The sequence below is a fragment of the Phycodurus eques genome, chromosome 13 (assembly GCF_024500275.1).
Source record: "Phycodurus eques isolate BA_2022a chromosome 13, UOR_Pequ_1.1, whole genome shotgun sequence".
Lineage (NCBI taxonomy): Eukaryota > Metazoa > Chordata > Actinopteri > Syngnathiformes > Syngnathidae > Phycodurus > Phycodurus eques.
Window position 1 is genome coordinate 19,863,771 of NC_084537.1, and position 144,179 is coordinate 20,007,949.

Below are 144,179 nucleotides of genomic sequence, written 5' to 3' on the forward strand. Positions count from 1 at the left end.
CAAATAAATCAAAAATTGACCCAGGACCCATTTCTGGAGTCAACACCACGTTTGGGAAAGACTGCAAGTCTCTGCCAAGGCCTAACTGTTAACCAAAGTGGACAAACGTTACTATATGTCTTCCCCCAAATGTCATGTTTTTTTTATGGTTTCTTACTTGGCCCTGCGGAAATTGGCTAAGCAGTTTTTGCATGATCCTGTCCACAACCACAAGAACAAAGAAAACATGCACAAAAAAAGAAAAAAAAAGAAAAAGAAAAATGGTGTTGCGCCATGTTTATAATTGTGTTCAAACGTTTGGCGTTACACAATCAAACTGACTTTCATCCAAATTCTTTGTGTCAATGATGGGGGGGGGGGGGGGGGGTAATGGAACGCTGTACCAAATTGTGACTGATGCGTCACGTTTAACATAAATGTCTTACACATCAATTTTTCCCTCGCTACAGGACAGGAAGTAAATGGGGCCACTTTCTCATTGAAGCCAGGCTAAGAGGGGGAAAAAAGGATCAGCTCTGTTAAGAAGTCTTCCTTTCCATGGTCACGATCATAAGTCCGCTCCTTGCAACGCACGGGCCACGTCTGCAGCGCTTATCGGAAGGATGTCGAACGCCGGGATAACACTAGCTGCCGTCACGCTCCTCGCCCCGATGTATTTGTGCTTGCAGATGAATGGTACAGTATTCATATTACTACGCTATTTTCTTTATATGGTGTTCTCTGTTGCAGGTACATTATGCAGGCTGCTAGCCTGAGAGTCGAATGACTTGCCATAAAATTAAACTTTAGTTTTTTTGGGATCAATAATACGTGTTGATGTCATAGCCATAGGTTTAATTGTAAAAAATTGCTATGATTTAAATAGGGCCTTTTAAGTGACTTAACGATGCTTACCAATAACTTATGGGGCCAATTAAAATCTATAAACTGTTTGAGAGTGTATGTGTGTCTGTATTCATGTTACTAAATGTATGCTTTGGTGAACAGATGGTGTTGAATTTCAAATTTATTGTAATTCCCAATCGTATACAACACAAAAAGTCTTTGAGTTTGAGTAAAACTATGAAAGGACCAACTGATTATTAACCCTCCTGTTGTATTTATTACTCCGTAAAAAAACAATAATGATCGTGGGGCCTGTTTAATTATCAGTGTCATAAACATCAATAAAAATGCAATAAACATTGTGTATATCATATCTCATCATAAACTCATTTATAATAACAATTTAATAGTACATTACTACTCACAATTCATGTTCACAAATATGTGAAATTAAACCTTTTCATTATATCTGTTGATTACACTGAACCATTCAGAAGAAGGTTCATGCTGAAAATGTACTTTTATCTATTTCTTTAAACTTTAGAATGGGTCAGTTGAACCGGCAACACAGACCTCATGATTTGGACATTTGGTTTTGTTGAAAAGTCTGCAGGAAGTAAACACATGTGATGGGCCACTGTTGTTTCGTTTCCCCGTACAGATTCTCCATTCTCTCTCTACAACAAAGCTTTGAGCTTGTGCCTACTGAAAAGGTCCTCCCGCTGCCTCGAGGTGCGATGGACGAGCGGCGACCGCATGTTTGTCACCTCCACCAAAAAATGTCTGGGGGCGCAGGGCAAAAGTGTGGGCAGCGAGGTCAACCAGTACGACTGCGACGATAGGACCGACCTGCAGAAGTGGGAGTGCATGAATGGGACACTGCTGGCGCTGAAAGGCCAGAAGCCAGAGCTCTATATTGAGCTCAAGACGGACGGAGGCATCGCGCTCTCCAGGACGACAGGACCCGGCAACAGCTTTACAATCACCGGGACGGCCAACGGCGCCTGTTCTAGAACCCACAGAGGTATAGTGCACACCGAGTGGATTATTGCTGAAGAACATAATCGAACTGCACTGTCAAAAGCACTCCCCAACACCTCTAACTCCCCTGTTATGTTATGCAGGGCAACCCATTTTTTTAAAGTTGAAAAATCTAGAAAATATTTTAAAAATGTAAAAAGAAATACATTCATTTAAAAAAATTAAAGCAACTTCTGATGGCTGTATTTTTAGTTGTTCTTTTTGTAACACATTTGTGAATTGTATTTTAATTTGACCTGTCTTAATGTAAATAAAGATGACAAAAATATAATTCAGATGTAAAAATAATTAGTGGGTGGGTTAGCGACAAAGTGTACATTTCAATATGAATTTTGTCAATCTTCTCTTCCAATGGCAGTATTGTACTCCATTGACGGGAACGCGTATGGAAAGCCGTGCATGTTCCCCTTCCTGTACAAAGATCGGTGGTTTGGAGACTGCACGCCGTTCGACTCCTCTATCAAGCGCCCCTGGTGTGCCATTGGGACCAAATATGAACACGAGCAGTGGGGATACTGCCCGACATCATGTGAGTTGAGTGTACACCTTAGGTGCCCCCTCCCCCAATATTATATTGTTTTTTTGTTTCTTTGTTAATGCTCAGCTACGGAATACTGGAAGAAGAATCACATCACAGGAGCTTATTATCAGCTCAACGCTCAGTCGGTTATGAGTTGGGCGCAGGCTGACGAGAGCTGTAAACAGCAGGACGCCAGCCTGGTCAGCATCACCAATCCCAACGAGCAAGCTTTTATCTCAGGTAAGACCTCGAATGGGGCTTTGCTGCTCCTGAACTGTAGCAGGAAAACTACAATACAGTATACAAGTGCAGTAGAAAATCCAAAGTGAGACTTCCAAATTGTTGTCATTTTTCAATAAAATAATTTCAAATCTAAAGACAATTCTAAATAAATTGTACATTACTTAATTCAATTGTGACAGAATATTTAATAATAATATTGACACTATTTTATAATAATTTATTTCAGGACCAAATTAAATATTAATTATTAAATTTCATGTCTATTTATTTAATGGCATTTTAATTAAATAAAATTCATGGCGGCACAGGGATCGACTGGTTAGCAAGTCCGCCTCACTGTTCTGAGGACTCGGGTTCAAATCTGGCCTCGCCTGTGTGGAGTTTGCATGTTCTCCCCGCGCCTGCGTGGGTTTTCTCCAGGTACTCCATTTTCTTCCCACATCCCAAAAACATGCATGGTAGGTTAATTGAGGGCTCTAAATTGCCCGTAGGTGTGAATGTGAATGCGACTGGTTGTTTGTTTGTATGTGCCCTGCGATTGGCTGGCGACCAGTTCAGGGTGCACCCCGCCTCTCGCCCAGAGTCAGCTGGGATAGGCTCCAGCACGCCCCGACCCTAGTGAGGATAACCGGTACGGAAGATGAATGAATGAATGAATGAATTTCATTTTATTATAATGTTAAATAAATTAACGTATTTAACATGGAGATTTGTTTGTGCCAAAGTTAAAGACGTCATTAGAGCAAATGTATTAAAATGTGAAAAAAAAAAAATTATACACTCCTATATGGATTAAAACAAGTCATTTCAGGATCAATTTATATATATATTTAATATAATAAAATGTTTATTGATTTAATGTCATTAGAATTTACCGCGTATAGATTTGATCAATTCACAGATTTTGTAATAATTTTGTTTTTTAAATTTATTTAACTACATTTTTAGTTTAATAATAGATTACCTATTTATTTAACAAACAATGTAAATGCAATAAAAAACATCACATACGACACATGAATGTCACTGTCACAAAACCTAAAAGGCAACATTTTGACATTTTAGCTTGTGTACCTAAAACTCAAGTCAAGGACAAACACTCACTCTGACGGGAAAAGGCAATTGATGAAATTAATATCTGTCTGTCAATAAAAAAGCCACAGAAAAAAACTTTTTAGTTCTCTGGATGCTCGCTGACTGTACTGCTGATTGGTTCTAGAGAAACTGCAACATCCGTAAATAAAAGTGTCATAGCAAGCGTAGGATTCCCCAGGTCATAGCCAGTCCACTCCAGGGACTCCCAATATAACAATCTATACGCTTACTTTACAAAAAGCAGTTTAATATTATCATTATTACTACTACTTTTATGAGACCAACTATTCGTCTCAGAGAACATGCACCCTGCATCATGGAGCTTGGACATTAGAACACTTTTCTACTCATCTCCATATTAGTTTTATGTCATTGTTCCTGAGAAGTTCCTGTGATTTTTGGCGACCTTCTGATTAAGCAATAAAAATGAGGAACAAAAGGGGGAAAAAAGAGGAACAACCTCTTCACCCTGTTTTTTTTCTATGTGTACTTGCTCTGTTATCAACACACAGCACTATTAGGAAATGTGAAGAATAAGCTTTGGATCGGGTTGGTCCTGAACCCCGACCATGGTTGGCAGTGGACGGATAGCAAACCCATGCGTTTCCTGAGATGGGATAGTGGTAAGTATACGCTCAAGGAAAAAGGTTTTCAGACTTAATGTCAACTCTCCACTGGTAACAAGAAGGATGCTGCTCTTGTTTTAGGATTCCCGCTTCCTAATCCGGGCCACAACTGCGCATTCCTGGAGTCGGCCGGCCAGCACAAGTGGCAAACTTTCTCCTGCTCAAAGAAGATCGGCTATATCTGCTACAAACCTGGGGCCCCGCCTCTGCCGCCGCAGGGTATACACCTTCACTTTTTACTCTAAATAGTAATAGGCTAATAGTAGCCAGGGATCCTTTCCAACACCTTTAACAAAAATGTAACAGTAATAAGAAAAAATGCACTCTACAGTATTGTCCTTTATAAAACAAAATAGTAGTAACATAACTATTAGAACGTGAATAATTAAAGTCTGTGCATCATAATTTCATGCATCACACTGATCTATAACCGCCGGCTAACCTAATTCCAGCTCCAACACACAAATACTACAGTATGTATAGTTTTTACAATTAAAAAAAACAGTTAATTTCTTTACATTCTCTATCATTGTGTTTTTATATAACAGTTGATTTTTCTTTATAAAAAATATGACTGTTTTGGGGGGGCTTGAATGGATGGATGGCATTTCAATGGGGGAAAATGATGTGGTAAATGAATTAAGTGACGCACTGGAACAAATTCAACTTGTCAGTCATGGTACCACAGTATTTGCGATAAGGATATCATTGAGCAGCGTGTCTATTTTCCTTTCCTGTCTCAGTTGAGCAAGGATTCTGTTCAGACCCCTGGATTCCGTACAACGCCCACTGCTTCCATCTCCTTCGGACCCCCAAAACGTGGTCCGAAGCGCAGAAGGATTGTCGCAAGGAGACGGGGGAGCTTGTGAGCATGCGCTACATTGAGGACCACAGCTTCGTCATCTCTCAACTGGGATACGGTGGGCGAGAGCAACACTTGATGGCAGTAAACTGTCTTAAACAACAGTCGGTGTGTTTTAGCAGTTGGAAAATGTAAAAACAAAAAGGTAAACCGTTTTACAATCATATAGCACTTATGTTTCTAAATTATCATAATGATTGCATTGTTAAAAATAATTCAGAAATAGTATTATAAAAGGGGTCCTTGGTTTACATCAGTCCTGAAATACAGACATTTCGAGGTTACAAATTGGTGCTCAGTTGGCACCGTACTTACTCTTATTCATTTGTCTGTTTTATATCTGTAATAGTTTTTGATTAACATGTTTTTCAATTTGATGGTTATTAGAACCATTGTGTTAATTGCAGCAGTTGTACTAACAGCATAAAATAATTGAAATTCAAATGAATTGCACCTTAACCAAGCTACAATGCTAACTTTAGGTAATGCATATTTTTTTCAATAAATATTAAAATGTCACGTGTAGACTTGAATATCTTCAGTGCAACATAATGACCAATATTACCATTTTGCATTGTTTTTAAACTAACTGCCTTAAAAATGTATGTAAAGCATCACCCAAGCTACAATGCTAATACTGTAGTTTTAGCTTGAGAGCGCAACATATATCTATTCCGTAGATGAAAATAGTCAAATATTATAAAACATTTAAAATGCAAACATTACGACCAATATTATGTAGAAATTTCTCCACTTTTAGGTGAAAAACAGTTGAATTGCTCTTACTGCCATACAAGTATGGATCCTAAAACAAGCTACGATGCTACACTTAAAATAGTAGAATATTTTTTTAAATGTCTCGAAGGCTTTGCTGTTACACAATGCCAAATATATAATATTCACTTGTATACAAATAGTCAAATCTCTCTACAAGTCAAAAAACCCACCTCTAACGAACTAGGATGCAAATGATTTAGCTTATTGAAATGGTCAAATATATAATTGTTTTTATTTTATGAATGAGTATATTCAAATGAAACTACATATATATATATATATATATATTCTCTTTAAAACAAACAGTCAATGATCTGAAGTTCAGAGTCCAAACAAATTTCGCCTTAACCAAGTTACGATGTTCATGCCTTAGCTCTATAAAGTAAAATGAAGCTATATTTTATTTTTTTCTCTAGATTTAACGGCTCGACCTCCAGCTGTACAAACATGTTTGCCATAACGACAAGTATTGTTTTACTATGATTCAAACGAATTTAGCCAAAGCTACGAGCTACAATGATGCTAATGCTGTATAAATGAGCGACGTCCACTAGCTAATGCTAACGTTAGCACGAACAGTACGTCACAATAAAAACTTTTGGCGGGTCTTTTTCAAACTTCAATATGAATAAGTGTTACAAAGAACATTCTGGGTATAAAACTCACTGTCCGCAGCCTCCACCGACGAGCTTTGGATCGGCCTGAATGACAGGAGGACCGAGGGCCTGTTCGAGTGGAGCGACCTGGCCGACGTCGCCTTCACCAGCTGGGAGTACGGAGAACCAACACTCTTGACAGACAACGAGGACTGCGTTCTCATTAAGGGCGAGGTAAGGAGGGGAAAAAAATAAAAAATGTTAATGTTAAATGAAGTCACGAATATGTTGTGACCAGAACATGATTTGTGTCCCACAGAATGGCAACTGGGCAGACCGCTCCTGTGATGAGAAACATGGCTTCATCTGCATGAAGCAGAGCAGCACGGACCACCAGCCAGATGAAGTTCACATGGATATTGGCTGCAAACCTGTGAGTGAAGTTCGATGACAAGGAAATCGTGGATTTGTATCTAAATACATTATGCATGTTTGAAGCAGTGGCGGTTCTAATTGGGGCCTGGGTGGAGATGGGGGGGGTTGCAATGCCCCCCATCACCCACCCAAAACTGTGCACCCCCCTACGAAATGGAATGGACTCGAAAAACTTCGGCCACCACTGATTTTATCGACCTAATACAAAGACTTGATGTGCTTTCCAGGGTTGGAAACGACATGGCTCCTACTGCTACTTTGTGGGGACAGAGATCAAAATGTTTGACGAAGCCAAGAACGACTGCAAGGCAACAAACTCCTACTTGGCTGATGTGTCAAACGGGTAAGAGTGATTTATATTTCCTTACTTTGCACGCAACTTTGCAGAGGGAGTGCCTGCCATACACAGCAGAGAAAAGGGAGAGGTGAAATAAAAACAATGCGACAAGTGTCTACTGATTTGGTAAAGCTCTATTTATTGTATTCACCACTTGATTTTTTTTCCCATTCCAAAATAGTTTTCCCCACAAGTTCACAGTTTCCAGATGTCCTAATGATAACATATCTGTGACATGCTTTGGTCAAAATATCCCAAGGGTCTCGCTCTACAATGGGACCAATTCTGAGTATGTTGTTGTGTCAGAATGCAGCTAAATTAAAAAAAAAAGCTCAACCCCAGACACATTTTCACAAATGGGCAGCTCACAAAATGTACTTCGTCGTGCAATTTCACACTTGATCGGTGAGGCAGGCACTTCAGAGACCTAACTATTTGTATACAAGTCATTACAAAGTCATTTGTACAAAATATTGTCGCTTAAATGCAAAAAGAAATTGGTATTAGAATGAAAATAGCTTCTTTTTTTTTTTACCACAGCCCCATCTGGTGGATATGGTGGGCCACTGACCCACAAGCATCCTTGAACAAGAGATGTACAATGTTCACGACTGACTTTATGTATGCAACTGTCTCCAGGGTGGACAACGCCTTCTTGATCAGCTTGGTGGGGGCAAGGGCTGAGAAGTATTTCTGGCTGGGCCTCTCAAACCAGAAGAACTCTGACGAATTCGTGTGGACCAATGACAACGCGGTCACGTTTACTCACTGGAATAATGAGATGCCAGGTATGGATGTGCTCTGCTGCAAGAAGAGGCGTAGACGGCGATGCCGTGATTCTTACCGTTTTCCCCCAACTGTTACTTCAGGTAGGAGACAAGGCTGCGTGGCCATAACGACCGGTATTTTGGCCGGCCTCTGGGATCTGCTGCCTTGCGACAATAAGGAGAAGTACATCTGCAAGCATCTGGCTGAAGGGGCGGTCTTGACACCGCTCCCGCCTACCGTTAGCCCCCCACAGTGTGCTGAGGGCTGGACACGAGTGGGAACGAGAAACATCTGTTCCAAGGTTTGTCTCGAAAATGGAGTTTGATGCTGGTTGACCGCCAAGGTGTTCCTGTAGGAAATAATGTAAAGTGGATTAAGTCATTTCAGATTCAGAGAATTTAGAGTCTTCAGTGAGCCTAACATGCCTGTTTTTGAGATGTGGACGGAACCCATAGTACCCGGCGAAAACCCATGTTCGCACAGAGACAACTGAGATGTAGATCTGTTCACCACTAGTCCACCTTGCTGCCCATACAAATGCACATCATACATACATCTACAAGGGAAACAAGACTCTTCACGTTTATCTTTTTATCTATTTTTTTTGTCCCTTTAGTGATACTTTAATGGACTTCATAACCTAAATCAATCAGGAAATGCTCATTGTTTCTCCCTATGTTCAATCATATAATCAAAGAACTGTGTTTTTCCCTCCAGTTCTTCACAGGGCCCCGTTCGTTTGAGAAGACCTGGTTTGAGTCCAGAGATTTCTGCCGGGCCATCGGAGGAGATCTTCTCAGCATCCACAGTAGCTCTGAAATGTTTGTGGGACGGTACGCACCATTGGGGGGGCGATAGGGCATATTACAACAAAAGACGTAATTACTATAATTTATTTGAATAATAAAATAGAGGCGGCACGGTGGCCGACTGGTTAGAGCGTCAGCCTCACAGTTCCGAGGACCCGGTTCAATCCCCGTCCCCGCCTGTGTGGAGTTTGCATGTTCTCCCCGTGCCTGCGTGGGTTTTCTCCGGGCACTCCGGTTTCCTCCCACATCCCAAAAACATGCATTAATTGGAGACTCTAAATTGCCCGTAGGCATGACTGTGAGTGCGAATGGTTGTTAGTTTCTATGTGCCCTGCAATTGGCTGGCAACCAGTTCAGGGTGTACCCCGCCTCCTGCCCGATGATAGATGGGATCGGCTCCAGCACGCCCGCGACCCTAGTGAGGAGAAGCGGCTCAGAAAATGGATGGCTGGATGGAATAAAATAGGTGTGTAATGTATTATTTACATTTGTCATTTTTATTTGCCACAGCCACGGAAAGGCCTGGATTGGACTTCATATCGCTGACCCGAGTGTAGGCTATGTGTGGAGCGATGGATCCCCAGTAAGTGCACCACATTTTACACAAGCCACAAATACAGTATTGTAATCAGCTTGTTTTATGTAAGTTCATTTCAATTTACAACGTGTTTTACAAGAGCTGGAAATATTGTAACTTGGCTTATTTTGTTGATTTATATCTATTCATTTTATTTTATTTACTGTATGTATTTGTAGTTCTTCATGAACTCAACATATTTTTCGCAAGCCAACTTATTTATTCTTTAATTTATTTATGCATGTACTAATTCATTTATTATTTATTAATGATTATTATTATTTTTTTTAAACATATTTCTAGCTTTGTTGTCATTAATTTAATTTACGACCTATTTTACGACAAGCTAAAAGTATTGTGAATCGGCTTATTTTATTTGTTTGTTAATATTTATAGATCTGGCCATTTTTAGTTATTCATTCAATTTACAACACATTTTATTATTTAAATTATGATTACTGTTTTTGCATTTATTATTACTTATGTTTTCATTTATTTTATTTTACTTTTCTTATTTATTTATCAACCTGCATTCATTCAATATCATATAAAATATTGTACACAAGCCATATTGCATGCAATGTATTGTGAATTGGGAAATGTATTTATCTGTCTGTGGTATTCAATTAATTCAGAACAAAACCTTCCTATACAAATATATTTTTTTCCGCCGCAGCTCAACTTCCAACACTGGCAAGAGGGCGAGCCAAATAATTTTCAAAATTCAGAATCTTGTGCTGAGTTCCGCATATTCCGTTTCGATGACTCGGGCTCGTGGAACGACATCCATTGTGAGAGCTACAACGACTGGCTTTGTCAGATCCGCGCGGGTAAAGGACCAACACGCTACAACTTTTGTTTTGATCCAAACCAAGCGGGTATACGTTTACCTTGCTGAGCTACGACCGAGTCTCGTGTGTCTCTGATTTACAGGAGTGACTCCAAGGCCACCTCCAAATGACACTGCCACCGGTGAGTAGACACTCTACACACATACCAAATACACGTCACGGTCGGGCGGGCCGTGTATCTCAATGTTTCTGCCCTCATCCCCACAACAGACATTAACACGACCTCAGACGGCTGGCTCGAGTGGCGAGGGAGTCAGTACTACATCAATCGAGTCCCAATGGCCATGGACGACGCTCGCCATTACTGCAAGCAGCGCCACGGTGACTTGGTGACGATCAACAGCGAAGCTGAAAATGTCTTCTTATGGAAACAGGTGCGGACGCTGAACTCAGAGGATGCTATACAGTGATGTCAGTAACACGTTACTATAATATGGCCACTTTCTTGAGTAATCTGATGCTTTACTATTCCCAAAGAAGTAATGAGATTAAAGTTACTTATTCAAGCCACTGCACATTACTGTTGTTGCTATGATGATTCACACAACACTAACAGTCTCTTTTGAATTGCATCTAAAAAGTTTGAAAGGGCAACAACAATGTATCCAGCTGGTAAACTACGAGGTAATTTGCCATCAGTGTTGGAAAAATTACTTTGGAAATGTAGTTGCTTACAATTACAAGTAACCCTGTGAAAATGTATTAGTAGTGTAACTATTTCAATTACTTTCTCAAAATAATACAACAGATTTTTTTTTTTTTAGTCTTCATTTTGAATGAATGCATCAACAGGACCCTTGGATGATTCCCCTAATAAAGTGGATTAAAACCATAGGAATTAACCACATATTTGTTCTTTAAACGGATGTTAATGCATAATAAAACGTGTTTGTTGCATTATATGTGTACAGCACCTAATTACACATGTAATGTAATGCATTTTAGACAATATCACTTCATATGACAACACAAATAAGGGACTGTTTCATGAAGTCCAAAATTCTAAAAGAAAAAAAGTGAATGTTCTTTTATTTGTTCAAAAATGTAACGAGTCTAACCTTTTTAAAATCTCAGACAATCTAATAGATTGCACGACAAGGTGGTGCTTCGAGGTCATATTTGGACAAATATGTCATGTTTGAGAACACTGATGCTAAACCACAACTCATAGAAGCTGAAATGTTTTTTTTTTTTTTGGGTCAACACAGATTTCCAGAAGTTACGGGACCTATTACATAGGTTTGTCAGTGGACCTAGATGGCTCATTTTGGTGAGTAGGAATGACTGAAATACAATACAGGAAAAAGAAAAAAAAATAAGTCGATTGTCATGCAGTTGCACACATGCCAACCATTCTAATTAGTTTCGCAAAGATTCTTTTATTTTATAATATTTTTGATAGATGGAATCTCTGCAATTGTTGTCAGTCTCTTTTTTTTTTAATGTGTCACTCAAGGTGGATGGATGGTACTTCAGTGGGGTACCAAAAATGGGACGAGGACCAACCTAATCAGAATAGCTATGATCAGAACTGTGTCGCTATGTCCTACTTTATGGGTGAGTACACATTGGAGGCTCACTTTTAGACACATGTATTCAGTACCACAACATTTATGCTACCTGCTTATATGGCTTTTGAAACAGGACAGACAATAAAAATAGACAACAAAAAAGAAATAATAAAAGACATATATGCAACCCGGCGGCACGGTGGACGACTGGTTACAGTTCTGAGGACCCGGGTTCAATCCCCGGCCCCGCCTGTGTGGAGTTTGCATGTTCTCCCCGTGCCTGCGTGGGTTTTCTCCGGGCACTCCGGTTTCCTCCCACATCCCAAAAACATGCATGAATTGGAGACTCTAAATTGCCCGTAGGTGTGACTGTGAGTGCGAATGGTTGTTTGTTTGTATGTGCCCTGCGATTGGCTGGCAACCAGTTCAGGGTGTACCCGCCTCCTGCCCGATGACGGCTGGGATGGGCTCCAGCATGCCCGCGACCCTGGTGAGGAGACGCGGCTCAGAAAATGGATGGATGGATATATGCAACCCAACATGCTACAAGCAAACCACTCCTTACCTCACCACATCTCGTCCTCCTCCGTGCTCGCAGGCTTGTGGCGTGGCTTCAACTGCGGAGAAGAGCATCAGTTTATTTGCAAACGTGGGACGACGGCGCCAGTCAACACCACGGCAGCCCCCACAGTTGCCCCCAGAGGTGGCTGCCCACTCAAATGGAACAAATTTGACTCCAGGGTAAGGTTATTGCCATCCTTCAATACGGCAGTACTTCTTAACGTTAGAGGGCCGAAGAGTTTTTTTGACGGCGGTTACCTTCTTTAAGTCATTAAAGACGAGTGATTTCATGGTTTTATGTTTTAAAATGAACGTGGTTAACTTATTTGTACACTGATGACACTTAAGAATAGCAGACTGATGGTGACAGTTTGATCCTGGAACAGATTATTTCCATTTCGTTTCGTAATTTGAGGGTCAGTCGACTGTACACAGTAATCCAGCCCACCAAGCATTTCAAGAGTCCTGTCATATTTGTTGCATTAATTTAGTTGTTTCCCCCCCCCCCCCTGAAATTGCTTAGTAAAAATATGTACATTTATTTGTAATTTACTTTTTCCATTTATCCCATGAAATAATTGGTTGATTTATTGCAAATACCACAATAAAACAATTTGTCAAATAAACTATGTTGCATATATGTAAGAATGCAATAATATAAACATTGCAATAACAATAAGAATAATTATTTAATTGAAAAAATAAGAATAATTATTTAATTGTATAAAGAAACTGATTTATGTACACATTTATTTATTTGTTTTTTTTAACCTCATCTATACACTGAGCTGGTCCAGCTGTCCGTTTTCAAACATGGCCTTTGAGTTCAAAAGTTTGCCCGGTCCTGGTTTAGCCTTTTGTTCCACCTTTTTGTGTTAGTTGGGAATTATGTTTTTGGATCGTTGTTGTTGAAACTGTTAGTCTGTCAGTAGGAGTCTTTCTGGAATAACTCCTTGCTTTGACGTTAACAGTGTTACAGCATCAACAGTAACCGCAAGACCACGTGGGAAGAGGCAAGGAAACAATGCTACTCTATGGGAGGAAATTTAGTCTCTATACCCACAAGGCGTGTGCAAGGTGTGCTGGTACATACAGTACATTGTGAATCAAGCATTGTAGTTGATTCTTGGTCAAGAAATGTTGTTCTTTGAAAACTCGCAGCGTATTTGGTCACCAAAATGGCAGAAGTGGCGGCAGACCTGTGGATCGGGTTGAACAGTTTAAAGCAAGACGCGTTTTTCTGGAGCGACGGAAAACCAAGGCAATACACCAACTGGGGCTACTCTGTAAGTGTATATTCATACTTTATATACACAATACGTATGAATAGAATAACATAGCAATAGCTTTTGGCTGCTTTGCATTTTAATTATTTCATTTCATATTTGTTTTTAGATACATCGACGTCGTCCAGGGACATTTTACCAAAGATGGAATGAGGTAATAATTCAAATTCCCCTTTTGTTTCCGTTATACATAATTAATAAGGGTGTCTTGGTTTGCACATTATTTTTTTTTTTTTTTAAAAAAGGATAACGATTTGGTAATTACCTTGGTTTTAATGTTACGGTTCAGTTAACTTTCGGTATAGTAAGAAGTAAGTAACAAAGAGGGTTAGGGTAAGTTTGACGTACTGCCAAAAGCATATCACTAACCATGATGTCCGCTAGCCAAAGGTTTAGTGACACTACTACTGCTGACAGAATAACTGTGTGACTAGAGCACAAGGCAGTTACAGTTCCTGTCCCTTACCCTTACCCAATAGGTTCAATGCCTTGTGTCATGGAAAATCCAAATGTTGACGTACCGTTGCACCCCTGATCACTAATGATGAGCCGGTCTGAACATCCACTAATATCCAACCTGCATCTGATATTCCGTCTCTCTCCACTAGGAAAGTTGTGTTATCGTGAGCAACAATCCCACGAATGGAATTGGCAAATGGTTGATCAAGTCCTGCAACGACACCAATGGATTCATCTGCACCAGGAGTCTTGGTAAGTATGTCTTAAAGCAGCCGTTTCCAAACGTTTTTATGCCATGCACCACCTTTAGCATCCCAAACGACTGAGCACACACCCTCAAAAAAGTCAATACAAAGCCTGGTTTAAATTAAGGGCTTAACGGTATATGTATTATTACAACTTTCCCATTTTGAGTGGTATTCCTACCCTTTTAATTTACCCTTGCTGAAACAATTAAGCTCACCGAGTACACAGGGGGGAAAAGTCCTTAATTTGACCATATACACGTTGAACATCATTCAAATGTGGCAAACTGGCGTAATTTGCCCTTCTTCTTGAACATAATAAAATAATGTTTGTTTTCATAACTTCATGACTTTATTTCCCTTGAAATTTACGCAGTTATGTTTAATTGGCATTATGATAATGAGGGGGTCCTTGGGGAAAATGTCTTCTCCAAGGAAAGGGGTCCCTGGACCCAAAAAGTTTGAGAATCTGGAAACTGTTTTTGTTCGTATGAACCTCAACAACATCAGTTGTTCAAGTACCCCCGGCTTCAATTTTTCATTGTCCTCAACAGACCCGGGTCTCCCATCCCAAGCCGAACCGGCCGTTCCCAACATCTTGGTATCCCTGGGAAACGACAGCATCATGGCCGTGCCTGTCAATATGACGTGGGATGGCGCCAAAACACACTGTGAAGGGAACAAAGCCAACCTGGCCAGTCTGAGGAACGAGTGGACCCTAGCTTACGTGGAGCTGTTGGCCTTGAATCTCAAATCCCCTCTGTGGATCGGACTGAACAAAGACCAGGTGAGACGCTGCTGAAAAGTCCCGGTGGGGAAAACGCATTCCACGTGGGTAAATAATATACATCTGGGTTTTTCAGACCGGGGGTTATTTTAGATACATCGACGGCTGGCATATGAGCGTCGCCAACTGGGCTGAAGGGGAGCCCAGCCAGGACCGGCCTTGCGGGTACCTGGACTTGGATGGAAAATTTAAAACGAGCCCCTGCAATCGCACCATGTACGGCGTTTGCATGCAGTCGACAGGTGCGAGCCGCTTGCATGCTCACACACACGCGCGCACACACACACAGGCACAGTTTTGTGACATTAAGCGATGTTAAGCTTTATCACTATAATGAGCGCCTATGGAGAGGAAAACGCTTAATGCACTATTTGGATACTGGCCACTCATGCCAGACTAGCATCTGCCCCATTTGCACGCTTGACTGAGGAGTATCTGCAACATTTGCACAATCAACATTGTCCCAGATTATCGCACTACTCGTCACTTTAAACTGCATACACTCCTTGAAGTCTCGGCGCCCTTCGCACAATGGTCATTGCACCGGACTATTGCGAGATTAGTCATTCGAACTGCTCTAAGTGCTGGATGACTCTGCATCTTTTTGCACAATTGTCAAAAAACAAACAAAACAAACAAAAAAAACAGATAACTAGCAACCCTTTATTGCTCAGTGACTGTTTTTGTCTCAAAAGTGTTCTCTGTCAATTGACTGTCTGTTGTCGTACTAGAGCGGCTCCAACTACCGGAGACAAATTCTTTGTGTGTTTTTTGGACATCCTTGGCAAATAAAGATCCATCCATCCATTTTCTGAGCCGCTTCTCCTCACTAGGGTCGCGGGCGTGCTGGGGCCTATCCCAGCTGTCATCGGGCAGGAGGCGGGTTACACCCTGAACTGGTTGCCAGCCAATCGCAGGGCACATAGAAACAAACAACCATTCGCACTCACAGTCATGCCTACGGGCAATTTAGAGTCTCCAATTCATGCATGTTATTGGGATGTGGGAGGAAACCAACGCAGACACGGGGAGAACATGCAAACTCCACACAGGCGGGGCCGGGGATTGAACCCAGGTCCTCAGAACTGTGAGGCTGACGCACTAACCAGTCGGCCACCGTGCCGCCGCAAATAAAGATGATTCTGATTAATAAAATCCAAAACATTAGGGATTTCATTTAATATTTTCAGATATCCACAGAGATTTTGGACATTTGCACCTCCACATAACCTGCAGTTCTTCTTTAATAATGTTACGCGACTAAAGCTGCTGTTGTGTAAACCAGATCCCATTAGCGTGAATGGCTCGCGTCTTCTGCAGAATATTTGAGTCGCGTCAGGTTTAATTGGATAGCCCTTAATCATAAAAGTCTGAAAGGGCTTCACAGGCCCACAGTTGGCAAAAATCAACGACATCCCCTCGTCCAAAGCCCCCAACCGGGCAAGAAAAAAACTCCAAACCCCATTTGGGGAGAAAAGAGGAAACCTACTCTTCGTCACCGTATCTCCATAATTTCTCCGGCGTAATGGATCTCCGTCGACAGCTTAAAATTGTTTTAAACACCCTTGGCTGCTGTTATTTTTCTCTGTGTGTGTTATGTTAATCGTTTGCCCGTGTGGCTGTGGTGTTTTCCATTGTATGTTCAATGGAGGCCATGGAGGTCAAATACCCAAATATATAGTGGTACCATACAGTTATATTGAAATAGTTATTTTTGAAAGACAGTAACAAACAACATTATGTCGTGTTAAGCTATGTGATATGTTATGTTACGTTGCCCAACACCAATCACATCTGTCTCTCACAGACGTGGCGCCGACACAGTCAGCCAGCTTCCCGGGTCTTTGCCCCGATGACGCCATGGCGGACTACAGCCAAAGTTACACGTGGCTGCCATATAAGAGTCACTGTTACTTGTTTGTCACAGACGAAATTGAATGGGCGGATGCAGCCACGAGCTGCGCAAGACATGGTAAGACTTTTGCGTGCGCGCGGAGAACACCGGACCTTTATGCCTCAATTACCGGGAGCTGCGAGGTGCATCATCCACTTGAGGCAAACAAACGCCTCCCTTACACGCAAAAAAGGCATTTGCAATTGTATGTAATGATCCAAGTTCAGAGATTGTTCACACAGACATTAAAGAATGCTGAGCGCCTATGAACTCTGTTGCTAACCAAGACAGCAGCACCTATACTGACGTTGCTTGAGGTCGTAATTCTTGAAAAGTTCAATGAAGCGCTGACCAGAACATATTTGATTGCTCCAGCGCTGACGAGAACGATGTACTAATTATACGTGTAATTTTCTTGGGCGTTCTATCTAAAATATCATCCAAAATTAAGTGTGGTCTTGCTGCTTGTTGTTGTCGGACTTATGATGATCTTAAGTCATGCGGACAAGGCGTCTTTTATTGACAATTAGCGTTCCGGCGCGTACGCTCTACAATGTTGCACATGCCCGGGTTTATGTTCCACCCAGTCAACCTTGTTTCATGCCATTTTGCTAAAATGGTATTTCCAGTTACACTTTACATTACTGATACTGTATAATTTTGTAAAAAAAGATTTCTCCTCCATCTGCAGTTGAGTAAGAAAAAAACACCCCCGGCCACTATTTGCAAAAACACCATGTTTTTACTGTAAACTATACAAGTTCAATATGTATGGAATGGGTATGGTAGGAAATTAGCGATTTTTATGTGAAGTGGCCATTTTCAGGCATCCTAAAATTGGTAAATGAAAATTTATTTATTCATTAGTTCTGTTTTTTTTCCATTTATCTCATTAAATCATTGGTTAGTTGATGTACGGTAGAGAGTAAAATAAATAAAAAAGTAAAATAAACAACCTTCATATACATTTACGCATGTATTATTCATGTTATTAAATAGATGCATTTTATTGTTGATATTTTAATACATAATACATCTTCATATAAAAGAAATGTAAAAATGTAAATATTTATCAAATTTAGTGATTTAATTATTTACAACAAGCATTTTTACCTATTGTAAGCCTCGTAGTACAGACATGTATTGCTGCTACACCAGAAAGGAGGAAAAACAGGATACTGAGCTTTTTTTTCTGGTGTGGGAGCAATATGCTTCCATAACTGAAACATTGGGCTATTAGGCTAACAATATTTTATTCACTCATTGTAACTTTTTTTTGTTTTACCTGGCCTGCCCCATCTGCCCGTTTTTAAAAACGGTGGCACTTGAGCACAAAGGTTTGCCCACCCCTTTCCTCGAGGTTGTTACTAATTTTGAAACCAACTTGCTAGACAGAATAAAAGCTGATCGCTTCCCGTTCTTAAGGTGGATTTTTGGCCAGCATCGAAGATCCCGATGAGCAAGCGTTCATTCAAAGCAATGTGGAAGTGTTCGAGGACAGCCACAACTCATTCTGGATCGGCCTGTACAAAACTCATAAAGGTACAACTCGCGTAAAAAAAAATTAAGGGTAATTATTATTCTTTTTTTTTTTAAATCACTAAGCCTCACCTAAATCCATTGTTGGTGTCAGGCACATGGCTGTGGCTGGATAAAACCGTAATGGACTACACAAACTGGGGTCCGGAAGCTGCGGAGAGGGACTACGGAGAGATACGAACCTCAGATGGGGAGTGGTCGTCGGGCATGAAGTGGAATGACCGAGCGTACATCTGTGAAACACCCAAAGGTAGCGTCTGCTCACCAAGAAAGTGTTGATAAGTTTCAGCACTTGAAGCCAAATGATGTTTTGTTTTCTTGTTACCCAACAGTGATGCCCAGAGATACCGACCCCGAATCTCGTAAGTTGCTCCTCCGCACATTTTTTTTCATTCAGAACACGACGCACAAAAAAACTGTCAAGGACGCATGTCTTTAAATTGAACAGGAAGTCCATTATTTTAATTTGAAGCGAATTACTAGGCTCGTAGTACCTTGAAGAACTCCTACTGGGGAGTCTGCCCAAATTAGCCCCAATTGGACACAGATATCCTAGACAGATGGGAAAGGCTAAATTGTAGCTGGCGAAGCATGGAGGCCAAGTTTGATGATCATTTCTAGAATTCACTAAGAAAAGGTGGTGAAGAGATGAACCCTCAGAACCACTTTCCCCGATCGACACGAGATTTGGCAGACATGTCTATCATAACCACCCAAAAAAAGTCTCAAGGAACAATGTCTGAAAATTGAACAGGAAGTCGGCCATTTTGGAATTCCTGGGCTCCTGGGAAGGAATTCATCCATATGATCCCCAATCCAGTATAAGCGCAACCTACTTCCGCATTCAGCAAAGCAGCTTTTGAACTATTTTCCTTGACTTGTAATTTCAAAAATCTTTTCCATCAATTTGTTGTCACTATATTTAAGTAATGTGATGAGGCGATTATACTACTTAAAGTGTATGGTTTCACAGTCAAAACGGCCCTCTGAGGAAAACCATCACTTCAATGTGTCCCCCGCCAAAAACAAGTTTGACATCCATGATTATCGGGGAAAAAAACATTGTGTGCAGAACCGCATGCAGGCGTCAATGGCAGCTCGCGCGGACACACCAGCCTGATCGTAGTGCTGATCATCACCCTCACGTCTTCGCTGGCCGTCCTCGCCTTCTTCCTGTACAAGAAGTCGCCCCGCTCGCTGCCCACCTTCGACAACCCGCTCTACTTCGGCAACGAGCGAACGCAGCCCGACGTGGTGGACACCAACAAACTGATTGAGAAGGCCGAGGAGGAGATCCCTGAGCCAATTATCGCCCTGTGATCCGTGCGCTGGCTGGTGGGAACGTGCTCATCTCAGGCAAATGTATCACACTGGCACGCTCCACATATTTGTGTTCTACTGTATAGGATATGTATTCAGTTATTTAATAATAGTAAGCGTGAGTTTCAGCGGCAGCAGCCATGTGTGACCTTGTGGAACTGAACTTTTTAGGCTCTGGGAAGTCTTGCTGGAACTGATTTGGTAGCTGATTGGTTTTTTTTTTTCTCTTATTCTGCAAATGAGTGTACATAATGAATGAAATGCTGTTCATTGCTTGTGTTCGTCAATTGTGTACAAATGGCGCCGCTTTAAATGACAATTAAACATGGCTTCAAATGTGACCTCTGAGCCTGCATGTATTTACGCGAGCCTTGCTCGCACAACACAGCAAAGCGGGATGGTTAAATATCTCTTGAGGGATTATAATGAGCAAAACAAATTGAACATATAAAATATCACACAGTGAAAATTGCTTCCACAAAACCGAGGCAGGACAAACAAGCGTCTTCACACAATTGTCGCGATTTTCTGCTTGATCCCCTTTCACACAGCTGGTGTCCTGCCTCTGAAGCAGGAAGATTTGCCGCTTGACTTTGACCTTTGACTGCCCATTCCATGTGCACCCTTTACACAGGCCAGCTTTGATGAGCAGTGTGAAAGAGACATAACAGTTGAGCTGGCATTTCTTTCCCACCTGTGTCTGTGGTGGGATATTGTCTAACTACGTGTTTTCACATATAAAATATTGTACTTGTCAGACGGCGATGTTGCGTTGAAGCCTGCTTTTGTGAAACCAGCAACGTTTTACATAGAAGCCAGCAAAATGCTTTCAAATATAAAATAAAATACCTAAGAGCAACAATTCAACACAGGCCAGGAGAAGTTAGGGTCGGGTACAGGCCTTTCACTATCGAACCTTTTTAGAATCAATTATCCTATCGCCTTTTCCATCGAGTTTTTTCCCACAACAAGGAATTGGTTGACTCTACCCAAAAAACGATTTCAATTACCTATAGATGCCACAAGATGGTGGAAAAGAGCTATGTGAAGCTCCTCAACTCACTTTAACAACATTCCTTGGCACCAAAGCACTACGAGAAGTTCCTCAACTCATTTCAAACATAGTTCCTTGGCACCAAGATAACCACAAGATGGTTGCAAAGCACTATGTGAAGCTCCTCAACTCCCTTGAACACAGTTCCTTCGCACCTAAATGGCGACAATATACGATGTGAAGCTTCTCACCTCACCCCATCAGTTACTTACCACCGAGATGTCAGCAAAGCGCCACATGAAGCTACTCAACGAAAATCAACATAGTTTCTTACTACCAAGATGCCACTTTTTTTTTTTTTTTTTTTAAAGGGGAATGGGCAGTGTGAATAATGTGGGTGTTGAAACCTTTTGTCAGGTGTGGCTCTCCTGACAACTGTAGTACTACTACTACAACTACTTTTACTAGTACTACTATACTACTAATAACACATTGGTTTATATAGAGCTTACCTACAGTATCAATCAAAAAAACTAATATAGTCACTTGTGCTAGTGAGATTGATTTATTTGTATAACTGCTCTGTTTGCACCGCAACTAGATCAAAAGTTACTGTTATTAAAAAAAAAAAAAAAAAGACGATCCTATTTTTCACACATTTAGTCTAAAGTCAGAAGAGAAACTAGTGTAAATGCGAGTCCCTGTGGCCCAGCTTGGCGTTTCTGTCTCGGGCCTTGTCCCTCTCCCTGGCCCCTCCTCTCCTCTCTCGCTCTCCGTCTCTGCCCTGGTGGTTGTTGTGGTCCGGCAGAAAATGCTGCCGAGGCCTGTGGTGGTCGTGGTCGTCGCGGTGATGATGGTGATGATGATGGCGGTGATGGTGTTGGTCCCGCTGGTTATAGCGTCCATCCTCCTCGTCCTCCTCGTCCTCGTCAAGCCTCCGGGTGTGACTGGCGTCTGTTCTGCGGTGATGGCGGTGATGGTGGCGATGGTGGCGAGAGTGCTGGCTTCGGTGGATTTCTGTGCTCAGGATATGCTCCTCGTCATCGTCCTGTCCTCGACCCTCGTCGGGTTTCTGCGGCTGGGCAGAGGAGGCGGGCTCCTGGCCGGAAGGGTTGTCGCGGGGACCCTTCCTCTTGGGCGCGGTCGACTTCTTGCTCTTCTGCTCGTCCTGGCAAAGTGAAAGGCAACGCACTTTTTGACTTTTCAACATGATGAGGCCATTTCAGTATTTTGAATTACCATGAAAGTCAAAATGAAACTACAATAAGAATACCGAATAGGAAATCTAATTAAAAATAAAGAGAATAATTAATTATGAATTATGAACATTATTTTGGGTGGTTAGAACATCCTGTAATTTGGGGTAAACATTTTATATATTTTATAATTATTCTTTTTTTTTAACATGATGAATCCATTTGTTAAGTATTTTGTATAAAAGTGAGCAATCCATTTGTTAAATATTTTTTCAAATAAAATATAACAGTAAAAAAAATACTAAAAAGTAAATGCAAATATTAATTATAAATTCTTGAATAATTAACCTCTCGAGAATTTAAAAAATAAAGATAATCAAATATTTTTTAAATACTGTCATTTTGGATCAATCTTATATTCAAATACTTTTCAAATTCTTAGCATTTTTCAAACATGATTGGGCCATATTTTGGTATTAATAAAAAATATTTCATTTTGCTACTGTTACGTTGTGATTTTACCAGGGGGGGAAAAAAACATATTTTTCATGAGTAAAAAATATTCAATACAGACCTGTTTTTAGGCTTTCATATTTGTGAACGCTATCTTCAACAAAATCTTCAAAGTATGATTATTCTCATAATATTGTACACTTTTCCTACTAAAATTATGATTGCAATCATATATTTGGAGTTTTTTTCCTTTCGTCTTTTTTTGTTCTTTTCCAATAATGACCCTAACACTCAGTAGTAAATACATCCATCCATCCATTTTCTGAGCCGCTTCTCCTCACTAGGGTCGCGGGAGTAGTAAATACATTTGGTTTCAAATCATTTCAAAAAGTTGCGGATGGTGAGAGGAGACACAAATCAATACAATGATGGAGTGGAATTGGATGATTTGTCACTCACCAGAAAATGTCACTTGAGCATCTTTTCAGTGAAGGAGTAGGATGACGGGGAGAAATGAAATGTCAGATGAATAAATAAAAGCAAAAATATATAACTGCAAGCATTCCTGCAATATTTATACGATATGCCTCTGTGGCCAGACTGATGGGTGGGACATGTTATGAGATGACATGACATCACACGGGCTGTTATAATATGTCACGCGTCCTCCGTGTTACCCACCGGTATGACGGTGGGACTGGTGGGCAGCGTGTTCTCGGCCAGGCGGGCCACCAGATCGTTTGTGGGTTCCATCTCAGGAGGATGCGTGGCCCTCCAGTACAACTCCAAGTAGTCGGCGATGTGCTCGCAGGCGTCCAGCAGCTGGTTCTCGTCCAAGATAACGTCGAACATTTCCTATGGAAATGGCCCAAAAAAAACCATAAAAACAGACATTAGTCATTCCGGCAGGATAAACATCAAAGGACACTTCATTAGGGAACACCCGTACAATTTCATGAGATCCAGTGCAAGAGTCAAACAATAATTCTACCTTTAAAATAATAATATTAATGTTGAGTTTTAATTTACAGTCATTTCATGTTTATTATTGTGGTTGTAATTTTCAATGGAAAGCATCATACTGAGTGACAAATGTTTGTAATACTTTATGATAATTAATCAGTAATCATTAACATAAATACATATGGTACACCTGCATTATTTTTAAGAAACATTTAAAATGATCAGCTTATTTAGTGAAATAATAATACAAATATTAATAATGAAATTATTATTTATTGAAAAGTAATATTATCATTACTATTAATTGTATTATTTAAATACAACAGGCCTTCCTGAAAATAGCATTTATATGAATATTTTAAGACATTTTATTTATCAAATAGTAGCTAGTATTATGAAATATTAATAATAAAAGTGAAATAAAAATAAAATAGAATAATAAAAATTGCAATTACTATTATTAGTTTGAAAACGAAATAATGTAATCCAGAAAAAAAAATTTTTTTGCATGACGAATTTAAAAGTACTTTTATTATTTATTTATTGAACTATTTATAAGTTCAATAAATAATAGATATTGTAAAATAATATAAATAAATCCTTTTATTAATATTTCATAAAGAAATAGCGCTATTCTCAGAAGCATCTAATGTTCTGGTTGGTATTTGCATAATAATAATAATTATTATTATTATTAGTTTTTTTTTTTTTTTTTTAAACAGAAGACATCCTATCCCATAATGTGTACGGGTGACCCAAATAAAGTTTTTTGTTTTTTTGTTTTTTTTAAATCTGTGTGGTTTAAAAAGCTTAACCTTCAAAATGGGATGATTAAATTAACTACAATATATTGTCATTCCATATTGTTATTATACAACGGGTGTTATCATATTCAAAAACAGTTGCTTTTCGGCCCATATTCGGCCGTGGGATGCCGCTGACCGGCGGACACTGGGCGAGCTTGTCTGCAGCCACCAGCTGGACATTGAGGTGTTTGGTCTGAGACTTTCCCCTGGTCTTGATCAGCCTGGTCAACACCTGTCGAAAAGGAAGTAGATTTCTGTAAATACGTATCTTTAAAGATGATATCTTCTCACAAGTGGAGCTTACTTTCGGAGAGGAAATCTTGACGTAGACGAGGATGGGAGCAAGGGAGGTCTTGGACACCTGTAAAGGGTGGTTGACGGTGTCCGCATCCAGCACCACCAGCTGCAGGCTGCGGGCCAGTTCAAATATGCGCTCCACCTCCCCCTGGATCTGGGCTGAAATGGCAGAAGCACATCTCACAGGTAATTCATCAATTCTCATTCACTGACCTATTGTCTATATAAGGCAGACATAGCAGAGAAAAACAAGCGTCCATGTTCTTCTTCTGAATTAGCACTCCAAACATGCATTGAGATTTTAATTATATAACAATATCGTGTTTTCTCACACAGCAGTTCGGTACCTCAACTGCAGGGTACCAGGTGTTCATTGGAGGTAAGCTTTCATTTGCACGAAAGCATATGATAATAATTTACTGATTCATAGCACCATTTTTCTTTCCACAAATAAATGAAGAGATGTCATGAAATAACATGTATTATAATGAATATTAATAACAGACCTGTTTTGAGCTCATTTACTTACTCATCTGCAGAGCGTATCAGGCAGTTATTAAAAGCAGTTATTCATATCAAATTAAATAATATACCGTCTAAATATATTTTATATATATATATATATATATATATATATATATATATATGCACATATACATATATACACACACACACACACATACATTATATTATATACATTTTCCCATTAGCTTCTATATTTTTACAATATATATATAATTATATATATATTAAAAACATTATATATATATAAATATATATATATATTATAATTATATAAAATAGATAAAATATATAATTATAATATATAATTTTATATAAAATATACTGTACATATATACAGTATATACACACGCACATACACACTCACACACGTGAAATACAGGAAATACATATTTACAGTTAAGTTTACATTACACTGGCATAATTTGTAAGATGTATACCATTATTTCAGGTAAAACACATTTTATTTTGTTTTCAATGGAATTCAATTAATAAGGCATTTCAGAATAGCAGAATCATTCTACTAAACATAGCAAAAAATAAAATAATGAGATTGCACCCATTCATTCATCTCACATTTTCCTCAAATTTGCAAATGTTTCATACATTCTGTCAGGGTATGTAACTATATTAGCATACAGTATATAAAGTATATAAATATTGGCGGAGTGGTTTAGTCTTTAAAACTATTCCAACTCAGAAGTAGCGCGACGAACCGCTAACAATGCGAACAGCTAGCCTGCTAGCGTCCCACGTGGACGAACACCGCTAAATACTAACGATATGCTAAACGTTAGCTCAAAAAGTAAGTAAATAAATAAAACTGTTTTAATAGTGCAATTGGAAAAGTCGGCTACTGAGCTATATATATATATATATATATATATATATATGTAAAATATTTCAACAGTCAATGTGTCAAGACTTATGAAACTCTGTGAAGCAACACCATCAGGCATTTTGTAAAGGCAGACAAGTGGGATTGTACATTTGGCCACTACAGGAAGGTGCAGCGGGATGACGGAGCATTCTAACACTGATAACACGGAAACGCATTCCCTTATACGTACCAGCGGCATCTGCATCAGGTGACAAAAGAACAACAAGAAGACAAAATTGAAAGTAGCAAAGTACGTGACATCAGTAGTTGTGTTATAATGGGAGGCAACATGTATTAGCATAAAGCTAAATATCGCTTGTGTCGGGCCGAAACTGTCTTCGGGCAAATTTGGACAATTTCATATTTTTCACAAATCCATACTATTGGTCAGTCCTCATGAGGGTGTGTTATTTTTAGCAATGATCGACCAATCTAAAGTGTTGAAACTGCCTTGATGAAGCAATGCTAATGGCGCAACGAACATATCGGTTTTTGTCTCCTGAAAAGTGATGGTTTTGTAAATATGAGTATTCCGCCCGACACCGTACTTTAAAGTACAGTATATGTACCTAAATTGGAGCGGGTGTTGGTGCGGTCAATTAATGCTTTTTTCCCAGGGTTGTTGAATATGGAGCGTTTGGCCAGAGAGATGTCCGCTGTCACCCGTGTGATTGTGATTCTGCAGGAAAGAAATACAATTATTATTATTCATATTCAGGTAGTCCTCAGTTTCCAGGTTATAAATGGCACGCGATGAACTAGTTATGTGGTCACACGGCACAATTTTTCATGCTTGGGTACCGTTGTACTTCCAAACATTAAATGACCACGAGAACTTTCCTTTGGACTCAAGTTTTCTTTTGTATCGTACTATTCCGACATAAACAGCACCACACTTAACTGACCTGCCGTCAAATCGATGTTTCAAGAAGTCAAAGAGAGCTTTTTGCATCATGTCTGTAACCTAGAGCGCCAGGAAAGGAGATTCCAAGAGGCATCATTTCGATATTAAATAAAGCGTGAGATTGAAGTCTTTAAGAGGGCGGAGCTCACCTCTAAGCCCTTCAGTGATGGCCCCATGAGAACCACAGGGCGCATGGTGGGCACCACGTCGTACATGGACACCTGTTCCCCCTGCGCCCAATCAAAGACACAACTATTCAGTCTTATTGCGCTGTATGTATTTTGAAACAGTGCCACCTATTGGATTGAATGACCTCGTAGCAGTTTAGGCATTAGTTTTTTTTCACAACTGGAAACAGTCATCCCATCCCATCTATCCATCCATCCAGTCCCTACTGGTTATCCGGCAGGGCAGCAGCTTTAGCAGGAAAGTCCGGACTTCCCTCTCCCCAGCCACTTCGTTCACCTCCTCCGGGGGGGATCCCGAGGCGTTCCCGGGTCAGCTGGGAGACGTAGCCCAGGAGCAAATTAATTAGATGCCTGAGCCGCCTTATTCGGCTCCTTTCGATGCAGCGGCTCGCTATCTGTAAGGGAGAGCCCGGAGACCCTGTGGAGGAAACCCATTTCGGCCCCTCTTATGCTGCCTCTCGACAAAACTCCGCCGGGACGGGCTCCCGTTCAACTGCGCCCCGTATGAGAATAAGCGCGATAACTGGAGATGGATGGAAGTCTACCGTATATGATTAAAGAAAAATAACTGACTTACCGGCTTCTTTTTCACTTGCTGATTGGCTGTTGAAGGAGACGGTGGGTTTACATTTACTCATGTTGGCAATATCTGGACTGTATGTGGACTTCCTATTTGCAATCTCACCTTGCGAAGGTGGCGTGTATTTCTTTGAATTCATATCTTGAGCCACTTGTGATGACGCTTTGCTGAAACAAAGGAGATTAGATTTGATTCAACAGCACTTCAAAAGTCAAGTTTGGTTAATGATGGCCTACTTGGCTAAGGCCTTGGCCGCCTTCCTGGCCTGGACTTCTCTCCTGATCAGGATGGTCTCCAGGTTGACCGGACTGGGGATGAAGCCCACCACGCCGTCCTCCTTCACCGGTCGCCCGATCCACCATTCGTTGTTGAATTTCTGTTCATCCCAGACCATAACATGGACCAAAAGTGCCCCGCACGTGTATCCCACACCTGAATGTTCCCAACCTCTTTAACATGGAGGAAGTCTCGGGCCTCGAAGGTGATCGCCTGGCCCGGCACCGGCACGTTGTCGTCATCTGCCGGCGTGTAGGAGAAGTTGCAGCGTACGGCGAAAGCCACAGGCCGGTACTGAGGACATGGACACCAGAGCGGCTATCATGAACAACTGCCGAAAGGAGCGTTCACATGAATTTTACGCCAGCCACGCTGGATCTTTTTGGACTCTGGATAATTGGCTAGTTGATCTAGAGTAGGCGACAGTGCCATTGCACTAGCCAAACATATCATCAACTCATTAATCAACCTTATTTCTTGAACTAATCCTAATTATTCATCTGAGGAAGACATTTTGGAGACTGAATGAGGGCTGCAGTTAAGTCTGAAATACCTTTGCTTTCTCCAACTGCACTTGCGCGTTTCTTTCCTCAGCGGCGTCCGAGTCATGACGCTCTCCCTGAAGGAGGACACAACAGTATTCATTATTCCTCCGCTTTGATTAACAGTGCGCAAAGTCAAAAAGTACTTCCGAGAAGCTACTTTCGGGGGTTCCCGAGACGATATTCGGTTTACTCTGAGCTGGCGCAGACATCTGCTCGCACAGCACCCGGATCTCCTGTGAGCCAATGTCACCCGGCCAATAACATATGCACGACGCCCCCGCTGAATTATTCAACGATGCTGATGACTTTTGGAGAGGTCTTCTTCTGGCTGGAACAAACCATCCTTCATTTGTGATTATACCTTCGATACCACTGCTCTTCAACGACCCTATTTCCTCAAATAGTAGCTGTGCCCCAAGACTGTTCAAGCGCTGACTAGAAACGTGTACTGACGGCTCGAGCGCTAACTAGAAATGTGCTAACAGTTCGAATGCCGAATAGAAACATGTACCGCTGGCTTGAGTGCGGACGAGAAATGTGAACTGCTTGATCGAGCGCCGATGAGAAAAATCTACCGAGTGCTCGAGTGGTTCCCGGAAACGTACTAATTGCTGGAGCACTGACAAGAAATATGCACCGATTGCCCGAGTGCTGACGAGAGCACTGACTACAACCCTACTGCTTGCTCGAACGCTGCTGCTCGAGCACTGACTAGAAACACGTGCTGATTGCTCGATTGCTGACTAGAAACATCACCTTTTTCCTTTTTCATCCCAAAGTGTGTGATTTTCACTAATTACAGTGCATTGTTTGTGCAAAATCCTACGAAATGCTCCGAAGAACTTCCTTACATGTAGTATATCGTTTGACAATGGTACCAAACAGTGACATACTGTATTTACCCATTCGAGTAAATGCAACTTGATTGGCCACCGAGCAGCTTTTTTGCCTCATTTTAATACGCCGTCATTAGATGGCTAAATTCATTTGCATGCTGTGCACGTCCCAATCCTGTTGTCTCTCAGACACTTTTCACTTGGGCAAAGGTAAAGGCTGCATGCCAGCACTTTTCATACCCAATTCTATATTTTATAGGAGGTAAAAAAAAATAAAAAAATGTTTTTTTTAATTTCAACATGCTTCCCATTTAAAGGACCTCTCTCCTTCATGATTTTCTCCCAGTAAGGAGATTAAGATAGCACGCCCAATCCGGGATTTAAAAAGAGAGAGAGAGAGAGAGAAAGATAGGAACGACTCCATGTCAGCCATTAGATAAGAGATACAAAACTGTACAGTAGTATTATTTTTATCTGTAACTTTAGGCCTGGCTAGCGCCCCACTTGTAATGGAGACGTTTGATTTCCTTTGAAATGGAAATGAATCTTGATCACAGCCATTATCTTAAGTCTTTAAAAGTATTTGTCATTTTCTTTGGCTTTTCTGTGACGCCACCACATAAGCGTACCAGTTATGGCAAACACACACACACACACACACACACACACAAACTATTATACGTTGATAATGGAAACGATTTTTGACAAAATAAGAGGTAACATAAATGTGTGCGTGGCGTGAGTCGGTCATTATTGTCATAATTATCGCCCACAAATTGTTCAGACCAAAAGTGACGAGGAATGTATTACACTTTTCATAAAGTAAAACGTGCAATCTGTGAGACTGCTATGGCTCACTTTGTTTTTTTTTTTTTCCCCCCCCATTTATGGGAAACAAGTGTGAATGTGAGCTCTGATGCTAAGACTAATACTGTACTGTTACCTACAGTATTTTAATGCTAGGAACAAACCCAATCCTTAGTTTCTGTTCAGAATGTGTGCTTACTGGTTTGAACATATTTTTTCAAACGTTCATACTTCCAGATTGCTGCCCCACTTCCTGGCCGAGAAAGGAGAGCAGGTATCTGGATGGAAAGGCGGCGTAAGAGGCTTAAGAGAAGTCGCCGGCAATAGGCCAGGCAAAGACACGCCGCCAAGTTTTTTTTTTTTTTTTAAGACACTCAAACGCCACACGTAGCCTGCCATCATGTTTCTCATCACGTCATCAAAACCAGTAACCGTAGTTCCTAATAGACATCTAACCAGTAAGGATGCCAACTACCTATTTCGTCACAGCTACTTGTCACCAACATGCTCAGTCTAGTCCGATCCAATGAACTTCTTCAAAGATTTTCAGCCCGGGGCAGAACTGGGCGAGGGGCTGCTTTCTAATCCACAGCAGGGGCGGATCAGGTGGCGGCCAAAGCCACTGGCTACCCGGATATGTGATCCAATACTATGTGGTGTGTTCGTTTTTTTCCCCCTGTGAAACCACCAGAGAGGGGTACCCAAAAAAAAAAAAAAAAAAAAAAAATGCATCCAAAAGCGACGAATCTGGACCATCGCAAAAATACATTACAGTCGGAGACACTTTGCCGTACACGGGTGATTTTGTTTATGTGTGCTGTCCAGGCTGACACCCACACAGGGGACACAGAGGTTTTATCAAGTGTAATGGGAAAAGCTGTCCATTTTGGCTAGCATGGACTTGGTACCTATCAATAACATTTTAGTTTCATCACTGTTGAGTTGTAGAAAGTTGGACGAGAACCAGCGTTTGAGTTCAGAGAAGCAGTCAGTAACGGAGGAAGGAGGAAGCGTGGCAGTGCGTTTGGTGGAGTTGGGTGTCGTCCGTGTGACAGGAAAAGTTGAAATTGAATTTATGGAAAATATTCCCAAGATGTAGGATGTATGCGATAAAGAGGAGGGGGGCCCAAGACAGAACCCTGGGGCGCACCAGAAGAAACTGGGGACTGATGGGATTTGAATGATTTTATTTGAACAAACTGTATTGTACTGTATTGGTGTCTCTCATTCGCACTAAAAACACAGAAACGTTTTTTTCTGTGTGTGTGCGTGAAAGCCCATGTGCATTTCTGATTGGCTGTTACATCTGTTAAGTCACGACGCCGTGCATCAGTGATTTTAGTTTTGAATCGCAGCGAAACCACCCTGAAATGGTCCATTGTCCCAATTGTCAACAGTTTGAATCCCATCTCCGAGTGTCCGCTGCTCAAGTGTCCTTGGGCAAGACACTGACCCCTAATTTGACCCCAGGCATTGTAAATGACAAACTGATTTCAACGACTTTACCAGATTCAAAATAAAATGATAATATTCAATCTTAACTTCTCCGGAAAAAAACCAACAACTGCCGAACTGCATCAGATCAAGCGGAATAGTAATATAATCCAACATTAAAGCCTTCTCTTGCATTGAGTTCTCAGGATGCGTCAACTACCGGTCGTGGTTCCAGACTATTAGAGATTATGCAACTCCTTCTCCATCCGCACCACAGTGATCTATAGGCCTTCAACACACGCACACTGACTGGTTTTTGTGGAGCGGAAAGGCCTCACACAGGGATTAGCGCCCAACACAACAGATGGCGCGTTCTGTGACACTTCCTGTTCCAAGTGCACGCGCACCAACACACAACAAATGGAGTCTTTTTACCTTTTTCTTGGGCGGCATGCTGCCTACGAACGGGCGCTGCTGTCATTCCACGCGCGTCCGAGTTTGGGGGGGGGGTTCACCTGCGGCGCCGTTTGGGTGACACTTGGGCCACCATGTTGCAACACCGGCTTTCCCAGCGATGTGCGTAAAATCGCTTCCCAAAGGAAAAAAAGGAAAAAAAAAAAAAAAGCGCACAATTCTTCTTCTTCCACGGAGACGGCGACAGGCGTGGGACTGAGGGGGTGCGTGAGGGTGGGTGGGTGGGTTTCGCCTGAGCGTATTAACGGCTTATTCCCCGGTGCGCATCTGTTGCGCGCGTCTTCCAGCAGCGAGCAGACCGACGCGCGGTGCACGCCGGTTAAATAAACCCGCCAGTGCATGCGCGTTGGGTTTGTCAGCCATGCTCCAAGTGTGTGTGTAAGCGCGTGCGTGTGTATTTGTTGAGTTGCACTAAAACGTGAGTCAGTGAAGCGGCACAATCCAATGGGGAGATTGCATTCAAAAGCATGTCATTCCCGTGTGGGCAAATCCATTTTAGTTCTCCCAATAGTCACTTGATAGTCCCCGAAAAAACATTTTTAAAAAATAAATCAAAATAAATCGTAAGGTTCATTCAGATTCTTGCTGATGTTTGTGGTGTTTTTTTTTTTATATGGGAAATAATAATGGCTATAGGTTGGGGAGTAACTAATTAGATGTAAGGGAATTACGTAATTTAATTACAAAAATGTATGTAATTGCATTTCTAGGAGAAAATGAGCAATTCAATTACAGTTGCTTTTGGAATTTTCCATGATTACAATTTTAGGTACGTTTGAAAAATAGAATTTATTTCACATCACTTCCTACTTCTAATGCCGACCTCTAATATTCAGACCCCCATAAATTGTTCACTCTTTGTTATATTGCAGCAATTTGCTCAAATCATTTCAGTTATTTTTTTTTTTACTCAATGCACACACAGCACCCCATATTGACAAAAAAAAAAAAACGGAATTTTTGAAAGTTTTGCAGATTTATTAAAAAAGAAAAACTGCAATGAACTTTTAATGATGTAAAAAAAATATATTATTTGTGTGAAGAACAAATATGTGCTTCATTTGCTTCATTTCAAAATAATAATCTATGCTTTTAAGACACTTTTTTTTTTTTTTTTTTTTTTTTACGAGGAAAGAAAATCAATCCAAATGTAATTAGTTACTGTATATTACTTTGAGAAAGTAATTGAAGTAGTTACACTACTATTCCATTTTCAGAACCGCTTCTCCTCGTTCGGGTCGCGGGCGCGCTGCAGCCTATCCCAGCTATCATCGGGCAGGAGGCGGGCCACACCCCCTTGAACTGGTTGCCAGACGATTACATTTCCAACAGGATCATTTTCAAAGTCATCTTCCCAACACTGATGCTACAGTATTCTCTTTTAGTATCCCATTAAAGGTATAGTTTGTGGTAGAGGAAAAAAAAAAAAAAAAACCACTCATATAAGTTAAAACTCTCTATATGACCTGACAGTAGAATATCGTTATAATTGTCTTTTGATAAATTATCCCTCCCTGGCCCCCTTCCAATGTGAATTATTATTTTAAAACTTGCCACACCGTGATATGTCAATCATTTGCGTGCACACACACTTGGCACACTCGTTTTATGTAAAGTTGTAACATGATGATAATTAAGCTGGAAAGTTGCGAGGAAAAAGTCGCTGGCCCTTATTATTTTGTAGAGGTAATTAACAAGAAAAGATCCTGTATTGCAACTCGATGTATCGCCCAGGTGCACGTAATGTTGGAGCCAACGAGTGTATGACCTCTTGACACTCTATTGAAACACTGGGTGCAGCAATGACGTAATTCAAACGAAAACCTGTTGGATGGCTCCAGTAGGGATGGATTCTTACCCACGTGCAGCCCTACTTGTTTTATTTCTAGAATGTCAGGTTAGTAAAATTCATAGGCCCATTGCATGATCAGGGCTTGCATGTTGTTAAGAAGTTATTACATAAGGGAGATGATAGGAGCTATGATACGCTGAAGTAACAACACACCATTTGTAGGGTCGCCCGGGTGCAGTGAAGCATGCGAGCGCTTTACTTCCCATAAGCATCAACAAACGAGCAGCCAAGTCTCCTCACTGCAGAGCGCGGACGGCTCGTTAGAACAATTCTGCCTTCATCGTGCTCACTTTTGGTTAACACTGTCAGAGAGCTATTCACTTCATATGTTTATTATTGTGCTTGCAGTTTGCAGTCATATTTACCAAGTACATCTGCATGTATGGATATTTATTATTCACCCGCAAATGTACCGAATGAAGTGACCGACCGGTGTGTATTTCCCCACGGTGACCACATCGGGCGCTACCGTTGCCGGGGCAACGTCCTGAGAAAGTGATGTTAGGGCTGGTGACGGAGTTTCCCCTAAGTCATGTGATTGTGTCGAGTCAGTCCCCGTCACATGACCTGTGTTGCCCCCACACATAAATAAACGAACATCTGTACTTAAGCCGCTTACAAGCGGAATGTCTGCATGTCACTGTGTGTGTACATGCGTGTGTGTCCGTGTGTATGAGAAGGTGAGAGAATGTGTGCACGTGTGAGAGCGAGTCAGTGATTAACAATAAAACACAAAATACGTTCCAACTATTTCCAACACGACAGGAGGAGCTGAAGCTGCAATCCCCAGCATGCCTAGCGGCATTTTTGTAAAACAACCTGTGAGGCCACACATATCGGATATGCCAAAACCCCCCGTTTTGTATATAATAAAATACATAAATATTAGTCAAATCAACACTTTTACACATACGTTTAACAATTTTGTGTTTATTTGATCAAATAATTGGATAATTATAAAGCACTAAAGTTTGTCCACCCCTGCTTTATAGAAAATAGATGGATGGTTAAACATCTCGCCTTTGTAATAGACGCAAGAAGGTACAAGGAAGTCGGTCGCTTTGGACGTTCGAGCTCCCGCTGTACACATTCAAAGAAGACAGTAAGATACTCCGCTTGAGCTGATTGATAAAGTGTTGTCATTTTACTGTCGCAGATGCACGGACGCCGGTCACTTACGTAGGTGGACTGCGCTCGCCGCCAGTTGCCCAGCCCACAGCAAAACATCCAGACATCAGCTCGCGGGAGGAAGACGAGGCTGAAGATGCCCGCGAGTGAGGAACTTTGTTGTTTCGGGCCAGGCAGGCGCTTGACGTACGGGGAGTTCCCGCCTGCGTCGCCCACCGGTTCTCCTCGGGAAGTTGCGTAGGGGGAGTCAGCGTGGTATCGTCTCACTCCACATCCTCGCCGTGGATCTGAGATGTCGGGGGGTCCGCCACACCATTGCCCCCCTTTCACTGCTTACCTGAGTCACTGTGTTAGCACTCTTCTTTGCGTGTTTGTGTGCGCGCGTTGCAGTTGATGCCCTGCCTCCCTGCCTCTGTTGCCATGGCGCAGCAGGTAACTTCAGGTCTAGCGCAGGAGGCACACGGTCTGAATTCAAATGCCTACGATCCCGCCCCTTTTTCCCTCTCACCCGCCCCCTCCATAATGGCTGCCTCCTTTCTGCTGTTTTCTTAAAGGAATCTTCTCTTTGGTGCGCGGCCATTAAGTGAATACAAAGTGCTCTGTGGGGTTTTGATTACCTCCCCCAAGGAGGCTGAATCAACCCTTTAAATACTAGCGTAGAGGAGTTTTTTTTGTTTTACCCAAGTAACTTTTGAAAAAATGTTGATCATGTCTAATGATACACTTTTTATGTAGTAATTTTCTTATTGTTTTTCATTAGCTGGGAGAAGTCACATAACGCTACTGTCTTGTAGTGAGTTGTCTATTTTGATTCAAGCTTTTAATTAAAAACATTTTTTCAATTGTTTTTGAGAAAACATAACTATAAGAGAACAAGCAAGGAGGGGAGGATCTATTAATTAAGCAACATTTAGTCCACTTATACATTAATATGGTTATATGTCTCTATTAAATTCCGAAGAATTGAAATTTGAAGATTAGGGGCACATTATTATTCGACGAAATTAGGTCTTACTGTTAAAACGTAGTTACGTAAGCCATACTTTTTATTTCAAGGTCTCAGGTACTCGTGAAGGCTGCTGAGACACGCCACCGATGCTTAAGGTACATGTTTTTGTCATGCAGTAAGTCCTTCTTGCCAGTAGTTTGCGCTATACTGCAGCAGTTTGACACGGACGAATCCTCACGTGCGTCAGAAAGAAAGGACTTTGCACACAATTATCTGCCATTGTGCAAACATTTGTGATATCGTTGATCGATATCGGTGAGTACTCAAGAGTCAGTAGTCATTCTGGTACCGGTCTAAAAAAAGTGAAGATATCGAACATCCCGACATCATTTTTGTTTGTTGATTGGCTGGGAAAGAAAGAAAATGCAACACGTGTGGTGTACATTCTGACTCAAGGTTCCAAAATATGATTCCTTGCCCTATAAAATTGCAAAAAATATATATTTTTGGAAATTATGACATTAAAATTGTTCCTTTTCTTTTATGTCATCTATAATTTTTGATTTAGTTTTTTTTGATTGGCTGTGACAAATAGGCATTTGGGGTCCATTTTATTTTTTATGATATATTTTATTATTCATATATATTTTTAGAAATTGTCTTATAATACTTGACCCATGGTTTTTTTTTTCCGTTTTGCTGGGAGATGTCCATTTTGACTCCTGTCTTGGTAACCAAATATGGTTCCTTGGATTCAAGTGTGCTGTACAAAAATATTTCTATTATAATTTGTTGATTATATTGTGATATTGTCAGAACATGCTGCGCCTGTTGAATATTTTCATCCTGGTCATGCAGGTGAAGTAGAAGAAGGCCAGGCTGACCAGGGCGTTTTTCACAGGAAACAAGACGGGCGTGACGGTTCCGAAGACGGCCAGCAGGGCCACCCGCATGACCAAGAAGGGAAGGTCCTGGAGGGCCACCCCGGCTGAGGACCAGAACGGTCCGTCAGGGGTGAGGACCGCCCGCAGGCAGGACAGGAAGGCCAGGATGAAAACGGGGTACACCCAGGGCGAGTAGAAGACGGCCGGCTCCCCTGCCACCCGGACCAACTCTGCCGTGTCCAACCAGAACAGGAAACAATCCACAAACACCTCTGACCTGGCGTCTCTCCTCGCCAGGAAGCCCAGGTGGCCCGAGAAGGCTCGCGAGGACGAGCGCAGGTAGGCGGCGCCGGACGTTCTGGAGGCGATCGGCACGGAACGGCCCGCGGGGACGTCGGGACGCCTGCGGGGGGCGTCGGGTTTGTTCGGGGGCTCCGGTTGACGGTTCGCCGGGGAACCGTTCTGGATTTGGTCGGGCTGCACCTGGTTGGAGACCGAGCTGGCCGTTTCCAGGTGGGTCAGAACCGGGCCCGGCAGCTCAAAGGTCAGGTCCAGGTTGTCAACTGCAAATCACAACAGCCATTGACATCGTGTACAGCACTAGTCAGATATTTACACACAAATTTAGACACTAGAGGAGGTGTGGCCTAACTTTGTCATTGACAAAGAAATTGTACAATTAAAAAAAAAATTAAAATGTTAACCCCAGAAAATGATTGTAGTGGAATATTTTTATATTTTAGTAGCTTTAAAAAAATAAAAACTTGACTTATTATATTTACCATATAATATTTAGAAACTTGTGATTTTGATGATAAAACTATGTAATGTTTCAACACATAAAATATCTGATTTGTCGACAGGCTGGGAGAAATCCCATTGTTGTTTGTACTCAAGTTGAAGTAACCCAATACGGTACCTTGCCTTGTAAAAGAAATGGAAAAAAAAGTTTGATTTAAAGATATCGTATAAGGTATTATTATTATTACATGTATATTTTTTTTAACTCAAAGCTGTAATGTTGCCGGGGGGAAAAAAGCCCTTTTCACCCATGCCACTATTCAAGGAGATGACGCAATGCTGATTAGCTCCTATAACATCTTGTATTTTTCAGTATTTCATCTTCATCTGGCTGGCGCACTGAAAATGACGTATGACGGAAAATGACGCACTTATAGCTAGAAGGCGTCCCTTTGTCTCCCGTTTATAAAAAGCAAACTAAACATGCGGTGTCCATTTTGACTCAAATTGAAGTTACCACATAGTTAGTTTTCTTAGAAATTTATTTTTTGAAATATGTCAATGAATTGGGGCCATGCAATTCTAAAACCAAATGAAACCATTGAACCTGTTATCGCTTGTAAAATGTACATTACATTGTCCGAGGAGCCTGCAGGGCCGTATCCTCTCCACCAGGTCCACGCAGGTGAGCGACAACATCACCAAGGAGACGGGCAACTCGGCGAAGTGGTCCAGTCGCACGCCCGCGTTGACTTGCACCTTAAGATAGAGGGGGGGGGGGGGGGGGGGGGGGAAAGAAAATATTCAACAAATAAAAATCTCATTATTAAGCATTTGGGCTCGTGCACTGTTAAGTTTTGAAGACCAGTCAAAAATAACAACAGGTGTACAGGTGTGTGTGTGTGTGTGTGTGTGTGTGTGCTGCTGGTAAAGTTAATGGGTAACCTGTCACATGACTGACTGTGTTACTGAATAGCTCACAGGGTCTTGTGATGGTGACCATTTTCTTAAAAACGTGACTAAAGTCCTTCTTCTGAGTGCATGTGAAGACAATAATGGGTCAAAGTGGTGGCAGCTTTTGACTGGGATTAAATAGCTTACTGAATATTGATAAATTGCATTTGATTATGCTTCATTTTGCTTTTAATTGACAAGTCTACCTACCTATTCCTTTTCATAGTATAACTTTTTTTTTTGCTTAGCATTTTTAGCAAACCTATTTCTGAAATATTTAAAAACACAAATAGGTTTTAAAATTATTCTCTAATTGCTTACTACTAATTATATTAAGTACATCAAATATTTTTTTGTTGAGAATCCTATCCTCCTGTTTATTGTTTCGCATGTTTTAATGTTGAAATATTGACAAATATTTTTGAAATGATTAGCACTTTAAAAAAAAATCAATAATAATAATATTTATTGTTTGATTATTTCTTTTTTTGCATTTATTTATTTGTTTTACCTGGGAGCTGGCTATCACAACAGCAAAGCAAGGTAGTGTGCACAAGACGAGATACGCCAGCGCTGTTGGTCTCCTAGGAGGGGGGGGGGGAATCAAACGCGTAAACGTTAAAATCCAATGCAACCTCAAAGTCAAACATTCGATCTGCAATACAGTGTTTTCTCGTCTAAATGCAATTCTGCTTTTCTAAACTAAAATCAAGTAAAACTACACAACCTCCTGAGGATGCATGACAAGACACACAATGCCGAGGGAATGTGTTTTGCAGAGCGATACTGTCATCTCGTGGCGTTTTATAGGTATTGCTTGAGCAGATAAGTGTCATGTAACTTCTAATTGGTGTTGACATTAGCATGCTCTAAATAAATATCGAACTGTTTTACTAAATTCCGATTGTCATCACACACACACACACACACACGACATCATCATTGCGATGCACTCACCAGCGTGCGGTCTTGAATCTCCGCCCCCTCAGGACGTGATACCTGAGGGGCACCCACACCAGGAGGGCACAGGAGGTCACGTAGGCCACTGAGGAGGCCACCGCCAGCCAGTAGGCGGTGTCGTCGCGTCCCCTCACGTCGCTCAGCAGGCGGGCGAAGCGCTCGGCGAGCGCCAACGCGGGGACGACCAGCGCGGCGAACTGGAGCAGCTCGTACGCGGCCAGCTTCAGCGTCTTGGCCGAGGTCATGGCGACTGACGACGACAGAGCGGCTCGGTGGACTCTGCGCGCTTCGGGAACGGAGCGATCTTACGCTGCACGCTGACCAAGCGATTGTTTTACAGCTCAGCTTGTGCTCACTTTTTACGAGACACATCCCACGATGACGGCGACATTACGCAGAGCTGCGCACATGTTGAAACTCAAAGGTCTTCATCGGGCTACCGTACAATTTGTAATTCAAATATTACTAAAAGCGTATTGGTCATTGAAACAGTTATAGGATTTGAAAGTGAAATGGCAATTGAAATTTTATTTTGTGACTGAAGTTTATTTAAGTAATTCAAAGTGCATTTGAAAGAGCAATTTAAATTGGATTTGTGACGTATTTTTCATTGAAATAGCAATGATAATTTGATTTATAATTGAAATAGTACCTGATCTTGGATTTGAAACTGAAATTGTATTTGTAATTGAAATAGATTTTCTATTTTTAAAACTAAACTTTTTTTTTTTTTTTTTTTAACTTAACATTTTTTATTTTTTTTTACAATTTTAAATAATCAAAACAGTAAGTACTTTCATTGAAAATATTTGAAAGAGTAATTGAAATTGTATTTGTATTCAAAATAGTAACTGGACCTTTTGTAATTAAAAGATGAAATAGTAATTACAATTATTTGTAGTTGAAATGTTATTTGAAATTAAAATATTTGTAATTAAAACAGTTTTTATTAAATTACCATACTATATCACAATATTAATACTGTAAAAATGTGCATCAATCTAAAAAAGTAATTTAAGTATATTTGTAGAGAATAAATTTTATAAATGGAATATTTTCATAGAAATATAAGATTTTTAGATATTTTAATTAAACAAGACACCACCGCACACATTGTTCTTTACATTTGGCCTGTTTGTCTTTTTATTGTGAATACCAATTTATAAGTATGCTTAAAATAAAAACAATCGTATGTATGTTTTAAAAAAACTAAACAAAACAGGCAGCACCTTCCACTGGGCATTCAATCCAACACCCTGAAATTGATTACCCCTCAAATCAATTTCATACAAATTCAAAAGGCAAAAATCTAAATGAGAGTGACTCCACTGTTTCTCCATTTCAAGTTAATGACCTCATCACCTGTCATTCCTCACACACAAGTTTATCTTGTATGGAGTTAAGCAGTGTTAAAAGCTTCAGGAGAGAATTTAAAGTCATATTTTTAAGTTCCGCTTTGAAATGCGCAAAAGGAGGTTTTTGTTTTGTTTGTTCGGGTTTTCATCCTACAGTACGACGATCACAAACGGCGACGTGAAGAGATTCCTTCCTTTTATAATGTACAACCGGCAGAAACGGAGCATCGTCCCGCTGTTCTTGAAATACGTACATCCCCTTTGCCCCGCTTCTCGGTATTTTAAAATAGCATGACAATCAAAATCAATACATAAATTAAAATACTCTACAAAAAAAATGACAAAACAGAGAGGAGCTCGTCCCCAGGGGGGGCCATGTGCATGCTTTGCTTTGCTCACCTCGCCCCCCAAAAAAAAACACAAAAAAATAAAAGTGGCGTCAGTTTTCAGTACTTGGTAAAACATAATACAGAATGTAGTGAAAGTCAATGCCACCGTTAGCACAGTAGTGAGTACGAAGGCTGTTGTCGCATGTTAGTTTGTGTGGATTCAGAATGGACGTTGCGTCAACGTCAACAACAACACAAAAGTTGCAACTAAGAATGACGGTGATGCGGAAACCCTTCCGATTTTCCCCACCTCGCACAAGAGAACAACTCCCACCACGACGGGCGGCAAATTTAGCTCATTCCGAGACCCGGAATAACAACGCGGCGTTCAATTATAGCCGTGCATCTCTCTGCCTTCTCTCACCACATGCACAATGAATACATGATTATAATTTATTTGGAATTTTTATTTTAAAAGACATTTTCTAAATTCACAGAAAGTATGAAATATTTATCTATATTACATCCTGTTCTGTTGTGGGTACTATTGACCCATTCTGTATTCATCCATTCATCTTTCGTTCCGCTCATCCTCACAAGGGTCGCGGGCGTGCTGGAGCCTATCCCAGCAATCTTCGGGCGAGAGGCGGGGTACACCCTGAACTGGTCGCCAGCCAATCGCAGGGCACACAGAAATAAACAACCATTCGCGCACACATTCACACCTCAGCTCAATTTAGTCTTCAATCAACCTACCGTGCATGTTTTTGGGATGTGGGAGGAATCCGGAGTGCCCGGAGAAAACCCACGCATGCACGGGGAGAACATGCAAACTCCGCACAGGCGGGGCCGGGATTTGAACCCCAGTCCTAAGAACTGTGAGGCAGATGTGCTAACCAGTCGGGCACCGTGCCGCGGGACTTGGGCAAAGATTTTTATATTAAAACTTCTGTTTGTTAAAAGCGTAATCAACATCATGAAATGTAAGGTTGAACTAATAATTCAAATAATTTATCGATGTTTATTAGGACTTTTTTCTTTTTCTGGTAATTCAGGACAAATTGACCAATGACCATTATTGCTGTTCCTGTGAAAGCATAGCAGGAGGGTTACAAATAACATGAAAACTGACTTATATAACCTATTAGCTAAATATTATGCAGAAAATGAAGGGCACGTTGGGAGTTGTGCTCATTTTTGCCAAGCTGGAAAATCGAGAGGGTTGGCATCTTTATCTTTGATTTCAGAATCGTCACCCAAAAAAAAAAAACAGAAATGATCTGGCACTACTCTGCTGACTTTTGGTGGAAATGAGTGTTTGTGGGGGCGGCGGGGGCCCTATAGCAAGGCCTTCTCCGAGTAGGGGCCTTGCGGCGGCTCGGCGGACGGCGGCGCAATCTGGCCAGGGGGGGCGCCGTAGTTGGGCGGCGGCTGCGTCAAGGCGGCGGGGGGGCCGCCCGGGTAGGCGTGAGCGTCGGCCGGCGGCATGCCGCCCGTTGCGGCGGTGGCGTAGACGGGAGGCTGAGCCATGTACATGTGAACGTCACTGGTGACATGAAGACAATGTCACAGTAAAGGGTTATTCACAGAGAGTGCTAATTTATCTGACGTTATGGTATCATTAAATATTTGTATATTTCAACTTGAGTATATTCCAGTAAAAAATGAATATAGCACTGATATTTTTTTAAAGTAAAAAATATTAAAATTGAGATGACAGCAGCAAAGCTATATAAAAAATGGATACATCACAGTTGTCAAAAATTTCGCCTTTAGAATCATTTTTTGAATTTAAAATTTGTAATACAAATGTAAACATTTAATTAACTATTAACTCAAATGTGCTTTTGTTTTTTTTATTTAACCAGATTTTTCACAGTATGTGAAAATCAATCCAAATGTTATCCTTTGCAAAGATCTCATTAGAAATGTGCATGTGTAGATGACTTAAATAGTGAGTGCAAAAAATAAATAAATAAATAACTTCACTTAAGAGTGCAGCAGTAGCTGCGACTGAGTGGGCAATTTGGTGAATTAGCCTTAAACATGTGAAAGACATGTCGTGAAAATGTCTTGTCGCTAGGCAGAATTCCCAAGGCGTAACCTGACTGTGTGTCATTGTGTTCCGTGCGCTTATCTGACCTGGGTGCGGGCTGTCCGGGAATGGAATGAAGCTGCTCCACGGGCACGTTGTAACCCGGAACGCCGCCGCCACTCATGCCGTACGAACTGGACGCGGGAGCGGCGGGGTACACCTACGGTACCGCAAACGCCTGTTAGAAGACTACTCACGCTTTTGACAGCGGGATTCATACGTCGCACCTGCTGTTGTGCGGCGGCGGTGGCGGGGGGCTGCTGCACGTAGTACTGCTGACTCTGCAGCTTGGCGTACATGGTGTACACGGGGTCTTCGTTCATGAGGTTGGCGTACAGCGACAGAGCTTCCATCACCTTCACGTTGAGCTCAGACAGCTCAGAGTGCTTTCTGGTCACGCACACACACAAACAGGAATGACGAATCATGACATTGTGGGAGTGTTTGATGATAGGAAGTACCGGTCTATGTCCTCCAGTTTCTGGTCAATGAGGGGTCCCATTTGATTGCACGCTCCTGGCACAGATACAAACACAAGTTACTCCATTTCTCATACATTAACTACCATTACAATTAGTTTTTTTTTTTTTTTTTTTTTTTTTTTTTTTAGTTGTAATGAAAATAAAAATTCTAATTAGTATTTAAATTGTAATCGAAGTATACACTTGACATTTCAATTTAAATCCAATGTATATTTCACTTATTTCAATTTTATTTACTATTTTGATTGCAATGGTAATTCAAATCTATATCTTTCTCAACTTAAACTTGCTTCACGGGATTAACAAAGTATCTATCTATTAAAAACAACTACCACTGTTGCAAACTGCTAGTACTATTACTACGACTACACCTCCAAGCATGTAGTCTACCTTCCAGCTGTAGCAACTCAAGACTGTCTGACTGGTTGTCTGTGGGGTCTGCACTCTGAATCATCTGCAACAGTTGATCCATTTTGTCCTGAAAGTCCAAAAACACAAACACAAACCTTCCTTAGTCTCTTCAAGCAGGATGACGCCTTGTTGAGTAAACCGGTCAAATTTTTATTTTCTTACCTCATCGATAAAAACAGGCTCCTGTTCCGGCTCGATGGTCTCCACCTGAATGTCCTCGCTGAACTGCACCGTCTTTTTTTCCGTCTTCACTGTGACAGGAGGAACACAGGCGGAATAAAAAAGCTCCTTGCTATTCATACAAAGATAGTAAGGCCCCACTACGTTGCTGATTTTTCTGTTTAAAAGTTTTGTTTGGTGTTCAAAGAAGTTTACAATGCGTTTAAAAAGTGTGTTTTAAAAAAGGTTAGATGTGTTTAAAGTGCCTGGGGTGGGTATTTTCGGGCTTTGCAGAAAAAAGGTTTTCATTTGGTCTTTCTATAATGTGGGTGGGTATGGAACCTAATCCCCACGATGAAATGTACTACTATAGCGATTACTGCACTTCTAATCGTTAAGTGTGTGTGTGTGTGTGTGCGTGTGTGTGTGTGTACGTACTCATCTCAGGCTCGGCTGTGAGATCAGCAGTGACAAAATTGGAGGGGAACAGGCCCACCCCCTGATATGTCTCCCCCTTCCACCAGTTGGGGTCGCTGAAATGAAGAACGTGTATTCAGTCACATGACACACACACTCATGCTTTTGTGTGTGTGTGTGTGCGTGCGTGTATTTGTGCGCGCGTTGACCTGTCGTCCAGAATGGTGATGATCTCTCCCGACTTGAAGGTGAGCTCGTTGTCCTCGGCCGCCTCGAAGTCGTAGATGGCGCGCACCTTGCGTCCGTCCGACTTGTGCGCGGGCATCAGCGCGGACGTGCTGGGGTAGAGGCCGGACAAGGACGTCTGGTTCTGCTGTCTCTGCTCCTTCAGGGACAGCTCGATGGCTGCCGTTAGGACAAAGCGGGGACGGACGGACGGACGGACACTTTTGAGTCTCAACAAATAGCTTCCAGGTTATGGCGATTCAAATTCAAACGTACTTCTATATTTGAGCATACACAACTACAGTACACAAATGTTTTGTTTTATTTTTTTTTTTAAATTGAGAAAAAAAAAGAAAAAAGAAAAAAAAGAGCCAGACTAAACAAATGGGAATTGTTTGTATTAAGTGCCTTTAAAAAAAAGAAAAAGTTTACACATAAATAATTAAAATGTGAACTAACTAAAACATGAGCTAATTTCTTAAATGCTTCATTAATTACAAGGTGAAATAAACGCCTTTATTTGTTAATTACTGTATGTATTATTTCATTAATTGTTGTTTAATACATTTTAACTTATTTTTCCTGAAAAGAAAATACAAACATTTACTTTGTCGCACTCAAAGAATGGGATATGTCTACTTTTTATATGAAATACATAGTAAAAGTAAATGAATTAAAACGAGATTTTATTAAACTCTGTTTCAAGCTGAAATATTTTTATATTAAATTTATTACCAGTTAATGTATATTTTTATTATTACCTGAGAAAAAAATATAAGCCTTTTTGGGAGAAAATTGGGAGATGAAAACTTTTCTTTGGACAGTGACAATATGCAAATTAAAGACAAATTGAGATATAAAGAAAGTCAACATAAAATGTGCCCGTTGCTTGTACAACCCCCCATTTTCAAGGCTTTTTATTCAATAACAGCGCAAGTGGTCTTTGCGTTGATATTTTAAAAAGACAAATGGTACAAGCGCTTGAAGAGTCTCTTGACTTTACCTTTGGCCAAGTCTTCTTCTTCTTTCTTGTTTGAGGAAGCGCCAGGATCCTTAGCCACTAAGGCGGGGCTCGCTTTTGCCTGCTCCGCCGCCTACGAGAGCAAGACGGTCACGCGCTGTACTCAGAATCTAAAGCCAACGACCGGACGACTTTCCGAGACACGGTCCGACCTGGGAGCCCACCGCGGGGAACGAGACGCCCTGCTCGCGCAGATTCTTGATCATGGCCGAGATCAGGCTGAGTTGGGGGTCGCTGCGGAAGTCCTCGGCCCACTCCACCATCAGCGCCTTAAGCTTCTCGCACACTTTAGGGTGACCCTAAGAGTAAAAATAATCAAACTACAGGCAGCGCAGCAAAACGATCAATTCAACATTTACGAATGGAGATGATTGAATACCTTATTTAAGACGTTACTGACTTCACTTGCAAACTCTCTGGAGCACACTTCCAAGTGAAAGATCTTGCCACAGTTTGACACACACGCACCGAGAAGCTGCGGACACACACACAGAGTGACATGTTAACAACACACACAGCAATGACAGTGAAAACACATTTGGACACGTGTGTGCTTACAGTGAGCGCCTGCATGGCCACATGGGGATCCTTGTGATTAACACGTCTCATTATGGAGCGAAGGCATTCTTTAGGTCTGCCAAGCAATAAAGATACATAAAATGTGAATATGTAACACATTGGTAAGAGTATAGACTGTACCAAACAGTGTGGACTGACCCAGTGCGCGACTGTCCTATCTTATCACATATGTCCAAGATGAGGCCCCAGTCCTCTGCTGTGTTCATTTCACTGGTTGCTTTCTCTACAGGGAGGAAACACGTCAACAAGGCAGTCGAGGTACAAAGAAAGTCAGTCAAGTCATCAACTGGGACAAGAATGGGTGGGGGCGGGGGGGCCTTGTCAGCTTGACGGTGCTTGAGAGAATGTGGCAACGAACCATCCACCCCTAATATTTCCTGAACCCACAGCTTCTGTCTTTGAGCAAGACACAGATACCCCAAACTGCTCCCTGGGAGCTTTATTTGCCCCGTACTCCAGTAAGCGTTTGCTGACTGGGTAAAATCCAGAGGAAAAAAAATTATGTGCATGTGTTCACGACAAATAAAGATAATTCTTCTTACGTTGAGGACCGAGTCATTACCAGCTGATCAACTGTTAACATCCACCAATGGAAGTAGTGATCCAGACCGTTTTCTGCATCATCTTCAGATGCGTGCCACATTGCGTTCTCCTTGCCTGCCTGTCCGAACTCTACTGGAATGTTCCATCACGCTGGTGCTGGATGCAAGCCACCTGAATATCAGCAGGTGGCCAACGCTAGCTACTCCTCCGCACAATGATGCCTCCGAAGGAGCAGGGTGTTTCGGTGTCATCTACAGAAAGTGTGAATAGGTGAGTTTTATGAGCAATAAAGCGAATTTGTGAACAGTGAGCCGCGAATAGGCAGGGGTTCATTGCATTTGCATACACCTGCGCATATGAGCCCAAGAAAATACAATGTGATGGCGTGTTAATTAGTTGCTGACTTAAGAGTTATTTAAATTAGCCCCCCCCCCCCAAAATAAAAAATTCAATCAATAAAAACTCCACATTACAGCAATAGTCATCCCTCGCCAGCAAGCTAGTCGGTAAGCTTCATTGGCACGAGCGAGCCGGCAATCAGGTACTGTGCACCTGCACTGACTAGAAATACCCGGATGTTCCACTTGTCAACACTTGGGTAACAACAACAGACAAACTTTAAAAAGACTTAGAAGTCGGCTAATTGATGAGTTACAGATAAAAAATATTGGTCACAATCCCCCGTTCCTAGTTTCTTTCTATTGTTAAAAAACAAACAAACAAACAAAAAACGTTTCCAGGTCGTCATCATGTTGGTGAATTGATGTGTCAGGGTTGCTAGGCGAGCAGAGCTAACAACACTCACTCACGGCGTGACTGACGTGTATCCCTACGCCACGTTAAACGACCCGGCGCATACATTTTTAGGCTTAGAAGTCGCGACTGTGCGTTTTCGACGCCTCCAACAACAATCCATTGGCCAGTCGCGCCACTAGCCAAACAATGTTAGCATGTAGCATCCTCTCGGTCGGGCTCCACTCACCAACATCTTGGTCAAATGGGTTGGTCGCGAAGAGCGGCATCGCTGGAGCAACAAACGTCACCTTCCTCGGCTGTTGTTGTTTTCCTAGTTTCCCTGCTCCTTATTTGGTCGTATACAATTGCATAGTAGCGAGCGAGCGAGCGACCACTCAGTTGAATGTCTCCCCCCCCCCCCCAAAAAAAAAAAGCGTCGCCCGGCCGATTTTTCTACACAGTCACTCCTTCTTGCTGGACAGCAACACGCAAGGCATGCTGGGAAAGCGAGTCTTAAATCCACCCTGGAGGAGAATCACAACAACGCTCGAAATGTGTGCTTATATTCAACGAAACTCATTTGTCTAATCTTTTAAGACAGTAGAAGTCTACTGGCGATGACGTAAGCATGTAGCTCGTGCCCAGTCCTTGTAATAAAAAATAAAAAGAATGATGATGTCATCGTCACATGATGATGGCAATCACGTGTCGTCTAATCGGGCAACACAATGCCCACAATGGTTTTCGTCTCGGTGTTTTAAATTGAATTTCAATGAAATGTCAATAATACATTCAAATCATATTAAAATGTTCATTTCTTAATTTCCAGCCAAAATAATAGTGTGCAGGGAATGGCTATAGTTTCTGACCTATTTATTATATTTGTATACTGGTACATAAAAATCTGTTAAACATGCGCCCCTTTTAAAATTACATTTAAAAGCTTGTAAGTCATGTTATTTAATGTAGTTTATATATATATATATATATATATATATATATATATATATATATATATTTGTACATTCAGATTTTTCCTCGATTAAGTAGTAAACGGTATATTTTTATAAATTGATGAATATATTTGGATATTTTGAGCCTATTTTTAAAAATTATTATTTGTGTTTTTTCTTTGTGTAGATTATCAGTCATCCAGGTCATCCACCGCAAAGGTTGAATCGAGGCAACTGCACGATTCTTGTTTGTTGACTTTACGGTCATTTTTTTTTTTCTTTTCCAAAAATGTTCAAAAATCACCTGTGCTTTTCGGCTTACAATATGCTTTTTGTTTTATTCAACAAGATTGTTCAACATGATTCTAGAGAATGAGAAGATGGCTGAAGAGCCAAAGTGTGCCGGTGCCAATTTTTACAAACAATTTGTGCAGTGTTGTAGCAACTACAGAGGAATTAAGCTGATAAGTGGTATGCGTTATTTATTTTTATCAATGAAAACTTGTGAAGGAGTAATGGAGGCCAGTTTGAGACAAGAAGTGGAGATTTCTGAGCAACAGTATGGTTTCATGCCTCGACGGAGCACCTCATATTTTTGCCCTGAAAATGCTGATGAAGAAGTACAAGCAAAGTCTGAAGGAGTCGCATTCTGTCTTTGTGGATTTAAAAAAAAAAAAAAAAAAAAAAAAAAAAAAAAAAAAAAAAAAAAGCTTACAACAGGGTACCAAGGGCGAAGTTTTTGAACTGTATGAGGAAATCTGGAGTGGCAAAGAAGTATGCTCGACTAGTTCAGGATATAAAACAGTAAGACAGTGGTGAGGTATGCTGCTGGAGTGACTTCAAGGTGGAGGTGGGACTGCATTAGGATTGGCTCTGAGCCCCTTCCTGTTTCAAAAACGGGCAATTGCCCCACAAATATCTCATAAAATTGATTTAATAAAGTTTTTTTATATATCGAGCTAAGGCAATTATTATTGTTTTAGTCTTACATCATGATTATTGTGACTGCTCCCCCTCTCTTCTCATGCAATGGTCTATTCCACCTTCTTCCTCTGCTTGCGCAGACTTGATTCAGGAAGACGGTAGCAACGGCGATTTCTTGGCACAATTCTGAGGAAAATGAAGCGGCGGCGGTGGAGAGGAAAAGGTGAGAAGAAAACAGTTTAAAAATAAATAAATTCAAAGCAAGCAAAGTTGAACCTTTTCCATGGTGACGCCAAATGTGTGTAACTGACAACAGCAAGCTCATTACAGTTGCAGTAGCACTGCTGACAGTATTATACTGCAGATATACTATATATGACGCTTTTCGTACTGAGTACTAAAGCGGTCAAAATGGTAAACTATCAAATGTTGATTAATGTCCTTATCAGTTATGGTAAAAGCGTTGAGACGATTCGCTTGTTAGGTAATCCTCAAGAATAATTTTAAGGAATTCATCATCGACGACCTTGGATTCTATTTTCGTGACCGGCGTAAATCCAGCGCGACGGGCGGCTTACATCAGGTTTTCGTAATTTCGTGTGTGGGGGCACGCATACGATATAATATACATTTTATTTCATATTAAAAATTGTTCAAATATATTTTTTAACAATGGGAAAAAAAATCATTTTTGATTAGATTTCGTTTGCATATTGTACTATCAAAATCCTGAGAATACATTTGTTTTTATTTGTTTATTACCAGTTATTCTTTTTTTATTTATCACATATTGTACCACTAACAGATAATTTTAAGAATTTTTTATTGAAGACAGACTTACACCGTTACAAAAGCATTTTATTGTAATGAATGTTGTGAATTATTATTCTAAAGACGCAGATTAAAATATTCCCTGAACAGTACACAAGTTGGCAAATATCAATTATATATAAAGTGATTATGTATTTAATAAGCGCCAAGCATCTTTGACATGCTATATTTAGTATTTGGTGAAGTAATCATCTTGTAAAAAAATATATACCTGTATAACATTGCATAGTGCGTATTTGTGCCTTTTACATTAACTTCACACCAGCACTTTTAGGGTTAAAAAAAAAAAAAAAAAAAAAAAAAAAAAAAAAAAAAAGGAACTTCCAATAAAACAGCAGCACAGCTCACATCGAGCATTCCCTTTAAATGGCTGTTTCCTGTTGTTGCTGTATAACTTTGGAATAAAGAAAGATTAACGACGTCGGGAAATATTATGAACAGACAAGGAGGCTGCAATGATGAATGAATTAAATGATCGGCATCCTCAAATCCCTCACTCATCCATACACACAAAGGCGGGCTGTGTACGTGTGCACGTTTTGTCTCTTGCACCACACAAAGTGCATTTAAGTCTCTCCGAGCGAAGCTCCAACTTTAGCAACAAAGTCCTCTCTTCTTCTTCCTCTCCATTGTTCGTCACACGCTCGATTGTTCCTCACGCAGTGTTCGATGATGCTACGAAACTGGGGCCGGTACTGGGGAAAATGGCAAAAATAAGACATGAGCATGTATTTAGTGTTATATGCCCCATTTACCATATATTGACACAAATGTCTGTCATGTAGTTAAACTAATGCGTATTATCGGTACACACCATATAGTAATCCATCCACCCAGGTACTCTGGCTTTCTCCCACAGTCCAAAACCAAGTGTATTAAGCATTCATATGACAGAAAAGACCAGAGAAATATATATCTAAATACGTATTTTATTGATGTAAAAAGATATTAGCATATATGGTCTTGGAGTAATCCAAAAGAAATCCTTACTTTAATATTATGGTACGTGGATTACCTTACTGACCACATTTTTTTTTAACAGGAAACCAGTAACTGTATCAGAATACATTTTTAAAGTAATCCTCCCAACCCTGCAAACTGTGCATAGGAGATACTGACCAATGGCAGTCCGTTCACAGATGAAGCCCAAGCGCTCGGTGCAGTAGAAATCGTTCCAATTGCCGTTTTGGATGAGACCGGCGCAGTCCTCGCCGTGCACGTGGCCGCGCGTCCAGTTATCAGGCTGGCCCGGATTCCATTTCCTTTTAGAGGCGCCACATGGACAACATTGATTGCATGGTTTATTTTTGTTTTATATTTCATATTGAGGGGAAGAGCAATGAAGACTCACTTGAAAACTGGTATGCTTCCATCCACCCACTTCCACACATTTTCTTCCTCTTTGTCAGTGAGGCCCACCCAGAAGAATCCTTTTCCTGTGACCGTGTTCTTCACAAACATCTGAGGAGAACCACGACATTGATCACTTTGTTTTTTTTGTTTTTTGTTTTTTTAAAGTTGAATGTTTTTCCATTCACCTGTTCCTCATTGTTGTTGATAATGATCAAGTGAGCCACCATGTTGGAACAAAACGTACTGGCTTCGTCATAGTTGACCTTCTGCGTGGCGGTGGAGAAATAATAGCAGCTGTCACCAAACCTCCTGAATTCTGCTGGACAACCTGGAAATGAATCCTCAAGGTTAATAAGCAAATTGACAATTAATCAGCGGTGGGAAGTAATTGACGCCAAAGTCAAACCCACCAGGAGCTGAAGTGGGGGCAGGCGGTGGATTCTGGGCCTGCCTTGTCACTGCGCTTTGGGATTCATCAGCTGGTTTGGCGGACGCAGTGGGCTTTACCGGCTTTAAAACAGTCGGAGCAGGAAAGCCGGGTAACCCCGGAGGACCGGGAGGGCCGATGTGTCCGACAGGCCCACGTGGCCCCTCTAAGCCAGCAGGTCCCGCAGCTCCCCTGAGACCCTGCGGTCCTTGCGGCCCTTGCACACCCGGTAGTCCATCTCTGCCCGGAAGGCCTTGAGCTCCGGGGTCGCCCTTGTCTCCAGGGATTCCAGGTCGACCTCCAGTCCCTCTTGATCCTTTAGACCCAGGAAGGCCTCGGGAGCCAGGTGTCCCCTTTGGACCAGTTGCACCTTGTGGGCCAGGAGCACCTTTCTCCCCTTTAGATCCCATCATACCTGGCATCCCCTTGTCTCCTTTATCACCCTTCTGGCCTGGCTGGCCTACAGGGCCCTGGGGCCCCTTGTCCCCCTTGGGGCCCCTTGGACCAGGTGGACCTGAAGACAATTAGAAACAAGTAGGAGGCCTATGTTCAATTGTATGGCTACTGCTGAAGCTACACGAATATCCTTACAGTAAAGTAGTCATCTGCCAACCCCACAGAGACATTGTTTTCTTGCACAAAACTCAGGTCACAGATTTATTTCCCCCCCTTCAAAATATAGATGTTCAGTTTTAGGGTTGGGATTTTGGGTAAACGTTAAGGGGTGCGCTTTGGGTTAGAGTTTAGCGGTAAGGATTTCTGGTTTCGGCTTGGAGGTGAGGTAAGGTTTAAGGTTAGGGAAAGGGTAAGACTAAAGGCTTTAAGGTAAGAGTAGGTTTTAATGGTTATAGTTTAGAGTAAAAATTTTAGGTTGGGGTGATGTAAGGTTTAGCATTGGCGTGAAGGGTTACGGTAAGGTTTCAGGGTTTACAGTTTTAGAGACTAGGGGTTTAGAATAAGGGTTTGAGGTTTAGGGTAAAAGTTTAAGAGTAGGGTTTAGGATTTTGGTAATGGTGTATGTATTGTTTTAGCTTCAGGGGTTTAGAGTTCATGTAAGTAGTTTTGGATTTGTTTTAGGTTTCGGGTTAGCTGTTATCGCTACTTGATATTTCCTAACCAGACTTTGGACACCCCTGCTCCACCTTCTGGGGAAGTTGATGTTGACGTTAATGCATACAAATTTCACAATGAGAAAATGTATGTTAAAAATACCATTTTTGCCCCCTGTTTTGATTCATGCAGGACACCATCTTACCCTGGAGGATGGTGAAGTTGGTGATGAGCTGCGAGTGCTTGCTGTCCACCAGCTTCATCTCCTCCATCACCACAGACAGGCTGTTGACTTCTTTGTCCAGCCGGGCCACCAGCTCGTCCTGCTGGCCTCGCAGGTCTCTGTTCTCGGCCTTGGCTTCGTCCACGCTGTTGTTCAAGCCCAGAAGCACGTCGGAGTGGCGCATCACCGTCTCGGCGCACGACCTCATGCTGTTGAGGTCCAAGCTGATGGTGCCGAGGAGCTGCGTGGCGAAGCTCACGTTGCCTGTCACCCTGTCGATGCCGCTCTCGTGCTTATCCAGGCGCGCTTCCATCTCATCAAACTTAGACGAGGTGGCGTTATCGTGGTCCCTCTGGTGGTCCATGAGTTCCCTCAGGTTCTGATCGTTTCCCTCGGCGAGGACGGAGGTGTTTTGGATCTGGCTCGCCAGCGTGCTGAGCTGTGCCCCCAAATCCTCCAGGGCTTCGCCGTTGGACCGCACGGATGCCGAGTTGTTTGCTGCCAAAACCTGAAGGTTCTGGACTTTCTCCTTGAGCCAGTCTGTGTCAGCCCGCGTCTGTCTGGCGGTCTGCTGCAGAGTCTGATAGTCATTCTTGAGTTTTTGCACCACCTGCCCGGCGTCTTCCACCGTCTTCTGCAGCGAGCTCAACACGTTGCGCTGCTGGGCCTGCGTGATGTTCAGCGCACTGATACTGACCTGAGCCTGGCCCTGCTCTTTGACCTGACCTTGAATCTCGGACTGGAGTCTGACCGTGTCCGTCTGGAGGTCGCCGATCATGCCGCCGTAGGACGTCAAGGTCTGATTGACCCCGTGCAGCGAGGCGGCGTTGCCGTTCAGTAAACTCTGCAGGGAGACTTGGCTGTCCTGCGTGTCGTCGCCGGTCAGTTGAAGTTCACTCAGCACGTCTCTGTTTCGTGTCGACCTGACGGCGATGTCGTTCAGCTGGCTCTGCAGGGCCTCTAGATCCGATTTAAATGTCTTGATGTCACTGGTGGTGTTTACCGACTTCTCGCCGGTTTGATAGTCTGAAGAGGAAATGTAAAAAGGTGAAAATAACTTTGAACCTCTTCATGTTGAACAGTTTGGAATTTGGATTTTTTTGTTTTTGTTTTTTTTATAAACACCTCTAAAGTAGCATAACATTGCGCAAGACTTAATCCTGCCTCAACAGACCTCAGGTCAGCCAGCATCAAAGGTTGAACTTTGCTTTTATATTGGATTTTTTTGTTAGCAGCCTGAATGACAAGGATTGTACCACGAGTGCCATGGCCGCTTGTTGCTAGGCAGAATTCATAATTTGAGCTGTTAAGGGTAAATATTACCAAAAAAAAAAATAGATTATTAAAAATTATTTGTATGCAATTCGTTAGGCCTCTGGGGTGAAGTGTGTGTGTGTGTTTGTGTACTTTCGCAGTATTAAATACTTTATACGAATAAAGTGGCAAGCCGGTAGGTCTTACAGTTCGGAATTTGGCCAAGGTTTTCATCATAAATATGACAGGCAATGTCTGAATGCTAATGCTAACGCTAATGAGTGCGTTGCAGCGAAACTCACCAAGTTTCTTTAAGTCGGTCTCCACAGCATTGATTTTGCCGCCATAATTCTGCATTCCCTCGGTGACACTGTCCATTCTCTGGACCACTGACATATATGACATGAAGAGTTCATTGTGAATTGCCTTAATGTGTGCGCAGATGACAATCAAATAGTACATGTTCAGCGCCTGATATTTACTGAAGTGCCAAGAATTCACTCAGACAAGCTGTGCAACACTAGATGGCATCACAGTACACACAGTTTACATTTATGAACCTCTGTAGGTGCTGCTGTATTAATTAGCAACTGAGTTCAATTTGAATCAGCTGTTAATGCTCTGTACGTGGACAATAGCATCTGTGAACTGATGGAAAAACACTTGCGGTACTACCTATTTATTTTTTTTCCTGATGAGGAAAAGCGAGGCGTCTTCTATGTGCAAAGAAGTATGCTTACACGACTCACAAAAAGTGAGGGATATTGGCGTTTCAGGTGAAATTTCAGGACGAACCCAAAATGCGTTATAACCTTTACACTGCAGTTGAACTTAGTTTGACCTTCGCACAAACCTTTGAATGCACAAGTCCAACAGTTTAATGTTTCAGTACATTTTGCACAACTTGATGTTCTCTACCAAGGAGCTGAAAATCAAAAATCACAACAGGTTTTGGCCCCATGAACGGACCAATACATTTCCTGATTCAATTAGAATTGATATTTCAAAAGTCCTCTTATTGTGCTTTTCACATTTGGACATCATGACACCAAGACGACACCTACCACTGGATCAACATTAACTCGCTATTGCGAGGCTACAAACAGGATGTTCTCAGACGGAAGTAGCCACTGGCCACTGAGCTTCGACACATCAGCAGTGATACAGAGAGACCGGAAGAGTCACAGAAAGGCATAGAAGTGGACGTCCTTGGGAATTGTCATGGATCCAACAACATCTGTTGTGAATCTTGCCGTTCAGCTCCTTGAGAACAGAACAGCAAGTTGTGCAATTACTGAAACACTGAGCAATTGCACAAGTGCATTCTAAAGTTGAGAGAAGGTCAAATTAAGTTCACCTGTAAAGGTTATAGTGCATTTCAGGTTCATCCTGAAATTTCATTCCAATGTCCAATAACCTGTAGCTTTTTGTGAGTAGTGTACATATACATGTACATATGTCTACTTGAAGAAATACTGCACAGACACGAGCAAAAAGACAGTACAGAAGCCATCAGACATTCTTGCAAACCATTCCTGACAGCCACGAGTTCAAGTGTGATTCACAAGACAAACAATTACCACCCAGCCATAAACTCTGGTCAGGGCTCGTTAAGACAGTGAAGGCTGGTCACCAGGCCATTGTGTACCCCTTTTAGCTGTATATTTTGGGTCATTATGGTGTTGGAATGACCCAAATGACCATGACCTGTGACCAAGACCAACATTTCTGACACTAGGTAGCACATTTTTCTTCAGAATGCCTTGAAAGTCTTGATATTTCATTGTGCTATGTACAGATTCAAGACACCCTGTGCCAGATGAGGCAAAGCAACCCCAGAACATGCCCGAGCCTCCTCCGTGTTTCACAGTGGGGTCAGTGTTCTCTTCTTGTACATGTAACTATATCTTTTCTAGGCGTACCATCATTTTGAAGTTGATGACGATGATGACAACTTTTAAAAGTGTGTTTAATTGGAAATGAAGTGACTCGGGTGTTATTTATGTACAGTGCAATGATGGCACTTCTCTCCCTCAGGACACTCTGACTTTGGGGTTAAAGTAAGACAGGTTGATATTTCTCTTGTCAACACTTGACTTTAAAATGAAATCATGTGACGGTTGCAGTGCACAAGAAGTCACCGTCACCGACCTTTGTACCCAAGGACAGCCACAGCGATGGTGAGCAGGGCGCAGAGGACGTAGAGCAGCACGATGGCGGCACGTAGAGCCCAGTCGTTTTTACACTTGGTGCACTCTGAGCCTTCCTGGATTCCTGCAAGACACGGAAAGCCGAATTAAAAAAGATGAAGTCGTGGAAGTATTTGAAGTACAGTAGCGTGCGTTTGATGTGGCACGTACTGTGCCTGTTATCGGGCCAGCTACTGTGTAAAAAGCATATTTACGATGAAAGCGCATGTGTTCGCCAGGTGGAAGAAAAAAAAAAAAAAAACATGCTCTATCCCACTCTTGTGTCATTCCTCCTTAAGATCTTTGGTCACGAACCAGTGGAGATATATACTTCTGTACAACACTAATAAACATGCGATACAAACAGTAAAAGCTTGTATTCAAGGGCTTCACTCGAAACGACCGAGAAGCCTCGAAAAAAAAACTCCAGCACTTGGAACAAGCTAAACACTTAAAAATTGATGTGACGTGAGGAACATACTTGGGAAAATGACCAAGACCAGATGCGGCCTACCAGAAAACAAGTGATTTATCATTTATTTCCAGACAAAAGACAACAACTAGCTGTGTTGCGCTCCAACGAAAGAGATAAATTATTGCAGAGGTGAATGATTTTATGGTTTAGAGACTGTGGAGCATCCATTTACTCAACTGAAGACAGTACAAGGCAATTATGAGAGAGGCCTTTGGCAATAAGGTTGCCCTCATTAATTGCCCAAATCAAAACATGTCAAACTCAGACCCGATGTAATTATATTTGGCCCGCGAGACCATATTAAATGTGTATTAGAGCTGGCGCGCCAGTATATAGCACATGCGCCACTAATATTACAAATCCCAGAATGCTTTGCTCGTGTGTTGGTCCATCAGTCGAGACCGGCGAGCACCCCTTCCCTTTCTGTTGCAGTCGTTAGCAATTATGCTACCAGTCTCCTCATGCAAATTTACACTTCCCCTTCCCAAAAATGGCCAAACGAAAGATGGAAAATATTTAACTTCCAAGACATGTGGGAGGAAGATTATCTGTTAATAATTGATTTTTTTTTTTTTTTTGTAATGCCCTTTATCAACTCACTGAGTTAATAGTTTGAGGTTTGGATTTTTATTGAAGGACATTCTTTTTTTTTTTTTTTTTTTGGGGTTGCTTTGTTGTTGGCCTTTGAAAAAAGATTTACATCAAAAAGAAAGTTAGTTGGAGATAAATAGAAGATAGAGAGACAGAAGAAGTCATCTTATCTATTTAAATACAAAACAACAAACAAATGCCGCTGATGTCTTTTATCGCAAATTTGATTTCTTGTGTTTATAATATTAAAGTTTGTTTATTCAGCATTTAAGGAAAATTTAAGTTTGTTGTCAATGATAAACTTTAATGCTACATTTCTGCAGAAAAGGGAAACATTCACATCGCAGTGATCTTTCATTAAATATTGAGTTTGGCCCGCGACGTTGACCGAATTTTTAATTTTGGCCCACCGTGAATTTGGTTTTGACACCCCTGGCTTAAATAAATAAAGGCTAAGAAGCATACTGAGTTTTATCATCGAACTTGGCAGCACATACTCTGCCCCCGTGCAACGGCAAAAACTGATGTTAATGATAATAATGATGTTAATATGTGTATTTCGAACCAAAACGGCCGAATTCCCAGACTGTTTTGTGGGTCGTCTTGTGTCTACCAAAAGTCATGTTTCGATGAGTTTGGTGTGGAAGAACAGGTTCACCAAACACCTTTGTTGGCGAACAAATTGTTAAGGCCCTGTGTCTCAATGCTTATTGTCCATATCATAGGTCCAACGCACTCAAATGATCTCCTAAGCCAAGTTGGGAGTGAAACTCCATTCTTCCAAGTCCAAGGGAGTGGGGTCAGACCACCAGGTTGGTGGAGGGGGTCCATGAATTCTGGCCCCTTACATCTGTCCAAACATCACATCTAAGGGGCCCCTAGCTGCGGACGTCGACGCGGTCACGCCGGGCTGTCGTCTTGTTTACGCAGAGCCTCCTTCAGGGGGCGCCACATTAGAGCCCCCCCCCCCCCAACCGTTTTTTTCTCTTCGCTTAAGCACAACATCATCCCACCATGTAAACAAGATGAGCGCCTGCAGCCTTGGGGGGTAGTTCCTGTCCGTTTGTACCAGATTGTGCCATTCGTATACACAAACAAAAATGAAAATATTTTAAGGGCTGGAGGCATCTAGGAGTCACGTGCAAGTGTTTATGGAGCGTCATCGGACTTCACCGCCATGCTGCGCACAATGACAAAAACTTAAATTTATGAAAATTAAGCATCATGCGTCCTTTTAATATGTGACGCTTATATTTGGTAGCAAGCAGAAAAAATCTCAAGGACAAGTCATTCTTTGAGAGACCCTGGGAAACGGCCAAATTGAGACCTTGAAATGGCTGCTTCAAAACAAAATCTCAGACTTCCGTGTTTTTTCGAGCGTGGGTTCTTTTTCTAACTTTTTGTGGGTCAACTTATGATACACACGCCTACCAAATTTCACGTTGCCAAGTGAAACAGGGGCTGAAGTTTTAAAAACTTCCAGGTGCTACTACTAAATGTGATGTTTTTGTTTTTTTTTCCTAAACAAAATGAGCCTAAAATGGTCGCCTCAAACCAAAATGGCAGACTTCCTGTGACTTTTTGGTCATGGGGTTTTGAGACTTTTTACGTGACTCTACACATGATCGAAAAACCTTTTCGATTTTTGAGACCACTAAATGAAACTGGCGTCAGTGGCTGAATTTTTAAAACATTCCTGCTAGTCCTAATGAGAATAATAACAAAGAAACTATGCAATGATATCTTTTTAATTAATTTATTATGGAGTACTTTATAAAAACTGAAAAAGTTCCTTTGCCCTGATCTAGGTATATATATCAAAAAACATTTCCATGTACAGAACCATGCTGCTGAGGACTCTAAGGTCGCTGTGTGGAAATTTCCATGGTAACACAAAAGAAAGCTTGTCGAGCACAGCACAGTGGTTTTGTGTGAAGCCCCTTTGTGTCCCAATTCCATGTTATATACAGTACCAGAGCACGGCCATTCCTACAGCCACGGCATTTTTTATTTATTTGTATTTGGTCATATTACATGTGTCCTAAAAGGAACAGGGAAGGACGTAATACAGACTTCGTATGTTTGTACTAGAGCTCCCCCTACAGTTGGCAAAAGTTACTCGAGTACAGTAGATAGCTTTTCATTTCGTCGTAACGTCACCGAAGTAAAGCTGAGAGTCACTTTGCATTAGCGCCGGCCCAGTGAAACCTTAAGTAAACAGAGTCCAACTTTGAGACAAATTAGCGTGACGTCGCCACGGTGGAATTGCTGAGTTAGCTTAGCATTCCTGAACTAAAGAGGGCCAGCAAATAGGCCGTCTCGCACATCTGGAGCTTGTTTACACTGCAGCCAACTCATTTCAACATACATGCGGATACATGCGCGCACAGTTCATCAAGGGACTACCGTATTTACACCAAGAGTGGTTTGGGGGTGCTTATTCATTCAACTGTAGATGGGCTAGGCCTTTATTTGTATGCATTTTGGGGATAGTTCATGTCAAGTGTAACGGGGAACATAAACATGAAAGCATTTACTGGAACACCAATCGCCGCATGACATAACAAGACTGCTTACGTGCTTTGGTAAGTGCTGCTGTTTTGGTTAGCAAGAGCATTCAAACGGGCTCAGCACTGAACTTTTTCATGTCCGTGAGCAAACGTCTATGACTGGAGATATTAGTTGCACCTGGTACCTACTTGGGGAAGATCCAGAGCCCCTTTCAAGCAGTGGCTGGACAAATACTACAGTAACTGTGTGAACACTATCGTGCAGAAACACTCACATCCCCCGCAGGTGTCAAAAGGTAAGCTGAGCTGCATTGAGAGATTAGGACGCACAGATTAGCGCTAGCTTCTTATAAGCGGCACACAATTGCTTGGTGAAGTGGCGGTGGTGAAGAGTACACACAGTGTAGAATTAGAAGTGCTGATTCCACGAGTAAAAATGCTTTTATTGTCCTTATAGGTGCTAACAGTTTTCCACGTTCTCGGTTCTGCTCTAGCTTGCCCATGCTAACACTTAGCTCTGTCGTGGTAATGAAATCATACCCGCCATCGGCCCAGAAGGATATGTTTTCAGTTGCGAAAAAATATGAATATGGCTCCTTTAGAAGGACGCGCCAATCATCCCCCTGCAGATTCCGGCGGTTTGGCATGGCCTCCATGTTGCGTCTGACTTCTTCATCCGCTCTCGTCAGACTCGCTCCAAGATGAATAGTCATGTTGGACCATTTCAGATCAATGTGCTTCTGATCTAAACCCAGCATGAATGCCTCACGGTCTGACTCGCATGTGGATTGATGAGCCCCCTCACCTCACCGCCCGTGGAGTGTCCTCATGAGGCTCATTTTAAATGCGATGACCCCATCCCATCACGACAGCAGTCGTAAGAAAGCAAGCAGATTTGTACCCTCCATGTTTGTAGGTCAACGGAAGTAATCAAAATGCTAGGAACGGCTCTCAAACGCAATAAACACGTTTGCTCCTGTCTCCGTTTTTACAAGCGCTTGTCTTTTCTCACAAGTCTTCTCTTGCGTTTTTTGTTTTTGTTTTTAAACGGGCAACGCCAATCAATGGTAACTTGTCTTCACCAGCCACTTTGCTTTATTTGTGTGGTTGTTTTTTTTTTGAAAGCATCTGCCGAGCTAACAAGTGCAAGACCTGCACGGATGGATGCAATTATACTCCCGCCTTGTCCAAAAATATGTCGTATAGCTTTCCAAAATCCTGCAGATTGCACAACTTTGCTCAAAGTTGTTTGTTTTTTTTCCATGTGTTGTGAGATGACAAATTAACGGGAAGTGAAACGATAATTGGACGGCACCCAAGTGCAAGTTTTTGCTACGAACAGTAGGCGTTTTTTTTTGTTTTTCAGTGTGAAAATGTACTGACTGCTTAACTGGTGTGAAGACGGAGAAGAAAAAGAACACACTGGATTTCCTCAAATAATGACCGTTCCGCAAACTGAGAACTTTCATGTTGCTAACAAAAAGAGCAGCACCCACAGAGGCACGTAAACAGTCTCGCAAATAAATAAAAGTGTGGCGTCTTACCTACTCCATGGCGTAAGTGGATTGCCTAATAAACACCTTACTGTCAATAATCGATGTACTCTGTCGCTGAGTAAATATTTTATTTCCTCAAATAGTGGCCATCCCTTGAATAGACATAACGTTTCCGTTTCTTACCCATAATCGACACCTTCCGCCATTTGCAGTTGAGTAAACATTACACCTCCCACAGTTGAGAGAAGCAGCTATCAGCTGTCAAACATATTTTCTCATTCAGGTTATAAATATTTTATCACAGCCGAGCCTTGAGTTTCCCATCCAAACCATGGCGTGCACGTTTGTTTTGATGTGGTCCCGTGTTCCGGGTGGTCCGCCGTGTAAGGATGCTAAATCAGCATCGGCCTGCGCGTTGACCCGCGCTCCTGTTACGAGCGTCCAAACACGACCGGGGCAAAAGCACACAGTGTGGTCGGCCGCCCCGCCAAGTCTGGCTGAAGTGGAGGCAAAAGGTGCTGACCACAACATTGATGGCGTCCAAGAAGCCACGAAAAACGTTTTGCACAATCCACTCTACTAGACACAAGTGGTAAGTTGAAAAACAAAATCTTGACTATTGGTTGTTGTTGTCATTGGATGTGCTTCTCAAACCGAAGATGAACGGGAATGTTGAAATGTTTTCCTCAGGATGTGAACACATGCGCCGCTCTCGGACCTGTCATCCCAAAACACTTGAGAGCTGACTCAGTGGAAAACTCGTTTTGTCCTACATGAAAACTACTGGTGCAAAAGTCATAAACAGGAGATATCCGCAGAGGTGAGCGGGTCCCGGTCCGACATAATGACAGCCGGGAGGGACAAAATAAGTCGCCGCAACTCTCGCTGGATCCGACATAATCGCATCGTCAGCCGAAGCAAAAGAGTCGCCACTTTTGCAGCCACATCTTGTGCCACTCCTGCCACCAAAACTTCCCGACTCCCCTATTTGCGAGGGTCCACTGTATTCAAAAGTTTGAAACTAAAAAAAATTCTTGAATTTGGTGTTGGTTCACCCCAAAAAGGAAAAAAGAAAATATATATGTATATATATTTTTTTTTTACACAAAATGTTTTTTTTTTTTTTTTTTTTACACGAAATGGAATTTTGTGTTGGTTTCCCCCCAAAAAGGAAAAAAAAACAAAAAAATATATATATATTTTTTTACACGAAATGGAAATTTTTTTAAAAGAATTGACCGATTCATTGATCCGTAAATGCCAAACCGCGAGAATGTGGGGGTCCACTGTACAGCCAAACGAAGAAGCGCCACGCTCTTCTTTGTTTGTCTGTATGATTCTATTATATTGCCTCCTGGTGGCCAAGGTGGGCACACGGAGCAGCAGAATTTATTGAACTGACTCATTAAATCATAATGCACAAACTGTTTAACTATTTTACATGCTATATAATTGTTATTACTGCATTTCTTTTATAAAGTCCAATATTATAGGGTGCTATTTTTTTTCCCTATAAAACACATGACAAAATGAGTTGTTGTTTATTAGGGGGAGACTGGAACAGATCAATGACATTTCCATTCATTTAAATGATCAGAGATGATTTTTCGATACGATTGTTTTAAGTTACAAGAGCGCTCACGGAACGGATTAAACTCACATCTCAAGGCGCCACAGTATTCAGCTGGAGCGACAAACTCGTTCCGGCCTCCAGCAGCCACTCCTCTTTCGATTTTGCGTCCCGCTATGTTTCAGAATACTGAGATTGACGTTGATGATGTTCTCCGGAGCCCAAAAACCTTTTGATGTGATGTCACTCCAAATGCGTCTCGAGTCCGAGACGCTAAATCGAGTTAGACACCTCCAATCCTTATGTTTTTCTTGTGCTTGAGCCCAGAAACCGCCCCCCCCCCCCCCCAAAAAAAAAACAGGACATTATTAAATGAAAAATGACACCCTAGCAGATGTCCATTTGACTACCACTCTGTCACACCTACATTTCACTTTCACTCCCCCAATAAGTTGCTCAACAAACACAACAAACCATGTGACATCACACTCTTCTCTTATTGGTCGCAAGATTGCAAACAGAAACGTTGGTTGTACTCACTACTAGTGAAACAGCGCTGATGAACCAAACAGTGCGAATTGAATTGCACTCTCACGCTCTGCTTCTTTTTCAGGCTTTTGTGGAGCAGAATTTCTGTCACGCCTTTTCATGTTCTTGTTGTGTGCTTCTTTTTCAGGCTTTTGTCGTAGAGACATTACCCTGACACTTGGGGCTGGCTCTCGCTCTGGTCTTCTTTCTCAGCCTCAAGTGGTGAGGCCAATTGGCATCGAGTCGCGAGTGTGGCTCTCGCGGTCTCATTTCTTTCTCGTCACACCTCGTATGGTCAATCCGCGACACCAGTTTGACCGATCTACACGAAATTCAGCAGATGTCTATCGTAACAGGTAACACAAAAAAGTCTGATAGACCCATTTTAGAACCTGAACAGCAAGTCGGCCATTTTGGGGTGAATTGCCGAGCTTGTACTTTGACGAACTCCTACTAGGGAATTGGCGCAAACGAGCCCCAACTGTTAGCAGGTATTCTAAATTGCCAAGCGTTTTTTTTTTTTTTTTTTTTGCCTACGATGCCACAGCATGGTGTGAAACTATGATGAGCAGTTCGAGGACTGGCACCCGAGCGGTCCTCTATGACAGACTGACCTGCTGCTGACTTAAACCCCTCTTCCCCGACCCACTTCAAATGATCCTCTGGGACACTTCCCAGTGGCTCCCGCTGGTCTCCTCGTCTCCCTTTTGAGTCGCTCAATCCCGGATTGACCAGTCACTAAATGCTCCTCGTGCAATCTTTCCTTTCTTGTGAGGAAATATACTACACTTGAGACCACGAGGGAGTGATTAGGACAACAGAAAACAAAGTCACACGTCCGTGGAGGAGGAGCGCGAAGAGAAGAGAGGGTCGTAAGTAACATACTGAAAGCATTCTTTTCTGCTAATAAAGTTGCCGTAAATTAGAACCACTTGCTGTAGGGTTCCCCCCAAAAAAAGAAAAAGTCGGGCAAGGAATGCGACTCCTCAGCTGGAAAACTGACAAAAGCAGACCCACAACCAACACCACCATGTCCCTCCCCGCCTCACGCACATGAAGAGATAAATAACTTAGAAGGAATATAAACAGAAAATAACCCCCCCACACACCTCCCTCCCCTACTGAAGGTTGAGTTACATTTTTCCATCTCCGTGGCACATTGCTGACGCGGCTGAGCCCAGACGCGGACCCTCAAGAACCCGCAACACCCACTCGTACACCCCCCCACCCCCTCCACTCAGTGTATAAAGGTTTGCACTTCTAATGCAGGAAGTGGCTCAGCAAGTTCTCAGGTTCGGGATTTGACTTCACCGTAATAACGAACCTCTTGTGAAAACTCCTGAGCAAAGAGCAAAGAAAAAGCAACAGGAATTGTGCACACATGGAAAATGCGGGCGGGAAGTCCTGGCGCGAGCACATACGACTCCCATAACATCCATCCATCCATCCATCCATCCATCCATTTTCTGAGCCGCTTCTCCTCACTGTGGTCGCGGGCGTGCTGGAGCCTATCCCAGCTGTCATTGGGCAGGAGACGGGGTACACCCTGAACTGGTTGCCAGCCAATCGCAGGGCACATAGAAACAAACAACCATTCGCATTCACATTCGCACCTACGGGCAATTTAGAGTTGTCAATTAACCTACCACGCATGTTTTTGGGATGTGGGAGGAGTGCCCGGAGAAAACCCACGCAGGGCACGGGGAGAACATGCAAACTCCACACAGGCGGGACCGGGGATTGAACCCCGGTCCTCAGAACTATGAGGCAGACGCTCTAACCAGTCGTCCAACGTGCCGCCCATTTTAATACATTTTTAAAAATATTTTAGATATTCCTCGCCTTAGGATACAACAGCTACTGAACTCAACTGACTTCACAACAAGCAGCGGTTTGGCAGCTAGTGCACAATTCTTCCAACAATGAGGCTTCAAGCTGTTTATTGCCTCCACCAGTTGAAGTTTACTCTCAAACTTAACATGACGCAAAGAGAATTACACCTCGTGTATATAATCACATATCACATAGCTTTGCCGTAGGAAAGTCAGTTTAGCTTAACGCTAACAAACAATGCAAAACGCCCTAGATGAGCTAATGAATAGCATAAGGTGTCACAGTGTTATAACCCTCAAACCAGCAGCTATTTGAACGGAGCAACACATGGAGACAGATAACGTAACAATACTCACAGGCATAATATATTCTTTATCCGGTGCGAAGAATGGCTAATATTACTGCGACTTAATGAAAAGCTGTGACCATCTCCATATATATTTGTATATCTGTACTATACTGCAACCCCAGGTGGACGCACAAACCAGAAGAAATTACATTTAACATCATTACAACCTACAATTTTTCCCTCCATTAAATAGGCCTAATAATCTATATTACAATATGCAACATATTATAACGAATATGTGAAAACATCAGTTTTACAGAGGCCACCTCTGCGCTGCTGGCACCATGTGTTGTGCGGTAAAAAGTCAGATTACAAACGCGTCATTAAAGAACAGGCTGTTTTCACATTAATTTTGCAGAATTTTGTACAAAACAAAAGTTGCGCAATGGATTTAGGAGAAAACATATTTTGGGGTTACGTTGATTAAAAACCTTACAACCCTAAATGCATTGAAAGTATGGAAAAGGTATGGAAAAATCAAGTTTTATTTATGTAGCATGTTTTTGGGTTATGGTATTATACATTTTGTCCAATTTCCTACTAAATTCTCATGAGGTGACATCGCAAATGGAGTATAACAGGCGAAATCCGTGAGATAATAGGTCAAGTCATGGTCTGGTTACAGCAGATACTGAATCCATATGAGCTGGAAAGCCCTAATTCTCATAATACGTAAAGAATCTACAAAGGGAACTCTTGGAATGCAGCTAAACAACAAGACTCACTATACTCCAGCAGACTAAATGGAGACCAGACGTAGCTATAAATAGACACGTGGATTATTACTAAACGAGACCCAGGTGACGTGGTGCCATAAGAGCAACAAGGCAGCGACTGTATGCTTTCAAAATAAAGGGAAGCAAACATTTTTAAAGCAAGTCTGTGAAATGCTTTCATCCAAATACCCCGTTGAAGAATTACAGCATACATTTTTTTTTTTTAAACCCGTTCTTTAGCATTGCTGAATATGACATTTTTCAGGGGGGGTGGGGGCGGTCCTGTCTCAAATGAGCCATTGCTAGCTCCGCCCAGCCCATCGAATGCAGGGCCAATGCCAAGGATGGCTATGCCAGAATGTAAAGCCCATAAAGACAGTAAAAGAAAAAACAAGAAGAAAATAAATAAAAGCTGCTTGAGACAACTTAATTCTTCTCTGCGGTGGTTTGGAAGGGATCTGACCCAAATGGCAGCAGTGCTCCTTGCGGTTTTAAACTGATCCATTTCGTTATGCTTGGGTTTTCCACTAAGGGAAAACCAGTGAAGAAGAAACGGGTCCAAATGGATGAGCCGCGAGTGTTGCACCTGTGTGTGTGTTTAACATGTATTTTGGCTGCAACGGGACCATAAAACTCAGAAAAGAATGGTGGACCGCAAACTTCCCCCCGCCATAATTTACAGACTATCTTTTAACACCTTATCTACTAGTTTTAAGAAAATGAACACTTTTTTTTGTTGAACAATGTCACTTCATCTAATGCTTTTTTTTTTTTGTCCCTTAAGGGCCACTGTAGCACTGTACTCAGGCGCACACTGCACCATTACTGTTTAATGAACATGCTTTGCATTAGAAAAATCTCGCAGCAAATGAAAATGTCACAGAAGGTATACATATTGACTGAAATAATCATGATCTCGTCTCAGTTTATTCACAAAATTGCTTCGTGAAAAATCTGAACTTGTTTATTGAACACAAAGCTATTATTTTGTTATGCAACAGATGGATGCGCATGTTAATCGTACCGTCTGCCATCTAGTGGACCAGCATTTAAATGTTCGGCCTGTCACGATATGTTGCTGGCATAGATCGATGAAAACAGATTTGATTTTCAGAAAATAAATATTAATGTTAAACAAAATTAAGTGAAATTGGATAACTGTGTGCGAGAACAGTGGGTGGAATCTTTTTGGATCCAGGGAACCTATACGGAGGACATATTTTTACAAGCACCCCTCATAATGTTTTAGTGCCGTTTTTTTTCTTCTGAGCAGGTTGCGGTGTCAGGAGCACACAGGATGCTACGTGTCGTCAGAGGAATGCAGAAATATCACAAAAAAATACAAACGCAGCTGCTAAAAATAACATCTCCGTGCAGCAAAGCGAAATGTTCTTTGAAGACTGTGAATTGAGAAGACAGCACGACTACGGAACGTCGCGCAGTACTCACCGAACCTCTTGTAGCCAAAAGACTGCACCTCCTCCTCTTCCGCAAAGTCGTCTGAAGGGGGAAAAGCACAAGGAATAAATGTGATGTTTACAGTAAAGTCCACAGCTCCACAGCTGGGGTGCGTTCACTGACTTCTCCGAGACGGTTTTCTGGACCTCTGTGTTGGTTTCTGTTTCTCAGAAGCATCGCTCCCCTTGTACTGGTTGGTACCAAATAGGTTCTCAGAGTCGTCGCTTTCTTACAAAATGATTTGGCAACTTTTTCTGGAAGGCTTTTCTTAAGCAAGGGGCTTCTGCTAAAATCGCACATGTCCAGCTTACTGCAAAGCGTTTTGATTTTGGAAACCAAAAGTACGTGGGTGGAAAAGTGAAGTCACCTGTTGTGGCATTTGCATGATTTTTGGAAATAACACAGATTATTAGCCTAATAGCATAGTTGCCTAGCTCATTTTGGAATTTATCTTGAAAAATTGAAACAAGTACAACAACAAAAGAGAGCCCAGTTGTTTAAAGAATTAAAGAATTAATTGGGGGTGGGGTGGTGGGAGATTATTAACTGCCCCAATTTGTCTTCATTTTATATATATGAATTTTTTTTGTTGGTTTTTTTGGATTAGCATTAAAATTGCTGATCATTTTTTTTCCCGACCTCTTGTTGCTAGGCAGGATTAGTGGGGCTCAATCATAACTGCCCCCCACCGACCAACAAAATGAATGACAATCAGCCAACTTTGTACCAAGAGAGTTATTTTGCACTCATTAGAATATTATATTTAGTGTTGCTTACATGTTAACATAGTAAAATAGAAAAACTAGTCATGATATAATACTGTACTAGAATAGCTGACACCATGCATGTCTCACTTTGTCTTTTGTCTCGCTCACTCTCTCACACACGGCACGCTAAGTGAAAGCAGATGTGAGACGGGAGTTGTCGCCCACGCATTCCACAGGTCGCATGGTGTGGCGAAACAAAAGTGGTATCTGCGATGCACCTCATACACACACACGACACACTGCATACAGTACATAAACAATATATGATCTTACCTTTCATTGTGCCTCTTTGTCGTCTCTCCCATCCACTCACTGCATTGCTCTGGCTCCCTGAAAATCCACTATTTTCTTTCTTTTTTTTTTATAGGAATAACTCCATCACATGCACAGCTCCATCCGTCACCCAGCTTGATGCTGCAAAGCTGCAGGACGAGCGCAACCAAAAAGCTGTTGTTTTCTTCCACACTAAAAAGCAGGGGGGGGGGGTAAAAAAGTTGTTTTAGTGGAGGTGTGTGAGGGGAGGAAGGCAAAGAAAGTAAAGAGGAGAGCGAGAGCGCTGCGGCAGGAGAGGAAGTGCTGGAAAAGCCTGCGAGGCTGTTTGGAGAAAGAAACCACGTCTTCCCACATCTGGCGGCACCGTCTTGCATGAGCACCCACCCCCCTTGTGTGTCTGTGTGTGTGTGTGTGTCTAGCAAAACAAAGAACACGATTTTCATTTACAATAAATCATGATAAAATGACATAAACATTGCAAAATAAAGTGAAATATGATAATATAAAAAAACATTACATAATAAGGTTTGTAATTGCCCATAATTGCCCCAAGATAGCAGCAAAAACCTTTTATCTCTTGGACAAGTGGCCTGACTCAATGAAGCCCCTCCCCTCACTTCACTTCAACATAGTTTCTTAGTGCCAAGATGCCACAAGATGGCACCAAAGCAGTATTTTTATTTTGGACATGGCTTTGGCCCGAGTACAAAAATCGTGAATGAATTTTGAATTGCTGAATCTTTCAGCAAAAAACAGCAGATAGGTAAAAAATAAATAAATAAATCTGTGAATAGGTGAATTCGCAAATTGTGAACCACAAATATGTGTGTGTGTGTGTGTGGGGGGGGGGGGGGTCACTGCTTTTACTTTCTGTGAGATTTTTGTAATGTATAATGTGTCCTAGCTTACTCACAGTTGGGAAATACTGCAAACCCAGTTCTGATTTAGTGGCAAACAAGTGAATTCCTGATGAGGAGTTTGTCGAGCTCCCTGGGAAATGGTCCCAAATCCCAGAAAAAACACAATTTTCAAACCAAAATGGATGACCACGTGTTGGTTACACAACATTTATTACCGTTCTTCCTCATCATGAAGAACACGGTTTGGGTGTCATCAGTGCGACAAGAAAAGCTTCCGCGTCCTGTGTATGAAATATTCCACGCGTGTTCTTGTAATACGAGCAGGACCCTCCTGCTGTCACGGTGATAGGAACCAGGTGGCGTAGATCCAAAGTGGTTCTGATTAGCGTGCCGGGACCGCTTGATTTTGCGGGTCACGGTGTGCAAAGGGGGCACATTCTTCAGCCCATAGGAAAGGCAAAAGTAGACAAAAGTGTTGGGACACACCTCTCAGTCTCGGCTGGACCCAAAAGTTGCGTTTCAAGCTCGTAATGAGCATCGCTTTCAAGTTGTCAACCACTTGATTTAAGAAAAAAAAAAAGCTATATTTGGGAGAAAAAAAAGAGCCAAACACTAAACATAAGAATATACACAAATAAACATTTCATACATATAATTAATTATATACAAAAAAAATTACTCGTGAAATATAATACAAAAAGAAGACAAAAATGATCATAAAATACAATGTAAAAAATAAAATCTAGATAAAATATAATAAAAAAGAAAAGGAAATTTAATATAGAAATAAAAATAACATTTCAAATAAATATTTGAATGTGCTTTGTGACTCGCGTCGCTTCCACGGCCCATGCAAGAATCACAACTGTATTGTATGCTTCTAACTTTGTAGGAATAGTTTAGATGAAGGCCCTTTTACTGTTCCCACTGCAAAACACAGGATGAGTTTGCAGACACACTCTAACATATTTTGGTTTCTAAATTCTAAATGCATCTTAGCGGCGTTGAAAACAAAAGCGGTGCTTGGCGACGGCGTGTTCAATACGGGATTAACGGGCATGGACATCAAGCAAAGACGCTAATAGGATCACGCTCAATGTGGAAAGAGCACAAATAGACCTGGCACACACCAAACAATCCACACAAAGTGTTTTGTTCGTCTTGTTGACATTGTTAGAGGATCTACATGCTGGTACAGTAAGTCATATTTTTTTCCAGTTGATTATTTATGTTTGCTCATATTGGCACGTCTTTGTCATCCTCAACAATGAAAAAGAGACATTTCCTGAGAAATTGGTTTAATTAAGGCCTACCAGTTGTTAGTTTGTGTTGCAGTTGCATTTCTATAACACCTAACAAGAAAAAGTTGCTTTAAAAAGTGGATATTATTCAGCTACCATTGTTTAAAAGAGGCTGCTATCAGACACATTCGAAACTGAGGCAGATTATCATAAACACTTTTCCAAGTGATAAAATAATTGGAATAATATTCATAGGGAAAAGGGAAAACAATATCAAATGCATTTTGATGATATAATATACATTATTATATTTAAAGAATTACATTAATGTAAGTACTGTATGTATTTCTGCAACATTTATGCAGGGCGAGCCTCATATTATTTACCATATTTGCCCAAGAAATGAAACAAAGATGAATAATATATTATACAATCATAAAAATGATCAATTATACTAGTTGTATTTTTTTTTAACTGTTGATGGTAATAATTAAATATTGATAAGTATTATAATGAATGCAATAAAAATAAAATCTATGTGTGACCTGCGATTGGCTGGCGACCAGTTCAGGGTGTACCCCCGCCTCTCGCCCACAGTCAGCTGAGTCAGGATAAGCGCTAAGGAAAATGGATGGATTATTATTAAAATGTACAATTAATTTCATTATGATAAATTTAAGTGTTGTTTTATTTATTTTAATATTTTACATGCTAATAATAATAAAAAATAGCATCATCAAACAATGATAAACATGCAAGTAACTATGTTGTCGAAAATGTCCTATTAATTTAATTATAATAAAATGTCAATAATGAAAATAGCATATAGCATTTGTATTCATTATAAAGTGAGGAAACTATAATTAATGAAATAATGAAAAATTAAATAATGTATTATTATATACAAAGGTAATGAATGAATAATGAATATTCAAATAGAATATAAATAATTGAACATAAATACTGTAATTGTATCAAACCTATTTTCCTGTTGATGGATGGCTTTTTTTTTTTTTTTTTTTTTTTTTTTTAATCCTCATACTTCAGCGCCCCCAAGTGTTGAAATTTGGCCAGAAACTGAAATCCTATTCTCTTTTTTTGGATCGAAATAAATAGATGGAAAATTTCAATTTGTGCGTCGTATGTGTGTTTTTGTCAGACCCTTTACTCCTTCCATACCGGAGGCCAAAAGCAAAGAAATGAAGGTTGCGCTGGGTCTGGCTGTGCTGGCATCAGTGGGCCTGCTTATCAGCGGTGCCTCGGAGGACAGAAACGCCTCAGAGGATGCTTTAAAAGGTGACTTGTTACACACAGTCAAGTATGTGCTGCTTATCCGAAGCCAACGCTCTTAGCAAACGTGAATCTGAACAACACTCAATGTAGTTCTGCTTACTTTTGGTCTTTGACATGACAGCATGGATGTTGCACACTTGGAGGTATACATACTATTTGTATACAAGCAGTTAAAAAAAAATCCATTATTGGAAAGACGGGGGGGGGGGAGGGGGGTTGTGTATGTTGCACATAACTTACCCACAAATGTAGACTGATTGGATTGGTTGTGTTCGTCAGAGCTGTCCAGGGCCGGCAAGAAGGTGGTGGGCGAGGAGGTGAAGCGGGCCTTGTACGGCGTGGGGCAGATGAGGGAGGTGATGTGGAGGAACGAGCGCAAGCACGAGCACCTCATCAAGTCTCTATTGCACAGCGGCGAGAAGAAAAAGGTTAGCTTCGCACCATTGCAGCGATGTCTCCCAAACCTTTGTTGAAGCAAAATACATGCTTTGCATTAGAAAAATCTCGCAGCAAATGAAAATGTCACAGAAGGTATACATATTGACTGAAATAACGATGATCTCGTCTCAGTTTATTCACAAAATTGCTTCGTGAAAAATCTGAACTTGTTTATTGAACACAAAGCTATTATTTTGTTATGCAACAGATGGATGCGCATGTTAATCGTACCGTCTGCCATCTAGTGGACCAGCATTTAAATGTTTGGCCTGTCACGATATGTTGCTGGCATAGATCGATGAAAACAGATTTGATTTTCAGAAAATAAATATTAATGTTAAACAAAATTAAGTGAAATTGGATAACTGTGTGCGAGAACAGTGGGTGGAATCTTTTTGGATCCAGGGAACCTATACGGAGGACATATTTTTACAAGCACCCCTCATAATCCTAACGCCAATTAAACATAACCACATGTACCCATCAAAGCACTTAATAGTTGCTTCTTTTCAACAACAACAACAACAACAACAAAAAAAGAAAGAATTTTTAGTGATGCAAAAATTGTAATGTTATGGGGAAAAAAAAGTCACAAACTTTACAAGAACAAAGAACATATTTTGTGGGGATGAAAAGCCGTAATCTCATGAGAATCTAGTCTTAATAGAGTGATATTAAAGTTTAACAAAGGAGGAACGTTATCTTTTAAGAAATTAATTTCCAAAACACAACTCTATTCTCTTAGTACTACAGTTTTTATTCTGGAAGAGGCAACGCTCAAAAAAGTAGGACTACAAAAAACAATAAGTCTTTTTTTCTTGAAAAAAGGATTTTATTCCTCCAATAATATGCATTTTGTTCTTAAAAATATGACTATACAAGTATGTCAGATTTATGTGCTAATTTGTCACAATTATATTAGAGTTTTTAACCGACGCAAAGCTAAGTTTATTGTATTTGATTTATTGCTGCGCCGGTTTCCATACGTCGGTTCAGTGGTTCCCCGCAAATACCTTATTGGCTGTTTTGTCGCATCTTGGCGCCAAGTAACTATGTTGAAGTCAGTTGAGGAGCTTCATTTAGACAAAATTAGTGCTTTGCCACCATCTTTTGAAATCTTGGTGCCAAAGAACTATGTTGATGTGAGTTGAAGAGCTTCATTCACACAAACGTAGAGCTTTACCACCATCCTGTGGCATCTTGGTGTCAAGGAAAAATGCTAAGTGAGTTGAGGAGCTTAATTTGACAAAAATTACCCGTGGGTTTTCACAATAGCAGGGGAACAGTGTGTACACTTATTTAAATAACAGGACATAACTTATTAAAAATGATTTTCGGGCCCCTAAGTTACAGCTCGCGGACTCCCGGGGTTCCGGTGACCCAAAGTTTGAAAAGAAACGCCTTGGAGAACTGAAAGAGGCTGAGTGCGAAACAAAAGCATTGTTCCTCTCTTCCGCCAGGAAGCGGTGCAACTGGCTCAGGACGTGACGGAGAAGCTGCGGGAGGCCGAGGAGGAGTGCAGGGTCTCCTTACAGTCGGAGCGGGACGAGTGCAGACCCTGTTTGGAGGACGTGTGTAAAACCTTCTTCACCAACACCTGCCGCAGAGGCTTTGCTGGCTTTCAGACCAAAGTAGGACCAAACTCAGTGTTCAGAACCAGTGACTAAGGAATTAATTATTTACAAACACAGATTTGGAATGAACTTACCCCAAAAACTTTTTTTTTTCCTTCTTCTACCATACAGGTTGAGAACTTCTTCCGCCGCGTATCAAGACGCTTCAGCTTCAGCGACCCGGCCGTGGAAGCGGACGACGTCCTGGTAAACCAGGACCCGGATATCCCAGACCCAGAGGTGGTCCGCATCCAGGATGCCTTCGCTCGCCTGACCCGCAGGGTGGGAACGCTGGTGAATAGCAGCGCGGCCCTGGCCTCCAGAATGAGCGACGGGCTGGACCAGGCTGTCCGCAGGGCTCTCCTGAGTGGGCCGCCGGTGCCGGGGGCCACCCTGGACCCAGACGACCCGGCTCACGACTCGGGTTTCCTCCAGGGTGTGGGCCTGGAGGAGGTGCTGGACTCCTTCTTCGACTTTGGCCACAGCGTGGTGGAGGAGTTTGGGGCAGTGGTGACGCAGGCGTTTGTTGGCCTCAACGAAGCGCATGCGGAGGACAAGAAGAGAGGTGAGTGTTAATGAAATGAGACACTAGGTACAGTGGAACCTTGTTTTAATGGACCTGATTTAACGGACTTGGGATTTAACGGACAGAAAATAGTGTCCAGTTGGAAGTTTTGGAACTCAAATTCACCCGTTCCATGCACCAGCGAGGTAAGGTATATTTTTTACCAATAATTTTGTACTGTACTGTGTGTTTTTAAGGTCACGAAAAAAAGTGCTTCAGCTTAACGGACAATCGGATTTAATGGACGTCCCCTCCGAACGATTCGCCCGTTAAATCGAGGTTCCACTGTATAATCTAAAAAGTGTAAGACTTCCATCGCCATTAGATGGTATAGGCCAGGGGCGTCAAACATATGGCCCACGAGCCAAAGCCGACCCGCTAGGGGGTACAATACACCCCAAATGAAGAATTTGAAAGTGAAAAACTATGTAAGACACTGTGGTGGTAGGGACAAAGGATAATTTTGAGAATGTAGAAAATGGAATGGTAATAATTCCTAGGTCTTCATAAATGTATTTCATTTTAAAGTGCAATACTATATTTCTAAGTTTCAAGTACCTATGACTTAAAGTGTTGTGCCTTAAAATACAATAACTGTGATAAGGTATTATGCACAGATTGCAAAATTTTCAAGAAATCTGAGGTTTTGTGAAATGATGCAGCAGTATTGCAAACTATGGTTTATATTTCCCCCTGAAAATGGAGGTCAAGGAACCAAGCAATTTCCTTTTGTTTTTGTTTTGTTAAAACAGTGGAAGGATGCAATATCCAAAGATAACGTCCATCTGTGTGTTGGATTGCAGAGAAAATGTTCCCACGCCTCCTGCATAACAGGAAGTTGTGCCGAGACCTGCGCAAGCATTCATCAGAGTGCTGGCAGCTGCAGAACCAGTGCGAGGCCTGCCAGGGGGCCTTGCTGACCGGTAAAGCGCCGCCTCGCCCACCCACCCACCTCCACATTCATCGGCTGACGTCCTCACAGCATCATCTGACGTCCTCCCTCTTTTCAGAGTGTCCCAGCGTGAGGGAGCTGCACGTGGAGCTGGAGCAGGTCTCGCAGCTGCTGGGCATGTCCCGGGAACAGTACGACGAGGTGCTGTCCATCGTGCGGCGCCACGCCGACGAGACCCTGGGCTGGCTGGGCAACATGGCCGCGGAGTTCGGCTGGGTGGCGCGGGCCGGCACTCAAGACATCTTCCGCATCACCAGGGTGAGCTGAGGAGACGGGAAGGAAAGTTGTTCTTGAACATCTGCTACACTGACGATTCATGCATATGTTAACATAAATGCATTGATAAAAGTTAAACGCAAATGTGCCCACAGATGTGTCATTTGAGTTCATTTAAGTAAACTACATGGAAAAGTTAGCAACTGCACAGTGATATTTGCGGTTTGGCATTTGGAAATTTGCAGATTTTTTGGGGGGAACCTATTCTCCGTTATTGCTGTTTTGTGCTCAGGCCAAAGCCACGTCTAATGTAAAATTAATGCTTTGCCCCTCCCTTGTGGCAACTATCGGCACTTACAAACCTTTCTGAGTGTTCGTCAATTATTTGCAGATTTTCGCTAATTGAGGGAGGGCTTAGTCCCTAGCTCCCCGCAAATAAAACTATATAAAAATGAAGGAAAAATCCCCTTTAAAATACCTCTAAAGGATGGTAAAGTGTCTCTCCATCTCCTTTATTAATTGTACAGACAATTTAACATACCTGTCAGTGTGTAAAAATGTTAGCTACTGTATAATTAAAACCGAGGGATGGACGGGTACAGATAGATCCCAGCTATCAGTATTGGGCTGGGCTTATTTTAATTTCATCATTGATAATTACACGAATTATAATTAATTTGCCAGTTCATAAGATAAAACATTTTAAATTATTTTTTTTAAAAAAGGTTTTAATGAATACATTTGAATGAACCAGTTTTAGGAAAAACATCCAATTTAATACAACACATATAAGAGTCTTGACAATGGACTTTTAAAGGTCGGTGGGCCGAACTTGTCCCTTTCCTATGTCAGACCAAGTAAATTGTTTTAGCTGTAACAAACCACTATTACACTTTTTTGCAGTTAATACTTCAGTACTTCAATACTGCTCCAACTACCGGAGACAAATTCCTTGTGTGTTTTGGACATACTTGGCAAATAAAGATGATTCTGATTCTGAGGTACTCGCTTAGCGGTAGCTGAAGTCTCACGATATTTGCTGTAGTTTCGCATGACCTTGTCACTGTTATCTAGGTCAAAACCCAGACGACAAAAAAAAAAAAAAGTTCGACAAAATACCTGTTTTGGATGTCATTAGTGTACCTAATGACGTGTCCAGTGCCTAGCTCTAGAGTCAATTGTTCCTTCTTGCCCTGCAGGTGGTGCCAAAGAGCCAAGACCGGAACCTGTCAGCGGTGGACACCCAAGTGGAGGTGAACATCCTCAACTCTCCCCCTTTCGTCTTCTCCGTGCCGGGAGAGCTGGAACTGCAGGACCCGGCCTTCATCCAGTATGTGGCCCAGGAGGCCCTGGACAAGTATAAGGAGACGATCAGGTAACGGGAATGATGGATAGGAATATGGAACGACACTTTTGAGTTGCACTCACATTTGTTGTTTTGCAGGTACAACGAGGAGGATGAGTGAGCAGCCATTCACAGAGCTCCGTAGTTGCAGAATTGAAATACTTTACCTGTTGACAGATAGTCAAACACAATATGCAGTTTCCACAATATCCAAATGTTACATTTTGATGTTCACAACAGAAACTTCCAAGATTGCAGCACAGCAAACTCAATTCAACTTTTCAAGTAAAACTTTTATTTTTTTTCCCTGTACAAAAATTCTATTAGTTACCATTATTCCCCACTCAATCTCGAGTTCAACTCCTAAATTTGGGAACAATCACATATTAGGTTCTCCACAGCCAAACACACAATGAAATTCAATTCAAAACAATAAAAAGTTCACATCTTTGTCTGAACGGCTATTTTCCCCATCATGCACCACTGGACAGACAGCTATAAGGATCGCTAGAGGAAAATAAAGGTTTGAAAATAACAACTTGGTGTTGTCATTCTGTGGTATTAACACTAACAAAATCGTAGTAAGCATAACAGTGTAATCAAGTTAGTGACAATTTTTGTGCGAAACTGGCTGACAATTATACATTTTAGTCACTGATTAATTTAAATTTTTCTTTAAGCTTAGGTCTACATGTGTGCCAACATGATAAATAAATCAGAATTGTGCGATCCTATGGCACAAAGTGTCTTGGAAATGGTAGTATATGTTTAACTTGGTCAAAAACTGACTGAAATATTGATTCCTGGTCACAGGAAATGCCCAGCTCAACTTAAAAAAAAATAAAAATAAAATAAAATAAAATAAAAAAAGAGAGACATGACTTTTGCACAAGGGCATGACTCACTGATGTGAAATTCTGTATAAAAAAAAAAAAAAAAAAAAAAAAAAAAACAATGGCTGATCCGTTTGAGTTTTTGACAACAACAAAAAAAGAAAGAAACTCCTTGGTCACAGCAAATGTCCATTTAAAAAAAATTGCATTCAGGCATGATTAAAATAACAATTGGAAAGTGTCAAAAATTTTTTTTGTTTTTTATGAGAGCTATGACTGAAATGAATAAAAAAAATAAAACTTCCGGTCACAGAAATGTATATTCTAAACATAATAGACCTCTTTTTCACACTAATGTGACAGTATGTAAAAACATGGTGGGAATAGTGACAGAAAAAAAAATACTCGTTGGTCACGGGAAATGCCCATCCTGAACATAAAAAAAAGAGACATTTTTGTCACTTGGGCATGATTAAAATAACTCAATGATTTGAAAGAGAAAGAAAATGAAAAATTGCATATTTGACAGAAATAAAACAAAAATAAACTGCATGGTCACAGGAAATGTCCATCCTAAACATTAAAAACTGTTACTTTCTTTCCTGCACTTGGACATGGTTAAAATATCTCAATGAAATGGAAAAAAAGGACTGAAATTTTGAGTCTGACAGTAATGAAACAAAAATAAACTCAGTGGTCACAGGAAATGTCCATCCTAAACATTTCTTTTTAGTTGTTTTTTTTTTGCACTTGGGCATGATAAAATAAGTCTGAAAGCACATCAAAGAAGCATTAGAATAATAATAATTAAAAAAAAAAAAACATACAAAAATGGTCATTCAGCCACCTCCTCATACTTTCAAAAATAGCTTTTTTTTCCCTGGACATCCTGTACATTCTTGCATCTGACCCATCTGCTCCATTCACAAAAAAATAATAAAATTACCACAAAAAAAAAAATAAACGTGTCAGCCTAGACACACTCAGAACAAATTACTGTACATATAAAGATCTGGATTCCCCAATATCAAAGAATTATTTTTGCAGAATAAAAAAAAAATGGAGGAAAGGGGATAGGGGTTTCATTGTGTTTAAAAAAGTACCAGTAAAAATCATCATTGCATCCTGCAAGTATAGCCCCCAATGTGAAATGAGGACCCACTACTCCGTTATTGATCACAGTGTCGTGGCCAGTCTGTTTTGTACCAACACGAGCTCTTCCGAGTCTACAGGTTGTCCCCCGGCTGGTACTGGGGCTCCGTGGCTGTGAAGTAGTCCTCCAGGAAGGACTGGATGTACTCGAAGGTGGGCCTCTCGTCGGCCTCCTTCTTCCAGCAATGGCGCATCATTTCGTGCAGCGAGTCAGGGCAGCCCTGGGGACACGGCATGCGGTAGCCGCGCTCCACCTGCTCCAGAACCTCTCGGTTCACCATACCTGGAATCCACAGCACCACCGGATTGAGGGTTTACATTACAGCATGCAATATACAGTGGAACCTCTTTGTCCATGCCAAATCTTAGGGGAAAATATTCATTTTAAGCCCGCCGCACACCAAGCGATTGATCCTCGTACAAATATACCAACCCGCTGCAATGGAATAACTGCCTAATCAGGGAACAACATTCCTGATTAGGCAAACATTGCCTGTACAGTTACTAAGGCTTAATGTGTATTGTATACATTTGAAATGTGTCCTTATTCAGCATATTTTTCATGAATGTATTAAATGTGTTACAAATAAATGATCTGGTACGTACTTGAAACATACCGGTAGCTAACGTCAACTACACTTTGTGGATAAAATTAAACTGTTTCCTTTCGCAGTCATTTTGCTTTGTGCTATTTGCCATCTTCATGTTCTATAAAAACAAAAAAATTAACGCATTCCTCAAAGCGTTACATTTTTTATTTTGCTATAATGACCCATGTGTGACATAAGAGTCTTCCAAGGACTGGGACTCATTGAGAGGTTAGCAGATCACAGTGGATTTGTCATATGGCCCTGTGGTAAGGGGGTCCCCATCATCTCACACCACAGGGAAGCGGGAACGAGACAAATACGGTTAGCGGTGTCGAATTGTGAATCATGTGCTATATCAGATATTTTGACACGACAGTATATAAATGAAGGAACAACAACAACAAAAATCATCGCTTTTCATGCAGCTGTGTCAACATGACTATAGAAAGGAAGATAAGTCCCTCCAGATGAAGTTGAATTAATTACATTGTAGGTTTTTTTTCCCCCCGCTGTGGATCTGGGAAGGCTACAGGAGACAGATGGCGATCAGGTCGGCCATATGGCGGCTATGTGATCAGTGCAAGCTGCGGTGCCGTCCTCAGACACTCCAAAAAACATTTTCAACAGTACTGAGCCACATCCTGCCTCAAAGTCTGCGCGGACCAGCTCGCTCCAGTCTTCACTCAGATCTTTAACAGATCTTTGGAAATGTGCGAAGTTCCATCCTGTTTCAAACGCTCCACCATCATTCCAGTCCCCAAGAAACCTGCAATCTCTGGTCTGAATGACTACAGGCCTGTCGCTTTGACATCTGTGGTCATGAAGTCCTTTGAATGTCTCGTGCTGGACCACCTCAAGAGTGTCACAGGTCCCCTGCTGGACCCCCTCCAGTTTGCCTACCAAGCGAACAGGTCTGCGGATGATGCAGTCAACATGGGACTGCACTTCATCCTAGAACACCTCGACAGTGCAGGGACCTACGCGAGGATCCTGTTCGTGGACTTCAGCTCAGCGTTCAACACCATCATCCCTGAACTCCTTTCAACCAAGCTTCTCCAGCTCAGCGTCTCACCTGCCATCTGCCAGTGGATTTACAGCTTTCTGACGGGCAGGACACAGCAGGTCAGGCTGGGGGAGGCCACCTCATCCACACGCAGCATCAGCACTGGGGCGCCCCAAGGTTGTGTCCTCTCTCCGCTGCTCTTCTCTCTCTACACGAACGACTGCACCTCAGCGAACCCGACTGTCAAGCTCCTGAAGTTTGCAGATGACACCGCTGTCATCGGCCTCATCAAGGACGGTGACGAGTCTGCATATCGACAGGAAGCGGAGCGGCTGGAGCTGCGGTGCGGCCGACACAACCTGGAGCTGAACACGCTCAAGACGGTAGAGATGATCGTGGACTTCAGGAGGCATCCTTCGCCACAGCTGCCCCTCACGTTGTCCAGCTGCCTTGTGTCAACCGTCGAGACCTTCAAGTTCCTGGGAATTACAATCTCTCAGGACCTGAAGTGGGTGAACAACATCAACTCCGTCCTCAAAAAGGCCCAGCAGAGGATGTACTTCCTGCGGCTTCTGAGAAAGCACGGCCTGCCACCGGAGCTGCTGAGACAGTTCTACACAGCGGTCATCGAATCAGTCCTGTGTTCTTCCATCACAGTCTGGTTTGCTGCTGCTACAAAAAAGGACAAACTCCGACTGCAACGGACAATCAAAACTGCTGAAAGGATTGTCGGTACCCCCCTACCCACCAATGAGGACTTGCACGCTGCCAGAACTAAGACAAGGGCGTGCAAAATCCTCTCGGACCGTCTGCACCCCGGTCACCGGCTCTTCCGGCTCCTTCCCTCAGGTAGGCGCTACCGATCAACGCAAACTAGAACTAGTAGACATTCCAACAGCTTCTTCCCTCTTGCGATCAACTTCTTAAACACCTAACCTATAATTCCATTACAACAAGCTGGCAATTTTTTGACTTGAGTTCGTTGTCACATTTCTGTGGGGCCAATAATGTATTACTCGTGCACTCACTGTAGTTGTCTCGCCATGCTGCACTATTTGCATATACTGGCCACTCATGCCAGAGTAGCATCTGCTCCATTTGCACACTGATTGAGGAGTATCTGTAACATTTGCACAACCAACATTGTCCCAGATGATCGCACTACTCGTCACTTTAAACCGCATACACTCCTTGAAGTCTCAGCGCCCTTTGCACAATGGTCATTGCACCGGACTATTGCAATATTAGTCGTTCGAACTGCTCTAAGTGCTCGAGGACTCTGCATCTTTTTGTACAATTGTTTTTTGTCAATGTCTTTATGTCCCCAAAGTGTTCTGTAAATTGACTGTCTGTTGTACTAGAGCGGCTCCAACTACCGGAGACAAATTCCTTGTGTGTTTTGGACATACTTGGCAAATAAAGATGATTCTGATTCTGATCAAGAATTGTTGACGTAAATCAATTGGGAAAATTTCATCCTAGTACCAAATTTATTCTGGATGGAAATCAAATTTAGTAAGCACAAACAATCCGGTACAAAAGGAACATCACGTGACTAAACGCGGAAAACAGGTTAGCGGACTTCCTGTGTATGATGAGCTAATGAGCATGACTAAGATTTGATGACATGCCAGTTTGAAACCGAACTTCATAAAATTGTGTTTTATTTAGTGCTGGCATCTTCGGAAAAAAGTTTAATACATCTATAGCCTTCATTTATAATAATATGATACATAAACACCAACAAAGCCGAAACACTGACTATTGTCATCTTTGGTAGCTCTGCGGGGACATTTTGTGTTAAACAATCGACATTGTAGATGTTTAGAAGAAGTATAGAAGAAGAAGAAGAAGAATCACCTTTTATTGTCATGAACATGCATGCATGCACACGAAATTTGTTCTCTGCATTTTATCCATCACAGTGAACACATACACATGTTAGCGGAACACACTGGTTTAAAGTTTCTACAGCTGCTTTGTCACGATTCCTGTCGCCATTCGCCCGAGCCGGGAGGAAGTGCTTCGACCCGTTTTGCTGAATGCGGAAGTAGGTGCGGATATACCCTATTGTACCCAAGCTAATCTAATGAGATTTAACAGCTATATACTATATATACACGCCTGAGGATGGTAAATGATTTGATTGTAACTTGGTTTGGCATTAGTGTTTTTTTTTTGTTTTTTTTACCCTGCATAAACACTGACATTTTTATTCTAATTGGATAAGATTAGTTCAAAATATGTTTAAAAGAAGAGATAAAATGAAGTTTGAAAATATCTTTTAATTATATAGATTATTTTAAATCATTTTTTAAATTAATGTATCTTTTTGTACATTTATATATTTTTTTAGATTACAGTTTTTTTCCCCCCAATTGTGTTGTCACCAAAAATCCATGTGCAAAGAGTTAAAATAATTACCCATCTTCAACAAAATTATTAAATAATTGATAAACACATTGTAACTTTTAATGAATAATAGTAAATATATTAAATCTATTTTATAAAATAATATAGATTGTTTAAATGGTTACAATCAAGTCAAAAACATGCTAATAATAATGTGTAATGTCACCAAAAGTTTATGAGCAATAGTTAAATTAGCTACCATCTTCAAAAGAAATTGAATTTAAATTAAAAAAAAGAACCATGTTCTTAAATTTTCCTTCAAAAATACAAAATCACATTTTTATTTTCCAATTCTAATGTGAATTGGCATTTTGTCACCAAAATGTCACACGCGGGTAGTTAAAATAACTACCCATCTTAAAAAAAATTCAAGTGAAACTTAAATTAAATACACACAAAATTAAGTAAAATAATCAAAAAACTGAAACCAGAAAGTTGCATGGAGAAATAACTTGGCAGATGTCAAGTCCCTTTTACACAGTCTGTAAAGCCGGCACTATTGGGGCATCTATTGTACGTGTGAAAGAGGCGAAATGCTCACCTGGATAGGGCACTCTGCCTTTGGTGACCAGTTCAGTCAGTAGTATACCAAACGACCACACGTCTGACTTGATAGTGAAGCGGCCGTATAGAGCTGCTTCCGGCGCTGTCCACTTGATGGGGAATTTAGCACCTGGAATGACAAGGAAGAAAGTTTGAAACTGTGATAGTGGTTATGAATGTTACAGTTTTTGGGGGGCGCCCTCTATGATGAGCTGGCGAGAGACCATACCTTGCCTGGCCGTGTACTCGTTGTCCTCGATGAGCCGCGCCAGGCCGAAGTCGGCTATCTTGCACACCAGGTTGTCGGCAACCAGGATGTTGGCGGCTCGCAGGTCCCTGTGGATGTAGTTCATCCGCTCGATGAAGGCCATGCCATCCGCAATCTGCAGCAAGGAAGATAAACGATGTAGGCGGAGGCTGGTCCAGGTTGTGCAATTCCTAATTTGACCTCCAATTCGTGGATTTTTGCTATTTGTGGCAGAAGTCAGTCCCTCTCCCCCGTAAATAATGGGGTTCACTGTACTTCCTTGACACCGAATACTACTTTCCCGTTAGCCAGGGCTTCGGCAGAATCTTGCGGTATTCTCGTCCCTCATGGAGAAAGCACAAAATATGGTGAGAGCTGCGAATAGCTGTTTAAGTCAGCAAAGAGCCAAATATAGTTTTTATACAAAAAAAAAAAACGCTAATAAGGTTAATTCATGAACAGTGAATCACATCGGATAAAACAAAAACCTTTTTTCATTTTCTTGCCTTTATTAAAAAAAATAACATTTCAAATTGAAAGAGCAGAAAAATGCACAAAAAACAGATTGCTGCATGAACATCCCAGAGATCTGAAAGTAATACGTTACGAATAAGTAAAAGAAAGGAAAACGAAATGTTGTCAAACAGCTTTACAACAGGGTACGGAATAACACAAAACAAAAACCAACAACAAATGTATGCGATGAAATATCTGCCAAATATAGGCTTTTTGAAAAGAGATATTTTGTGATGTTTAAAAGGGAATTGAATCATCACAACAATAAATAAATGATTAAATAATAAAGAAAAATGTAAGTTAAGAATTAGTGTTTTGTTGGTTAAATGCTACTTAAAACATTGCCTGTACAGATAATAAAGGTTTATAGGTGGCAAGCGTTCCCATTACTTCCTATGGGAGAAATTGTTTCAAAACCCGACCAGCATTGTGTTTGACATTCGAGGTTTGACTATACAAGGTATTAGGGCCAATCATGTTCATGCAGGCTTGCTCATTTCCAAATAATCCAAAACATCTTTTGTCTGCCAACTCCCTCGGAGGCGAACGCTATGCGGCTCCCTCTAGCTTCGTTTTCAATTTCCACCTGGCCGAGCGAGGGACGAGTGTGGCGTGGCAAAGTGAAAGCAAATCGCAGCACGTGTTGGAGGCGTTCTGGGAGTTTAAGTGGCTCTCTGATGAGGAGCGTTTAGGCGCTACAGGCAGCGAAGTGTTGAAAGATGAGGGAAGATGCACGGGGCGGCGGCAGGAAGCCAAGAGAGATGTCAAGTTGGATATTAAATACATTTAAAAACCTGAATGGAGAACCATGCCAGGGGCACTTGTGTCAGCCTGACTCCCAACCTTTGTTGTCACACGTATTCCTTTAAATTGTAACAAGCAGAGGCCTGTCTTTGCATCCTACCTGTGCGGCCATGTCCACCAGCTGGGGCAGCTTCAGGTATTTGCCATCTCCTTCCTTCAAGAAGTCCAGCAGACTCCCTGAAAGAATTTGGGGGAGAAACATAAAAAATGTTTTAAAAAATTATACGAAATTAGCAAGTGGTGCCATTCATTTGCTAAGGCTTAATTTACACTGCGTGGTTTAAGTGATCATTCTAATGTTTGCTCTTAGGTGGCACGATTGCCATGTCTGTCATGGCAGCGTAAAGAGAAAAAAACCTGCAAGGAATCGGATATCAGGCCTATTCTAAAATTCTGTAAAAAATCTGATACGTATTGGACATCTGCCAATCCAAGTGCAGCATCAATGGGCGGATCAGATATACCACAACAATGCGAGTTTGATCAAAATACTTTTTGGGGAGGTCGTCAATTACTTACAGATCTTCGGTTTTCTCGGCAGGGCACGGTTTCGATCCCCTGCAAATAGCAGGGGTTCACTCGGTTTATGCATTAGTTTACGTCTGTGCTCTCACTGTCTGGTGTTGACGTTTGTGCAGTTATTTGTGCAAGCTGGGCTTGTGCGCATGCGGTTTGTTTCATGTGTTCCGTCAGTGTAAACACAGCCATACTGGATGTGCGTCACTTAAAATCTACATGGAAAATAGGGAAAATATCGGTAGGGCTGGGGGGAAAAATTAATAAATTGGCTAAGTAAGGACCAAAAATAAAATAATTTTCTTGACGGAACCATGTTTGCGCTGCCAGAACCAAAGTTTTACATGGTCATTTATTGCAGATGGATGCAGTGTTGGGCCACTGAAAAACTTCACCAAAAATGACAAAGGAGCATCTACAATTGATTTTTAAGACACTATTAGATGTGTAATGTAAATATAATATGATGTTGGAGTGAGCTGAATGGTCGTTAGCATTTCTTTTTAACCTAAAATGGTCATCGCTAGTGCGCTAATACTAACTGTTTAGCAAAGGCTGATTTTGTTGTCTCAAATTCTGTACAGTTTGCACCATACACTCAGTACCAACATATGCAGTTTAAGGATAGAAGTCCAGCCCTCAGAAATGAGAATAAAATGCATATTAGTAGTAAAATAAATAATAAATAATAATAAATTCATTAAACTAAATACCTATGGGATAATGGATTCCAAAAAGATTTGATCGTGACAGCCCTAAATATAGGCATTAGATTGGAATTGGGTACTTGGACCGCCGGTGGTAATCCATCCTAAGTAACTTACTTTTCTAGAGTTCATATACAGGTAGTGGAGGATAAACAGCTTTTATGCACATCAGTCATGAGGCGCGGGTGGAATGAACTAGCTGGAATTTTATGTCACCTTGAAACACTTCTTCAGCTGAAGAAACACGTGAAAGTTTCCACTTAATACTTTAAGACTTAATTACCATGAATAATCACTTCCAAAAGGGAGTAAGGCAGGAAAGCTACGTGTCAGCTCGTGTTGGTTTCAACAATTATGACTTTCCACACAACTTTGTGGAGGGGTGTCGCATGGTTTGCGCATTAACTCTACAGATTTTGGAAGACATCTGTTAGAGGGCAATTTTAGAATAATAATTAACAAGAAGAAGACGTGGTTATATCAGCCAGTGGTGGCTTTGCGCAAGCACCATTCATTTGCTGACTCATACCTGTTCAGTGGCACAACACTCTCAGTCCCTATGTTGCCATTCAAACAGCCTAGAAGGCGTGGTTGGCATAGGTTAGCTTGGTCTTTGGATTGTGTAGCAGTCTTGCTTGTGCCCTATGGATGATGTCTGGCAACAACTGGGCGGCCAAATGCGACTGCACAGAGCTCTCAGATTTAACAATTGGCTCTGTTTCCAGTGTAAAGTGTGACGCTAAGTGGCTAAGATAGCTTATCTGACAGTACTTTTCTGCCTTGGCAGATATTGGGAACACAGTCGGGGACTGACCTTTGCCCATGAACTCTGTGACGATGTAGATAGGCTCTTCGGACACCACGGCGTAGAGAGGCACCAGCTTGTCGTGTCGCAGCTTCTTCATGATCTGGGCCTCCTGTAGGAACGCCTCCGGAGACATAGTGCCTGGCTTCAGAGTCTTGATGGCCACCTTGGTGGTACCATTCCATGTGCCTGAATTAACAACAAACAAGAAAACAAAAACAAAAGGAAAGCAAACAACCACAAACATTATGAGCACATCTTGCACATAAAAACAAACATTGTCCTGAAGAGTTTTAAAAATACATGTTTTTAGTTGAAAACAATATATCCGCCACCAGGCATCGTGCAACAGTAATTACGCAAGTATCATAAACTGACCCCCCCCCCCAAACACGTACATGTTCCAGATAAAACTATAAATCATGTGTGATAATTTGTCAAACAGCCAGTAAACTTGGTCACCAAAATAATCTCGTTCTTCCTGGTCGAAAGCCACTTAGTCACGGCCTGCTTAAATACAATGAGCCTGGTCGGGAGGGCCAGTGCTTCCGTCATGAGGGCCGACCTCCATGAATGAATCACACAGAGCGTACACACACAATCACACACGCATAAGGACAAAGTAGGGCAACCATTATAACGACTGCAAGGTGGTGAGGACACAGAAGAATGGAGGTCACGCGGCGTGATTAACATAGCGGGAATTAAAGATAAGTGAAGTCACCAAAGGAATAATTGGGAGGGCATCAGGAAGAAAAAGGAAAAGACTGCAGAGGAATTCCTGGGATTGCACACTTGCAGGTCGAGGCTCGCTGCGGGCCTAATGAGGGAGTGAGGGAGGAGGATGCACGCTGACGAAGTGAAGCGTAGGAGGACGACCTTCCATTGGCGTACACCCGCTCGTTTGTGCCTTTGAGACTAAACGGACTGCAGTCGTCAGCGCTTTCCCCGATAAATAGGCCAGCTCTTTGCTGAGCTCCATTTATCAATCATTCTATAAGCCGTCTATCAGCATTCCTCCCTGTTGAATATACATGAGCTATAAAGTGGACACTTAGTTTTCGGCTGTAAGCCCCATTTTACTCATTTGTGATCAAACCTCCGTAATAGAATGCCAACACAATGCAAAGCTGTCTTACCCATCCAGACCTCGCCAAAGCAGCCCTGGCCCAGCTTGACCTCCAGTCGCAGGGAGTCTCTGGGGATCTCCCATGCGTCCTTGGCCAGTCCCTGAGTTTGCGGCTTCACCGTGGGGCATACCGTCGTCAGCCTGTAGCACAAACCGTCGGCATGTTCTGGACAGGAGCGGGCATACAAAGGTAGAGACGGTGGAGAAAAATATGTCCTGTTAGTAGGCGCTATAGCATGTGTGCACCAGTGATGTTGAATGCTCATCAATATCGCAATGATGACCTATCACGGTATAAAATGAATCCCTTCACGGTCACGGTATATATCGCGATATAAATGTAAGTGCAAAAATTAAAATAGGAGGTATTTTGAATGTGTTGCAAAATTGCAAAGCTAAATTGATTCAGAATATATATATATATATAGTAATTGTAATTGATTTTTAGGACACTATTAGATGTTTAATGTACATATAGCATGACATATGAGTGAACTGAATGGTAGTTAGCGTTTGTTTTTTTTATAAATCTAAAATGGTAATTGCTAGTGCGCTAATGCTAACCGTTTAGCAAAGGTCTCAAATCCTGTAACGTTTGTACCATACACTCAGTACCAACATATGCAGTTTAAGGATAGAAGCCCAGCCTTCATGAGAACAAAATACATGTCAGTAAAAAAAAAAAAAAAAAAAAAAAAAAAAATATATATATATATATAAAATACATTATTTTGGGTGGCGATTACTTTTGTCGAAATATCTACAGGATAATTGTTTCTATAAAGATTAGAACGTGACATCCCTAAAAAAAAAAAAAACAATTAACATTTGAGGCCAATGTTAAAACTACTTTGTAGTCAATTTCATTCACTCAAGGTCTTCTGTTTTGGAAATTAGTGGGGCTTTCAAGCATCACAGGAGGGGAAAAAAATAAATCCTTTGAAAAGCAAGATTTAATATATGTATACGCCAGCAGCATATCTGCAGCTGAATGATTCCCTTGCTATACAAGCACAGCATTAACGCCTGATTAAAGTAAGAGACTGCTGTACAGTAAGTGTAACATTCAGTAGTAAACAAAACTCTTCCTAAATGCTCGCTGTCATCAGATGTTGCATACCTGTGTAGTGTTTCACCAGCTTCTGTAGCATCTCAAATTGTGCCCGAGTTGTGATGTAATAACCCCCATTGTCCAGCTTTCGGATTTTGTAGTGTTTCACATTGTCTCCCTTGACTTCATCCCAGTCACGGATAGATAGAGAGTAGGCACCTTTTAAACAAAACATTCACAAAATGCTTACGTTTAAGTTCACATATTGTATAATAATTCACACACACACAACCTTAACCTGCAATTCCCCCCCCACACACACACACACAACGACAAAACAAAAAAACTTACCTTTGGTTGTCTCACTCTCTCGTGCCAAGAAAGTACCTCGCTGGTTGCCTGGAATTAATAAAAGCCTTTCTGCGTCTTTGCGGCCCATTTTGCCAAAATACCATCTGTGGAAAAAACAGTTGCCTGAGGTCTGAACTTTTGAAATATGTAATTAGAAGGGTGTACAATTTTGTGTACACACAAGCTTGTTTTTATATCAGTTCAGTCATGTCTAGTATATTTTAACATATAAATATAACATAAAAGTAAAACAAATCATACTTCTAAAGGGCCACAATACACTCCTTCTTACAGATGTTGTTACCTCTACCCACATGAGAAAGTTGGTAAATTAAACGTTTGGGTAGCCTTTCATACATTTTATAAAGAATATCATGCATTTCGCAAAACTGAATAAGGACTAATTTGGTCAATTTTGGTTTGTCAAGTACTGTTATGAAACCACGCATACGTTGTGAATAAAATATGACTAGGGGTGGGACAATAAATCCATATATAACAATGTACAACCCCAATTCCAATGGAGTTGGGACATTGTGTTAAACATAAATAAAAACAGAATACAATGATTTGCAAATCATGTTCAACCTGTATTTAATTGAATACACTACAAAGACAAGATATGTAATGTTCAAACTGATAAACTTTATTGTTTTTAGCAAATAATCATTAACTTAGAATTTTATGGCCGCAACACATTCCAAAAAACTTGGGACAGGGTCATGTTTACAACTGTGTTGCAACACCTTTTCTTTTAACTTCCATCCATCCATCCATTTTCTGAGCCACTTCTCCTCACTAGGGTCGCGGGCGTGCTGGAGCCTATCCCAGCCATCATCGGGCAGGAGGTGGGGTACACCCTGAACTGGTTGCCAGCCAATCGCAGGGCACATACAAACAAACAACCATTCCCACTCACAGTCACACCTACGGGCAATTTAGAGTCTCCAATTAATGCATGTTTTTGGGATGTGGGAGTGCCCGGAGAAAACCCACGCAGGCATGGGGAGAACATGCAAAATCCACACAGGCGGGGTCGGGGATTGAACCCCGGTCCTCAGAACTGTGAGGCTGACAGTCTAACCAGTCATCCACCGTGCTGCCTTTCTTTTAACAACATTCAATAGACATTTGGGAACTGAGGACACTAATTGTTGAAGCTTTGTCGGTGGAATTCTTTCCCATTATTGCTTGATGTACAGCTTAAGCCGTTCAACAGTCTGGGGTCTCCGTTGTCGTATTTTACGCTTCATAATGCGACACATATTTTCAATGGGAGACAGGTCTGGACTGCACACAGGCCAGTGTAGTACCCGCACTCTTTTACTACGAAGACACATTGTTGTAACACGTGCAGAATGTGGTTTGGCATTGTCTTGCTGAAATAAGCTGGGGCGTCCATGAAAAATGCATTGCTTGGATGGCAGCATATGTTTCTCCAAAACCTGTATGTACATTTCAGCATTAATGGTGCCTTCACAGATGTGTAAATTACCCATGCCATTGGCACTAACACAGCCCCATACCATCACAGATGCTGGCTTTTGAAGTTCGCATCCATAACAGTCCGGATGGTTCTTTTCTTCTTTGGCCTGGTGGACACGACGTCCACAATATCCAAAAACAATTTGAAATGTGGATTCGTCGGACCACAGAACAGTTTTCCACTTTGCGTCAGCCCATCTCAGATGAGCTCGGGCCCAGAGAAGCCGGCGGCGTTTCTGGGTGTTGTTGATAAATGGCTTTTGCTTTGCATCGTCGAGTTTCAAGTTGGACTTAACAGATGTAGCGCCGAACTGTATTTACTGACATTGGTTTTCTGAAGTGTTCCAGAGCCCATGTGGTGATATCCTTTACACATTGATGTCGGTTTTTGATGTAGTGCCGCCTGAGGGATCGAAGGTCACGGGCATTCAATGGTGGTTTTCGGCCTTGCCGCTTACATGCAGTGATTTCTCCAGATTCTCTGAACCTTTGGATGATATTATGGACCGTAGATGATGAAATCCCTAAATTCCTTGCAATTGTACGTTGAGGAACATTGTCCTTAAACTGTTCGACTACTTTCTCACACACTTGTTCACAAAGAAGTGAACTTCGCCCCATCTTTGCTTGTGAATGACTGAGCAATTCAGGGAAGCTCCTTATATAACCAATAGTTTATCAGTTTGAACATTAAATATCTTGTCCTTGTAGTGTATTCAATTAAATATAGGTTCAACATGATTTGCAAATCATTGTATTCTGTTTTTATTTATGTTTAACACAACGTCCCAACTTCATTGGAATTGGGGTTGTATAAAATTAAAAAAATTAAAAATAAATTTTTTTTTAACGTATTGAGTAATTTTTCTCTTCCGATATGTTGATTATCGCAATCTCTGTATGGTGATAAGATAGCTAGTACCATAGGTAGCCAGGTTTTTTTTTACCAGTATATGGATTATTGCGCGATCGCTGTATTATGATACTATCAATATTGCTGGCAAAGTATTGAGTTACTTCAACCAATTATGGCGCAATTGGTGTTATGTGATGGCATAATTTGGTGAGCTGCTCAGTTGTCATCCAATCTATGCATTTCGTGCAAACGCCGTACCATGATATCGGCTCATCTGTTACACTATTTTCTTCTAATATATGGATTATCACACAATCACTGTATTGTGATAACATGCATAGTGAGTAACATTTTTCTTTCCATTGTACTGGTTACTGTGCAATAGTTCTCGTGGTGCTATTGCATAACTGCCATTGTATCTCAATGTCATCGTATTGTGAAACTCACTTGATGGTTCTGCACAGAAAAAAAACTAGCAGTTTCCTAAGATAGGATACAATAACCGGGCAAGGTTTTACAAATACTGTACACATACTGTATGTGACACATGATGACCCGCAATGAGATTGCTACCAACTTGTAATCGCAACACAGGGCACTACTGTTTAGCCTCAGCACGAGTACATGATGGGCTGTCACAGTGTGACCACGGAAAAGCATTTCTCAGACTGAGCGTGTGGAGGAATGCCTTGAAAATGGCAGGGAGGAGAAGCCGGAGAGACGACACGGTGGCTAGCAAGGCGTTCTCACTCTTCAGCTTGTATGGAGTCGGCGGGGGCCACGTAGTTGCTGGGGATGTAACCCTTCTGTCCCGTGTTGATGGAACGAGCCTCCCACCAGTCGCCTTCCCTAGAAGGAGAGGAGGGCTTCGGTGGGATTTACAATGCAAACACGCATGTCAAACAACTTGAGGGCTGTGAATAAGAACAACTCCCAATCCAACACTCAGTATGCATTGAACACTGCAGAGTTGAACATGAAAGTGATGACAACAGATGGCCCAGTCAGAGGAGCCCATTAACCCAGACAGATTTCAACTTTAATAGCAAACCCGAAAGCAAAAGGGATTAAATACACACACAGACACACATCCACACAGCAGGGGAGCACGCATGGGTAAAACAAATTAAATAAGTGACGACACTCACGTGTTGTTTATAATTTGAAAGCGATCGCCTTTTTTGAACGACAGATCGTCCGACGTTCTCGCTTCGTAGTCATACAGCGCCACGAAGAATGTGACGCCGCCTAAAGGCAAGAGAGAGAACAACCGATGATCGTAATCATTAACACAGCTTCCAGGGTTGCTATATTTCATTAAACAGAGCGCAATCAATGACTGGATCAGCCCCAAATTTTACAATGTGACACAAAGTTTGTTATTCAGTGAAACATTTTTTTTTCAAAATGAAAAATAATAAATGTTAAAAATATATATATATCCTGATCCAAATACACATTGTACAGTTTAACATAATTTATTCACAAAGAAACATTCGTTGAAAACAATAAACATAAATGTTTCATTCTCCGGGTCTGCACAAAATGTACAGTACAATTGGAATACTCTATTAACTTAAATGTTTTTAAAATTCTATAGGAACAAATGTACAAAAAGTAAAGGAAACAAAATTAAAATCCTAGATTATCTGAAAGAAACCAACGTGACAGAAATTTGTCATGTTATTCACAAAGAATTTACACAAACATTCTGCAAAAAAAAAAAAAAAAAAAATTGCACAATTCTTTTATGTCCATATCCATACCGAATTGTACAGTGGAATAGAAAAACACAAAATGTCACCAAATGGAAAAAATAAAACAAAAAGAAAACTCTTGGTTATCATGTTTTATTCACTGAGACATGGGATCTGTAGGCGAGAAGACTTGCATACAAACTTTATAAAACATTTTTTAAAAAAATAAAAAAAAAATAAAAAATTTAAACAGGATCATTTTGGTGGCCCACTTCAAGTCACATGACCTGTGTAATTGATTAAGATATGTTTATCTTTATCTTCAGGAGGAAATTGAGCGGGTAGGATTAGATCAGCGGCATTCCCTCAGGTCACATTATCCTCATTGAGACAAGAGTGAGCAGTGTGCGTGTGTGTGTTTGTGTTTATCACTCACGATGCCGGGAGATCCTATCAAATCAACATCAAGTTCAACGACAGAGACTATAAGAAGCAGCATTGCACAGACTGAGGACAATTTTCTTTGGAGGCCACGTTGCTTCCCATGTCATATTTATTTTTGTTTCGTTATTTGGCTATGGTCCTTGGCTAACGTCTGCTTTTTATACGCTGCAAATGTTTAACTTGCTCTCTGTTGCAGTCACTGTTACTACACATTTGAAGCGTCTCAATTTGAATTTTTGAACTCAACTCAGCAGGAAAAACAACCACAGCTGAACATAAAACTCAACAAACATAACAAATAAAAAAAATCAAAAATATACAATAGCCTCCAACCTGTGATGACACCAGGGAAGGGACTGCTCACAGCCACGGACGTGAAGGAGGTGGATGCGCCGCCAAAAGGTGTCATGGCGGACGACGCGCCGCCAAACGGGGTGAGCCCGGAGGCGTGGCTGTTGTAGCTGCTGTTGAGCGTCTTCACCGCCGGCGACTGTCCCATCAGCGTGGGCTCGGGACCGTAGTGGCCCAACTGGGCGTTGACCGGAGTGTTGCTGGCGTTATCCGGCCGGTACTTCAGTGCCGGGCCTTTGTCCTCTTTGCTCCGGACGCAACCCATCGTCAAGCCTGCAGTGCGACACAAGTGATGGGAATCAGTCAAGGATGCCTGAAATGCATCTCAAATGTCTAAAGAAAAAAAGATGTCCTATATATTTGTTGCACTATCACTGTATCGTGACACTTTCGATATCATTAGCAAAGTATCATGATATTGTATCGTGACTTATTGTTTTTCTTCCTATATATTGATATTGCACAATTGCTGCATTGTAATGCTATCAATATTGCTCGCAAAGTCTCTTGATAACATATTGTGAGCTTAAATTGTTTTTTTCCCCACAATATTGATTGTCGCGCAATCACAGTATTGTGATTCTACCAATGTCGTTGGCAAGGTACTGTGATAATATCGTATCGAGTTAAATCCTTTATCTTTGTAGAAAGGCCCTGAAGCCCTTTATATAGGAAAACCACCAAAACCTGAGCCGGGCTGACCGAAAAACCAACAGTACCACTTAATGGAAACCATGCAATAGTCAATATTATGAATGTCTTGTATAGATTCTCAGTCATCCATCATCATGAATATCCACTAAGTTTGTATCAAAGGCCACTACTTTGTGGCTGAAAACGCTTCCCCTTTGATCGAAAAGACTGCTACAATTGTAACCATGCAGATGGATAAGCCCCACTGAATTTACATTTCTAGTGGGACTGGCACCTAGATGGAGGCTATTTTGTTTCAGAATGCGTCTGGATGACTGGCCGACTACTTAATGGTCTCTCTCACTGGCCGAGACGTTGCCACGACTGCTGAGTCGTGCTGCTGCTTGCAGTTAGTCACTGCGGCTCCAGCGACCCGGGAGACCAAAATATTGCTTGTGCTCTCACCATGATGAGATCTCAGAGACATCTCCAAAAAGGTGACCACCAATTCACCCGGAGGTCAGTGATACACAGTAGTAATATATTATTTAAATAAATATATAAAGTATATTATTGTGTTTGTGTGTGTTTTCAAATAAGGAGATTATAAAGAGAAAATCAATATAGATAGATTGACTGATAGCTATAAGAGAGCGAGACATCATTAATGTATTTATTAATCATAATTAATTTAGACCTGGCCCAGCATTTTTTTTTAAATGGCCCTAATTCCTATATAATTTCCAATACACAGGGGCATCTTTGAACAAAACATACTCCAAGTACAGCATAGTATTCAACAAATACAGGACAACTACTATACGGTAGCCTGCATGATGTTAACAAAGCTCCAACCAACAAGCTCCCGTGACTTGATAATCTCAAACAAAAGGCTGCGCAGCCATCCGAGCTGGAAACAAGATACTTCCAGCCTGTGGCCGTTTCACTGACACAGATTTAAGACACGGAGAAGGGAAAAAAACCACAGTATCGCCCCTCTCCTCATAGATATACGAGACCCTTACATTTATCTTGTCTGAACTTCAAGGACTCCCCGCAAATGAGGTAATGCTACTCCGACTCGCTCTTCCCACGAGTATTAGATAAACACGTCACGTGTAGTGTAGTGCTGACAGAATCCTCTTCGTGATGATTTGGGCTTTAACATAATGAGATTCTCCAGCATGTTCTGTTAAAAGTGTGTGGCTAAACAATCAATTAAAGCATAATTTATAATGTTGTGTAATTGAGGCGTATCTGCATTGCATGCTTTTGGTAGCATGCCAAACGTATGGCTGTGAAACCAGATGTACTTTTCTCGCACTCACGCTGTATAATAACAGTTGCTGGTGGTTTGATTTGTCAAAATACTTTGCTGTAAAATAGTCTTTTATCACCCTTTGGAAAAAAACTAAAATGCGCCATACGCCGCTGACATCGCACTGACAAAAAGCGGAAAGCTTCCTCGAACTATGACTTTTAATAACTTTATTGATTTTTTTAAAAATAATTTCACATATTTTCCCAATATAGCTGAGATGGCAAAGGGCAGCACAATAAGCAAAACTCATAAGACGCATGCATCTTCTCATTTCAGATGAACATTGTATCGACTGCCTTCCGTGAACAATCGTGATTGGGTGAAAGCCGATCCCGAGGCAGTGAGATGAACGTCCGGTGGTCAATAAGTTATTCATATTCTAACACCGCTGCGTAAACTAATTCAATGTGTGCGGTTGGTAACCTCAAAAGAGTTTATGTTGGGACCATTGTAAAGCGAGGACAGCATGTATAATTCCAAGCAAATTATATGTTCCCACCATGATTTTTGTTTGTTTTTTGGATACAAACAAAAAAACTGTACGTTATGTTAAAACATTCAAGGTCAATTTTAGTGTAATTCAAAGTTTGGTTGGCATTGAGGTGAAAAAGTTACGCAAAGACAGATTGTTTCTTTCATATTTTCTACTTCTATCTTTACGCACGTGATTTTAGACTAAAAGATCCAAGATCAAATGCAAAGCCGGCATCTGGGGAATTCAGGGATTGAAAGCCACAGACCAGCAGAGAAGTTTCTCGACGTAGAGTCGACACATTCCAGATGTCAAGGAGCAGCTGCTTAAATAAGTTGGCAGCGAGCTTCAGACGTTTGTTGCGGAGGTAGAAGCACTGATGCACTTGAATGAACTTTATTCACCCCCAACCCACTGCGCAACAGACCTACGCATCCTATCTTCTAGTATTGTTGAAGGCATGTTCTTTTTCGCATACTCAAACTAATCAACTCCTTTTAGTCACTGTGATAGCAACACTTACACAACCAAAATGGTTTAGTTAGCAGGATCACGCAAAAACAACATAGCCTCAAAACTAAAATAGTTTAACGTACGCATGTTTTCATTCGTACCAAGTGGGGCATTATGGCACTTTGTATTGCGACTTAACACCTACAGGACTGAGGGGAACGTCTGGATTGTTGTGATTTTAAATGTTTAAAACTGTTCAGAAGAAATCTGTAGAGTTTTTGCAACTTTCCTCAGTATCGGTTGCTTGTCATATGCACGAAACCATTTGGTAACATTTCTTGAAAAAAATACCTCAAAAGTCACACTAAACGTCTAGATTTTGAATCAACAAATGAGATGTTATCAACAGATCAGATGTTATTGATAGATGTTATTATCATTCAAGTTGAGACTGCTTTATCAAGTCCCGGCACCAGGTGATGCCAAGAGCTTCTCGGAATCGGTGTTTGTTTTGCCTCTTCCAGCGAATCAGTCACATTATTTTCTGGGCTGGACATGCCTGAAACCTCACACATGTTTGCAATCGCGTGTATCCTGTTGATAATTAATGTATTTTAGGGGTCCCCAACACAATACCCTAAAATCAACTCACTAGTGCCCCCTAGGAAGTTAATTTCCCAAATTCGAGACAACAGTTGGTGGATGTGTGTATCATAGGATGCACGGAAAAGTCTCATGAACTGTTGCATGAAATTGGACTGGAAATTGGACTTTTGATCAAATTTCAGATGTCAGACCTTGACAAACTTCTACTCAAGAATGAAATGAGCCCCGGTCAGAAGTAGACAGACGGGTGACGCTAAATTGCCGAGCCTTTTTTTGTCTGCGTCTTTTCATGTGGGTGGAGTGTTGTGTCAAAGTTTAATGATCATTTTGAGGATTCACCATGACAAATTGCTTGCAGCTTTGAGTGTTTTTACGTTTTGTTCAACTTATTGTTACGCTTGTAGGACCAAGAAAGTTACTTAAAACTTAAGTTAATTTTGGCAATGTTATTTAATGGTTCATCACATCCAAAAATACTTTTTATTCAAATAAAGTGAGGGCAGGCTGGCAAATCTATCCAATTTTTTTTTGCAGCCAGTCAAGAAGAATGACAGCATCAAGACAAAGACAAGATGACCTATCCCTAACACAGAGTGGGGAAAAAAGCCTTTTGACAATAGTGTGCATCTTTTGTTTTGGACAAAGTACGCTAGGGTGGTGGTGGTCCTAAGTGGTGCGCACACAGCATGCTTGCTTGGCCAACTCATACACATGCTAACTGTGGGTCGTACAAATGCTAATGAGGGTACAGACTCTGCAATCCATCAAAGTATTTCAATTTAAAAATGAAAGAAAGAAAAAGAACAATGGGTGCTTCTGCGGGCAGGATGTGGGGTCCAGCACATCAGTTTGACATACGGTATTTGGGCTTTCTTCTATAAACAGGCAATCTGTTGACTTAAGGAAGTAGAATTTAAGGCCACTTTGATTAGAATTTAAGACCAAAGTACAACCACACAACCTTATGACGTTTGAAAAGGAGCAAGGGTAATGTCTGAGAATAATCAATGCCTACGTTTTAAGGCCAAACCACAATAGTTGTGAATAACCTGTCCCACATTTGTACAGTACCAGTGTAGGAGCTGCAACTACACGTAAGAACACTGTACAAACATGTGTTGTACAAATAAATGTTCGGATGGCGGGGGACCCCTGTCCGAGGCCACGTGATTGGATATGTGCCAGATAACCCGCAATGCTGTGTCAGATTAAGGAGACACACACTGCCGCTTCCCACCGGAATCTTCCGGCAGGAGGGAAGCTTTTGCTTTAGCCGCCAAAAACATTTCATCAGCATGCACACTGTTGCCTCCATCGTGAGTCAACAAGCTTATTTTGGATGCAAAGGACGGTATTATAAATTGCTAGTGACAAAGACAAAGGAACTACTGTCCAAAAGTTAACAAGCATCCAGAATTTAAACGAGAACCGGGTGATGATATAAACAAAGTGGATTTGCAAATGTTTTGCATTTACTCACAAGCAGCCTTTTTACAGAGTGATACCGCAAAATTAGAATAGAAATTATACAGTATGAGAATTTCATATTATGATTATAGTGACCAAAATTAGCAAGTTTTTCAGTATTATCAGGATATTGCCAAAAGAAACGCATCAGGGATTTGCTTATGGGACTGGCCCAAGACAGGCCATTAGTTACACTTGCATAATCTAACAATAGCCAACACAATGCTCAAACTATGCTAAAACTACAGAAAAACACTCCATCTATTATGACTGAACTAAAATTTCACAACTGGCACCAATCTTATCGTCAAAAGACAAATGTTACGGTTATCAAAGATCAAATGCCAAACAGTGCCAGCACACAACACAAAGGTTTTATGCAGACAAATGATGGCCCACGAACATATTCCATTTCCCACAGGAAAAATTATTCGAATCACAAACAAATTGACGATCAAACAGACAGCAGGAACAGACTGTGTACAACTGCATACTGAAAGCAAAGGCTCGTTCAAGTGAGTTACACTCCGCTCTTACATCCAATCAGATCAGACTCCAGTCATGGAAACTCTAGGAGCGGTCTGTCGACCTTTGAACAGCACAACTCTCGTAAATGCTAGTTTAGCAAAATGTTAAATGAATGATAAGTTATAAGTTATATTTGTTCCATAACAACGCTCTTAACTCATACCACTCGTATATAAAATGTTGTCTGCATTGTTGGATTCCGAAAAAGAAAACAAACTATTGATGTTACACGAAGGAAAAGATTTTAGATGTCATAAGACTCAGAATATAAATGTTGTTTTTCTTCATTTTACTGTGTACATTTGTTTTCCAGAAATTAAATGCCATTCAATCTGTGTCTATTTACGCAATTATTAAGAAGATGTATGTCTTTGTTACATTACCAATGTGAACTGAAAACCAAGCTAGCCTACATGCCGAACCGTGATTTACCATTACCATTACGTCGTCAGTAAAATAGAACAAGGTCAACACCAATGCTTCATTGAAGGATAAACCCGCGCTTGTGCCTGAAATCTAAGATGACATCCTCGGGGGGGACTACTCGAGCGCGGCGACTAGAAGAGCATCACTGAAGCGTAACTCAGTAATCGCCCTGGCACGCGCTCTGAGTCGTCTTCTCTTCGCCTGCCAATCACGCAGGAAGGTGGCAGTGGTGGTTAGTTTGGGGGAGATGGGGGTTAGGAGTTGGGGGGCTAGCTGAGGGGACTTCCTTCCGAGTCCCATTCACACCACCGAGGCCACCTGCAGAGGCATCTTCAGGCCATAAATGTAGCAAAGCATCCCCTTGTTGCTCCCTTGGGATTGAGCAACACTCTTAAGAGGGGTGCACATACCAATTCTTAACACCTTAACCAAGTTTTGAAATGTGAGACCACACCCGATGAGCAAAAAAAAATTAAAAAGAAAGAAAGAAAGAAAAATCAAGTGATACAACTCTACTGACAGACTAAAATTTTTGTTTATGCCAGGAAGGAGCTAAATTTAGTCATAGTCGTCAGCGGAGGCCACGGAGAGTCTTTGCCTTGCATATGTTTTTGTTCTGCTGAGTGACTATTAAAAATTGCAAGCATCTGTGAGCCATTTCGCTATTTTAAGGGAAATGCTGAGAGACAAATTTGAAATAGTAAAGTGTCACACACTTATTTAAAAAAGGTTTCGATCATGGTATCAATCTGTGATGGGCCGTGGGGAGATGAATCTGCTTAGCCCTGGATGAGTCCGTGAATGCCAGTAGGTTCCCCCCCGCCCCATCACACTCTGATGGGGTCTTTCACGTTTCTCATGTTCAGTCAAGGTCTTCTACAGATGAAACACGGACGCCGGGCAGCTTTGGAGCACGTTTATGGGCCCTCAGAGTCGATTGACGCTCCGCTGCATTGGCCTGGCTCCAGAGTCGGCGTCAGCACGGGGTGGGGGTGGGATAGGATGGGGGGGGGGCACATGTTGCTCAATAAATGTTGGTTAACATTTTTTTTTTTTTGTCAACAGCTACTTTACTAATCACTCTGTAGTACCAAACTATGCAAAAGAGCACACACTCACTCACTCGCGCACACACTCTCTAAGGTAAGTGTAGGTAATTAAACACATGACACAGCTTTACAAGAGTTGAAGGTGACGAGCGTAAGATAGCGTGGAATAAATACGCTCCCCATCCCACTATGGAAGCCAGAACCCCTCCACCTTTTGACACACCCTATTACATAAGGTCAGGTTTAAGTTGCGTTCACCCCTTTCACTAAGGTCAAGTAGGTTTTTCATCCACATGGTGACTGCTGTGGCAAATTTTTCTTAAGAGTGTAAAAGTCTCGCCTGGCATTCACCGCAATCATGTTGACCCATCCCTTTCCCCCTGCATTTTCTTAAGCTATATAAACTAACCTTTTTGTACGTTTAGCTCTCTTGAACCGTGCATAATTTCCTATTTTCATTGATTGATAATTCCAGGGCAACGAAACGTGTAACATTTAACATTTATATTATTTGAGTGGTGCAATTTGGCCGTTGTTTCATGCGTTACCTTGATGTAAACATCGGCATATCCAATTTGCGTCACTTGAAATACATATAGCGCAAAAGCGTGCATAGCCACTAAATCGGAATTGGGGACTTGGACCTGCAATGTATGAATCCAGCTTTTTAGCTGAATTGCATCGGGGAACTGAAAAGTATGTGTGATCTGCCCAGAAGATCTTTCACACCTCCTGTTTAAATTTCATGACACCGGCCACCTGTTAGTGCTCCTCACCTTCCTGTATCGTCCAGTTGTGTGTGTGTGTGTGTGTGTGTGTGTGTGTGTGTGTGTGTGTGTCATGGCAGTCCAGCCAAGTGGGACTGTGCAGTACACACAGAGGGATTAACATGCACGAGGATTACTGTGGGACTGGTTGGAGTGTCCAAACACAGGAGCAGTGGACATTACAGTACAGTAGGGACACATGTTTGCCCTACCAAAAAACAAACAAACAAACAAACAGTGGTACTTGTCTACTTAATGTATGCACACACAGACACACACAAAACAAATGCTACAGAACTAGTGTACATGGAAGTTTAATACGAGTGTGTTAAAGTGGAATAAATCTTGGGTGAGGCCCAAACAATTTTGCTTGTTTAAATTTAAACTAAAAGAATATCAAGGTTAGTTGAAAAAAAGAATAAGTATGAGAGCTACACTTTGCTAGTTTATTGTGGGCCATTTTACTCTTTAATAGCCAAGCCACCACAAATTCAACAGGATTCGCTCGCCCAAGCCTTGTTTGGAGGAACTTGGGTCAACCTAACAACCAGTACCAGTACCGGCGTCGACGCACAATATAGATAAACTACAACAATTCCCAACTTTTTGAGTCTCAGGCAACACAACAACAACAAAAAAACTACCAGGCCTCGCTCGCCCTACAATCCCCCCCCCCCCCCCCCCCAGAGGGCTCGTTGTCTTACCTTTTACCAAGCGACCTCAGCAGCGTCGTCGTCCGGCTACATGCGTCTTTTTTTGTCCTCCCTTTTGTTATTTTCACGTCCCAAAGTGGAGGAGTCACACACCGACAATCAAATCTCAGTCGTCCGTCCCATGCCGACAGCGACTAAACTCCACCGCCAGCAGCTCCGAGACGTCTGCGAGGACCCCCCCCCCTCGGGTAGTCATTCAAAAAGAAACAACAATAAAATAAAAAAGACGGGGAAGCCGTCACTTTAGACCGACTATTCGAGCCGGTGGAAATGTCCTTTAAAAAAAAAATAAAAGAAGAAGACCGATCTATGATGAGTTGTCCCAGCACAATAGCCGGGCTAGCCAGCGAGGGCCAGAGAGGGAATCACGATGCGTTCATGGACCCGCTATAAAACACGTACCTTCGGCTGCTCAGATTCCTACTCTGTCGAAAACAGAAATTAACTGTACACCCTTATCAACGTGACACGATATTATACATGTAATGTAAGTTACTTTAGAAAAAAACAATCAACGTCGAAATTAATCAAACACATAATAGTTATGTCTTACAGAATTCCGTCTTCTCCACATAAACCTGAACGTCTCGTAAACGACTCTCCCTTGCGCTAAATATGGCCGCCTTGTGTGGACGCTACAGTAGTTCAATATTTTAATTACACATCAAATTCAAAAACACATCTTGGTTTTTTTTAATGGGTATCAAGTAGTTTATAAACTTTATCAAAGTGGACACTAGCAGTGCAACATTTTTGGAAGGGGCATTTATTGAATGTCCAATGTCCAAGCATCTGGCGCCCCCTAGAGGTAATAGGAGTTTGTGTCGTGCAAAAAGAAATACAATATGAGCGCATTTGATATAAAGCAAAGCCGTCATTAAAAATGTTGAAAAAAAACCACACCGACTGTTAAATCATAGTCCCTTAGTGTTTTATTCATCTTAAAATAAAACAGTAATATTGGCCCTCAGTAGAACAAAAAAATGTATGTAGATAGCTGGAAAGATGGATGCATATACAGTGGATATAAAAAGTCTACACACCCCTGTTCAAATACCAGGTTTTTGTGATATCAATACATTTGACAGATAAATTATTTCAAAACTTTTCCCCACCACAATGTGACCTAATGTGAAGTCAGCAAAAGCCTACCAGAACATCCGAACTTTATTTGGAGGTGTCTGCTGTAACATTAGTTTAAATCCGATTTGCCACATCGCCGCTTACATTTTACTTCCCCCTTAATATATATATATTTTATAAATTGAGTTCCACAAGGTTCTAAGGTCACATGATGGTGCTAAAAGTTTTTAAATGGTTTATCTTGGTCCATTTTGTGGAGCTATATATATCGCAAAAACCTGGTATTAGAACAGGGGTGTGTCGACTTTTTCTATCCACTATCAATGCATCCATCGATCCAGCCATTCCCTTCTTGTCCTGGTGGTGGCGCCGTGTCCTCGTCCCACCAGCGCGCGTGGCCACTTCTCACTGCAACTCGTGGACACTCGTTGGGTGGTGGTGGTTGGGTATTAGCCCGCCATTCGTGACTGTCTCCATCGTCATATTGCGTCAGAGTGAACGTGATGACGTACTTGCTATGCAAAGTGCAGTTGTACGACTGGCAGGTGGGATTCAGTATGCAGTAGTCAATGAATGTGAAGGGCTCACAACAAAGAAGCCTGTAATACATATCAGGGAATTATTAGTATTGCATAATGACCTATCGAAAGTTAGAATGTGTGTGTGTGTGTGTGTGTGTGCGTTGGTTCCGACGCGTCAACAGATGATTCACACAACTTGATGGAACGTTTCTTTAAAAAAAACAAAAAACAAAAAACACTCTGCGTCAAAGGCCTGCCCCAATCCGATTACATCGTGAATGAAGGAATGGATGAACGGCTGAATCCCCCCCCCCCCACCCACTCCTCTATTCCCTCACATCCACTCACCTCGGGCCTCATCGACATCCGTCCGGGGCCATCATTAATATTATTGGAATTGGGTGAGGCAAAGTGAGCGTAAATTCCAAGAAATTGAAGAGGAATGACTCCCATGGGGGAGGGGGTGATTATTTAGGGGCAGCGGGGTGGCTTTTAGTCCCACACAAAACCAGGATGCACTTCTACCCACTCGAGATAAAACACTTAATTGGACTTACTGGTTGCTGGTGGTGATGATGACGTGATGTCGTATTGTATTACAACGCGTGAGTTTAGTGTGGTTAAAACAAACAAACAAACCCCCCCCCCCAAAAAAAAACAACAACTACAATGAATAAAATTACATTTTAAATTAATAATAAATGACATTAAAATAATAAAAAAAACGTCAGTTTAGTATATGACAAAATAAAGAAATACCTTAAAAATGAATCACAAACAACTAAGAAAAAATAAAATTCATTACAAAGAAAAGAAAGTGTGAGTAATATGCTAAAATAATAATGAAAAAGAAAAACAATTATAATGAAAAAGTAAAATAAAAAAAATCAAATGGCACAAGTTTTGTTCGGAAAATAATTTTAAAATGCAACTAAAATTACACTACACTTAATAAATAAATAAATACATTACAATATAAGTATTTAAGTGTAGTGATCTTTTAGATTAAATTGTATACTAAAATATAATCATTTTAAAAATACGTAAAATACATCAGTTGAAATATAACACTGTCACGAGTATAGAATGGCAAAATAACGATAAAAATTTAATATAAAATACAATTTCTTAAAATAGTGAGCTCAGCATGGTAAAACATGAGAACTAAATCGCTACAAAATATCAATTAATAATTAATAAAACAAATTAATAAAATAATTAAAGTATGCAAGTTGGTATCGTGAAACAATGATTTCCTTTCTATTAAATTGTGTATCAAAAATACATGTATTAGAATAAAATATAACAGTCCGTGCGTGTGGTTAAAAAAAGTCAAACTAAAAATGTGAAAACAATTCATGAAAAGCCAAATAAATTAATTTAAAACAGCTACATTAAAATAAAACAAAACTTATTAAAATATAAAAGGGAATAAATACAATCTAAAGAAAAACATGCAGGATTGTGGGCCATAGAGGATTTCACTAGGCCTGCCATGCAATTGTGTTATATAAAAAACACACGCACACACAAATGTTCATATATCATACATAATTAAAATAAGAATAATAAACGCACGTAATATGGTCCTCGAAGAACTTAAGATAGGGGGAAAGGCGGCTCACTCTTGCTTTGACACTAACAGTAAAAGTAACCAAATAAAATAAAGTTTGCAAGAAAACTTCTCGAGCTCGCAGGGTGGGTGGAGATGTGTGTGACGAACGCAAGGCACGAGGAAGGAACTGTACCGTTATATTCCTGCAGGAGGAAGACTTGATGACGTCCGTAGCATCCTTAACGTGACTTATTGGAGGGAGGGAGGGAGGGAGGAGGAGGAGGAGGAGGAAGGAGGAAGGAGGGAGGGAGGGAGGGAGTGAGGGAGTGAGGGAGTGAGGGATACTTAAAGATAAAAATCCAAGGCGATCGGGACCAAAAAAGTTTCGAGGCGATATCTACAGGAGCTGCTGCTACTGCTTTTGTTGTTGTTGTTGTTGTTGTTGTTTTAAAAAAAAAAAAAATACTACAGTATTGCACAGTAGAAAGCTTCAGTGTGAGGTTTTTTTTTTTTTTTTTTAGTTTTTTCCCCCCAAATTATTATCGGGAGGAAGGAAGAAGTGCGAGTGGGGAACATAAGAGGAGGGAAGAGACAAGCGCACCGCACCAGGCAAGCCGCGCCCGGATCACATCCCAACAGCCGCGTGCGCTTCCCGGCTTCGAGGTAAGGTGCAACCGCCCCTCTTCCTCCGCAGCCTCCTTTAACCCCCCCCCCCCCCCCAAAAAAAAAGTCAATTAGACAAAAGTTTGTTCTTTTTTTTTTTCCTGCATCCCCATAAAAAAACCTCTACTCACAATAAATTCATATTTTGTGATATTACAGCATGGCCCATTCGAGCAAAGCCACTTTAATCTTGCTCATCTACGGAATCTTAATGCACTACAGCGTCTTCTGCACACCTCTGGGACCTCTGGGACTAAGTTACCCCAAAATCAGGTAGGTCCGCGCCCTTTTTTAACCTCCTTTTATGTTAATTTTTTATTTTTTTGCAATTCTTTATAATTCCCTACATATGCTCGCGTATTGAATGCATGCGTTAAAAAGTGTGCACCACGTGCGGAGTCTTTAATGCAGGCTGCATCATTAAAGTGCAGTTTTGGCGTGCGTAATTACGCGCGAGGAAACAAAAACAAAAACAAAACAAAAAACAAAACAAAAAAGCACCCAAAACGGGGGAAGGAGACTGTGTGGAAATTGGCGTGGAGGTATCTGTCCAGTGGGACCTCTTCTGTGAAGTCTCCCCCAACCTTATTAAAAATGAGAGTGCAATGGATAGCCCACTGGAGGAGGAGGAAGAGGAAGAGGAGGAGGAAGAGGAGGGTGCGTCACCAAGGAAAGCAAGCGAATAGGAAAAGCTTTAAGATGTAATCTTTTTTTTTCTTTTAATATATATATATATATATATATATATATACATATATATATATATATATATATATATATATATCGTCCATTTTCTGTGACATTTTTTATGGGAGGCTGCGTGGTTATTATTTGACGATTAATATGTATTTTCTGTCCTCTCGTTGGTCGGTTTTGTCGTGTTTTTGTTGTTGTTGTTGTTGTTGTTTTAAATAATGAGCGAGCACCATGTTGCGAGGGAAAGGCGGGATTTGGAGATGTAAACGAATAAAAAAAAATGGGGAAGAAAAACGAGGTATGAAGGACGCATTTTAATCATTGGAACGTGCTTAAATTCGGGAGAGGAAGTGTTTGGGGGAAAAAAGCATTTTTTTTCACAGGCTTTTTATTATTTTTATCCCAAAGAAAATGTGATTATTATTTTTTTTTTGGGCAGGCTGGACAACGACGCGTTCGACGAGGGCGGCAATTCCTTGGACGAGCTTGGCTTCGACGGCGACCCCCTCGCCTTACGCAGCGCGGCGTCCTTAAACGACGGCGGCGGCGGCGGCGGCGGCGGCTTCACTCTCTACTACCCCACCGAGAAGCGGTATTTCATATCATCATCACGATGATTATTACTATCATGACACTTTTTTTTAAAAGTGCATTTTGTGCATCCCTTCCCGCGTTATTTGTGCCGTTCCCCCTGCACCCAAGTGCGCATTTTGGTCATTGTTTTGTGTGTGTACGTGCGTCTTCCCCCCCCTCTTTTCAATTCAATTTCATTTGTTTTGTTTTCTTTTTGTCGTCCACTGATGATGTATGTGTGTTTTGGCACCTCAGAGCAGAAAGGCATGCTGAGGAGGAATTAGATAGAGCCTTGAGGGACATCCTGGGTCAGTTAACCACGCGGCATTATCTGCATTCTCTGATGACAATGCGCGCAGGGTAAGGGCTTGCTGCATCCACCTTGTTTTGGGTCATTGTTATTTATTTTTATTTTTTAAAAATACCATCGTTGTCAATGTTGATTTTTTTGTGTGTCTTGGCTGTCATGTCTTGAAGGGGAGTGAAATAATCATGTGATTAATCCATCAATTGTTTCCCCCCCCCCCCCCTCCCCCGTAAACGCGTCAGAATACCAAATCGGCCTGTAAATGAATTATTGATAAGGCCAAGGGATGCATTATTAACGCCCCCCAAAAATCTTAAATTTAATCCTTAATCGATTTTTTTTTTAAACAGAAATACATATTTATCCATTTTTAAATTTTTTTTTTTTTTTTTTTTTTTTTAGCAGTGAGGAGAACAGCATGGAGGACGAAGCTGAGCCACTCTCCAAGAGGCACTCGGACGGCATTTTCACCGACAGCTACAGCCGCTACAGGAAGCAGATGGCTGTGCAAAAGTACCTGGCAGCCGTCCTGGGACGAAGGTACAGACAGAGAGTGCGCACTAAAGGACGACGGCTCGCCTATTTGTAGTGCAGCCCCCCCCCCCCCCCCCCCCCCTCCAATCCCCCACTCACACCTCGTGCGTGTATACAGTATATATATATATATATATATATATATATATATGACACCCCCCACCCACACGCGCGCACACACAGCCAGTGTCAACCGCCTATCATCCACATAGCTGAGCAAACCAGTGGATTTCGCCTATATGTGTTCTCCTTTCAACATTATGTATTTATGTATGAAGTTAAGCCATTAAAATGAATATTTTATTAATAATATCGTTTCCCCCCCCACTCATTTTCTTTGCGACATGTTCAAAAAACAACAACAACAACACTTGATGATTAACCCTCCTGTTGCGGTCAAATTGAAGTATTTTAATGTAGAAGAAGTCCACAGTATTTGCAATGAAATTGTGAGCCGTGGAGTGCGTCATTTTTTCTTACAGTTTGGGATAATTATACATGCTCTGGGTCAAAATGACCCATTTTCAAGGGGGAAAAAACATCACACATTTGCAATGAAATTGTTAGTGATGATTCTAACAATGACATACAAACAATGGTTATTATTATTATTTTTTTGTGACACTTTTGGATAATTGACCATGCCTCGGGTCAAAATGACCCATTTAAAGTGGAAAAAAAAAATCACATATTTGCAATCCAATGGTAAGAAATTGATTTGATAATGACATCCCAAAAAAAAAAAAAAGATTGTTTTTCTTCCTATTTCTGACATTTGAGGACAAATAAACATGGCCTGGGTCAAATTGACCCATCCTAAAACAAAGTATTTTCACATATTTGCAATGAATTTGTTATTCATTGAGTTAGTAATGCGATACAAACAATATTTATTGGTATTTCTTCAGTTTGGGACAGTCTGGGATGATTAACCATGCCCTGGGTCAAAATGACCCATTTTAGAGTGAAATCATTTTATATTTCACCTATTTGAAATTAAATTGTTGAGGTAATATTGAAATAAAAACAATGCTTATTCATTCCCCCCCACCCCCCTCCCCCCCATCGTGGACACTTTTGGGTCAATAAACATGCCTCGAGTCAAATCGAGGCATTTTAAAGTGAAGAAAAAAAGAAATAAAATAAAATCACATTATTCTCATATTTGCAGTGAAATTGTTTGTCATGGAGTTAACAGGGAGATATAGACACGGTTGAGTGGGATTTATTTTCACATTTCTGATACTTTTGGGTGATAAAAGGCATCCCGAGTCAAGTTGATGCAGAAAAATGATTGCTGTTCGTAGCAGGAGGGTTAAACCGCACAGTCGGTGGACCAATATCTGTTTATTTTCATGTTTCAAGATGCTTAAATAGAAAAAGAGAGAGAAAAAAAGATCATAATTGTGCACCTTCAACGTTATGTGCTTGAACTAGAAAAGAAATCCTAAAAAAAGATCATCTATACATATATAATATATATATATACATATATGCAGAAAAATAAATAGATTAAAAAAAAAGACAATCAAAGTATTGAATGTTATACTTATTTTTGTAAGCTATTTTTTTAAGCGTTTTTTTTTTTTTTTTGGGGGGCGGGGGGACAAAAGCAGGCCCAAAGAAGCGGTGAGCATGCTACATACGTGTACGTGTCTGTGTGTGTGTCTGTGTGTGTGTGTGTGTGTGTGTGTGTGTGTCAAACACTCCATTGGAATTTTATTTAATTTTTTTTGTTCTCTTTGTTGTTTCTGATGCCTCAATGCTGCTCACATTTGCACATGTGTGGACAATACGTGTGTGTGTGTGTGTGTGTGTGTGTGTGTGTCTCGAAGGTGCGCTTGGGTTGTGTTGATTGTATTTGGGGTAAACAGTGGTGCGAAAGCTACATATACGGAGTAGTCTTTGTGTGGAATTCTTATAATCTGCATGCCGTTGTATTGCTGTTGGCTAAAGTGGTGTTTTGTGTGTTTCTAGCAGGGATTCCCAAACTGTGGGGGAGTGGCCGGAGTGGGGGTGCGCCAACTATGTCAGTTTGTCAGCAACGTCATTCATCGTTAGGATGATTTCGGCGCTACATTCGGGCATAAACCGGGAGATAAGGAAAAGATTATGGTCGTCAGATGCTGTTACATAATGGTGCACCTCCAAGCACCCCTCCCACCCACCAAAAGAATGTTAAATATCAGCATTTTAATAACAACCACGCTACCCAAAATACACTACAGCTACCGCCCCATTTTCTACGACATGAAATCCACAAGCTAGTTGTGTTATTTGGCCACATGCTGATTAAACAAAGGAAGTGGGGGTGCGCTAACTCCGCCGGGATGCGAAAGGGTGGTTAGAAACATCGGTTGTAAAAAAACTCTGTTGCGATGCAAACAAAAGTTTGTGGCATGAGGTACAAGAAACGTTGCAAGTTGTCGTCGCAATGATTTGGGGTTGAAATTCGGGTGTTACTGGCCAGAGGGTGCGCCGTAAAAGTGCAATGCTAGTCTGAGGTGATAACTGCACATTTGGAAGTGATTTAAAAAAGGTTAACTCTCAACATTTCTTCCATACATTTTTAAAATCATGTTTTCATGATTAAACAAGGAAGAGGGCGTGCGCCAACTCTGTCAGCATGTTGAAGGGGAGGTAAAAGCCACATTTTATTGAGGAGACACTAATTAGTTTTGGATTTAACCTTTGTGGGGAAAAAAACAACAACAGACCACCATTATACTGTTTCTTGCTGCGCACCCCCAGGCGTGTATACACCACTATTTGAAATCCCGCTATCAATAGATGAGGAAGCGATGGGGCCAATCAGAGGTTGTTACAAAAGAGCAAAGAAGGCACAAGCCCCCCCCCCCCCCAAAATACTTATACATTTCAGCATTTTGGTAAAAAAAAAAATACATTTAGCATAAATAAGTAAAGGAAAAAGGGGGGTGCGCCAACACTGTCCGGATTTTAAAGGGGAATTAAAAGTATCATTTATGGGAGAAAAGCTGACCATTTTGTGATTTAACATATTTGTGGGAAACAAATATTTATATATCAGAGTATACCGACAATGCTGCGCAGCCCCACGGGTGCACGCACGGACCAGAGTTTGGGAATCCCTCAATCAGGAGATAAAGAAGAGCGGAGGGCATTCTAAGGCTGTTACATAAGCCAGACGAAGGTTGCCGCACATCCGAGATTTATTTATTTTTGCCCACAAAATAATATCGAAGATCACCATTTCATGAATTAGTATTATTTTTTTAAATTACACTGGTAATCCCGCACACCCCCTCGAGAATATTTGCACATCGACAGCAAGGAATACGCCACAGTTTGAGAATCCCCCTATCAGGAGTTAAGGAAGAAATGAATCTGATGCTGTTACATAGGACAAAAGAAAGTTAACACACCTTCGCGCACCCCCATTTGTTGAATCGGCTTCATCCTGAGGCATCTCTCCCATCGTACGTTGATTTAAAATGACGCAAATGTGCTTGAAAACGCCCCCCCGTCCCGCAAAAACACGGCTTCTCCCGACAGTCTTTATATGGTGTGATTGTGTTTGAACGCGTGGAGTGTATTTAATTGATGGAGTTGCAGACAGCTTCTGGTTTTTGGTGCCTCGCTTCGATGTGACAAAAAAATACATAAAATAAATAAAAATACAAATAAAAAATAGTTTGGTTTGAAAAAAATAAATACAAAATCGCCACAAGTGAATGATGGCAATTTCAGTGGCCCTACAATGCTGCAAGTCCATTAGCTTACATTGAAAGTTTTACTGTTTTGATCACTTGGTCAATGCCCAAGAGTCATAGAATTAGCTTCTTTTTTTTTTTTTCTCTTCAAGCATGACCAATGATTCATTGAGTTCAAATATATATATACATATATATATTAATAAAATAGAATGTATATGTCGATGGAGCGGGCAATGTGCGCGTGTGTGCATGATTTTGGGGTTCTTCCATGTCTGTGAGAGTTGTACACAATGACCTGTGTTTGTTATTGTTGATGATAAGGTGTTGTTATTTATTTTATTAGATTTTTTTGCTTTATATTAAATGAGAAAAAAAAAAAGCCCAACTCTATTATCATTTCTGTGTGCATCACTATATCGAAGAAGAAAAAAAACAAAAACAAAAGGGTAGTGATGTTGTGGGGTGACAAATGCCTGTTGTCATCTTTCTGAAAGCGCCAAACGCCTTACGTCAACGTTGAATTTATTCGTAACTAGAAAACAATGTGTTTGCAAAAGTGATCCTGAGTACAACATGGTGACGGCACACGAGCCCTATTTTGGAGGCAGGGAGGTGGGTTGGGTGTGTGGGGGGTGGGGAGGGCGCTCTTGCATTTGCTCAATGTCCATGAAAGTGTTGTAAGATTTGTATGAATAAATTTTTGTAAACAACATCTCCCAATTAATGTCTATTTTTTTTAATGGCAAACAATCCGTCTTCGTGATGTGTTGAATTCACACAAGTGGAAGTGCACGCGCGCGCGCACGTACACAAACACGCACGCCACAGAAGTGCTCTGAAAGACACTCAAAAGCCAAAGAACCAAAGAAACAAAAGGCGTATTTGTCCCCGACGTCAAAAGTGAAAAAGTGAAACCTCGAATGCATCAAATCAAACCTTGGACTCACATACACAGAAAAAGAAACAGAAAACAAAGAACAACACACAAAAACTTATTATTATTATTATTTTTTTGTTCGCCGCCTCATCCGTCAAAAATTGAAACCACAAATGCACCAAACAAAACTTCGAATGCATCGAATCAAACTTCAAACACACACGCACACCGCAAAAGCACTTTGAGAGACACTCAAAGGAACCAAAACAAACCTTGAACGCACCAATTAAAACATTGAATGCGTCGAATTGAACCGTCAACACAAACACTGCAGAAGAAGCACCTTGAAATACGCTCAAAAGGCAAAAGAACGGAAATGTAAAATCGTCAAAAATTAAACCTTGAATGCGCTGAATCAAACCTCGAACGCACCGAACAAAACGTCCAATATATCGAATTAAAGTTTCAAATCAAAATAAGTACTTTGAAAGGCATAAGAAGGAACCAAAAGAGACAAAAAGGTGTATTTTGGCGCCTCCCCTGTAAAAAATTAACCATTGAATGCACCAACTGAAAATCTTGAATGCACCGAATTAAACCTCAAGAACACTACTGCAGAAGAAGCTATTTGAAAGACACTCATACGCCAAAGAACAAAAAAAGAAAACAGAAAAAGAAACTTCCAATGCGCTGAGCAAAACCTCTAAACCACATCACAGAAGAAAAAGTACTTTAAAAGACACTTAAAAGCCAAAGAACAAACAAACAAAAGGTTGAACTTTTGACGCTCGGCTCATCGGATATGAACCCTCGAATGTACCGACGGAAACCTCGACGGCGGCGACTCGAGCATCGGATGCACTCGCCGAGCAAGCAACTTGACGACATCCCCTATCTTCCTCCTCCTCCGCCTTCTTTCGCTGGCCTTGGCGGTGCAGCTGAGTCCCACGGGAGAGGAGGAAGGGTGTGGTGACGCCGTGTTTGTGATCTGATCCGCACGCACGCGCGCGTGTGTGTGCGTGTGCGTGTGCGAGTAGATGCAGCAGAGCTCAACTAACCCAATCAGAGACATGTTGCATGGCAACGGCGCACACAAAGGGGACACGGTTATGTGTACGCACGTTTCGACATGTTTCCACACACCGAGAAGAAGACTATGGAGGATGCGTACTTTTGAAGTGCGAACTTTGACCTCAGCTGGGGTCGGGGGGGGGGTTCTACTTCTTCTACGGCGGTGGGAGGCGGAGGAGGAGAATGCAGCACAGGTGGAAGAGCCGATCTAAGACGTTCGGCGAAAAACAGATTAGCTCAGAGACGGGACATGTTTGCTTCCGCCCCGCCGAGGAAGTGCGAGAGGGTGACAGATTGTCGCCTGTCAAGGTTTCTGCTTTCCGTCTTACGTGCGGGACCTTCCGCATCCTTTATTTATCGTACGAGGGGTGTTTACCCACTGCACTTTTCTTTTTTCGACTTGACAAAAAAACGGTGTCCTTTTGGGTCACCTCGTTTACGCGGCATAATAAAAATAGGGACTCAAATGCACCTCTCACACGGAGTTCCCAGTGCTGGTTAAGTTGCACTCTGATTGAGTAGAGTCAAAATGAGCAGTGTAAAGTGAAAAAGAAATGTCTTCTAAATTGGAGCTTTTTTTGGGGGATTCTTTGAACAAGTTGCAACTGCTTTGACACATCAATGCAAGTGATAATGTACAGCCCTCAGCAGTTTCCTACGTTATCAATTGCTTATGTCATGTTAATCGAAATGGATTATAACGGGTCTCTATTGAATAGTCTCACCCCAGATGAAATTTAGGCAGGAGTTCATCGTGTAAGTCTTTACATTCAAAATGGTTGAATAAGGCGCGTGTACAGTTTCCCCGAAGCAGATTGCCCCAAGTTCAGCTTTCTACTTTTTTGGTGTGCTATGCGGTGCTATCTTTTCCTTTCGGTCACCGCAATGAGATGGTTCGAGCAACAAATTTCAGCACAAACAATAACAGCGTAAATGTGAATCTTGCGAATTCTCTTGCAATCAAGCTCCTACATTCTGCACACTAAGGTGTAACCTACAATTTAAAATAATGTTCAGGTGTATTTTGATGGGGAAAACTTTCAGTTTGCACAACTCCCCCCCCCCCCGCTGCACCACACCCCTGTTGATGAATGTATTTTGATTGAAAACAATTAAATAAAATAGCTGTCCAGATATGCAACAACAAAATTGTGGCTAGTGAAAATGTTTAGTGGCTAGTAACTATGGAAAACCAGGAGCCACAGTGGCTGGTGAGTAAAACAAGTTCATGTCAACCCCTGCATACAATGGCGCCCTTGACAAGTTTATTTCATTGTGTGACCATGGTTGGATCTGAAAACACCTGAAAGCAAATCATCTTTCTCTTTGAAATGAATGGAAACACAATTAATCTGTACCAGCTCTCCCAAGGAAACACCAAAATGCGTTTTTTTAGCGTGCTTTTTCCTAAGACAAAAGTACTGGAATGTATAAAACCTCACCGGAATAAAATTTGTATAACCTAACATTACATCACCCGCAAACACTCCTTGTCCCTCCTTGTTGTTCTGTGGGGTTTATTGGTGGTTGCCAAACCAGCCCAACGGTGCAATACTGCCACCAACTGATATTTTCCTTCCGCTGTAAGGAAATCAATGGGAATTGATGGTGGCTAGATGTTGTGAAGTTCGCCGCCGCAATCTAGCGGCGTGGGATCTGAGGTGCACTTGTGTCTTCAATATTTACTCATATCTTAGGAGAGAAAAACAAAAAAAAAACAACTCAAAAAAAAAACATCGGCCGAGCAATGGGTCGTATCTCGAAAAACTCGGAAGTCTAGGCATTCGTATCTCGAGGCACCCCTTTACTTCCTTGACACCAAACTGTAGCCACTTTCCTATTTAGACAGGGCTTTGGAATTTCAGAAAGAGCACAATTTTCCAGAGAAGGACCCTGAGCGTTTCCCTCTGACATTGCCAACTACTGGCCTGGCATGCAAATAACAAGTACAGCACCCTTATCGCTTTCGACACAACATTTCCGACACTGATATGTTCCACCAAAACCATTTCGATTTTCACGCCAGGTTGCGATGGAGGCAAAGGCTCCCCCCATTCTGAACCAATTTGTAAATGATGCCCAGCTCCGCCTTCCCTGCTCCTCCACGCCTCCGTGAGCGTTTTGCGACAGATCATCAGCATCTCTGAGGTGAGGGGAGGAGGTTTTTCCAGTTTGAAACCCGGCGGGCGCTTGAGGGCTTGTGTTAATCACGTGGAAGGTGAGGGAGGGAGGCAGGGGGGAGCTTGTGTCCTGGGAGGGAGGTGAAGGGAGGAGGGAGCAGACACACCCATCTTTCTTGGTGTGTGATGAGGCCAGGCCCATATGTGTGCGCGTGCGTGTGTGCTTAACTCATTTACAGCCTGCATCATCCAGAAGCCTGCATTTTCCTACTGACTTTGAAACACACACCTAACAAAATGTCATTGAGGCAGAATAAAGGCCGAATAATTCAAATACTTTTTAACCATAAGAGGTAACAAAACTATGTTAGTAACATTCTAAGTTATTGCTATTAAAGCTTAAAAGCTAAACATAAACATGATGATTTTGAAGTTCTCGTTTTGGCTTTGACTTCACATCATAATACCCCCAAAAAAGATGAATTAAAAAAAATAAAATAAAGACAAAATGCACAAGAATTTGTCTTTTAAAAAATGTTTTTCTCAATCCCTAATTTATATTTTCTTACGGTTAAATTCTTTTTGAATTTGTTCCACATTTTCTTTGAATATACATGTCAAATTCTGAGTTGTCATGCCAAATTCAGAGGATCCATTGTATTACAAAAATCCAAATATTTTTCTTTATTTCGGAATTCATAGATTTGCATATTGTTTATATTTACAGACAATAAGATTTGGGTGATTTTTAAAAATTCTATGTAAAATCCACACGGTTCTCCTGCAGAATTGTTCCAACCTCGACGGTCCATTGTACGACGAGAAAAAAATTCTGAAATTATAAGCCCCCAATTTTGTTTCTAAATTCTGAATTTAATCAATAAATGTAATACAATTATTTTCCATTTTTTAAAAATACATTTGTAATTTCTAAAGCAAAAAAAAACTTCATAAAAAGTAATTTACATTTTTTATTTCTATTTATAAATACATTTTATTTTATGTTTTTAAACTTTTCTTTCCTAAATCGTTTGTCAAATTTCAAGCTTTTTGACCACCGAACTGGTTGAATTCAGACTGTATTGTGAGGATACATTTTTAAATTTCTGAACGAAAAATTAACTTTTGAATTTTGCATGGATGAAAATATATTTATGCTTTATTTGTGTGTGCGTGTGTGGGGGGGGGGGGGGGGGTGCGTTCTTTTAACACTTTGAAGCTATGTGTGCCTACAGGGCACAAATTACCGACTATACAACAGTATTTGCGCACATTGTTTCTCATGACATAATAATGTAGTTTGTAATATTAAGATGTTTAGCACCCATAATAATGACCTTACTCTTGTAAAACAATTTTTTTCGTTTCAATCTAGCCCTACTACCCCTCAATTGTACTCGCATGAATGAATGAATGAATATTAACCAGGGGTCATGTTTTAGGGAGTGAATGGGGTCGGTCTGGTTCTTGTGGGGAGGAGGGGAGCTCCCCAAAGTCCCATATAGTAGCTGGTGGTGTCACATGTTTCATTAAGCAGGAGACAGCGTTAAGTCCCACTGGGAGACGCAGCAGAGGGAGACATGCCAAGCTTTTGTAGACACGGACCACCGCTCACTCGAGGGGGGGGTTTGAAGGGGACGAGTAAAAAAGAAATACAATTCAAATGAAATAAAACCACGAGCACTCATGTTTTTCTGTTTTTCCACCTCAGGAACTTGGGACATTGTCTTAAGTCACTTGCCCGGGTTTCAAACTGTTGCCGACTGTCAAAACAACTCATGACGAAGACGCCATTCCCGTTTTGACTGGGCGCCATCATTTGTGTCCCATCATAGAAACTTGTCATTTTCAAAATATTATCCAAAAAAAAAAAAAAATGACAACAAAAAATGTAGTAGGGTAAACTACATAAAATTTTTTTTTAAAAAAAATATACATATATTTTTAGACACTAAAACAACAAAAATATTTGGAATTTGTGGATAAATCTCCCTGCCCCCCCCAAACACAGTCTAGGTCTTCAAAGAAAAGAAAAAGCAGAGAAAGTTGGCAGAAATACAATCAGAAAGTCTCCCCATAAGGCTTGTAACACATGTAAGGATTTTTCAAATCTTTCAAGATTGTTTGTCTGTTACAGACCCCACACGTGAAGATAAACAATCAGGCATTTCACAGTTTTGGTCATAATGTGTGCGATGTGCTCCGACCATCTCAACGCACCACACATAAAGATCAAAGATCATAAAAATCTGTTCCACCACCGATCTCGAATCCAGTCCTTCAAAACAGAAATCTTGCGTGATCAATCGTGACCTAACCCAAAAAAAAAAGCCGAAGAAGACACAAGACGCCAAATCGAAGAGGTCACACAGGAGGAGGGAATGATGGTGGTCTTGGGACTTTTTTTCACATTTTTTAACAGAAAATCTTGAGTGGAAAAACTTTGCGGAAATGGTAAATAAGCACTCTGGGCCTTCTGACAGCTCCACGAGCTGGTACTCCTGATATTTACTGATATGTATTTATTTTGAAGGCCGGATTTGACAGGCTACTGGATATCCCCGAAATCTGAGAGAGAGAGAAAAAAGAGATTAATCTATAAATATTCGACAAAAACACTGGAAAATGACTCAAAAATATAGTTTTAAAAAATGACAAACTTCAAATAAATAAAAACTTAAATAGCGACTACAGAAAAAAAACCCAAAAACCTAAAAAACACAGTCTTGGTCCTGAAAAACAAATTAGCAGAGAAACACAGCGAAAATCGTAAGGATTATGATACCAACTTTCCGTGCCATTTGCTGGATTCCTTTGACCCTGACTGACCCACTTGCCACAAAAACATAACCACTCGGAAAAGTTGCAATGTCTTACTTTCCGGCCTCAACAAAAAGACAGTTAGGTCTTGTGCAAGTCAGTTGTTGGCGTGTCTGGCGAGGAACTTGCGCTGATCGCTCTCAAAGGCTCTCTTGTGGAACAAGTTCCTCGGGATCACCACGACTTGCTTTTCATCCTCCATCCACAAATATTACCAAAACCCTCAGTCAAAAGCATTCAACGAAAAATAAATAGATCTTCACCAACCGTTACAGACTCATTTTGACGACCTATGTTACGCGTAAAACGGTGGATTTAAGATACCTGAAAAGGAACGTAGGCAGGTCAGGTTTAATTAAAGATATATGGACAAGGAATTATGGCTAGTCAGAATCAGAATTGTAGCTATCTCAAACTACAGTTACAGCTTGTTACAATTCAGTTGCAGATATCAGTAATTCACATCGCGGCTATCTGCAATTGAATTGGAGATATTTGTAACAAATGCCGTTAAATGTTGAAAAGTCTTGCCATAGTGCTGGTGCACGATCAACGACATCATCGATTAATCGCGTTCAAGCCGACTTTCATCACATTTTAGTCGACTACAAAAAAGTCGTTCAAGCTCTTGCGCACCGTGCGCCGGATTTAGTAGAGCCACTTCCCAGCATAGTAATGCAAACTCGGAAAAACTGCAATCTCATTTCTTTTATATCTCAACAAAACCACAACCGGGTCTAGTGCGAGTCTGTTGTCAGTGTGTGTTGCTGGGAACGACTTGCTCTCAATTGCTCTTTTGTGGAAGAAATCCCCTCAGGATCACGACGACTAGCTTTTCTTTCCTAAAGTGCGTCCTCCCTACAAAAGGGAGCAGTGGGTGACTTCTTGAACCCGCCCCATAGCCCAAACAAAAACTTGACGACCTTTCCAGGGGTTGAACGAACAATTGCTTTGCGTCAGGTAGCGTCATTGAGGATTCAGTGGACTAACAGTGAATAATGGAACGCCGCAGCAGGTCGGTGCGAATACGCAGTGTGAGATTAAGTGAGGGAAATCATCTATTTTTATGCCTCCCGCTCTTACCTGCATGCTCCCCCAATTATTACTCCCCACCACGCTTCGCTTTTTACAGTTGACACAGATTTTCCTCAATGGGGGGGGGGGGGGGGGGGGGGAGTGTTAAAGAAGAAGAAGAGTGTGTCGCGAGTGAGAGATTCTCATTGCGGCGTGCGCGATGACTCACATTGGAGCCGAGGCGCAAGCCTGGGCGTGTCGTCGTCGTCGGGTTTGCCAAATATCGTAGGAAAGAGCATGTTCTTTCTCAGGAGAATTTCGCCACAAAGCGCAGAGCTGTAATTAATAGTAATGGTACATGTGTTCGTAAACAGGACAATTTGCTTTCCCACGCGGCACATATTAGCTAAGGGACAGGAAGTGGAACTGCCACACGTTCATTGTGTAAACAACGACAGTGCAGCTCAGCCTCTGGATAGCGCATGTCATGCCGAGCGATAACAAATGCCATCCATTGATGTTTTCATGGCATCATAATTTAGACTTTTCAAACGGTTACTGTTGTTTGCACTGTTTATTTCTTGAAAATAAGACAAAATATTGATTTTGCGCTGTCCTTCTTGAATATGGATTTCATTATTTAATGGCATAGGTTCTCCATTTATTGTATAGTTTACTGCGAGAAGTTTGCAATTTTGCATGTTTCATTTTCAAACGTCATTACATAAGAAAACACCCGTTATATTTTAAATGATGTTCCCTTACTGTACCCAAAGTGAACCGAACCGTGGCCTTAAAAATCAAGGAAAGCACCAAACTGGGATTTTCCCCCTAGTAACAAACCACAAAACAAAACAAAAACAACAACAACAACAACAACAACACGAAACAAAAACTACACACCAAACTAAATTAAACCTGTTGGTTAATTAAACCTGTGTGACCTGCCTACAATGAATCCATCAGTCATTCATGCATCAACGCAACCGTCGATGTCCATCAGTCCTTCCGACCTTACATCCATCCATTATCTACCCTTCAGTCCACATTCCCATCCTCCTACACATCCATCTGACCGCCCCAGCCCACAGTGCTTCGAACCATTCATCACTTCTTCCGGCTCGACTGTATATTTATATGTCCAGCTATTCATTCCATCTATCGTCTACCCAGACAGTATGTCTCTCTACAGTTTAATTCAGGATATTCATCCTGCGATCCGCCCCTCAATCATCCACACGACATCCTTCAATCATCCAATTCCCTAAACGTCTAATCCCACCAGCATAAATCCATTTTTTTCCCAACTCTACATCTACTCCATCCATCATCTCCATTTTCTTACAGATGAATCCAAGTGACCACATTTCTTTTGTAATAATTTCAACACATGCTGTACGTTCTTCCACATTTAGTGTCAAAATTACACATACGCAAAGTTTGCAGGGTGCCCCCTACGGGCAGAATTACACCCGTTAATTTAACTCGGTCATGAAAACTCTAGTATGTAAGCCAGCCCGGAACTGTCCCCCAAAAAATATCAAATAAAGTGCATAATTCAATAAACTGGGCATGGAAATAGTGCAAATATTCTTGTCACTTCAGAGTGTTTTCATTTCGGCCGTGCTGTTATTTGACGGTCCGGTCGGAACAGCTCGTGTCTGTTTGTTTTTTGTGTGTGTTTTTTTTTTTTTTTTTAGGTTTGACATCACCGTGCTGGCACGTGAACGCGACGACAACACTGTTCTGCAGCAAAAAGATGTCGCGGAAAACAAACAAACACCGTGCATCACTCCATTGACTAATACGAAGATGAAGAAAAGCTGTCGACATGGTCGATTGTGTGTTTTGAAGGCGCTTATTAAATTATCCTCTCCAATATATTTAAATGACCTGCTGCGCTAAGTGTGTTGTTTTCAAGACCTCCATGTGCTATACGTGAGAATGAGTCACTTACAATAAAGGGATATTTTTATACTTAACCCTTGGCTATTTTGACCTTGTGTCGTAATAATCCCTTTTCTTCATTCGTTTGTTCGCCTTCCTGCTTGTCTGAACCCAACAAAGATGTATAATGTGTGATCGACGCACCCCGAAATACTCACGAATGGTTCGGGGGTGACAGTTCGCAAATAGCTATTTTCGGCGAAGAGAACAAAAGCCCATAGAGACACAAAAAAAATCAGACGGATTTAATATAGCTGTTTTTAGATTTGAAGGAACAAAAAAAAATGTCCATTTGTTAAATCTGACAGATGGCTCTTATTGCTTGGGAGGCATTATTTGTAATTAGCGGCATCTCACATTACAAATACATCACTTAACATTTTGACAGCTGTGTCGCAACATCTGCATTACGCAACTGCTCGTATACATGATGGATTTCGGGTCCAAAGTAGAAAGCAGGATAATTAATGGAGAAGTTTCCGCATGTAATTGCCCACAAGGCCTCCATTTTGGAATATCGTTATTATCTCTGTACATTTATGCCAGTAGGGGGCACCGATGAACCTGTTCAGGCCTTCGTCACATAACTAAGACTTTTGATCAAGATCTGTCCTCAAATTTGGTGTTTTACGGTGAGCTAGTAAACCTTTGTCGCCATGTTCTGCCCACACACAACAAATACTCAAATTCCTCGGAAGTTGGCATCCCAGCCGTTCAGTGCACTTGATTAACATTTGGTCGTAATCTGTATGCCAATTTCCTTTTTTAAGGACAACCTACAAATGGCTAAAAGGACCGCTTCCTCTCTTTGTGGGTTTGATCGTGGTAGACATGGTTACCAAATGTTATGTTCCGAAGTACATCCGTTTTATCTGGCTAATCAGATTTATTAGGGTTTCGTGTTCTATGGCGAGTCATTAAACTTCGCCAGCATCCACCACCGATACGCAAGGTCAAAAACTCCAATATTTTGTAATTTAGCATTGTTGATATGTCTATACGTAGTTAAATTTGGTAGCAATCAGACAAAATCTATACCTCAAGTCTGTTTCTGAAGCACTCCTGGAAATGACCAATAAGGACCCCAAAATGGCCACTTTAAAACCGAATGGCATACTTCCTGTGCCTTTTCAGGGAGCGGTTCCTGAGACATTTTTTGTGGCTTCACATACTCACGATAGACACGTTTACCAAATTTCATGTTGCCAAGCGAAACTGGCTCCGACCTTGTGGCGCTCACTTATTGCAACAGTTTCATGTTTTATGGCGAGTCAGCAAACTTGGCGGCCATTTGCTGCCTGAATGCATTTTCAAAACTTCAGATGTTCTGAAATCTAGCTCCACCGATCTGTCTAGTATACAAAGTTTCAATTTGGTAGGAATCGGACAAAATCACTTTGACGGACCCCTGGAAATGGCCAAAACGACCCAAAAACGGCTGCTTCAAACTAAATGGGCAGACTTCTCAAAAATAAGCTGCCTTCACTGATGAAAAAAAGGCCCAAACTTTATTATAGCTCTTCTGAAGACGAGAATAAACGATATTTTCTCAAGTGCAGCAGGAATTCGAACACCTTGCGGCGCATGCAGATGTCATAATTTCCCCTATTCATTTTTTTCCCTTCCCCGCAGCGAAAGCTGCCCTCAGGGTCTTTCCCCTGATCGGCGGTAACCGGACACGTACCGAGCAGCGGCTGTCACTCAAGGAGGTTCTCCGCGGAATATTCATCGTCGGTCCATTTGGAGCAGGCGGCCGGTCGGTGAGCGACAGCCGCTCGTCGGCATGTTTGTCGCAATACGGAAAAAGATTGACTCAGGCGTGCTGGCAGGAGGCTGAATGAACTGTGTTTAACATACAGATGCCGCACACCATCATTCCTTTAATAACTCATTTGCTTGTAACATTAGAGGGTTAGTAAAAAATGTGAAGGAATCTTTATGGTAGCTATTCTGGTTTGCCGCGGAAACTTTTCAATGTCCATGTGTGAAAAATAGTGCCTCTGAAAAGAGATACTATAATTCTGTTTTTTAAGGGATGCCTTGATTGGATCCATTTCGTGGTCTTAAGTGGATAATTAGTGCACGCCATTGATTTACTCACTCACTGCCAGCTGTTTTCAAAGCAGAGTTCCCCATATTGCCAGCCGTTTTAGAGCATTTTGACTGATCTTTCAAGATCCACAGAATATCGTGTTCTTTAACAATATAAGCACTGAATCTACCAAGAGCAAAGGTCGACTTTTTGTTTCGAGCTTTGACGCTAATACGTTTTCGCTTTTGAGACACCTTAAACTATAAAAACGAAAACAAGACTAAAAAGGGCTTTTTTTAAATGCCAAGATAATTTATTTACAGATACAGAACTACGAAACGCGCCGTGAGTGACACTGCCTCAGCTTATAGCTCAAATTGAACGTCAGTGCCTTTTACGTCGTTCGCCATTCACTCCTCGAACTGTCATCTTTTCTCACGATCGCGACATACACTTTCTATTACCTACTGCAACACATACTGTGTTTATGCCGTACAAATACATACGTTGCTCGAGCGGGAGGTGACTAAACTTCTCCGACGTCCGTGTTTCTCTTACACATCATCAACTTGACAAGCCAAAATGTAACTCCTAATCTTTATCTTGATCTCAAATCCAAAGAAATGAAATGCCGCCATCTACAGGGATCTGTTATTCATTACATTGTTTTACAAACCTGAATTTCAAAGAGACACAGTTCCACGTCTACCCATTGAAAAACGTAATGGACGAATATACACGTCAGCGGACGAATCCCGCTGACGAATATAAATGTCCAGAGCAATGAATAAGTTAAAGGGACGGGACGGCCACTATTAAGAACATACGATACATCCAGCATGCACGACATTAGGTTCTCCTGAAACAGGGAAATCAATAATAGGCAGCACAATTTGAAAAGCTTTTAGGTTATACGTTAGGATTAAGGTTCAAGTTAGGATTTGAGGGTCAGGGCTTATGTTTAGCGTTATGTTTAGGACAAAGTTGTCTCACCTAACCCTAATCCGGCGTGCATGCAGGTGGACAAGAACAAGGAAATGCTGCAAACACTGGAGGGTGAGTGAGAGGGTATCGATCCTCGGTCGGAACGTCTTCCTCTTGTTAGCAAAATTCTATTTGCGGACCAGGAAGCCAACCAGACCCGATTTACGCTGAGTGACGTTACATTATCTTGTCTCTCCTCTCGGCACAGGAGATGTATTTCCTGCCCGACACTATATCTAGTCATTCAAGTGTAATTTAGGTACACCAGAGTGATTGAAGAGGGCAGTTGTACGGTTGCCGCCAAGCCGCTTAATTGGGCTCATTAATCGGCCTGGCTGCTGAAGTATGCTTGCCCTCGTTACCGAGCTGGCGGGAAGGGAATCTGAGGCTTCCCTGACACAGTCGGGGCAATATCTCACTTTGCTGGGCTTGTCTGAAAGGCACAGGCCTTTGCAGACTTTCATGTTAGGTCTCAGTTTACGTTTCCATTTAGCAGAAATTGTGTGGAAGGGGCTCATTTTAATGGAGTCCAAACTGGTCTTCCATACACCGGTACACACTTTTGGTAAGATCACGCTTTGCTGGGTTCTGTGTGGAAAAATAATGAGGAATAAATGTAGACTCTAGTGTTTCATCTCTGGAGTGTCCATTTTCCGTTTCCGCAGTTGAAATGGGCTCATGTTGAGGGCCCTGCAAATTGGTCTGTCTCGCCAGCACACTAAGAGCCTGATTTACAACAGGTTTGGACATGCAAAAACGGGTGCAAACTTGATTGCGGAGCTTATAAGCAAATAGATGAATTTAGCATGCGCAATGTGATTTATAAAACCTGAGACAAATTGCAATGGTTGATTTTGCGTCTTGAAATAGCACGTCTTAAAGGCAGGTGCAAACGATACCGCTGTGTGTAACCGTGACGAGGAGGGCAGACGAAATTTGCGGTGACTGGGAAAACGGATGTTTCCAATGTGTGTGAACATTTTTGAAATGCCAGGAACAAAATTAACGCAACATATCTTTGATTCAGCAATGCGATGTTGGACCTTCCGAATGGAGTTAAGTCTGACTTGGACCCAGTCACAAGAAGGAGTCATGCCATATGACAAAACTCTTTTAAACTCTGCAATTCCTCAAGTCTAGATCATTTGAACAATCGACAATTAGTCCTGATCCCTAGGCACTCCCAGATCAGCTTTTCGGCTTCTAAAACAATCTTACGCAGTATGGGCAATAAAAAAAAAACAAAACATGGCTTTTGTGCAGTTGCTGGCTTCACCTACCACGCAATGAATTTATTTTCTGTAACTGAGAAATGTTTGTTTTGTCTTACACTAACAATTCCAAATAAACAAAATGTTTGCACCTGCGCTGTTTTGCCAATTGTTCCAAGGTGAAAACGATCAGCGCTGTCTAGTGCAAGTACAAAACCCTCTTTACAGTGGTCTCCACCACTTTTACACCCGTTGCCAACAGCACACACGATCTGTTCGTGAAAGTGAACATGCAATTTAGCGTCTATTATGTGGGATGTTTGTACATGTTTGGAGTGTCAGTAAATCACGTGCAACATGCCCACCGACAGCACGAGCGGTCTGCTAGAGGGAACACGCAATTAAGCGACTGCTAGTTGGGATCTTAGCAAGCAAAAGTCTCGGCAATACGAGCCACGTCTCCGATTTGTTTTTATTTTGTGGAAACTGCGTAAAAGTGGCTCATGCTGAGGATCGTGCAAAACCGTCTGGCACACACTAGTGCACACGATCGCATCAATGGCGCGCTTCGCTCGGTTCTGTGTGAAAGGCAACGCCGTTCCCTGCCTTGTCGATCCGCCGCCAGACTTGTCACGGTTCCCCAAACCTCGGAGTCGGCCGTGCAATAATAAATAAAGATGTTATGTCGATTCATGTCGTGGGCGGACGGATTGCGGGCCCCGGCGGGCCCCGCACCTGACACCCTCCAATTAGACGGTGACAGATGCTCGGCGCGTGCGCACGCACACTAATACGCCACGCCGCGTTTTTAACCTTACCGCCGCCCACACTCCTCCCTCCGGCTTTTGTTCTGAGGGTGCCTGTCACCAGATGTGGCCCCACTACAAATTTAATAAAGATGCAAAGAAGCCACTGTACGTGTGTGTGTTGGTTGAAAAAAAAAAAAAAAGCTTGCACTTATCCTATATGTAAAGATGGAGCCCTTCCAACACCTCCTTAGTACAGGCTCCATGTGTCAGTAGTTAATCCCTCCCAGGATGCACCCCCCTCATCAGCACCTCCGCAGATGGGTCACTTTATTTCCCCACAGACTACTAATAACGCCCCATTGAGGGATTCCAAAGGGGGCCGCATTGCCCCTTTAACACCAGCGCCAGCAGCTGAATGGCGTAATGATGCAAGCGGTGGTGGGCTTGAGGGACAGATAGGAGGAAGGAGGAAAAGACAAAAGCTAACGCAAACAATCATTTTCTTCAAGTGCCCGTTGAGGAAGTTCATACAAAACATCTCTAACTAAATTTGAAAAACCGCTGCCAAGAATTCAGCCAAATGAGCGCCAATCGAAAGAAGGCATACTTGACAAATGGGTGGCTCTAAATTGCGAGGCTTTTCCGCATCTAATGTAGGTGGGGTATGATGTCGAACTTTGACTATCATTGCGATGATTCGCCATGAAATAGGGAGTTAAAAAACAAACAAACAAAAAACACCCAGTTTTCCCAATAGACATGAAATTCTCATAAACCCATGTCCAAAATTGATCAGGAAGTCGGCCATTTTGGTATGAGGCAAAAAAAAATAAAAAAAATAAAAAAATATATATATATATATTATTGCAACAAATGTATGATAAAAATGAGAAAATAAAAAAAAATAAGGACAACAGAAACATTTTATGCATGTTTTGTCATTTAAAAAAAAAAAAAATTTTTAAACCTCAAAACAATTTGATCCGCGACATAACAGGAGTGTTAAGCGGTGCGTTACATCCCTTTTCTCCATGTCGTGTTGCTCATTAAAACAGGAAAGCGGCCAACGTGTGAGTGTGCAAATCTCGCTGCTAATTATAGCAAAACATTATTGCGCATGCAGTCTATATATATATATATATATATATATATATATATATATATATATATATACACGCACAGTGCTGCAGTGCACAGCACAAGAGCAGACTCGGAGGAGGATTTAATAGTTCAGGAACATCTTGAAACACTGATTTGGTTGTTTTGCAGACATTTTTGTACCCTAAAATGATTGATCCATGGTGACATACAGGCTGGTTGTAAAAATAAAAAATAAAAAAATTAAAAACATTTGGTTTGAAGAAGTAATTTGCGCCAAATCTTAGCATTTTGACAAACTCCTGCAAGGTCATTTTCCTGAATAAACCCCGGATGCAGGTATCCTTCACACACAATAGTAAATCGTTTTTGCCCGAGCCATAAAATGCTGCCGAAGCATGGCGTCGAAGTTTGATGATCATCACGTGGATTGGTAGCGAAAAAGAGGTTAAAAAAAACCCTAAGAATTTTGGTTGGAAGCAGCCATTTTGGAGGTAAATTGCAGGGCACGTACTTTGACAAACTCTTACTAGGGAGTTTGCCCAAATTAGCCTCAGTCGGAAGCAGGTACACCAACCAGACAAATAGGCGACAATAAATTGATGGTATTGAGGCTTTCCTATGAAAACGGGGGTAAAGATAAAAATAACCCCCCAACACCAGATTCACCGATCAACATGAAACTGGGTGAACGTGCATCATAAGGGGACGCATTAAAAAGTCTCAAGGGCGCATGCCCTAAACTGAACAAGATGTTCGGTTTGATTTGCAATGGCAAAGTGTGCAGACATTTTTATAGTTTGATTGATGGTGGCAGGCTGTTTTGTGTGTGTTTTTTATTTTATTTTACAGTTTAAAAAAAATGTTAGGACAAATGAGGCTAAATACTTCAACGCTGCGCTTAGTTGATACGCGAGAGAGGATTTACGGCATGAGGAAAAGTGAAGACGATGAAATATAAATGAAACTCGCGCGAGTGACTGAAAGTGTGTGAACACATTTGCAATGACGTCCGCCATAAAATAAAATCCACTGGCGTTTCCTCATCTTAAATTCAATATTCACACTGATATTTCTAGCAGCGGGCAATTATTGTCATACAACTTAAAGCTCCTCGGCTTGGGCCGCCAATCTTTTTGAGGGTCTATTAAAAGATGGTCCTTTATCGAGGCCGGCGTCGCAGCATGTCAGCGAATTCCTACGCACACATTTGAAAACAGAACTCTTTTAAAGGATTCCTAAACCGAAGAACATTGATTTGAGCAAACGTCATCGTAGCGCCATTGGAGGAAAGTATAGAGTAGCCGTAACCCATTGATCGAATTGTACCCAGAATATGTAAAGCTACCCTAAAAGTGGGCATGACAACCATAGCGACTAAACCTACACTTAAAGGAGAGATACTGTATTGTGCATTTTTTCCTCACAAATTAAAACGGTGTCCTGGTCTCTTAACATATCTGTGACATGCTTTCTTTCAAAAAAACCTGATGAAGAATTATAGCACATTTTACCAGAGGTGGCAATAGCACTCACACTGCACCAGTACTTAAGTAGGAGTACAGATACTAAAAAAAAAAAAAAAAAATTAAATAAAATAAATAAACGTGGAACGCCAATTCACGAACACCTCAATGTTCAAACTATTCCATTTATGAACCACAGACCAAACAAAAGTGTTGTCCGATGGTCAAACCTTGTCGCAGTGGGCAAACGTTTCATTCGTACCTATTGTGCCGGGCAGTGCCGCCATTCTGTACCGGGTGATGCAGTCATTGTTTGTGGTCGGTCGCCACTTTGCTTAGTGCCTCATTGTGCCCCTTTATTTTTGGGTTTTTCCAGCTCAATGTGGGTCCAAGAAGCGTGGCGAGACAGAGGCACTCGCTGTGGACTTGAAAACAGACTATTTGGCAGGAGCATATCAGCGGCGCATCCAATGCAGAGCATGCTCGCAAGTGCACTAGAGAAACACAAATTCATTACGGCTGTTCAAATCCAAACGCAAGACACATCTACAGTATTCCGGACTGCCTACTCACTTTATCATTTGCCATTTTAATTGATGTTTTAATGTTCTGTTACTTGTACTGTATTGCTTGATTTCTTTTAACTATGTTTGTACGGTGACCCTGAGTGTCTTGAAAGGCACTTTATTATGGGGAGAAACAAGTTTACAATTGCCACTATTGCGGAAAAGGACAGTTTTTGTTGCTGCTGACATGGCCAAAGGAGTGAAGTATCTTCAAAAGGACCGAGAGAAACGTCTGGAAAAGCTGTAGCTCGGTTGGATAAACGAAAATGAAAAGAAGCGGCGAGCCAGTAAATCAAGGTAAAGTGGAATAAATTTTTTATTCTTCATAATTGCGGAAACCTAGTTGATCTAGCTAATGCGTTTTGTGATTTCTGCCTGGCAGTAAACGCACCAGCCACGTTTTGGGTACGTGTTGGCAGGGCAGCTGCATACAAATGACGAGGACAGTTCCGTTTGCTGTTGTTAACTTGGTTAATAAAGAGATTTTTGATCGATCACCCCTTGTCATGTTTGATATACAGTACTGTATAGCTTTATATTGTGTTCAAAGTGGAAAAAAACTTATTAAAAAAAAAAGAGAGACTTTTGTCAAGGCTGGAAACAATTATGTTGACATTATTTCTTATGGGAAATGTTCAAATTCAAATGTTGACGATACAAACTTTGGAATTTACAAACCCCATTCAAGAACCAATTAAGTACGTAAATCGGGGTCCCACTGTATTGATTCAACTCCTTTACATCAAAACACTGTAGAGTGACTTCAGAGATTTATAATGTATAAATACAGTACATTATATAAGACAGATAATTGGTGAAAACGTGTGCAAAGATGGAGAACTGTACTACTCAATTGTAGAGATTAGCACTCACTGTTTTTAACCATTTCAGTTTTCCCGATTTTTGGGGAGGGCGCGTGGCTAAAGTGTTTCTACTTGAACCTGGGATGTGGGGGTAGGCGGAGCAAGCAAAAATAATAACTATCACTTGCAGAGGCAGTACTTCATACAACGCACTGTGTCTATGTGGCACATGGATATCCCCAAACACAAATAGCCCCCACCCTACCACCGCATTCGGCCGGCAATCAAGTGCCGCCTATCACTGTTGGCTTATGCAATGCAGCTCTGCTTACCTTTTGGCTTTGACATAATAAGTAGGAGGCGCACAGCCGTTGGTGATGTGGGCGTTTCTGGATAATAGTGCTTCTGCATGAGAGTGTTGTACTCTTTCCATCACTTGAAAATGGCTCTTGATCTTCACCTAGGATAGCTTCCAAGTCATGGGTGGAGTTAAACACATTGGTTGGTTAGGTGTTTAGCGACACACTTTGGACACATGCAGGAGATAAGAGATTTCGTGGACCTGTGTTTTTATGCATTCACTTCAGCTGCACGACACGTCTGCGCACGTTATTCACGCCAGGAGGTTCCGCATCCTCGTGGTAGAATTGCTTGGAAGGTCAAGGTGATACATAGTGCACATCGTGAATGCGGGTTTTCTCATAAATGAAATCGTTCTGTGGCTTGTTAACATTCAACAGCAGTGCTATATCATTGCAATCCTCCACTGTCCAGTGAGCTTAGTGGGAGGGGGTGGGAAGCCGGGCATGCACCATTGATAAACAAGCCGGTACCCGACACGCTCGGCAGCCTTCCCACAGGCGCCGTCGCTGCGCACCGATACTCGGTCCAAGCGTATCCGTGGCCGACTCGCGGAGCGAGCATCTTCACAGAATCCCTCCGAGGACCCGGATGGAATAGAGTGGGACATTTGTCTGTATGAATATTACATTTATATCCTTCCACCCAAGAGTGAATTATTGAAGAGAATGCACTCTGGAAAACAGTTTTAGTGGGGTTGCTTTGTAGACACAAATTCCATCAATCTTATGCCTGGTGTAAGTAAAAAATAAAGAGCTTGAAAGATTGAAAGCGTGGTGGAATTCCTCCCTGCTGGCTATGAGAGTGCCGGTTCGTCTGTCTGCACAAGCAACAGATGGCCATGGTCTTTGGGTTGCTAGGAAACTGGTAATCAAATACTTTAATTCAGATTGATTTGGGAATCGGAGGTTTATTAAAAGCACAGTGTCTTTGGTGACCGAGACGGCAGGATGTTTCGATTTTCCTATTTTATCCGCATTGATAAATATGAGATTGTTCCAGGGAATTTCAGAGAAAGTTGGCGCGGTACACTGAGCAGGCTGTGAATCCAAAACTGATCTCCAGTGTTTTGTTGCCTTCAAAAAGAATGGGAACCAAGACGACATGTCATTGGTGGCAATGCACAATTTGCCGCATTGTCTACTCATGCTTTGTGCCACTGAAGGCAGCAGTCAGTCCCTGGTGGATTGCTAATGCTGCTAACTGCACACTGCCGGCTCGATTCAGCTCAACTGTGCTATGGGATGGTCTGGTTTTCCACTTAAATCCAAGGGAAACTTCAAAAACCGCGTCGCATGAAACGCATCAGTCGGAACAAGACATGCTAACAAACAATAATCGGGGACAGGGAGGCTAACCCTTTGTTTCCGCCTTTGCAGGCAGTATCAGAACCTTATCCCTTTGCTTTAATTTTTAGAGATAGTATCAAATCCATAACTCTACACATTTGTTTCCACCTTTTTTTTTGGTTCCACCTTTTTATCATAAACCAAACACAAAACTATTTGTTTCCTCTTTCTCAGGTAGTAGGGTTTACTTCTAACCCCAAACCCCTAAACCCGAACCTGAACCCTTACCCTAAACCATTGTCTTCATCTTCGGAGGGATTATCATAATTCTAACCTGTTGTTTCAAGCTTTGGCGGTCATATCAAACCCTGACCCTTTGTTGCTCCCTGTGGAGGTAGTACCTGAACCCTTACCCTCTGTTTCCATCTTTGGATGACATGAACCTTAACCCTAAACTCAGCTCTTTGTTTCCGTCTTTAGAGGTAGTGTGAGAGCCCTAAGCCTAACTTTCTGTTTCCATCTTCAGAGGTATTATCTAAATCCTAACCCTTTGTTTCAACCTTTTGAGGCAGTATCAGAACCCGAACCCTAAATCCAAACCTTTGTTTCTTTCTTCAGAGATACTTAGAGAGTCCTAACCCTAACCCTTCGTTTCCACCTTTGGATGGAGTATCAGAACAGTAACACTCAGTTTCCGTCTTCAGTGGTAGCATAAACCCTAAGCCTAACCTTTGTTTCGACCTTTGGACGTAGTACCATAACCGTAACTCCCAGTACAGTACTCTACTCCTGATGAGAGAGCCGTTGCATGACGTCGGCAGATGTTTCCAGATGTTGCCGCTAGAGCTCTGCGGTCGTTATCAAAGAGACCATTTGTTGACCAGGCCTGCGCTGGAGCGGGAACAGTCAAGACTCCTGCGACGCCGCTACGCCACCACAGCCATCGCCATCAGTTGGAGGGACAGATCAGAGCCGATATAGCCTCTCCCTACTGAGTTGACAAACAGATCTGCACAGGAGGCAGCCAAACACGGATGTAAAACAGAAACGGAAAACGGCTGATTGTCGGTGTGGCATGTTTACGAAGGTTCCCCCATCCCACTCGCTCCCCTTTTCATCTAAAAATAAGCCTCAGATGGTGCCCCTCATAGCCCAGTTCTCTTGGTGTGTTCTATAAGTTAGTCAGACGGATGACTCACACGGAAGGAGGGAGTTACATTTGTACCTCCATATCGCCAGGCCACATGTGGAGACGGCACACAAGTGAGCATGCGGCAGCAAAGTGATTGTATTAGAGCATGTCCAGTCTTTAGTCACAGGCGCACAGGAAACGGCTCTAATGACCATGCATGGGAGTGTTCACGCTGATGGATGAAGGTGTAGCATTGATCAGATACGGCGATTTATTTGCAGTGCGGCCAACGGGAAAGCGGTTAAACTCCTGTGGACCGCATCTGTTAGCCGTGACATCATTAGTCTGAGACACACAGTCCATGCCACACTGCTAGAAGCTGGGGGGGGACTGTAAAAAATTATATTTTCACCTGCACTGACATGGAATGGGAGGCAAAGACAAAATTCCACCTTCGGAAATAGTATCCTTGAAGACATTTTACCTTTTTTTTCCCTGTGTAGCTGCTCTGTATGAAGATAAAATGGAGGGGACTAAATCGATCTGGAAACTTCCTGCCTTTTGAGGTAATATTAGAGCTGCATCCAACGAGATATAGAGATCTGCTTTATCCTGTGTCGCTGTTCTATACAATATTCACGGGGGAAATAAGAGGCATGGCAATTTTGCGCCTTTTGAAGCCGTATTAAAGCTCCATCCACAAATGCATTTTGACATCTTTTTCCTGTAAAACTGTTCCGTAGAAGTGTCATTAACACAGAAAAAGGAGTGTAAATTTGACCTGGACTTTTTCCACCTTCTGAGGTTAGTACATTGATGAACACATTTTACTGGCCAGTTGCTGTGTTGCTATTCTGTATAAATGGCGGTGACACACAACAGAGGGATGACAATTCTGCAATCTTCCACCTTTTGAAGGTAATATTAGAGCTCCATAATCTGACTTTCATAGAATTCAGAATGGTTGCTAATCTTAACAACTAAACAATAACAAAGCCACTGGCTGTAGTAGTGAAGTACTACAAAATAAAGTACTCAAGTCCATTTTAAGAACCACGGTGAGAGGAATTAAAAGAACAGACTTCAAGGTGGCGTATAGCTGCACCTCATTACAGTCTGAGCACAGTTTGTTCCATCAAGCCAAGAGTGAGTGGAGGCCTGACAGAACTGAACAAGTTGCATGATCAAAACGCTGCCAACAGCAATTGTTATTTTCAATTAGCATCTTTATTCAGACATTTTCTCTACTATATTAAGAAATATTAGAGAAAATACAATTGGGAGTTGACCTGTTGCCATCATAAAACGTTGAAATACTTTCTACCTAATGTCCCATTCAACCATGTTATGCATAATAAAGGTTAAAATGAGTCTGTGACATGGTTTAGGTTTGACATCTATGCGGTTTGTCGGTTTTTAATGCAACAGGCAATGAACAATGAGGCATAAGGCTTGCAAAACGTGTGGATTTCAAATTGCCGTCGTCGTGACGGAGCTTCGTCAATTAATATTCAAGTGCCTGCCCACTTCGTGGTTGGTTGGTACCCACCCACTCAAACACACCTAAACGGCAACACGGCATTTTCGGGTTTTAAACGTGCGAGTCTCAGCCATACATATACAGTCTACAGGCACACTGTAAATGTGTTGTGTTTTACAACAATACTCGATTATATTCCGAATTTTTAACTGTGGATATAAATAGCGAAGCTTGAAGTCATTGTCACCACCTATGAACATCGCATGCAGGTTCAATTCAAATGAATGAGAGTGGATGACCAGCATAACTGCAAAATATCCCCCTCGCTTTTAAATTTTCATCCACTTCCCCTTTCAGCACGTTCCCTATTAGTGGGCCAACAATTTGAATTATGCTTCACAGTGACACAACACGCCATGATGCTATGATCACTTGGCCGCCACAAGACACCATGCTATTGCGAAGGACCAATCAGAACAAAGCTGTATTCTATATTTAAAATTAAGATTCGTCCCATCAGAACAAAGCTTATTTACATATCAAATATTTATGAGAAATCCAGCCAGGCTAAAAGACCAACTAGAATAGCTTGAAAAAGGGCATTCTGGGCATTTCCTACTCAAATTATCTATCCCAATAAAAGGACATTAAACATGAGGAAAAAAAACATTAATGGCATGGAACAGTTTAAGTAACATTTTAGCATAATTATGCATCATATAGGTCCAAAAACAAGTTCTACAGGTTTCGCTTGTTGACAGTGAAGACAGTGAATTGAAGCTGTCAAGAAATCTACGCAGAAAAACACGCTCTGGATAAAGCTAAAGCGAAGGTTGTTTTACAACCTGCACCTTGTGCCAACAGAAATTTGAAGGGGTTAAAAAGAAAAAAAGAAACAAATATATATCAATGACAAGAACTGATGTTAGCTAATAAAAACTTCATGCAGTGAAAGAAGTAAGAGACATAAAACATCTCCAAAAAAACCCCCCAAAAAACAGCCATGAACAAACTGAAAAGGTTGTGAACTCTTGAGGGTTAAACACTTTTACGTTTACGTCAATTGTACTACAGTATACAATATACCTTAATAGACATCTTACTCCATCTGTGTTGAGTGAATAAACGTTTCACAAGGTTTTAGAGCTCATTAAAACCCATCAGACGACATCGTAAGCACATGTCAGATGTTTGCCGTCTTCAGAACGTCAGGCCAGGCACCGTCAACCTGGTGATGCATCCCGTTACCGGCGTGATCCCAACTCCCCTAAAAATAAATACATAAAATAAATAAAGAAATAAATAAATAAGTCACAGCCCAGTAAAGCGTGAGTAACAAGAGTGTCAAAACAGCACACACACACACACACACACACACACACACACACACACACACACACACACACACACACACACTTTGGGTTCAAACGTGTGTTACCGACAAAGTGGGAGTCTTTGTAAACGGAGTTCACAATATTAGCGCAAAAAGGGAAAAAAGGAGGAGGTGCTATTTGGCCTCACGCTCTACGTTGAAGACAATAAATGAGAGAGAAAGCGATCGTGTTGGGGTTTCACATTGCCGCAGGCAAGTAAGACACTCGCAAGCAGACTGACATAGAGAAGAATGATATGGAAATACAGGTTAAAACTCAAGGGATGACAGCAGGTGGTCACAAAAAGTTTCATAGTCCTTGTGGGAAATATAAACTACTGACTTTCAGCAAAAAAAACGTGAATAACTTGACGAATAAAGCTCCGCTGTCGTCTGCATGGTCATATGAATCTGCACGCAGGTTTTGGATAAAGCTACGCGGCCGTCCGGACAATCATTTGAATCTTTCCATAGTCATTTGATTAAATATAGGCTCAGGATAAAGCTATGCAGTCAAAGGCATGATGAGTGAAATCTGTCAAAAATTAAAAGAAAAACCCAGAACAATGAAGGCTATGGATAAAGCTATGCGGCCTCTGACATAGTCATTTGAATTAGGACCAGCGGTCCTACAATCTATGCCAACGGGCGGTCCAATACAAATGCTTTGTCACCAAAGTTAACATTTACCAGAGTGCATGTATTACAAAATATTTAGTTGCCTAGAGTTGTTTTTAGCTTTGACATTTTGAGTTAGAAAAAAGGATGAAGAACAATAACTAGACAAAGTTATCCCTACTGCTGCTTTCTACGACCTCAGGCTTATTAGCATGCCAGACAGCGTTACATCTCCTTTTTAAGGGGCCGCAACACTTATTATTGACTTTCTCTCTTTGTCGGAAATAACAACGTCTCAGGAGCTCGTGCATGCCAGTGTAAAATAAGAAGAATTCGCATTCTGTTCACGGTCTGAAAGGTCTTGTGGATAATTCTCTCGAACAGGACGGGCATAAAATCGCACCGCCACTGTAATCCCCCCCTTTTCAGATTGTTTTCTGTCAGCAGGATTTTACTCGAGCAAATGAGGAAAACATTGCCACAACATTAATGCACAGCAGATTGGAGATTGCGCTTGGAGACGCACCAGCGCAAAGTCAACAGAGGAACAAATGCTAAATATATTGCAGCAAATGTTCACTTGATGACAAACACGCATCATTGTTTGGTAACTCCGAGGTAATGTGGTCGCCCTGTTTGCCGTACTGGGATTAAGCCATGGAATGTACCGTTTGCATACACATTACATTCCAGTACAATAACAATATGATTAGTTTCTATTTTATATGCTTGCTGCTAGCCCTTATCTGTGAATGTTGGGCAGTGCATTCTCAGCAGCAATGTTTATATATTAAATCCGACTTTATTCTCGTAATATGGATTTTTTTCCTTGAATATATGGCATTTTCCCCTTAAAAAAATATTGAGTTGCTTTTAAAAAAAAATATATATATACTTTTCGGGGTATCAGTGTCTTGCTCAAGGACACCACAGCCGTACAATGCATATAGGATTCAGATGCTTGCTGTATTGGGACCCCTGGACAAGGGTGCATACATTTCAATCATATGCATTATTAATACATATCTATTTATTCACTGATTATTGTGGAGATATCCAAGATTCAGTGTGCAAGATTCGCTTGCTGCCATCCAAAATGGAGAAAGTGATTTGAGCTGAGATGAGACAAGACGAGGCAGATGAAGATGAAGATGCCTGTGGACAAGTTGACAAAAGCAAACCACCAACACTTCGACATCGAGCCTCAAAGTGAGAGTGAGAACTGGCTCTGGCCTGATCTGGGACTTGGATCTTATTAATCGATATAATCATTTTTTAATAAATGCCTATTGAGAAAACTATGGCTGTTGTGTGATTATTATTCATGTCGTATACTGATAAGGAGCTAAGTAAGGTATCAATCCCGCAAATGAACCCTTGGTTGTTCAATTTATTTATATTCAGACAATGTGAGCGCTGAGTAGGAATACAGAAATTCTGCTGCCAACTCGGCCCAACATTGCATTACAAGATTACGGTAAAGGTATATATATATATATATATATATATATATATATATATATATATATATATACCTACCTCCAAAATATATGTATGCATATTTTTTCCTTAAAGTTTCTAATCTAAATGATTGGCATGGAATCTTATTTCGACGTCACTCGCATTGTTTCATTACAATGAGGTTTCACGGACAGGTAAGTCTTTGTCCGGCGAGAAGAGCTGTCAGCTCGTTATGCTCGGTGCACAATTAATTAAGACGTACTTAAGTGTTTCACGCGCACATCTGTTCGTGCTGACAACTCCATGAGTGAAATATTTTCATTTCAAGTCAATACAGTCTTCCCAGTGTCGTACATTTTTGGGTCTTGCATCCAAGGAAGTTTGAGACTCTTCTTCCAGGCCTCTCTTTGTTTGTCGGAGAGGCGGGCGCAGTGGGAGGAGAGTCTCATTAGAGTGCGTGTCGATTGCTATTCAGTGCGGTTTCTCCGCTGGGAATGCTCGTCAAGCTAGGTCAAAGTCACATGTTCCATTACCTCCACTTGTGTTTCATACCAATTTGATCATCCCCCCCAGAGAGACGTCGACCTGTTCCCGGGAAAGGCAAAAGCAAACATTTAAGCTGAGTATTAGAGCTTTGGCAGCGCGAAATCGCGAATCACCGTAATGGATGCGCGGCGACGCCAGCGGGTGTTCAAATAACAACAGATGGGCGGCGCGTATACCCCTTCATGAGTGGTGGAAGCAGCATGAGGACTCTGCACTGATTCACTGTCACATGAGTCAGCGGGCTAGAAGAACAACGAACAAACCATCCACCCGTCCATTTTCTGTAAGCGCTAATACTGTTCAGGATCACGGGGGAGCTGGAGTCCATCCCAGCTGATTTTGGGAGATGGACACTTAAACAACTTCGCCAGTCAATCACACGTATCCATATGGCTTGCCACTAATTCCTGGTTTCCGTTGCAGCTGTAATAGAACCTCAAAGCAGAGAAAGTGCCGCTTTGTCTTCGTCCCACCATCCCATGTTGGCACCATTTACACAGAAAAAGCAGACAGATGACAGCTAAACCCTAACCGTAACCACAACCCAGCCAAATATACGTTATATGATTATTAACCCAAATATTAACCCCAATCCCAACCCCTAACCCCTAAACTCAACACCTAAATCGTAACAGCTAACCTGAAGCCCTAACCCCTCACCGCTATATTTAACCCCAACCACTAACCATAACCTCTTATATGCTTACCCTGCAAGCAAAGTGCCAAATGACGATGTGAAGGCAACCTTTCAAATGAGCAGGCTATTGTGGTTTACATCAATAATAATAATAATAACATGGCCACATAAAATAAACTAACAAGCACTTGTGATTGAGCGCGTCGTTATAAGTTAGTCAGAGCACAGGGACGGCCAGAGAAGGATAACAGGCTCTGCTCTACGATGACGAGCGCTAAGAAGACTCATTAAAAAGGGGACAAACATAGACTTTTGCCTCATTTAAACTCGTCGTGTTAAGCCGCTGAATATTATTCACAAGGATCCAAAGGGAACAGCTCGATATAGGAGCCCCCTGCCCACCAGCGTCTCCCGCCCAACCGCCCAAGTGAAGACCTACACATTATCTCCCAACGTTTGTCCTCCGATAGTGTTGCCGTCTAATCGCTGGGATCACAGCACAGCCTTAATCACGGTGGGGGCGTTGAGCAAAGGGGGGGGGGGGGGGGGGGGAATAAATATGCTGACCACGGTGACTAATGGAAGACCCCAAAGCTAAAAAAAAAAAAAAAAAAAGTTGCAAAGCATTCACTTTTGATGAGCTCTGCTTTCGGCGACCACTTTTCAAGAGTATACACCCCAAAAAAGAAAACAAATCACTTTTCTTCCCTTTAGTCAGCAGATTGAATTACAAATGATTCAAGTTGAAAAGTTCCACCCTCGCTGGCGTCATCAAACGCGTCCATTAAGATCAAATCAGCCTGTTTGACAGAGTGAGCAAGTAAGCAGCGCGAACAACACACTTGAGGCTCGACTGGGAACCGGTCGGGAAAAACTTTGCTCTGATTGTCGTTTCGTATGCGGCAGCGGGAATGTATCATGAGCTCGTAATGGAAATGTATATGACGGCGATGCTAACGTATGCGCTTTCAGCCTCCTTTCTGGCTTTCTGCTCGGCTCTTCTCAGGCCTGATCAAACGCTCCCGCTCTCACACTAACCTTTAAATGCCTGGACACAAAGATGATTAAACTAAACTAAACTGAGAGCCGGTAGGAATACATCTGACCGATTCTTACTTCCTGGTTTTCCGTTTGGACTCTCAGTTTGTATCGAGTAACTTTATGTCAAGAAAGGACAGTGATTTGGATCTTCTGTGACGAGTGTGGTGAGTTTAAGTCCATCTGTTTGTGAAGCTACTGGTTTTTGTATTGATATTTTTTGACTTCCTGTTTTGTGTTTCCTGTCTGTTTTTTTATAGGACTCAATGCAGACCAACCTTTTGTGAGTAAAAGGTTTTTATTTGGATGTTCTGTGACTCGTGGGGTGTGCATGAGTCTGTCGGCTTCTGCTGCTACTGGTAACTTCCTACATCCTGTTTTCTAATTGGCTGGACTGGACTCTTGGCTGGTATCGACCAACTTTCGCGAAGAGAGGACTATGATTTGGATGTTCAATGATGGTTGTGGTGTGTTTGAGTCCATGGGCTCTATTTTTGTGAATAGCGTAAATCCAGCACTCAACCGGAGCTGGGAACGACTACCTTTTTTGTGAATAAGGACTTTGATATGCACCTTCTATGACAAGCGTGGTGCATTTGAGTCCGTCTGTTTGTGCTGCTACTGGTTTTAAATTGGTAGGTTTCAACTTCCTTTTCTTCCTACGAATTCCCGTTCACCCGATAGGCCTTGGTGTTGACCTGCTTTTTGTGAACAGGGGTCGTCAATTCAACCGGTTATGGTGCTCCGACTTTCATATTGTTAGGTTTCTACCACCGGGTTTCCTGTTTTGCTTGGACTCTCAGCCGACTTGCAACTTGTGCGCAAAGGACTTGTGATTCGCATCTTGTGTGACAGGTGTGGTGCATTTGAGACCACCTGATTGTGCAGTTGGACAAGAATAGGCCACTGAGTGACAATGCAGACTGCTATGTTAGCACTTTGAAATTTTAGTTTTGAAGTTGCCCTGCTGCATTTCCCTTTTTGTTTGCCTGCCACTATCAACATCCACTAATGCAATCCCGCACAAAGTGCACCGAAAAGGCTTTTTGGATTAGCTTTAATGGAGCCTGCGGTCACCGCAATGGCGCCCGTGCATGAGTCAACAAGTCAGCGCAAACGTGCGAAGCACCGCTGAAATGGCAGCGAGTGTTACCAACAACGTCTGATGTATGCAAAAGAGCCAGATAGTAGATAATGAAAGATTAATGAGTAAATCTCTGGCCATGAATATTTGAGGAGGAGGACGAGGGTGGGAGGAAAGGGGATTCTGTTTAATACATGATCGCTGCGTGAAAAGGCTTCCTGTACATGTCAACGCCTCTCTCTCTCGCTCTCTCTCTCTCTCTCTCTCTCTCTCTCAGACAGACACACATACAGACACACACGCAGGAAGCTTATTAGATTTTCAGGAGGATGGCATTTTCATTGCCCCGCTCTCCACTGAGCCTCTTTCATAAATCATTTTCTATCACTTTATATCCCCCTTGTCATTCCGAGACATTCTGCATGCGCCTGTCCACAATTACGCGTATATCATGTTTGGCTTTGCTTGATCAAGGGAAGATTGTTAGCGATATGGCTGGAACCGGCGCAATTCGCTCTGGGAATGCCGACCGCGTCGTTAAATCGTGAGGAGGGTGGTCGAACGGCAGCCAATGACGGTACAGCCTGATGTGTAGGAAGGCGGGGCTGATGGAGAAGCC

General features: G+C 41.6%; 7 protein-coding genes across 11 annotated transcripts; 3 read left to right on the top strand and 4 right to left on the bottom strand.

Moving 5' to 3' along the window:
- The first annotated feature begins 449 nt into the window (after positions 1 to 449).
- Positions 450 to 20,313, top strand: mrc1b (mannose receptor, C type 1b). Its single transcript, XM_061694318.1, has 31 exons — positions 450 to 675; positions 1,487 to 1,849; positions 2,225 to 2,395; positions 2,471 to 2,626; positions 4,237 to 4,347; positions 4,432 to 4,569; positions 5,094 to 5,270; positions 6,665 to 6,819; positions 6,905 to 7,018; positions 7,248 to 7,363; positions 7,997 to 8,145; positions 8,227 to 8,426; positions 8,843 to 8,958; positions 9,445 to 9,517; positions 10,188 to 10,341; positions 10,445 to 10,483; positions 10,573 to 10,736; positions 11,571 to 11,632; positions 11,819 to 11,919; positions 12,472 to 12,614; positions 13,406 to 13,511; positions 13,596 to 13,720; positions 13,830 to 13,874; positions 14,329 to 14,431; positions 14,979 to 15,211; positions 15,288 to 15,453; positions 17,019 to 17,183; positions 18,531 to 18,647; positions 18,739 to 18,894; positions 18,977 to 19,006; positions 19,717 to 20,313. Exons 1-31 carry the CDS (start codon positions 603 to 605, stop codon positions 19,962 to 19,964), a joined length of 4,269 nt encoding a protein of 1,422 aa, XP_061550302.1. The 5' UTR covers positions 450 to 602; the 3' UTR covers positions 19,965 to 20,313.
- A 1,191-nt stretch (positions 20,314 to 21,504) lies between these two features.
- Positions 21,505 to 32,459, bottom strand: cacnb2b (calcium channel, voltage-dependent, beta 2b). The gene is made up of 14 exons (XM_061694339.1): positions 32,081 to 32,459; positions 28,577 to 28,642; positions 28,195 to 28,317; positions 27,984 to 28,123; positions 27,853 to 27,914; positions 27,745 to 27,770; positions 27,129 to 27,209; positions 26,981 to 27,039; positions 26,645 to 26,754; positions 26,266 to 26,274; positions 24,681 to 24,832; positions 24,513 to 24,608; positions 23,289 to 23,462; positions 21,505 to 22,126 (listed from the first exon to the last, which is right to left on the bottom strand). Exons 1-14 carry the CDS (start codon positions 32,096 to 32,098, stop codon positions 21,641 to 21,643), a joined length of 1,602 nt encoding a protein of 533 aa, XP_061550323.1. The 5' UTR covers positions 32,099 to 32,459; the 3' UTR covers positions 21,505 to 21,640.
- Positions 32,460 to 36,735: 4,276 nt separating this feature from the next.
- tmem236 (transmembrane protein 236) lies at positions 36,736 to 39,854 on the bottom strand. Its single transcript, XM_061694332.1, has 4 exons — positions 39,585 to 39,854; positions 39,139 to 39,211; positions 38,309 to 38,432; positions 36,736 to 37,495 (listed from the first exon to the last, which is right to left on the bottom strand). The coding sequence occupies exons 1-4, from the start codon at positions 39,830 to 39,832 to the stop codon at positions 36,861 to 36,863; spliced, it is 1,080 nt and encodes a 359-aa protein (XP_061550316.1). The 5' UTR covers positions 39,833 to 39,854; the 3' UTR covers positions 36,736 to 36,860.
- A 780-nt stretch (positions 39,855 to 40,634) lies between these two features.
- LOC133411686 (collectin-12-like) lies at positions 40,635 to 70,522 on the bottom strand. The gene is made up of 23 exons (XM_061694338.1): positions 69,709 to 70,522; positions 68,660 to 68,710; positions 57,105 to 57,227; positions 55,256 to 55,342; positions 53,682 to 54,725; positions 52,410 to 52,940; positions 52,185 to 52,327; positions 51,998 to 52,107; positions 51,844 to 51,908; positions 48,186 to 48,284; positions 46,799 to 46,883; positions 46,640 to 46,715; positions 46,461 to 46,556; positions 46,234 to 46,380; positions 46,064 to 46,154; positions 45,045 to 45,240; positions 44,857 to 44,951; positions 44,422 to 44,510; positions 44,239 to 44,326; positions 43,828 to 43,882; positions 43,594 to 43,756; positions 43,414 to 43,526; positions 40,635 to 42,817 (listed from the first exon to the last, which is right to left on the bottom strand). Exons 1-23 carry the CDS (start codon positions 69,713 to 69,715, stop codon positions 42,610 to 42,612), a joined length of 3,762 nt encoding a protein of 1,253 aa, XP_061550322.1. The 5' UTR covers positions 69,716 to 70,522; the 3' UTR covers positions 40,635 to 42,609.
- A 1,131-nt stretch (positions 70,523 to 71,653) lies between these two features.
- clul1 (clusterin-like 1 (retinal)) lies at positions 71,654 to 79,076 on the top strand. 2 transcript variants are annotated; one of them, XM_061694331.1, is made up of 9 exons: positions 71,654 to 71,760; positions 72,969 to 73,105; positions 73,382 to 73,530; positions 75,001 to 75,171; positions 75,286 to 75,718; positions 76,522 to 76,641; positions 76,729 to 76,928; positions 78,086 to 78,261; positions 78,331 to 79,076. In XM_061694331.1, exons 2-9 carry the CDS (start codon positions 73,009 to 73,011, stop codon positions 78,350 to 78,352), a joined length of 1,368 nt encoding a protein of 455 aa, XP_061550315.1. In that variant the 5' UTR covers positions 71,654 to 71,760; positions 72,969 to 73,008; the 3' UTR covers positions 78,353 to 79,076. The 2 variants fall into 2 exon arrangements, with proteins under 2 accessions (XP_061550315.1, XP_061550314.1); XM_061694330.1 differs by having other exon boundaries at positions 71,655 to 71,765; positions 78,331 to 79,075.
- Positions 76,657 to 104,489, bottom strand: yes1 (YES proto-oncogene 1, Src family tyrosine kinase). Of its 2 annotated transcripts, XM_061694327.1 has the most exons (13): positions 104,150 to 104,489; positions 95,706 to 95,996; positions 94,380 to 94,479; positions 93,982 to 94,080; positions 90,891 to 90,994; positions 90,609 to 90,758; positions 89,499 to 89,654; positions 88,369 to 88,548; positions 86,432 to 86,508; positions 84,994 to 85,147; positions 84,763 to 84,894; positions 78,006 to 80,499; positions 76,657 to 76,933 (listed from the first exon to the last, which is right to left on the bottom strand). In XM_061694327.1, exons 2-12 carry the CDS (start codon positions 95,986 to 95,988, stop codon positions 80,291 to 80,293), a joined length of 1,644 nt encoding a protein of 547 aa, XP_061550311.1. In that variant the 5' UTR covers positions 95,989 to 95,996; positions 104,150 to 104,489; the 3' UTR covers positions 76,657 to 76,933; positions 78,006 to 80,290. The 2 variants fall into 2 exon arrangements, with proteins under 2 accessions (XP_061550311.1, XP_061550313.1); XM_061694329.1 differs by lacking the exons at positions 76,657 to 76,933; positions 78,006 to 80,499 and adding an exon at positions 82,266 to 82,312.
- A 3,222-nt stretch (positions 104,490 to 107,711) lies between these two features.
- adcyap1b (adenylate cyclase activating polypeptide 1b) lies at positions 107,712 to 110,162 on the top strand. 3 transcript variants are annotated; one of them, XM_061694333.1, is made up of 5 exons: positions 107,712 to 107,980; positions 108,140 to 108,253; positions 109,116 to 109,268; positions 109,505 to 109,609; positions 109,959 to 110,162. In XM_061694333.1, exons 2-5 carry the CDS (start codon positions 108,141 to 108,143, stop codon positions 110,143 to 110,145), a joined length of 558 nt encoding a protein of 185 aa, XP_061550317.1. In that variant the 5' UTR covers positions 107,712 to 107,980; position 108,140; the 3' UTR covers positions 110,146 to 110,162. The 3 variants fall into 3 exon arrangements, with proteins under 3 accessions (XP_061550317.1, XP_061550318.1, XP_061550319.1); XM_061694334.1 differs by having other exon boundaries at positions 109,962 to 110,162; XM_061694335.1 differs by lacking the exon at positions 109,505 to 109,609.
- The last annotated feature ends 34,017 nt before the right edge of the window (positions 110,163 to 144,179 follow it).

Bases quoted from the DNA above. Each gene is read 5' to 3' on its own strand.
- adcyap1b (XM_061694333.1), top strand. From the start codon at position 108,141: ATGGCCCATTCGAGCAAAGCCACTTTAATCTTGCTCATCTACGGAATC. The intron at 108,254-109,115 runs GTAGGTCCGCGC...TTTTTTGGGCAG, and splicing joins CTAAGTTACCCCAAAATCAG to GCTGGACAACGACGCGTTCG. The intron at 109,610-109,958 runs GTAAGGGCTTGC...TTTTTTTTTTAG, and splicing joins CTGATGACAATGCGCGCAGG to CAGTGAGGAGAACAGCATGG.
- mrc1b (XM_061694318.1), top strand. From the start codon at position 603: ATGTCGAACGCCGGGATAACACTAGCTGCCGTCACGCTCCTCGCCCCG. The intron at 10,342-10,444 runs GTAAAGGACCAA...TCTGATTTACAG, and splicing joins GCTTTGTCAGATCCGCGCGG to GAGTGACTCCAAGGCCACCT. The intron at 14,432-14,978 runs GTAAGTATGTCT...TGTCCTCAACAG, and splicing joins CATCTGCACCAGGAGTCTTG to ACCCGGGTCTCCCATCCCAA.
- LOC133411686 (XM_061694338.1), bottom strand. The intron at 52,328-52,409 runs GTGGGTTTGACT...ATTCATTTCCAG, and splicing joins TGCCCCCACTTCAGCTCCTG to GTTGTCCAGCAGAATTCAGG. The intron at 52,108-52,184 runs GTGAATGGAAAA...GGTTCTCCTCAG, and splicing joins TCAACAACAATGAGGAACAG to ATGTTTGTGAAGAACACGGT.
- tmem236 (XM_061694332.1), bottom strand. From the start codon at position 39,832: ATGACCTCGGCCAAGACGCTGAAGCTGGCCGCGTACGAGCTGCTCCAG. The intron at 39,212-39,584 runs GTGAGTGCATCG...CCCCCCTCCTAG, and splicing joins AGATTCAAGACCGCACGCTG to GAGACCAACAGCGCTGGCGT. The intron at 37,496-38,308 runs GTAATGTACATT...TGTGATTTGCAG, and splicing joins CTGCAGGCTCCTCGGACAAT to TTGACAACCTGGACCTGACC.
- clul1 (XM_061694330.1), top strand. The intron at 73,531-75,000 runs GTTAGCTTCGCA...CTCTTCCGCCAG, and splicing joins ACAGCGGCGAGAAGAAAAAG to GAAGCGGTGCAACTGGCTCA. The intron at 76,642-76,728 runs GTAAAGCGCCGC...CCCTCTTTTCAG, and splicing joins CCAGGGGGCCTTGCTGACCG to AGTGTCCCAGCGTGAGGGAG.
- cacnb2b (XM_061694339.1), bottom strand. The intron at 27,210-27,744 runs GTAAGTCAGTTA...GATTGGGCGCAG, and splicing joins AGCAAGTGAAAAAGAAGCCG to GGGGAACAGGTGTCCATGTA. The intron at 27,040-27,128 runs GTGAGCTCCGCC...CTGGCGCTCTAG, and splicing joins CATCACTGAAGGGCTTAGAG to GTTACAGACATGATGCAAAA.
- yes1 (XM_061694327.1), bottom strand. From the start codon at position 95,988: ATGGGTTGCGTCCGGAGCAAAGAGGACAAAGGCCCGGCACTGAAGTAC. The intron at 90,995-93,981 runs GTGAGAACGCCT...TTTTTTCCACAG, and splicing joins GACTCCATACAAGCTGAAGA to ATGGTATTTTGGCAAAATGG. The intron at 88,549-89,498 runs GTAAGACAGCTT...TTGTTAATTCAG, and splicing joins CTTTGGCGAGGTCTGGATGG to GCACATGGAATGGTACCACC.